At 44.7% G+C, this 144,179-nt stretch overlaps 1 protein-coding gene across 1 annotated transcript; it reads right to left on the bottom strand.

Annotated features, from left to right (window-relative positions):
- Positions 1–17,686: 17,686 nt before the first annotated feature.
- LOC135371193 (uncharacterized) lies at positions 17,687–92,248 on the bottom strand. The gene is made up of 6 exons (XM_064605254.1): positions 92,149–92,248; positions 64,165–64,257; positions 58,568–58,652; positions 50,671–50,717; positions 28,448–28,534; positions 17,687–17,825 (listed from the first exon to the last, which is right to left on the bottom strand). Exons 2-6 carry the CDS (start codon positions 64,210–64,212, stop codon positions 17,769–17,771), a joined length of 324 nt encoding a protein of 107 aa, XP_064461324.1. The 5' UTR covers positions 64,213–64,257; positions 92,149–92,248; the 3' UTR covers positions 17,687–17,768.
- Between the last annotated feature and the right edge of the window lie 51,931 nt (positions 92,249–144,179).

The following is a 144,179-nucleotide window of genomic DNA, read 5'->3' on the forward strand; positions in this document are numbered from 1 at the left end:
ACCGACTTCTTTGGCGATTTTTCACCCTGGGCCGACTTTCGCATTTTTTTTTCAAGTGGTGCGTAAGTTGTTTACATGGAAGTAGGTGGGTGAGGAGGTGTCTGAATGCCTACCAGCGAGCCGGAGAGCTGCGCGTGTCCTTATCGTTCTGTATTTTTTCACCTGGGCCGACTTCTTTGGCGATTTTTCACCCCGGGTCGACTTCGTTCGCAATCTTTTTCAGGCGGCGCGTGAATGGTTTACATGTAAGGACATGCACACTGTCATCCCAGCCAGGCGATGATACCGTCACACCTGGGCCGACTTCATAGGCATTTTTCAATCTGGGCCGACTTGATTCGTAATTTTTTCCCACTACAACAGCCGTGCGGTGTATGGTTTACATGCAAGTATAGTAAAGTCAAAAACTGGCAGGAATTATGTTGTAACTCTGCGTGAAGGCGAAAAATTCATCCAAAAAAGAAAGCAGAAGGAACGCAATACACATAATAAAGAATAAGCCGAATATTCCAACACGACACAATTAATCAATTTCTTATGACGTGCATAGCACACACGCAAGGAAATAACAAGAAATACGATCAACAGCCAATAGAGAACCAGAACCCATCACGTAAACAAGAGGTACACAAAGGGCAAATAACTGAAAAACAATCTATCAAAACGAGAAACATGCACGAATGAATAGCAGAGAAACACTCTAAACGGCGCATCTGCCAACGTGTAAACAACAGACTGGAAAATAATATCGAAACAAACTATCAAACAAGAAACATTTAATAAGTTGAAATGGAAACAATCTATCTTTGTTCAGGTAGTAACCCCATCTCAAAAGAGGACGTCCTAAATACATTCAGGACGTGCGCAAAGGGCCTCAATTTCACATACGAGATCCCCGTGGATGGGACCATTCACTTTCTTGACCTTCGCCTACATGACGCGGGTCTCCATATGTGCTGGGCATATGATCCCAGGTCAAGGAAGGAAGTGCTCCCGTACAAGTCAGCCCACTCCAAGATCATTAAAAGGGGAATTGTCATGAACGCCCTGGACTCAGCCCTTGCCAGGTCATGCGAGCACTGTGTTACGGACAGTTTTCACGCACAGGTAGCAAAGATACGAAAGGGTGGCTACCCAGAGGTGATGATAATAAAAGTGGCCGAGACATTGCTGAAGAAGATCAAAGGGAGCGCGAAGCCAGCGAGACCGCGACCCCCGGGTCGACCCGTGTGTATCCCCTACGTTCACGCCATAGCCCACAATATAAAAAACGTCGCCAGTAGGCATGGCGTTCCCGTCGTCATGTCAGCACCCGTCAAGTTTAGTTCCCTGTGCGCCAAGGTCAACCGACCGAAGAAAAAACAAGGGTGTGCCATCCAACATAGGAACCCACATGTAGAATGCCGACAACGAGTGGTCTACCGGATCCCACTGCAGTGCGGACGCGTTTATATAGGGCAAACCGGAAGATGTCTTAACGTCAGACTTCAAGAACATGGGGCATCCATTAAGAAAACACCAGCCGGGCACCTCGCTTTGCACTGTCGTGACTGTGGGTGCAAACCAGACCTCGCGCGAACAGATGTACTATCAGTACACAATGAGCAGCTAACGGGGGAAATAGTAGAGGCATTTTTCATTACAAAACACGACGATGATCAATGCGTAAGCGCTCCGTCACTGAGCCTCTCCCCCGCGGAGATAAGTTATCTCGGGAACACGTTGCAGTGTAACCCGATGGTGTCATGTGACTAGGAGCAGGCTCCCCCCTTTCTTTTGTGTATATAAACATGTTTTGTTTAGTAAAAACTGCCAGTTGAGAGTTAGCAGTCTTCCTTCTTTGTCCGCGTCTTTGTGCTGCTTAATCACGATGAATGTACACCAACTACACCGCCTCCACACACTCCTTCAGTGGAACATATCACGTGATAAGATTCTTTATGCACTTTCCATTTCAACCGTTAGGTGTAATTTCAACAAATCCGTAATGAATCGCGCGATATAGACTGCTTGTATATGATAATTTGATCTGATTGCTTTCTTGATTAATGCAACGTCCATTGCGATGATTGCAATTACATTTGGTCTAGTGTATTTCGATTCTTCGTTAGCAAACCTCAAAAACTCCACCATCAATCCCAGTGGTCCTTCCGATGTTGACGTGCAAATATTTTTATAACTATTGTAGATTCGGCATACAAGTTCTTGCAACTTGAATTCCATAATTTGCACCATATCCCCGAATACAACCATGTCTAGGAGGTATTGAAATGCTGTGATAATAGAATCATTTCGCAACTCTTCTTTTTCGAAGACGCTTTTTATCACGTCCTCCCATGACCTATGGTAACGAGTACAAAATCCGTCCATCTCTTCAATGTAGAGCAATTGTCTGTTCTGTTTTGTAGTGTGCCTCTACACTTAATTAAATCATATCGGTGCTCATTTTATTTATTAAAAATTTATTATGTTATCGTGTTTAGAATGTTATTAATATCCACCTGTCGTGAGAATTATGAAAGTCAATTTACAAAAAAGATGTGACGAGTAAGAAAAACGCGAGCTTTAAACGCACTAGAACCCTCAATTCCCGGCTTGAGTTGTTAGAGTCAGTTTATGACTTTCACCACGACCATTGTCGGATCCCCCTACTCCCTGCGGGCGTAACCTTGGCGAAAGTGTATGGGCGCTCTGCTTCCCTCTCTAATTTTTTTTTCTTTTTCTAGTGGGCTCTGAATGAAAAAGACGTGTTCCTGTGATGTATCGCCCTGCTTGTTCAGAAAGTGTTTGCCTAAATTAATTACTGCTTTGAGTTTGCTTCAGATGATTGCTCGATTGATATTAATAAAAATATACTACTAGTTTGGGAAGTATTTTTAAGTAGTGTGCGTTGAATTTCGCTGTAGCAAACTTTTACATTAATTTGCATTTCAGATGAGTTGTTTGTTTGTGGCTTCTGCGTGAAGAAATTACTGTTGCAAAGTTATCATAAAATGATGTAATTAAATTTGATTCTCATTTTCGAATGAGTATTGTTTCTATCATTGAATAAATTTGACTTTCTCTCTTTGCTTCAGATATTCACTCAATTGATATTTTGTGAGTTGAGAATAATGTATGCCTAATAGTTGTGTCTCATTTGAGATACATTAAATGCAACGTTTCTCGTTTTGATTGAGTATGGTTTACGCCGACAATATTTCTCGTTTGCTTGATAATGTTTCTCTAAAACCAGTTTGCACAGACATAAAAGTATATTCTTAGAGTTTTGCGTGCTATTGTTTGTTTGTTGATAGAATTCTTATTGTGTTCTTGAGAATCGAATAATTCCAATGTCTATTTACGATAGTTGATCAACAAAAAACTTCGCCTCTGTACAGCCGTCCTAAGAATATTTCCTTTTGGAGGAAACAATGTGAAAAAGAGAGAGGGTTTCCCCACCCCATGGATTTACAAAAGATGTGCGGTTTCTTTGCTTTTGGGGTGTATAAAGGGAGAGAGTGACCCCACCGGGCTCAAGTAGCATAGATTGGCTGTACTGTGTAAAGCTTAGCTGTGCTGGTGTTTGGATACCTCTCTCAAGGTAATGTTTATAGTGCCTGAGTAGAATGAAAATTCTATATTGTTAGGTCGCAAGGATGATTTTATGATAGTTCAAAAGATAGATTACTTCCATTTCAATTTATTAAATTTGTAATGTTTGATCGTTTGTTTCAATATTATTTTCCTGTCTGTTGTTTACACGTTGGCAGATGCGCCGTTTAGAGTGTTTCTCTGCTATTCATCCGTGCATGTTTCTCGTTTTAGATTGTTTTTCAATTATTCAATATCATTGTTTCAATTATTTATCCTTTGTGTACCTCTTGTGTGGATTGTCCATTATTTTGGCTCGCTATTAGCAGTTGATCGTGTTTCTCATTCTTTCCTTGCATGTGTGCTATTCACATCATAATAAATTGCATAATTGTGTCGTGTTGGGATAATCAACTTAGCTTTTCGTTTTCTTTATTACATGTATTACATTCCTTCTGTTTTCTTTTTTTTTGTGAATTGTTCTCTCAACTTAGCTCTCCCAAAGATAGATTGTTTCCATTTCAACTTATTAAATGTTTCTTGTTTGATAGTTTGTTTCGATATTATTTTCCTGTCTGTTGTTTACACGTTGGCAGATGCGCCGTTTAGAGTGTTTCTCTGCTATTCATTCGTACATGTTTCTCGTTTTGATAGATTGTTTTTCAATTATTTGCCCTTTGTGTACCTCTTCTTTACGTGATGGGTTCTGGTTCTCTATTGGCTGTTGATCGTATTTCTCGTTATTTCTCGTTATATTGAATAATTGAAAAACAATCTAAAACGAGAAACATGCACGGATGAATAGCAGAGAAACACTCTAAACGGCGCATCTGCCAACGTGTAAACAACAGACAGGAAAATAATATTGAAACAAACGATCAAACATTACAAATTTAATAAATTGAAATGGAAGTAATCTATCTTTTGAACTATCATAAAATCATCCTTGCGACCTAACAATATAGAATTTTCATTCTACTCAGGCACTATAAACATTACCTTGAGAGAGGTATCCAAACACCAGCACAGCTAAGCTTTACACAGTACAGCCAATCTATGCTACTTGAGCCCGGTGGGGTCACTCTCTCCCTTTATACACCCCAAAAGCAAAGAAACCGCACATCTTTTGTAAATCCATGGGGTGGGGAAACCCTCTCTCTTTTTCACATTGTTTCCTCCAAAAGGAAATATTCTTAGGACGGCTGTACAGAGGGGAAGTTTCTTGTTGATCAACTATCGTAAATAGACATTGGAATTATTCGATTCTCAAGAACACAATAAGAATTCTATCAACAAACAAACAATAGCACGCAAAACTCTAAGAATATACTTTTATGTCAGTGCAAACTGGTTTTAGAGAAACATTATCAAGCAAACGAGAAATATTGTCGGCGTAAACCATACTCAATCAAAACGAGAAACGTTGCATTTAATGTATCTCAAATGAGACACAACTATTAGGCATACATTATTCTCAACTCACAAAATATCAATTGAGTGAATATCTGAAGCAAAGAGAGAAAGTCAAATTTATTCAATGATAGAAACAATACTCATTCGAAAATGAGAATCAAATTTAATTACATCATTTTATGATAACTTTGCAACAGTAATTTCTTCACGCAGAAGCCACAAACAAACAACTCATCTGAAATGCAAATTAATGTAAAAGTTTGCTACAGCGAAATTCAACGCACACTACTTAAAAATACTTCCCAAACTAGTAGTATATTTTTATTAATATCAATCGAGCAATCATCTGAAGCAAACTCAAAGCAGTAATTAATTTAGGCAAACACTTTCTGAACAAGCAGGGCGATACATCACAGGAACACGTCTTTTTCATTCAGAGCCCACTAGAAAAAGAAAAAAAAATTAGAGAGGGAAGCAGAGCGCCCATACACTTTCGCCAAGGTTACGCCCGCAGGGAGTAGGGGGATCCGACAATGGTCGTGGTGAAAGTCATAAACTGACTCTAACAACTCAAGCCGGGAATTGAGGGTTCTAGTGCGTTTAAAGCTCGCGTTTTTCTTACTCGTCACATCTTTTTTGTAAATTGACTTTCATAATTCTCACGACAGGTGGATATTAATAACATTCTAAACACGATAACATAATAAATTTTTAATAAATAAAATGAGCACCGATATGATTTAATTAAGTGTAGAGGCACACTACAAAACAGAACAGACAATTGCTCTACATTGAAGAGATGGACGGATTTTGTACTCGTTACCATAGGTCATGGGAGGACGTGATAAAAAGCGTCTTCGAAAAAGAAGAGTTGCGAAATGATTCTATTATCACAGCATTTCAATACCTCCTAGACATGGTTGTATTCGGGGATATGGTGCAAATTATGGAATTCAAGTTGCAAGAACTTGTATGCCGAATCTACAATAGTTATAAAAATATTTGCACGTCAACGTCGGAAGGACCACTGGGATTGATGGTGGAGTTTTTGAGGTTTGCTAACGAAGAATCGAAATACACTAGACCAAATGTAATTGCAATCATCGCAATGGACGTTGCATTAATCGAGAAAGCAATCAGATCAAATTATCATATACAAGCAGTCTATATCGCGCGATTCATTACGGATTTGTTGAAATTACACCTAACGGTTGAAATGGAAAGTGCATAAAGAATCTTATCACGTGATATGTTCCACTGAAGGAGTGTGTGGAGGCGGTGTAGTTGGTGTACATTCATCGTGATTAAGCAGCACAAAGACGCGGACAAAGAAGGAAGACTGCTAACTCTCAACTGGCAGTTTTTACTAAACAAAACATGTTTATATACACAAAAGAAAGGGGGGAGCCTGCTCCTAGTCACATGACACCATCGGGTTACACTGCAACGTGTTCCCGAGATAACTTATCTCCGCGGGGGAGAGGCTCAGTGACGGAGCGCTTACGCATTGATCATCGTCGTGTTTTGTAATGAAAAATGCCTCTACTATTTCCCCCGTTAGCTGCTCATTGTGTACTGATAGTACATCTGTTCGCGCGAGGTCTGGTTTGCACCCACAGTCACGACAGTGCAAAGCGAGGTGCCCGGCTGGTGTTTTCTTAATGGATGCCCCATGTTCTTGAAGTCTGACGTTAAGACATCTTCCGGTTTGCCCTATATAAACGCGTCCGCACTGCAGTGGGATCCGGTAGACCACTCGTTGTCGGCATTCTACATGTGGGTTCCTATGTTGGATGGCACACCCTTGTTTTTTCTTCGGTCGGTTGACCTTGGCGCACAGGGAACTAAACTTGACGGGTGCTGACATGACGACGGGAACGCCATGCCTACTGGCGACGTTTTTTATATTGTGGGCTATGGCGTGAACGTAGGGGATACACACGGGTCGACCCGGGGGTCGCGGTCTCGCTGGCTTCGCGCTCCCTTTGATCTTCTTCAGCAATGTCTCGGCCACTTTTATTATCATCACCTCTGGGTAGCCACCCTTTCGTATCTTTGCTACCTGCGCGTGAAAACTGTCCGTAACACAGTGCTCGCATGACCTGGCAAGGGCTGAGTCCAGGGCGTTCATGACAATTCCCCTTTTAATGATCTTGGAGTGGGCTGACTTGTACGGGAGCACTTCCTTCCTTGACCTGGGATCATATGCCCAGCACATATGGAGACCCGCGTCATGTAGGCGAAGGTCAAGAAAGTGAATGGTCCCATCCACGGGGATCTCGTATGTGAAATTGAGGCCCCTTGCGCACGTCCTGAATGTATTTAGGACGTCCTCTTTTGAGATGGGGTTACCACCTGTCACTCCCCGAAAAAAGACCAGAAAGTCATCCACGTACCGGAAGATTTGAAAGTCACAGGTCCCTTCGAGAGCCCGGTTGACGTTAACGTCACAGGCGCCGAGATATATATCACACAGCACGGGCGAAAGTCCTGAGCCGATGGGGGTCCCACTCTTTTGTATGAAGAGCTGATCTGCTTGCCTGATGATGGTTGAAGACATATATGCTGTAAGAAGCTCCATGAAAGCCGACGTCGCCATGCCTGTGTTGTTTTGGAATGCGATGATCCCAGACCTGTCGATCACTTCTTGCACCTCGGGGAGAGGGACCTCTTGAGGGATGGAATAAAATAGGTCTTCCACGTCGATAGAGAAAACGTTCATGCCCTTCGAGGAGCCCTTCTGTAGATATTGTAGCACCGGGTCCGAGTTTCTTACGAGGAAGGGATCCTCTATCTCTAGTCTGGACAGATGTTTCTGTAAAAAGCCCGAAACGCACTTCTGCCACGTGCCCTTCTCCGAAACAATGGCCCTGAAGGGGATGCCCTCCTGCCTGTGTCTTGGCCGTGTAGAAAAGTTCCAAGTGCTGTTTGTTGTTGCCGTCCTTGATGCGTTTAGTGATCCTTTCTAGGTTGGATTGCTCGCATATTTGCAGGACTTTTGAACGCGCCATCTTCTCTACTTGAGTAGGGACTGGGCGAAAATTCTTCTGCAGGGCGGCCTCACTTTTCTGTTCATACAGTTGGGCTGGAATGAGACGAAACCCCCTTTCTTGTCTGCCGTTAGTAATTTGGCTTCTGCTGAGTGGCAGAACTCAATAACCTGTTTCATTTCGCGGCCGCGGGACTTCGGAAGCTTCACGTCCTTGACGGCATCCACAGCCTGGTTGACTAACGCTGGCTGTACTTCCCCTGGAGCGGCTCTGGCGACCTTCCTGATCAATCCCAAGACATCAGCCTTCTGCAAGTTTGGCTGTGCACTGAACTTTGGGCCTAACTTCAAGGTGGGGACAGCTTCATCTCCCAGGACGGTGACCTCTTTGGCACCGGGCGGGTTTTCTTTTTTCTTCGTCCTCGTCGTTAGGATCTTCAGCTGGTCCTTCCACATGGCCTCCAGGAGATGTCGACCCATTTGTCGATAATGCGCATACTTAGCCGACGAAGCGTGTAACGGCTCGCCATCTTCGTAGCAATAGGTGTAAAGGCGGTCTTCATAAAATCTTGCGTGGCGCCAGCACTCACCTCTTAGGATCTTGGTCATGCGTCTGGCGTGTTCAGGAGTCGGAGTCATGAAGCCACATACCATCTGTATCTCATCGGGGACGATATGGCGGCCTATCGCGAACGCTAGAGATCGCGCACGGCACTGCAAAGAGTACGGCACTGCATCGAGACATTGCTGAAGAAGATCAAAGGGAGCGCGAAGCCAGCGAGACCGCGACCCCGGGGTCGACCCGTGTGTATCCCCTACGTTCACGCCATAGCCCACAATATAAAAAAACGTCGCCAGTAGGCATGGCGTTCCCGTCGTCATGTCAGCACCCGTCAAGTTTAGTTCCCTGTGCGCCAAGGTCGACCGACCGAAGAAAAAACAAGGGTGTGCCATCCAACATAGGAACCCACATGTAGAATGCCGACAACGAGTGGTCTACCGGATCCCACTGCAGTGCGGACGCGTTTATATAGGGCAAACCGGAAGATGTCTTAACGTCAGACTTCAAGAACATGGGGCATCCATTAAGAAAACACCATCCGGGCACTTCGCTTTGCACTGTCGTGACTGTGGGTGCAAACCAGACCTCGCGCGAACAGATGTACTATCAGTACACAATGAGCAGCTAACGAGGGAAATAGTAGAGGCATTTTTCATTACAAAACACGACGATGATCAATGCGTAAGCGCTCCGTCACTGAGCCTCTCCCCCGCGGAGATAAGTTATCTTGGGAACACGTTGCAGTGTAACCCGATGGTGTCATGTGACTAGGAGCAGGCTCCCCCCTTTCTTTTGTGTATATAAACATGTTTTGTTTAGTAAAAACTGCCAGTTGAGAGTTAGCAGTCTTCCTGTCTTCCTTCTTTGTCCGCGTCTTTGTGCTGCTTAATCACGATGTATGTTCCACTACAGCCTCTACACATTTATTTTCTTCTATGAGTTCTTGCAATGATGTCGAATGAACAGAAGTTCAATATTGTCGTGCAATGTCTGATGTATCATCACTTATTGAAACTCAACAAACATATCAATTGCAGTGAACCACCGGACGATTTTCATCTAATACTCTCTTGTACGTCATTCAAGAATCTTCATACAAAGAAAGGAAACACCAATAAGAGACTGTGCAAGTCCATCGCAACAAAGTGCAAGTTGTTGAAGCAATACAAACACGGCGACAACATATCGCCTCCGTTAATCAACGCTGGATTCAAGCGCCCAATAATCAGAATAAATTACTTGATGTCTTCGGAATTCATCAATCAAGACAACAAACGGAAACTTCAGAGTTTGGAATAGAACTGTAATTTATCGAAATAAACAAGTGTATAACTGAAATAATAAATGTATTCTTTGTCACCAATGTAATGTATTCTACACATCGCAACGAAATCAGCTTATTAGTATGATTGGATTGAAGATTGCTAAGGAGACGTTTATTCCACACTGAGTACAATGATCTTCATATGGAATCAGCGCTGGCAATCAGAGAGATTGTACACGACCACACAGTATACAACGCCGACCCCGAAAGGAAATAATTGTAGAAGAATCGCTTATTGAAATTTAGAGGCATGTTACATCAATCGTTGTGTACAAAGAGGATCACCAATATTTTGCGAAAGCTTATTTTATGAAGTAAATTGCACAGTGTATATATTTTCTCAAACGATTGGACAGTTGACAATGCTATATTGAAAGGAATTTATTATCAAATGACGCGATGCAAGTGATGGACAAGCATGATGTGCAGGCGGAGTCTACAATTCTAATCATCATAACATGCGGCGCACAGTTCCAATAAGGTTTTGGGAGAATCGAATCACACAGCTGTCACCAGAAACGTTTAACCACTATACAATGACGATGAGCACTATGCATAAACACAATGGAAGATATGTAGTTATAATAAGTAAATATTCCTTTTGCAAACTTAACCAAAGCAGCACACATAAACGTAGTTCCAATTCACAGAATGTACCCGAGGGTTTTCATTAGCCATACTGAAAAACTATGAGTCGATTGATTATGTCACGGCATATGTGGCACTACAAATGGAAAGGGCATACCTTAATTTTAGAAGATTTTAGCTCATAATGAAACAAAACTCAAACGCCAATACCAAAGTAAATTCAAAGTCATTCAAATTTAAAGTCAAAACTGTGCACTCTTTCTTACAATTTTTTAAGATATAGATTAAAAAGCTGTCTATATAGTCACACATTGTATACAAGATATTTGTTTGTACATTAATTGCTAAAATTTATCAGATCACATTCCAGAGCAGTTGTGTCTATCACACATCAGTTAGTGTTTAATTAAAATTTGAACTGCTACCGCAATTTACGAATTGAGTTGTAGAAAGTGTAATTTCACAGCTTTAGCTGGCTGACTTTGATACGCGAAGGTATTTAATCGAGTGTATTGATATTTTCTATATACTCTATAACGCAATGTGAATTCTCCATGTCGCGTATAGTAAAAGTTACGAACATTTTTCGAATGAAATTTACTTAAAAGTCGAAGAAATGGTCATCCGCGTCGTCGAGGCCGTTTCGTTATCCGTTTCGAGGCCAAACACCAATATTTCAAGTCATCAATGAGGAAAACACACAATTTTATTAATGTATGTAGATCCCTCAGCATCAGGCACCAGATGAACCAAATGTATCACCTTGCACACCCACATGATGAGGTAGTAACAGTTGGAAGCAAGCTATCCTCTCTCAGTGATGTCCCACAACTTGTGCAACAAAGGCTCGAAGCATTAGGTCTCCACAACTGTGGTGTCAGCACTGTTCAGGCAGTAACAGTAACAAGCAGGGCATTTCGAGTGGGGTGCGTCCTCCCTGTAAAGGTGTACGACGATGACCTGCCAGAATTCGCACAAGTGACAGCTATTGCTCTATGTCAGCAGCATGTGTTTGTATGTGCAAAGTTGGTAAATACTCTTGCTTTTGACGGGCATTACCATGCCTATCTTGTTAGGTGAACAAAGGATGTGACATATGTGACCCAAGTGAATATGTGTACCCCTTTCTTTTATTATAAATTTATGTGCAGGGGAGCAGTATTTGACCTTAGTGTTGGCACATGAGAAAAGACATAGCTTTGCATAAGCCCAGTCAAAATTATCATCTTTGTGTACCAGATGATTAGGAACGTATGGAACTCCAATATACTGAAATAAAATGGTGTTGTCAACAAGATAGCCATTGCACCCCCCCCCCAATCGTTGAAAACGTTAACAAACGTTAAACGTTAAGAACATGTTTAACAATGATGTAACTAGCAAGGTTCTAATTTAAGGAATACAGGATTTAAAGATGCAAGTACATTTTCACAGAATAGATGTAGTGAAATTCTAGTACAAAGGAGCAGGAAACTTTTGGAAGGTTACAATGTTGTTTTCCATAAATAACATTCAACAGCAATGTTCAGTGTGCAATTACTTATTCATCGGCACAAGTTAACACACACGTGGAACACTATCTGCTGTAGGTGATCACTGATCAGATGGGACAGTGTGCCTGCACTACTTGTTAGACTTCTAAGTGCCACCAGTTTGTGGTAAGAAACCAACTGTGATGCCACCTTATGTGACTTGAGATGTGCAAGCTGCTCCTGTACTGGAATGTGTCACAGACACAATGCATAAGCAACGCATGCTAAAACATGACGTGTGTGTTGGTTGAAAGTTGAGGCCGTCCTTTTCTTGTCTAGCTGTCAGTGTGAATTTTTGCTGCCTCTACACAAGTGCTTACCAACTCACCCGTATGTTAACATGTACGTGTACGCGTGTGGCAGGGACCAGCTGCCGTGGCATAGTGGTTAGGATGATCGCTTTCCACGCCGAAACTGGAAGGTGACACGGGTTCGAATCCTGTCACCGGCTGTGCCGTCTGAGGTCTTCCCTGGGTTTTCCGAAGACTTCCCAGACGAACGTTGGCACTGTTCCCCCTGAAGTCGGCCCAGGACGCATACTAACCCCCCCCTGTCCCCCAACAGCCCGTTGACCCACAATTTGCATGAACCTTTAAACACGTCACACCTAACCCTTTAAATACCATGCCAATGATGTGGACGGTGCCCAGAAGAAGAACAGTCTCTGTTCGAAATATCGGCGGCTTCTGTCTTGAGGCAACTCCCTTCCTACATCTCTACCGGTTCGCTGGATTTCTACCCATCTACCTATAAGTAGGGCTTCTCATTTTCAGCTTTTATATTTGCAGGAATTCAGGGTATGTCTATCGGCATGTATTCCGGACCGGGAAAAAGGCCTTTTTTCAGAAGTAATATGTAGACCCAAAATAAATGCTTGAATTTGGATGCTCATACTGCAGGTAAATGATTTGAATGTTGGTCCTTCTTGAGCAGCGACAGAACATAAATAAACAAAGAACATTGCCACTTGCTCACACTGCAGAAAAGTTGCACCAAAACCGGAAAACACTAGTACTAGTACATCAGAGTCTTTAGCGAGCATACGCACATGCCATTATGCTGTCACCTGATATGGTGACGTACTTTTTTGCCTGTACCCTGTACCCTGTAAACCAAACCCTACAAAAGCCATCATTGCCATCACAAGCTCAAAAACGTAATAACGGCAGAGTAACAACGTTCTACATGTGTTCCGTGCCAGTAATCTTTCTCAGTGACATTGTTCATGCCCAATTTGTTGAAAATGCAAGGCACACACTTTCTCTGAAACTGAATATACACTGCGTCCCAGTAAACACATACAATCATTTGTACAAAGAAGCTATGTCAAGTGAACATACGTATTAAACAGTACTTAGCTTTGCTAGTTTATTGTTCCACCTCGTCATACGTGCTTGATCTGTTTTTGCCCTTGTCATCACTATTTCCGTGAAGTGAGCTCTATTTATGTCACGAAGTAAAGTGCACGCCAAATTGGTAAAAAGGCTGATCAGGGCCCGCTTGCACAAACATTGAGGCAATCCCTCAGTGGTGCCCTCGGTGGCTTTGCCAGTGCTCCAAGAAAGAGAAGCGTCGAATGCAGTACCATGCAAAAAGCACTACCGAGCACCGAGGAATAGCCTCAACGCTCGTGCAAGTGGGCCCAGGATTTAGGAGCTATCATGGAAAGAAATTGAAGATATTATTCAGAAAGGTGAAAATTAATGGGCCACACCAGGACATCTATGGAGGTGAACCAAACTGATAGGTTCGAAAATGATGTGTGATCAATGGAAGCCCTAGGGAACAACATTACCGTACAAAACATGGCTTGCCAGTACAAAGCTGGGCAGTCCCTGAGAACTATTTTCATGTCAGTGTGTCAACCTTTGTACCTGTCGTTGACAAATGTGTACAATTCTCTTGGTAGCATCTGCCAATGATCGAGTAAGACGAATTTGAATGGGCGCCTAAGATTCAGACAATTCATTCCTGCAAAATTTATGTGTGATTGTAAAATGTGGCAATACGTTCGCCCAGGTAACTAGGTCGGTTCTATATATTTTGCACGGGAAAAGATAATTTGGTGTCGTTAGATGAAACATCCAATCTGCTTTTATATTCTTTGGAAATGGTATGCTAAAGTAGATGGCATTGATCAGCCGCTGCCTTTATAGCATAATGTAAACATCTGCCACAGGTGGCTAGTTCACCACTGCGAACCAATATTTGAACAAGTTACCAATATTTTTTAATGGATCGGTTCCAATTCAGCTGCAAGCTGGCACAAATGGTTGTGGTTCTGTATCTTTATTTACTGTGTTCTGTAACTGGAGCACTCCCTAAGTAGGACATGCTTCGACTGTACTGCGGGCACAGTCGAATACTGAAGTACAGTCGAGTACAGAATAACTGAAGATGGGGAGGCTCCAGTGTCTATATTTTGCACTGCAATTATTCTCAGAGGTTTCTTACGACACGGGTGGCTAATAATTGAGGCATGAGCGTGCCAATAGAGGTATGAGCTGCAAGTAAACTCTGAAGGTCCATCCACACACAAGGTTCAGATGTGTAAATACCCGCAGCACACGCACCCCACACCCGCAGCAAAACTGTAGAGATTATCTGAACTCGCGACACACTAAGTGCACCCGCACACATGCAGGAATACTGCCCATTCAGCACAAGATGCAAGTGCAGCCGTCCCTGTTCCACGTGTCGCCTGTCTTTCTCCTCTTTACGCATCGATGCGGACCTCAACCGCTAGCTCTACACCGCTCCGCGTGTGAGGGGTGGGGGGGGGGGGTGATGTGGCGGCACGTGGGCGACGATGAAGACGTGCCTCTGCTGGAGAGCGCCACTGCACCTGTCAGCCAGTTCTAGCGGCACCGTCCTAGTGTGAGGCCACGACCATCTGCCCGCTGGAACATTCCATCATCGCCGGTCAGGACTGACGTAAAGGAAAACCATCGCGCTCTACGCTTCTCCACAGCCTTTCCTGATTTCCAATGTAATTTTGCTTCTGAAAATAAGCCCATAGTCAGTTATTGCTCAATGTATACCATAATTGAAATAAATCACACATAATGATGATATTAACGTATATGAATGTCTAGCTGTACATATTTGGGCTAAATAATAGGATGTAATCTTGCTATAATCTTGGATATTTTGGTTAATTTTCGATTACGTCATCGCTCACTTGAAGTCAAAGTTGTGTCTCTTCGTAGAGGTTTGACCTAAAAATGTATCCGCTGTAGACGTACTCATACTACACGCATACCAGCCTTACGTTAGCACAGCTACTGGAGGTCTAGAGGACGGATAATTGACAATTGGGCCCATGCATTAGATATATATTACACGATGTAGTAGACATCCCTTGTCTCTAAATTTAGTCCTCAAAAGACGGATAGTATCCCACCATGTGCTACCTGGGATGGGTATAGCTTTCGTGATGGCTGTGTGTGCGACAACTGATTCTCCGTCTGTGCATGTGTGCGTGCGCGCTTGTTTGGGAAGCTTGAACTCTCTCATGACGCATATACTTTAATATAAACGTTATAATATTGCGTGCAAGTGAAGTATGCCGTAAGGTCCGGGTCTCTCGTCATGGTACAGTGAGGAACAATGCGACAGACTTGATTGAAAACACTGCTGCACGTTAACCCGGTTCCCGAGTGATTGTGCGCTGGACTGACCTTGCATTTTTGTAAAACAAGTTCAATATATTGCAGTTGTAGCGCGATAGCTTCCTTGGTTTTGTCGCAGATTACGTTCACTTCATCTGCCTTCTCTTTTCCCCAAGTGGTGTAACTCCCGCTTGGACTATCGCGGCCTTTGGGGGATCTGATCCACGGTTCAGGAAACACTGATGTATACCATATATAGCTACATGTGACATTGTGTACTGTACTGCAGTCAGATTCACCGTTGGATTGTTTGTTTGCAGTGTCATTTCTTCAACGTTACTTCATTCACTTTTATCTGATTCTGTATCATTAAATACAACACTACAGCAACATTATTTAGTGAAGCTAGGGAATATGTAGTCAACATTGATACTCCTATCAAGAAAACGGTGGGTGTCAACAAAAGTTACCAGCTGTGCTTTGTAAATATCACAATTGCTCACAAACATATTACGCACAGGGTTGTAACAAAACAGCCTCAGCATTTGGTTGGTTGGTTGGTTGGCAAAATAACAAGGGGAGGTTGAATTCGCGCAAGCGAATTCTGCTACCCCCAAAAAAGAAAGACGGTAGACCCCGAAGCAGAAAAGAAAAAAGAAAGGCAACGGTACGATTGCACCACAGAAGGTACGAGCGCACCGAAAAAGCTCACCAGGGTGAGCGTCTCGACCGCGACCACGCAGGACCGAGCGCGCCGTTCACATCAAAGATCATAGTAATGCAGCAGCATTTGCTTATACCTACTTCCCACTCATTTTCTAAGAAAATATGTAATGGTGCTGTGGAGCAGATTTCACTTGATGCAGTTTGATTGGTGATGGCAGCTTAAATGCTTATTTACATAAATATTTACAGTTGTTTAAGTGAGAGACAAAGGATGGTGGCTGACTGTAGACCAAGATGCAGGGATAATAACTTACCTTGTTGTGGTCCTCACCCTAGGATCTGCCTCGAAGGAGGGACCCTTCATATTGGGAGTGTCCTCCCAGAGGCAAGGCATGTGCAGGTAGTCAGCCATTATGACATATGCACCGATGTCTACATAAATTATGTCCGAATTATGTCATTCAGATGTCTACCAAAAGTGCGTCAAAGAAAACCCATAGCTCATGCTCCATCGTCGAAAACACTATGCTCATTTGTACTGCATACGCGGAGCTTTCTCAATGACATCATAAAACAGTGAAAGGAATGAAACATATCTGCTGTTTCCCACGATATACTTCGAAATCTTCAGAGGAACTGCCCGAGAAAGCTTAGAAGATTTTTTTAGAAGAAGTTTAATGATAACGCTTAAGAGAAATCCTCATAAGCAGGCACTAGCACTCCTTGTAGGAACCCCTCACATGAATCGTGTCACAAATCCTGTATGAAATTTTCTGCGTAATTGTTCCATAATCCCACAGAATTTTCTTTTTACTCCTTCTGAGAGAGATATGAGAAATTATGTTTTTTAGTAGCGTGTATGCTGCATCATACGATTTGTTACGTATATGAAATCCACAGATCATCGTTGTAGCGCTGCGCCTAGGGTGCCTCAATACTTGCTCCCTCTACATAGGATGAAGACAATCGCGTCGTCTGCTACGAACTTATGCCATCTTGACTTTCATGCACGGACCGCGATGCGCTTGCAAAAGTGTAGCTACACGCTTAGTGACATTCTACATTTTAAAGTTGAGTGAATACATAGCAAAAGGGGTTTGAGAAAGTTGGTGAAATCGGTACACAACATTCACGCATGGTAAGCGTGGACGTCAACATTGCAGCTTTGCGACATTCGCTTCTACAAAAGATGACTCCAAGCTACACAGAGGGGGCTAGTATTCATGCGTCTGTCTGTCCTCTTCGCCGTTTGTACTGACACACTTTCTTCATCTCTGTCGCTTGGAGCTGATGCCGTTGAAACGGATGCATCTCTGGGATGGTCTTCAGTAAGGAAGCGCGTTTCGTTCGCAAACAGCCGTGGAATTCTATCCGGTTAAGTGCAAAAATTACGATACTATACTGCCGAAGAGGAGTATGTAAAGTGAGCACAAGGATGCAAATAGATTTTATTCCATAGAGCCGTTGACAACCAAACAACCAAAGCTACCTCTGGATATCTTCAGACATCCTATATCCTCTTGCAAGAGTCTCCCTTACAAATGCCAGGAGGTGCCTCTGATGGGACCTGAAATAGCAAAATATATCCATACATTGCCGCATATGTGTAAAAAAATACGTCGTCACCGTTACCGTCACGATTACTGTGCCCTAGCTGCTAGCGAAGTCCAGATCGGGTCGCATCTATGAATTCAGGGGTTCATCTTTCAGGGGCGTTCGAAAATTTCGAGAACAAAATTAGGAGGCAATAAACAATCCTTGCGGGGACGTGTGATTCTTCAAAATAAATTTCTCGAACAAAATTCAATCGGGCCTCCTTCCTTCGTCGTTTGACTGGGGCCATCCCAGCATGCTCTCAAATCAACAGATCGTGTGCACGATGACTAGATTATTCGAAGATAGGGGGACACAAAGTGTGTTTCAGTAACCATGTAATATATATATATATATATATGGAGAAGAATAAAAGTTCAGAGGGCCACGAAGTAAATAGCGTTATGAAGGAATGAAAGGCAAACAACGAAGGTAGGGGAAGTAAAAAAACTGGGCGATTTATTACAATTTAAACTAATAGAAAGATATCTAGGGGTATGGTCAACGTGAACATTCAAGACACCCTTCTAATCTCTTAGTCCTGAAGAAGGCGGAGCTTCCGCCGCAACGTTGACCATACCCCTAGATATCTTTCTATTACCTTAAATTGTAATAAATCACCCCGTTTTTTACTTCCCCTACCTTCGTTGTTTGCCTTTCATTCCTTCATAACTGTGTGTGTATATATATATATATATATATATATTCAATGTACTATACAGCGTATGCATATGGGGTAAAGGGTATTTAGCCCTGTTGTGGTTTTGCCGCACGTTGTGACAGATTGCACACATGTCAGGCGTTAATTTAACGAATTTTCCTAGTTGAACTCTTAGATCAGAAGTAGTCAAGCGAAGGTAGTGTTTTTGTTCATGAATGCGAAAGCCGATAGCCACAATACACAATCACAACAAATATCGGGATGATTTCATCACGTTTCTACAAACATGACGTTGCCCCTTCGCAGAAAGGAATAGGAATTCACGACCTGCCATTCAGCGTCAATTGCAGCTGGCTTTAAATGGCCTCTACAGGTAACCTCACGCAACCTGGGATAAACGATTTAGCCGAAATGTTCGTCGAGCTCACATTTACAGGCAACGCTATGATAAATTTCTCTGGGTGGGTTCAATAAGCTTGAGCTTGTACGCTTCCATTGCTTCCAATACTTGGTCATGGACTTGGATCTGGATTGGCGCGTTACATTAGGCACCTTGAGGCCAAAGTGCAGCGATGACTCCCTGCAATTCTTTACAACATCTTTATGGCTCTGGATGTTGGGAAATGAACAGGCTGACAGCGCCACAGAAGCAGTTCTCTGATCTGGGAGTCGTGCGGGTACGTTACTGCTGAGGGTAGACCGTCGTTGCATTCTTCGACGTCTCTAGTGACACCCTGCTTTCCCGCCAATGGACAAATTACATTTTCCCCCCACTGATATACATAATACAGCTGATTCATTTCTCGCTTGCCGGATGTCACGAAACACCTCGCTTCATTATTAAAAGTGGTAACAGCGGACGCACACAACACATAGCACTGATTTCAGTGCTGCGTGTTGTGTGCTTCCGTTGTTAAGTACCGCACTGTCAATGGTTTCAGCAGTTTTATTTATGGGTCATCGCAAACCCAAATCAAACCGTCATCATAACGTATTATCACCGTATCATCATAACGAACGACCTCTCTTCAAGACGCTGCATTAATTCATCGGATGCGACACAATGTGGTTTTCATAGCTCAGCGGTGTTAGTGCTTCAGATAAGTTGACTCATCCAGATGCCGACACTGCAGTGACCTGGAAGATGCACAGCACATCTCTCTTCATTGTCCACACCCCCAACCTTCGCGAACATTTTCCCAATATTTGTATATTATTGGCCATACTGGTCTTTATGCCCAATACACTGACAATACTACGTACATATTTTGCGTACACGACCAATATTAAGCCAGATTTGACTTTGTCTAGCCAATACGGGGCGAAGGTTATGTGCTGCTTTAGCACCGGTGCATTGTCCGCTCTGTGGTGACACCTCACTGATTATAATGAAAATGAAGTCATTATTGTTCTTTTGCGGGAGAAATGTGGTGTGGTAATTCCACTCAACGCTTTAGCTTAACCATTACCCATTACCTGCGTTATCGCGATTGTATTTTGCATTCATGCATTCGTGTTCTTCTTTTCTTTGTTTTGTAGCACATGATAGACCAAGAAGCTCGTTGCGTGCATATTGCCGTGGACTTTCCCAAACGTGCAATCACGTAGTCTTCCTTCCGAACGTAGCAGCGAAATGAAACGCCAATCAGTCCGAAAGAGGTGTTAAGCATGGCTATGAGGAGAGTACTGTCACCCCTTTTCTTTGGTTCGTTCAAGAAAGTAATCAGAGATGTTCATAACCCTTGGGGAAAGACGCCTTTTCCACAGCTCTGCTCGCTCTGCCATTGGCGCACCGGTGGTGCCACACATCTTCAAAACAAAGTGGTGACTCTCCTAATTGGTCAGGTGCAACCACATACTGTGATATTTGGTCAGAGTAACCCTAATATAATTTATAAGGTCTGTAAACCCCTGACTCCTTTAATTCGATATGCTGCCTCTTTTGAGGATGTGGTAACCTCTATTTCAAAGCTGAGGGTTGATGACAACGTGCCCGGACCGATTTCATTGCTGACCGACAGAGGGCAGCACGAGAGTGCGGTGCATCTGGGAGATCTTGCCCTCATCAATCTGCGTGCAGCGAGGTGTTACCCGACCTACTCTGGTACCAGAGTTATTAGCAACTTCTGGTCACGGGCAGAACCCCGTCCGCGATTTCGTCATGAACATGAAACACGAGCAGAGAACAAATGGCAAGCCAAAAATTAATTTTAGTCGCCTCAGTTCGAACCAACGCACAATGCTGGAGCGGGTGGTAGGTGGACCTGACCTGTTATTAACAGCTTAGTTCTGAAGTAGCCAGTCCCGAGTGACTCGAGACTAACATCTCAATTTTTTTCTTTTAAAAATCAATCAATCAGAACTGACCTGTGGTGGAAACGATCTAGGTAGGCTGTCATTTTTGTTTCGAGGAGTCTGTGAGTGGAACCAATTGTCTCATGATATAATAAGCATCCGTCATTTTTCCTTGTTTAAAAATGCAGTGAAGCATGTGATAATTCGTAATGCAGTTTAATTTGTCCGGTTATTAGTTCTTATCTCTTGAATTCAATTTATCTGTCCTGGTTTTGTTTGTTTGTTTGTCTATTGTCTTCTTGTATTGTATACCTTGTAGCCCTACCTAACTCCTAACTAGTGCTCCACTGACATTTAGATACTTTTTACGAAGGAACCTTTACCCGGAATTTTCCCTCTGGTTCCTTTGAATTCTGTGATAATTGGATACATTGTATGGATGAATGAAATAAAAACATAATTGTTTGATTGATTGATTTTGTGTCAAGCTTGAGAAATCTGCAACGAAGGCATTTGAGATGTTCGGCAGGTCTAAGGCGATGAATCCGTGTGGCGGACAACGTGTTTTGAGTGACACGCACGTTTTAGAAGTGGCCGGACTTGACTGGACGACGATGACAGTAGTAATCATTCAACCCAAGTTTTACACAGAAAATCCACGACATGTATTGCACTTTTCACTTTAAATTATTTGAAAATTACTTTAATTTTTTTTTAATTTAAATTTTTAAAATTTTTAAATTGGGCAAAATCTTACTCAGTGCAATACTTGTGGATTTTCTATGTAAAACTCAGGTTGTAGAAAAAAAACTAGATAGAAAGGAAGCAGAGAGTGGGAAACAATTTGAAAATCAACGACGCCATCTTGAAGAAATTATGCCGGTGCGGGCGACTGGGGGGCACGACGGTTGCAGAGGCAGGTGGTCACCTAGTTCCAAGGCATAACACCAGATGGCGCCAGCATCATAGCTCTATGCGAGAAAGACAGAGAACAACAAAGTACTAGCGGCACGTAAAAATGGCAGCACTGCTCAACAAGTGTAGGCATGCGAGAGAAAAGGCCTAACCACAGCGTCACAACACTACACGGCTAACACAAGGCGGGAACCACTAGCCACACGACGGTAAACGTGCGTCAACAGGCTTGGTATGGGACACCGCTAAACAAGTCTAAACATGCGCGTACAGCGAGAAATGGCTTAACACGAGCACGGTAAAACAATGCACAAACACCGGTAAATCACACACCTTTTTCCCCTGCGACTGCTCATCAGCCAGGCAGAAACTGAGCGGGCGCGGGGACTGCGGAGCAACCGAGTGTACGTCTGCTCTCCGCAACAGCCAGCCAGAAACTGAGCGAGCGCGGGGACTGCGGAGCAAGCGAGCGCACGTCTGCTCTCTGCGACAGCCAGCGAGCAACTGACTGGGACGCCGCTCCGTGGCCGCTACGCATGCGCGCGCGCTCTTAGCGCCCTCTACGGCAACCACCTGCGAGAGGCTAAGAGAGAAGAGCATTCCTGCGCCCCCTGCAGGCCATTCTCATTGGTCGTGACGTCATCCTATTGTCTCAGGGCTACCCTGTTATTTTTTCACTAATGCTCCTTTGGACAAGGTCCACCTGAAACAGTAGTGCCACCGTATGACGTCATCATGCACCTGCGTGGCTCAAGGACGCGTGCGCTCTAGACAGGGGACCTATTATTTATTGAATCACTATCCCAAGATTATTTGCTTTATTCTTCTATAGCAATTGCATAGGAAGCTATTGCAGAAGAGCACCATGTATGAAAGCTGATCGTAGGAATTCCAAAGTCTTACTAAATGAGACTTGCAAAAGAACAAAATATCCTAACACGTAACTCCATCAACGGCTAATAAGAGGACTAGGCAGTCAACAAATCAACACAGAGTATGGGTAACAAGGAGCGCAGAACGATGCGTCTACTCCATCCGACAGCCAGGCACGGAACTGAGTCGTAATGCTTTTTCTCCTCTATAAAGTCATGCATCTGCCCCTCTTACTGTTGATTTCTGAACTAATTTAATCGCCAAATTATTAAGAATAGCATTATTCCCATTCAGGGCAGCACTATTGACATCGTCAAGACAAGAATGTTCCTTGTCAAAAAAGAAAAATACAAAGCGTCAACAAAGGAAAGCATGCATATCGAGGCATGTCAGGACACGTCAGGGCAAATCGCACGACTGTTGGGCAACAGAGGAAAACAAACACTTGAACAGAGTGAAAAGACACTCACTATCATCAGACATGTACACTGCATTCCCTCATTGTAAATCCGCTCGTCGAACACCCTTCACCAGTGACGAACCACACATCCGCACCCCATCAGAGGCAGACAGAACCCCACCTAAGCTACGCTCTTCCACAGACGATCAACGCAATTGCTAGGAGCAGAATTACGGGGTCTGCACCCACCAGTGTCCAAGAGAGAAGTGAATGCTGGCGCCCCCTGCAGGCCATTCTCATTGGTCGTGACGTCATCCTATTGTCTCAGGGCTACACTGTTTTTTCCACTAATGCTCCTCTAGACAAGGTCAACCTGAAACAATAGTGTCGCGGTATGACGTCATCATGCAGGTGGGTGGCTCAAGGACGCCTACACCCTAGACAGCGACCTGTTACTTATTGAATCTCTATCCCAAGATTATTTCCTTTAAGGACAACCTCCATCGAGCGAATGTACAGCGAAAAACCTGCGAACTTCGCTCAGTGTCGGACGCCCTGCGCGAGGCGTCAAAAATGTGAGCGTCCGCCGCCGATCTGCCCATGCCAGATGTTTTCTTTTCGCAGTAGTGAATATGCTTTTCGGTACGTTACTGGGCGCATCTTTTCAGACAGATGTTGGATTTAGTTGCTAAATTTGTGACATTACATGCACTTTTTCGAGCAATTGATTTCACTAAGCTTTCACCTTATACCCTGGCAACAGTGACATCACAGCATGACTTCCCGACGCCGTCCGTTTGTTTTTCGCTCCATGGAGCTGGTGCTGGCGAACAACTGTCGGCGGAACGCGCGTGGCAGTCTGCCGCGCGAACTTCGTTGCAAAAATTCGCTCCATGGAGGTTGCCCTTTATTCTACTATAATGATTGCATAGGAACTATTGCAGAAGAGCACCATACATGAGAGGAGATTTTAGGAATTAAGCATTTCATTCCCAAAGTCTTACTAAATTAGACTTTCAAAAGAACAAAATATCCTAACACCTTCAATGCCTACATACAACGAGCTAATCGAGACATGTCCATCCCTTACGAGAGCCAGGCAGCTAACCGAATAATGTCGCTTTGTTTCTCGACTGGATAAAGCCATGCACCTGTCCCCCTTACGGTTACTCTCTGAACTAAATGAATCGAAAATTATTAAGAGTAGTACTACTCCCATTCAAGGCAGCACTATCGTCAAGGGTGTTCCTTGTCAAAAATAAAAAAAACTACATGTAGAAGGAAAACATGACAGAACAGGCCAGGGCATGGCAGCGCATGTTTGCCCGACAACAAGGGGGAAAAAAGCAAAGAGAAACACTTGAACAAAGCAAAAAACCAACATCAAACTATTTCTAAGCACACGCACTCCTCTTATTCAAAAACAGTGCTCATCATAAATCCGTCCAGGACACTACATACAATTTTTCTATTGCTACACTTTTTTCCAGTAACGGTCAATGCATTGCTACAGACTGCGTGATGTCATCACATCCTGCCTGAAAAAGACAGCGGCAAAGACAAAGACTCCTATTATTTATTGAATCGCAAGATTATTTCCTTTGTCCTACTCTTAATGATATTCATTCTTACATTAAAATTCAACAAAAACGCACACCAGTAAACTACCACTGCTCTTTTAAGATAATAAGTGACTCCACTCAACATCATCACCAGACTTATGTAATACACGACCCTTTCAATGCTCGTATACTCATTGTCTGAGGCTACACATGCGAGCAAAAAGGCGCGAAAGCCGGGGGGCAAAGTTCCATTCTGACTCGACGGAGGACTAGACAGGACGCCTTTATGGGAACATGATGGCATTCCTACCATATTAATGATTATTGCATTGCAGTTTAGAAAAACTACTACAAAACTATAATTTTAGGAGCCTATTAAAATTCTACTTTCTATGGAAACTATAATTGCCCTATTATTTGGATCGCTATTAATTTTACCCTTCGCTAATACCTTGTTGCTGTCATGTGCTTGCCGCGTATAGCGATAAGCGGTGATTCTCCGATTATTCCTGAGCGGTTCGACTTAAGCCTTTTCCCTGCTCACTTAAGGAAATTTGTGTATCCCTGTCCTGTGCTTTCTTTACGCAAGGGCTGTGATGTCACTGTTGCCAGGGTATAAGGTGAAAGCTTAGTGAAATCAATTGCTCAAAAAAGTGCATTTAATGTCACAAATTTTGCAACTAAATCCAACACCTGTCTGAAAAGATGCGCCCAGTAACGTACCGAAAAGCATATTCACTACTGCGAAAAGAAAACATCTGGCATGGGCAGATCGGCGGCGGACGCTCACATTTTTGACGCCTCGCGCAGGGCGTCCGACGCTGAGCGAAGTTCGCAGCTTTTTCGCTGTACATTCGCTCCATGGAGGTTGCCCTTAAAGGAAATAACCTTGGGATAGAGATTCAATAAGTAACAGGTCCCTGTCTAGGGTGTAGGCGTCCTTGAGCCACCCACCTGCATGATGACGTCATACCGCGACAGGTTTCAGGTTGACCTTGTCTAGAGGAGCATTAGTGAAAAAAAACAGTGTAGCCCTGAGACAATAGGATGACGTCACGACCAATGAGAATGGCCTGCAGGGGGCGCCAGCATTCACTTCTCGCTTGGACACTGGCGGGTGCAGACACCGTAATTCTGCTCCTAGCAATTGCGTTGATCGTCTGTGGAAGAGCGTAGCTTAGGTGGGGTTCTGTCTGCCTCTGATGGGGTGCGGATGTGTGGTTCGTCACTGGCGAATGGTGTTGGACGAGCGGATCTACAATGAGGGTATGCAGTGTACGTGTCTGATGATAGTGAGTGTCTTTTCACTCTGTTCAAGTGTTTTTTTTCCTCTGTTGCCCAACAGTCGTGCGATTTGTCCTGACGTGTCCTGACATGCCTCGATATGCATGCTTTCCTTTGTTGACGCTTTGTATTTTTTCTTTTTTGACAAGGAACATTCTTGTCTTGACGATGTCAATAGTGCTGCCCTGAATAGGAATAGTGCTATTCTTAATAATTTCGCGATTAGATTAGTTCAGAAATCAACCGCAAGAGGGGCAGATGCATGACTTTATAGAGGAGAAAAAGCATTACAACTCAGTTCCGTGCCTGGCTGTCGGATGGAGTAGACTCATCGTTCTGCGATCCTTGTTACCCGTACTCTGTGTTGATTTGTTGACTGCCTAGTCCTCTTATTAGCCGTTGATGGAGTTACGTGTTAGGATATTTTGTTCTTTTGCAAGTCTCATTTAGTAGGACTTGGGAATTCCTACGATCAGCTTTCATACATGGTGCTCTTCTGCAATAGCTTCCTATGCAATTGTTATAGAAGAATAAAGGAAATAATCTTGGGATAGTGATTCAATAAATAATAGGTCCCCTGTCTAGAGCGCACGCGTCCTTGAGCCACGCAGGTGCATGATGACGTCATACCGTGGCACTACTGTTTCAGGTGGACCTTGTCCAAAGGAGCATTAGTGAAAAAATAACAGGGTAGCCCTGAGACAATAGGATGACGTCACGACCAATGAGAATGGCCTGCAGGGGGCGCAGGAATGCTCTTCTCTCTTTGCCTCTCGCAGGTGGTCGCCGTAGAGGGCGCTAAGAGCGCGCGCGCATGCGTAGCGGCCACGGAGCGGCGTCCCAGTCAGTTGCTCGCTGGCTGTCGCGGAGAGCAGACGTGCGCTCGGTTGCTCCGCAGTCCCCGCGCTCGCTCAGTTTCTGGCTGGCTATCGCGGAGAGCAGACGTACGCTCGGTTGCTCCGCAGTCCCCGCGCCCGCTCACTTTCTGCCTGGCTGATGAGCAGTCGCAGGGAAAAAAGGTGAGCGATTTACCGTGCTCCTGTTAAGCCTTTTCTCGCTGTACGTGCATGTTTAGACTTGTTTAGCAGTGTCCCATACCAAGCCTGTTGACGCACGTTTACCGTCGTGTGGCTAGTGGTTCCCGCCTTGTGTTAGCCGCGTAGTGTTGTGACGCTGTGGTTAGGCGTTTTCTCTCGCATGCCTAGACTTGTTGAGCAGTGCTGCCATTTTTACGTGCCGCTAGTACTTTGTTGTTCTCTGTCTTTCTCGCATAGAGCTACGATGCTGGCGCTATCTGGTGTGATGCCTTGGAACTAGGTGGCCACCTGCCTCTGCAACCGTCGTGCCCCCCCAGTCGCCCGCACCAGCATGATTTCTTCAAGATGGCGTCGTTGATTTTCAAATAAATTGTTTCCCACTCTCTGCTTCCTTTCTATTTAGTTTTTTTTTTGACAACCTGAGTTTTACATAAAAAATCCACGACAAGTATTGCACTGAGTTAGCTTTTGTCCAATTTAAAAATTTTAAATTTAAAAAAGTGCAATACTTGTCGTGGATTTTCTGTGTAAAACTTGGGTTGAATGATTACTACAGACGACCATTGACCTATCAGGAATACCATCCACAAGCAGCACGACAGAGAACTATTCCATTTTCTTCGTTTCTTTCTATATTCGCGGTATTGTGCACCAAGAATTCCTTCCTGTTGGCCACACTGTGAACTCTGAACTACTGTGCTGCAAAACTTTGAGTCGCCTGAGGGAGGGCGTTAGGCGAAAACGTCCAGAACAGTGGCGTGAACAAAATTTGGTGCTCTAGCATGACAGTGCTTCGTCACACTCGTTTTTGAAAACATGGGAGTTCCTTGCACGTAACAGCATGCTCCACGCTTTCCACCCCCGTGTTCGCCGCACTTGGTCCCCTGCGACTTCTTCGTGTCCCCTAAGCTGAACTCGCTGCTGAATGGCAGTCGATTTGACGACGTCCAGATGATCCAGATGGAATCGCAGTATGGGTTTCAGCGCCTGGGAGAACAAGACTTCCAGGAAACGTTCCGACAATAGCGCCGCTGAGAGCGATGTGTAGGTGCCCAGGGAGACTACTTTGAAGGGGATAGGGCACAAATTTGAAAGTGCAACCAGATCATTTGCAAATGATCTGGTTGCGCTTTTATAGGGCTAGTCCGGGATCTTCTTGATCAACGCTCGTATGTGTGTGAATATACCTCACGTCCAAGTATTTCAGACGGGTGCGATGGATGCTGTCAAACGGATAACATCGATGCCAATCCCATCCGTGCCTCTTTCTCTTTTCTTCGGCACTTCTGTCTTCCATTAATCTACGCGCATTCCATGACTCCGTATGCTGAAACAACAGTCCCTTCTAGAGATTTTCTTGAGTCCCGCCTGTCATCATGGACCCTAGTACCGAGTTGAAGGCGAATTAGCTACATGCTTCACGTCATCCATCCCAAACGCCATAGACGTTTGGGCAAAGTATCACGATATTTCATCAGCAATTTTAAGAGCGAGAACTGACGCACTATGAGGTTGTCAGTTGCTGACTCTGTGGTGCTTCAACAATTACCCTGAAAGATTGTATCTTACCAGACAAAAATGACCATCAGGACGATTGACAATGTGGTAAGGCTTGCTGTCGCAATGGTATTTGCAGCCGAAAACCTTTCCTGCCCACTGCATGGAAGAGAATGAGGCATTTTAATCTAGAAGAGACACATGTGCATGTATTATAAACCATATCCGCGCCCGAGTTGATGATGTGCCAGCGTGATAGCTGCATAGCTGCACCCGAGAGACTTCAAATATTTCTGGTGTGTTGCAAGCCAAAGTCAACGTGATTAATGACAAAGAAATGGCGAATAAATTGATCCACAATCTGAAAAAAAGTGCGTTGCTAAAACATTGAGTGGCGGCAAATTTTGGACACTACGACACTGTGAATTTGGATTTGGACACTGCGAGGAAATTCAACAGTGTCACAATAAATGGTGCAAAATAGAAAGCGTAACCTGTGTGATGATGATGGTGATTCAGGTTTTTATGGCGCACGGACAACTAAGGTCATAGTGCGCCAAAGCTGTGGTGATAAGACAATGGAGATGGTCGGTGACTATGTAAAAGCAGGAAGATTAAACTAAAATCATCGTTTTACAAAGATTTAGACATAAAACATGATACATGAGGAAAGCTGGGTAAAACTATATTACATTTAAATGGCCAATATCTTTAAAATAGTTATAAACTCTCATGAAGGGTAAAAGAGGCTCATCACCCAACAACAAGGCTGGGTGAAGCGCAAACTGATGTCTGTAACTCTTTAAAGTGATAGTGACGATGAGATTCATGTACAAGACACGTGATTAGGATGTGCAGCACAGAGTGGTGCTCCTTACTTTACGTGGATTCCGGTGGTTCCTCCCGGCGCAGTAAAAAAACATGTGTGAGGTGTGTGTGACCAATGCGTAAACGACTAAAACTTATTGAATGAAGACAATTTTTAAAACTGGGTATGCTTCCCAAAATTGTGTTTTTTGACAGCCAAAACTTGTTGTTTTCTCGTGTAGCCCACTCTCGTTGCCATTTTACGTTGATTTTCCTCCTCAGGACTGATCTAAGGTCTTGAGAGGGACTCTCCAAACGGCTCACTTCAAAAGAAAGTGCAACTGCTGCATCTGCGAGTTCATTACCTGGTATCCCAACGTGACTGGGCACCCAGCAAAAAACTAAACAGAGACCTTTTTTTATTACCTTGGTCGGAAGATATTGGGCCCTTAATACAATATGATTTTTCTGTTTGCGTATCGTACAGATAGCCTTAAGAGAACTCAGTGAATCGCTTTATAGATGATCGAAGACTTGATCTGATGGCCTAAGATGAAGCCAAGCGCGAAGCCGCTTTGACTTCGTGCAAGGTTCAGTAACCATTGCACATGAAACGGATGTGTGTGTCTTTGACCCATCGGTATAAAAAGCTCTGTGATCTCCAAAGCTTTCGGTTACATAACTGAATTCTTGTTAGAGAACACATGGCGGAGTGCTATGTTTGTTATATTTAGCTAAAGAGTACACTCAGAGAAAAATCTATACCTTTAGAGGTATAGATCGCCTGCTCAATAACTTAGCCCTTCCTAGGTATTATTTTATACCCCGCTTACAGGTATAAAAAATAGTCCTCAACAAAGGGCTATATGCCATACCTTTAGGGGCACAGCTCTATACCCCTGTGAGAGTCTGCAAGAGTGCCATCATGGTATTAAATCACACCTAGCCATAGGCATTTTTAGAGTAGGAAACTAGAAAAATCACCTTTGGAGAGAAGAAAAGTTTTTGACACACGCAAACGTACTACAAACACACGGAAACGCATATGGTTGTGAAGTATAAAAGCAAAGCTCGTGCACATTACTCCCCATGTAAAAAAAAAGAAAATACATGAAAATTGAAAAGAAAATTTTCAAGGAGCAGGATCGCTCCGCGCAGTCATGAAGTGTGTATCACGGTCTATCGCGAGATAGACATTTACAGAGCAACAAATACTGATACACCGGTGTCGAGGGGGGGGGGGTGATGTAAGGGGAAAGTGCGGTCAGCCTGCTCTAAAGTGGCGGCTCGGTGCACCCAGGGGATGGAGAAGAGGGGAGGGTGAAAGAAGGAGGGGAGAGATGATGGTGGCACAGGAGAGGGAGGGGCGTGCTAACCCTCTTGCTCTGGGATTTGGGTAGTCCAAGAGGACTACCCACCACAGAAAACATGCGAACATCCCTCAGTAGTCTTCATTGGGAAGCTCCCTGTACCACGGTAACTGCCAGAATTATTGGCGAAGTTACCCCATCGACGACCACCGGTGTCGACTTGACAACCTGTGGAGCAGCTTTCGTCTGGTACGCAACCCTAAGGGTGAGGACAACTAGATTCAACATTCCAGCAATACAGATATTATACAGCCATAAACTAACCATGTGGATTCAGATAATACTGTACTGATGTCTGTGTTTCTTAATTAAATATCCGTTTAACTCAGCTGATACCGTCTCAAGAAAAAATAATAATGATGTGATACAGCACGTTGCGGAAGTAAAGGTATAAAGAAACAGAAGGTATAGCAGCCTCATCTATACCGTGAAAGGCATAGCCTGGTGATCTATATTCCTGGTAGCGGATATAAACGCGTGGTGATGAGGTATAAATATGGTACGTTAGCCCTCCTTTATACCTTTTTCATACCCTTGAGAAGGGTTGGAGGTGGAAAATTTGTACCTCTTCTATACCCTCCAAAGATATATATCTGAAGCAGAAGGTATAAAAGAGGTATAAGAGCACATTATTATACCTTATTTATACATTTTTTTCTAACAGTGTAATTGCATTCTGGAAGTACGTCCCACGGCAGAGCTCCCACACACGCTTGCAAAATTGGGGTGTGATACTCAATGAAATCATACGTTTTGATTCCCTGTAGCACACGCATACTAAAAGGCGGTATAACTGTGGGTTTGCTGAGAAAGAACTCTTTAAAACGTGTCTGACCGAGTGTATACCGAGTATGACATAGAACGAGGAATTACACTGGCTACTGAATTGATTTTCACCAGAAACAGAGTTACACTAAGGGTGGATCCCTGTGGCGCTCAATTTTCTTGAACCAAAACACGAGATAGCGTCGTTCCGAACCGTACTCAGAATGTCCTGTTTTGTAGGAGGATCATGACGCACCTGAATATGCGCCCCCTGATCCCAAAGGAGTACAGATCTTGTAGGATACCATATCGCCAAGCGGTATCATATGCCTTCTCAAGATCAAAGAAAACAGAGAGGCAGCGTTGCCTTCGAACGAAAGCTTCACGTATCATTGTTCTACTCGATCGAGGTGGTCCGTTGTCGAACGTCCGGCACGGAAACCACACTGAAGTTCAGAAATACATTTGTTTTCCTCTAGTAAATAGACGAGCCGACCATTGACCATACGCTCAAACGTTTTGCCGATGCAACTCGTGAGAGCGATAGGTCGATAGCTAGTTGGATTTGAAGGATTTTTTCCAGGTTTTAACAGTGGAACAACGGTAGCAGTTTTCCATCAGGATGGTAATGTACAATCAGCCCAGATGCGGTTGAAGAAACGAAGCAAGCATTCTTTCGATGTTTCAGACAAGTGCTGAAGCATGGAATATGTAACTTGATCTGGACCAGGTGAGATAACCTTTGCTGAGGATAAGGACCTCTGAAGCTCTATCATGGTAAACGGCTGATTATATGCATGGTCGTCACCGCCATTCATTCGAATTGTCTGCTTTTCTGCAGTGGCTTTGATCTTAAGGAAGCTTTTTCTATAATGAGAGGAGTCAGAAATGCTTTGGAAATGCTCCCCTAGTGCATTAGCCTGTTCTTCTAGACTTTCACATACCTGACCGTTGACTTCTAAAAGAGGGACGGAATGACTGATGTGTTCTCTTCCGATTTTGCGAAGTCTGCCCCATACCACTTTGAATGGAGTCCACCTGGCCTTTGCTCCCGCCTTTTTAAAAAGTAGAAGATTCTGTGATGTGGGGTACCTCCGAAATGTGCCCCACGCTCGATTTTGAAGTTTGCGAGTTTCCTCGCATTCACTATTCCATCAGGGTTTAGGTCGCTTTGGGAGACGACCAGAAGTCTGGGGAATGAATTGTGTTGCTGCATCAAGGATGATGTTGCTAATAAGATTGCTGGCTTCCTCGGTCGTCACCCTATCAAAGGAATCAGAGAGAGGTCACATTTTTCAGAAAACTGATTCCAGTCGACTAGTTCGAATTTCCATCTGGGAGGGCGTGTCGTCAGAGTGTCGACTAGAGTAAGGTATTTTCACACCACCGGGAAGTGGTCACTCCCAAGTGAGTTTTGTGCTACAGTCCATTCTATCTCTTGAAACAAGGATGGACTGCAAAAGGACAGGTCTAAGGATGAGAGAGACTGACTTGAAGAATGTATGTATGTAGGTGCCCCTATGTTTAAAAGACAGATGGATGTTGATAATAAAAATTTCTCTAACATTTCCCCTCGCGTGTCAGTTCTTATACTGCCCCAAAGTGGATTGTGAGCATTAAAGTCACCTAGAAGTATAAAACGACTTGGAAGTTGGCTGCATAAATCTTCTTCTTCCTGCGTAATAGTGTCTGATGGTGGCAAATAGACTGAGCAGATGGTGACAATTCTGCCTAAACACACTTGCACAGCTACAGCTTCCAAGTTTGTAACTAGGTGAATTGTTTTTTGTTGGTAGAGATCGTCGTGTGATGATCGCTACACCACCAGATGCTCGGATGGCATCACTTCGATCTCTTCGAAATATATTGTGTCCACGCAATGGATTTTGTGTTTGTGTGTTCAAATATGTTTCTTAAAGACAAAAACATGCAGCTTTATACTTCTCGAAGAGATCGTTGACGTAATCTAAGTTAGAAAGTAACCCACGACAATTCCATTGGAGGATCGTGTGCTGCATAATAGTTGCAGTAATAAGAAGAAGAAGTACGTGTGTCAGAAACTTTTGCCGACTATGAAGAACTTTCATTATCTATCTTTTGTTGAGGGTGTGACCCGCGGCCTTCTGGGTTTCTTCCGCGCAGCCGCAAGCTCCTTGTCAGATATGTCAGGGAGTGACCCACTCCCCGACAGACTAGCTCTATTCTTTTTGAGGATTTGGGAGCGCGTGCTCGCAAAGGAGCGCTCAGAGCTCGTCTCGTCCTCGCAATCCATGGATGTCACCTCCGTGGACTGTGAGGACAGAAGTGACGTCGGTGTTAGTGACGCCACTGGAGTTTCGGGGACTGGAAGTGGATGTGCACCTCCTTGGACTTCACTTGTGGTTCTCTCTGTGAGTATTGACTGCTCGGTCTGCGTGTACTGTGTTACTAGTTTTACTTTCTGTTTTACGGCTGTGGCAAACGATTTTTTGAAAAAGATGGGAGCTACTTTTTTCTGGTCACTGGGTAACTGATGTTCTGTGTAACCTTAACGTGCAGGGCTTCTTTTCCGTATTTCCACTTTGTACAGGACCTCGAGTAGGGTGAGAGGCTGGAAGAACAGTTGAGGTAGCAGTCTGGCCCTTTACATTATTTCGTCTGATGGTCAGATTTTCCACACCGTGCACAACAGGCAGAGCCTCGGCACCCGTCTGCGGCATGTCCAAACCTGTTGCCCCGAAACAGCGCAACGGGTTCGGTATGTAGGGACCAACATCTGCTGACAGGTAGCCTACTTTTAGTTTTGCTGGAAGTCTGGGCCTGTCAAAAGTCAGCACTTTGTTTCGAGTAGTGATATACTCCCGATTTTTACGTATTTTTATTTTATGTACATCAACGACATCCTGGTTCCTGAGCTCTATCAAGATTTCTTCAAGTGGCACGTCAACCAGCTCAGAAGCTGAGATGACGCCCCTGCAAGTGTTCAGTGTTTTGTGCATTGAAGCTGCTATCTTTACTCCCATCATTTCGTGAACATTCAATATATGGTTGCAGTCTTTCTCATTCGTGCATTGTATCAGCAAGTCACCATATCTTACGTGCGTTATTTCAGTGATATTTTTAGACAGGGATGCCACCGCCTTTTCAATAAGAAATGGTGACATCTTTCCCATTGGTACGTTTTTCTCTTTTTCAGAGTCTGCGCTAGACAGTGCTATGTACTTCGCAATAAACTTTGTAAGAAAAGGGAAGATGAAGATTCGTCCCTTGACGCTCGTGACATGTGCGCTTCACCCGCAGTTGTTCCAGCCATCATCATCCGCACAGTTGTTCTTAGTCATCCGCCATTAAAGGTTACCTAAAGCTTGGTTCCTGCTCCTTTCCAACAAACTTGTTTAGATGTAGTTTGTAAAGCTTCGGTCCGTGGTCGCTTCGCGGCCACGATCTCAAGAGAAGAAAATTTACCCATACAGGGTTGTTCAAACGAGTATTCCAAAGAGTCGCCCGTACTTCATACTCATACATACGGGAAGGTCCCGGAGTTTTGAGAACCCGTTCGCCGGAGCTTGACCAAGGCCCCGACCGCCACCGTTCAAGGTTTCTATCCCTTCACCTTTCATCCCCTCGGAACGGTAGGTAACACCTTCGGACTGGGGGCTGGGGTCCGTCGTGCGCCACTCACCAAATATCAGCGTACGCCGATGCCCCCTGCGGGAATAACCTATGTGACACTTTTCTCTAGTGGACAACTTGGAGATTACTTGCAAGGCGCGCCTAATACTCCAGTCAGACGGAAGAATTTAGTGTCACTTTCAGCGAATGACACTTGCACTTAGTGTCATTCCTATGCTGTCACACGACATCTTTAAGTGACACTCGGCAGAAAGTACACTAACGATTTAGTGAGTTCCCCAAACTCACTTCACTTGTCTTGGGCAGACAAAGTGTGTAGCCTTGACGGCAGGCTTTGTGGCACAGGTAAAAATATTGAGAAAATGCGAAGCGTCGCGACACCACAATATTTTTAAACAAGTATTTTCAACAGCATGTTTATTACATTTAAGTACAGTGTGAGATGGTACCAAAAAAACATGTCATTACTCTAGTTAACAGCCTGTGACAACTTCGTGGTCTCAGCAATCCAGCGGCGACCATTTTTGTTGCTGCACATGTTTGAGGCCAATTTGTTTAATGTTTGAGGACAATTAACAGGAAGTGTTTCTAAATCAAATAAAAAAAATTGAGGAAGGTATTGTGGCGCACGCCTGGAAATTTCGCCGGCGTTTATTCTTATCTATCGTAATTGCCATCACTGCATAAGTGACACTTACTTAAGCCGCGTGTAGCAAGCACGTAGTGAAAGTGCATTCGCTGGTTGGAGTGCACTACACGAAAATGACACTAAATCATCCCGTGTGACAGGGGTATGTATTATTTAAAAAAAAAGCTCATACAGTCGAACAATAAAAAGTAGGTCTCTAGGATTTCGAGTGGTAACCCTGCACAAAAAGCGACAGACGCGTTCACAGATAGTATCAAACTTGTCATACACTATAGCAAAATTACTTCCGCTGTGCTCATCGACCTATGCAAGGCATTTGAATCTATTAATCATTACATCTTAATACCCCAATTAAGTCACCGGAACCAGCTCCCGTGGCATAGTGGTTAGGATGATCGCTTTCGACGCAAAAGACTGGGAGGAGACAGGGGTTTTAATCCTGTCACCGGCTGTGCTGTCTGAGGTTTTCCCAGGGTTTTCCGAAGACTTTCCAGACGAATGTTGGCACACTTCCCCCTGAAGTCGGCCCAGGACGCATACTAACCCCCCCCCTGTCCCCCATTCCTTCCTGCTGTCCTCTCTCCATCTGTCCGCTCATAGCCACAGTTGCTTCGCGGCGCTAACACGGAATTAAAAGAACAAAAATCACCGGAATGCACCTTTCAGGTACCCCGTCCTGTTTATCTGCATGGCCCCCTTCTATCACCCACAAACAAGATAACTGTTGTGTTTTTAGGCAATAAATGTAGTTGCATAACGGGCTATGCTGACTGCAACGTCTCATCTTTATACCTCATGAAACCACGCTAGCACCGTACCAACGGCCACAACATAAGGGTATTTGGATTACACGCACCGTCGTCATTCCTACCTGGTGAACCTGAAGTGCATGAGAACAATAGCGAGGAATTTCCCTCAACTACTTGGACGCTGTTGTGTCGATGCAAGGACGAAAAGAACAAGGGACACGTACATATAAAGAAGTACCTCGCAAAGGAAAGTAAGTAGCAGACCGGAACATTCGGGGCATTCTGTTTCGGGCATTAGTCCAGGACACTGGTTTCTCATGCTAATAAAGTCAGAAAAGTTTGGCGCGGTCTGCTAAGATCAACCTGTATCCCGCACCTGTATTTCTGCCTTCCTCTGGCAAACCGGCCATTCCCTGGGAGGAGTGTATACAACTCTTCACGACCTACATGGAAGCTGAGGTGGAACGGGATATGCACCTATACGTAAAAAGTTTTATTTTGCTAAACTGTCAGGAAACTGTGGAGGGACAACGGGTATTCTGGACTTCACCTGCTACGACAGTGTCCTCGACCGTCGATGATTCGGATGACGTGTATGCTGCAGCGGTGCAGAGCCTACAGCGTTTCTACTTGCCAGTCTTAAATACGTGGGGGTTCAAGTCAAACCGGGACGTTCTGTCTCCTGAGTGTACAAATGGCTCGCGCTACTTCTTCGTCATTTTCACACGCGACAGGCCAGGTGGTGGCCCAAAGTTTGTGCAAAACAGAAGACACGTGCTGGACAAGATGGCCGACAACGAGGTGAGCGCGCATATCGAACAGCGAATTGGGCGTATCCCATTTGAAACTCTTAAAAATAACCTTTCAAAAATAAACGCTCAAATATCCCAGTGTAACTAAAAATGCTAAGGAATCCCCGGTTAAGAATATGTCGTTAAAAATAAACCGTTTAAGAATGGGTGTATCCCGTTTGAAACCATTAAAAATAGCCTTTCACAACTAAACACGTAAGCAGCCACTGTTAGAAATAAACCTCCCACAATATACGCTTAAAAATCAACGCACAAAAATAATCGCTGAAATATCCCCGTGTAAATAAAAACGCTAAGGAATCCACGGTTAAGAAGAACAGTCCCAGTCCCATGGCCCAGAAGAAGAACAGTCTCTGTTCGAAATATCGGCGGCTTCTGTCCTGAGGCAACTCCCTTCCTACATCTCTACCGGTTCGCTGGATTTCTACCCATCCACGGTTAAGAATGTATCTTTAAAAATAAATCGTTTCAGAACCCCCCCGTCTGCCCTACGGTTAATACCATCACGTGGTATGGCCGGGGGGTTCCCGAAATCCACCATTAAGAATAAACCGCTTAAGAATAAAACATTCAAGAATAAACCTCTTAAAAAATACAGGGCTAAAAATATATCTCCTAAAATAAACCGCTTATTATCCCCACTTAGAGATCACCGTTTAATAATCCACCATTAAAAATAAACTGTTTCAAAATCCCCTTACCATCTAGCACGGAGGCGGATTGATTGCAATTTGCGCCGGGTTAGATAAGGTTATGTTAGGTTAGTTTGGGATAGTTTAGGCGGGTGTATCCCGTTTGAAACTCTTAAAAATAACCTTTCAAAAACAAACGCGTAAGTAGTCACTGCTAATAATAAATCTTCCAGAATATATGCTTAAAGATCAACGCACACAAATAATCGCTCAAATATCCCCGTGTAAATAAAAACGCTAACGAATCCCCGGTTAAGAATATGTCGTTAAAAACAAATCGTTTCAGAATCCCCCAAAAATCAACCATACGGTTGCTACTGTTACGTGGTATTAAAACAGACAATCCGCTTCGGCAAATAATCGCAAAGTCGGCGAATTTAATTGCACTCCTGCCATGAGTATACTTCGTACATCGGACTTCCATCCTTTGTACGCATAGCAAGCGTACTTCATTTGAACGTCAGTGTAGAGCGAACTCAGAGCACACGGACGGAAGAATGAGCGCTCAACACTACCACAGTTTCCTTCGATGCTTTGTCTAGCGAAATAACTCGGGACATGCATATAATGCATAGTGTGAAGAAGACCCCGATCACGCTCAGCCCCATCGCTCCCACCATCGCGCCGAGCCGCGCGCAATTAATTCTCGTTTCGGAACTTCTTTTCCGAAACGGTTTTGCAGAACTGTTTTTCAACGTTTTTTTTTTGTCCTTTCTCCACTAGAAAGAAAAAAATAGCAACAACACACACACACAACAAAAATGGCACCCATGACACACCACTAGGTAGAGGGTGAGTGCTAACAAGAGCAAAATCCACCAATATAAGCTATGTCTTACCGCTATCATCTGTGTAGAGATACAAATCTATCACTCCGCTGTCGTGTTGGACAACAGGACATTTTTTGACAGTTTATTTTTAATGATATATTTTTAAACAGTTTATTTGTGACGATATATTTTGCAACGATATATTTTCATGGTAGATTCTTGAGTGATTGTTTTTCGGGCGGGGATTTTTGCGCAGTTGATTCCTTATCGGGGAATTTTACGCAGTTTATTGTAAATAATATATTTTGGAAGAGTTTTTCCTACCGGATTTATTCTGAAAGATTTCGTTAGTGTAACCCCCCTTTTAGGCTAGTTTGGTCCTGTGAGGTTAGTTTAGTAGCCCCTTGCTTGCAGTTCAACTTGATTTGGGCCATACAACATGACTCTAGCTACTGTAGGGTGGATTTGGGGGATTCTGAAACGATTTATTTTTAACGATATATCCTTAACCGTTGATTCCTTAGCGTTTTTATTTAAACGGGGATATTTCTACGATTATTTTTGTGCGTTGATTTTTAAGAGTATATTCTGGGAGATATAATTTTAACAGGTACTCAGGCGTTTATTTTTGAAAGATTATTTTTAATGGTTTCAAACGGGATACACCCCTGCCCAAAAAACAATCGCTCAAGAATCCACCATGAATAATATATCGTTGGAAAATATATCGTTAAAATAAACTGTTTAAAAATATATCGCTAAAAATAAACTGTTTCAAAATATATCCTGTAGTCCCAAACGACAGCGGAGTGATACATATGTAGTAGTTGGGTAGTTTCATTTTAAATCGAACAACCTGTGAAAGTCGTATTTTTTAATTCGCCCAGAAAAAATATATCTTAGAGGACAGCTCAAACGACCCAAATCGCGCCACGTGCGACGCTCGTGCGTGTAGCAGTTTCCGCGTAGGAGAGGGGGAAAGTCTGAGGCTGCTTGAGCACGCTTTCTTCTGGACCGACTTTGACGGGATCTAGCACCGCTAATTTTATGTCTAGGAACTGGAGGTTTTTTGTGATTATAGGCTGCACCATAGACACTGTCGACAGTCACCCACAGAACTCTGAGAGCCACAGATTTTCTGTTAAAAAATGCCAAACTTGGCGTAAACGTTCAAAAAGGCCAAACTTTGTTACCAATTTGCTTCATGACGGAACCTCTGAGAACATCGAGCTTAGTGCCATTCGATAGGACATTGAAAGAGCTTTCGTGTTGTGTAGAGTTGGATTGGATTGGATTGGAAAAGAAAGAGTTCATTTTTCTCACCCCAGTTATTTCTGTGTTATTAGCTTGAGAATCACACATAGTAGGCGAAAATTGCCGATGTTGCATCTCAGTTTTCTCAAAAATGTCATCTTCGATTTCCTTGATTATTTTTCAAAAGGTGGCGTCATGTCTCTACTTTAGACGTCAAGTGAGACAATATTTTATTTTTGCCTGAGAGACGCGCAGCGATTTTTTTTTTTGGCAGGCAGGGTGCACGAGGCTGCGGCCTTGCGCGCCCCACCCACGAGCACGCGACTTTCAACCTCTTCTTTGCTACAGGTGTCCCGCTGACGGAGAAATCAATGACCACACTGCGTGAGCTTGTTGTAGTGTCCCCAGAGCATCACTTCACGTTTACCCAATGACCTCCCAGTTCCGTGAGGCTCATTCAAACCGTGGGAGAGTACATGACTTGCCTGTGCACCCTTGACGAGAAGCCCCAGTTCGACGAACATACCGACAAAGCAGTGAGAAGAAACGAAGCGCTTCGTAGAGATCTTTATCCACTGGTAACATCTTAGCTTTTGTTTCAGGTTGCCACCAGTCCCCCAGGAAGTGTGAAAGTCACATCCTCTTCATTGGTAAAAGAACGAAGAACGGAGTTTCGAACAACGTAAAATGTGTCCATTGCGAGATCCCTGCAGGTGGTGGCTGCCACCATTGGATTAACATCATCCGATAGCTTTACACATGTCCTTTCACATGATATAAAGTGAATTGGTTCAAGCGCATGGATGCCAGAAGGACTACTGAAGACCACACCAAGGGTATAAGGTACCTACGGCTACCGGAAACGAGGGATTTTAGTTGTGCGTTGTTCTGTCGGAAATTTTGATTCCCACGGTGACACTGACACATCTCGGTGAGGGCGAACGTGTTACACTTGAGAGCAGCAACTGTCATCACAGCGGTCTTACGGGTTTTGTACCACTCGTCGTGGTTCCGAGATAACGCTACGGAGCATATAACTAATTAAAGAGAGCATGCACACCTTCTGAACTATCACTTATTGCGCCCACGTTAAGAGGCGACTACAACCACGCGACCACAAATTTGTATTCTCAGGTGTTGTAACTTTCTGTCCCCTGTGGCCGTAGTTCTGCCTTCTTAATATTAACTCGCACGACAGCCTCATAGCGTGCGTATGTGCATTGCTTCAAGCACATGTGCGGGAGAATAGTGAATATGCGCACGTGCGTATACGCACACGTTGTGCGTGCGACTCAATTGAAAGTGCGTAATAGCAAGTTCAAGTCGCCCACGAAAGTATTGTCCTGCGTCTCGAAAGGAAAAAATAAACATACGTGCCATAAGTGCAAAATAAGTACATAATGCAACATCAGGGCATTAAATTACAAAGCAAAGACTACGAAGCAAAACGCGCTCGTAAACATATGAAGAGCGCCTTTGTGTGGAAAAATCGCTCCGCGGAAAGGTAGCCCTACGTCTCAATCAAAAATAGAAGAGGTACTTTACCAGCAGCGCAAAGTATCGGCATAATTCTGCCCCTGTGGAATAAATCGTGAAAAATATTCCGGCTTTTTAGAAATAATTAAGATCGAACATGCAGAATTTTCGCGTACCACTCGTGCTTTTGCGATACTAGGCGGACAAAGAATCCGCTTGAACCCAGTCACTTTATATCATGTGAAAGGTCATGTCTAAAGCTATCGGTTGATGCTAATCCAGTGGTGGCAGCCACCACCTGCAGGGGTCTCGCAATGGGCACATTTTACGTTTTTCGAAACTTTCGGTTTTCGTTCTTTTACCACTGAAAAGGATGTGCCTTTCACAGTGCCTGAGGGACTGCCGGCAACCTGAAACAAAAGCTAAGATGTTACCAGTGGATAAACATCTCTACGAAGCGCTTCGTTTCTTCTCACTGCTTTGACGGTTCGTCGAACTGGGGCTTCTCGTCAAGGGCGCACAGGCAAATCATGGACTCTCCCACGGTTTGAATGAGCCTGACGGAACTGAGAGACCATTGGGTAAACGTAAAGTGATGCTCCGGGGACACTACAACAAGCTCACGCAGTGTGGTCATTGATTTCTCCGTCAACGGGACACATGTAGCAAAGAAGAGGTTGAAGGTCGCGTGCCCGTGGGTGGGGCGCGCAAGGCCGCAGCCTCGTGCACTCTGCCAGACAAAAAAAATCGTCGCGCGTCTCTCAGGCAAAAATAAAAGATTGTCTCACTTGACGTCTAACGTAGAGACATGACGCCACCTTTTGAAAAATAATCAAGGAAATCGAAGATGGCATTTTTGAGAAAATTGAGATGCAACATTGGCAATTTTCGCCTACCATGTGTGATTCTCAAGTTAATAACACAGAAACAACTGGGTTGAGAAAAATGAATTCTATACAGCACGAAAGCTCTTTCAACGTCCTATCGAATGGCACTAAGCTCGATGTTCTCAGACGTTCCGTCATGAAGAAAATTGGTAACAAAGTTTGGCCTTTTTGAACGTTTACGCCAAGTTTGGCATTTTTTAACAGAAAATATGTGGCTCTCAGAATTCTGTGGGTGGTTGTCGACAGTGTCTATGGTGCAGCCTATAATCCCAAAAATCCTCCAGTTCCTAGACATAAAGTTAGCGGTGCTCGATCCCGTAAAAGTCGGTCCAGAAGAAAGCGCGTCCAAGCAGCCTCCGACTTTCCCCCTCACCTACGCGGAAACTACTCCACGCACGAGCGTCGCACGTGGCGCGATTTGCGTCGTTTGAACTGTCCTCTAACATATATTTTTTTCTGGGCGAATTAAAAAATACGACTTTCACACGTTGTTCGATTTAAAATGAAACTACCCAGTTGGTAGATTGGCTCTGCAGCCAGGAAATGACGTCATCAAGGACGTATGACGGCACTCAAATCCGCAGCCGCTCCGCCCAGTGTCAGTGAGGTCAGCATCAGTGAGGTCAATGGATAAGATAGTTAATCAGTGATACGGTATCAGAGCTTATCAGTGATATTGTATCATAGCTAATCCTAGTGATATGATATCATTGATAAGATTATTAAGTAACAATAATGACGGCATGGTAGGAATCGAACTCATGTCTTTTTGGTTGCCAGCCGAGCATTTTGAACCACTGGGCATGGGCTGAACAAGTTTATGTAGGTCGCTAATCAGAACAGAATTGTGCGGGGAGACGTCCTTTGATATCTTTTACGCCAGATGGCGTCACGGAGTTGTTAGAGTTCTCTTCAAGAGGGGTGTATCCCGTTTGAATCCAATAAAAATAACGTTTCACAAATAAACGCCTAAGCAGCCACTGTTAGAAATAAATCTCCCACAATATACGCTTAAAAATCAACGCACAAAAATAATAGCTGAAATATCCCTGCGTAAATAAAAACGGTTAAGAATATATCGTTAAAAATATATCGTTTGAGAATCCCCCCACGTCTTCCCTATGGTTGCTACAATCATGGAGGGGTTACACCAATAAATCTTTAAGAATAAGTCCTATAAGAAAAACTCTTCCAAAATATATTATTTACAATAAACCGCGTAAAATTCCCCGATAAGGAATCAACCGCGCAAAAATCTCCGCCCAAAAACAATCGCTCAAGAACCCACCATGAAAATATATCGTTGCAAAATATATCGTCGCAAATAAACTGTTTAAAAATATATCATTAAATATAAACTTTTTAAAAATGTGTCGTTAAAAATAAACTGTCAAAAAATGTCCTGTTGTCCAACACGACAGCGGAGTGATAGATGTGTATCTCTACGCTGATGATAGCGGTAAGACATAGCTTATATTGGTGGGTTTTGCTCTTGTTAGCACTCACCCTCTACCTAGTGGTCTGTCATGGTTGCCATATTTTGTTGTGTGTGTGTCTTGTTGTTGCTATGTTTTCCTTTCTAGTGTAGAAAGGAGAAAAAAAACGTTGAAAAACAGTTATGAAAAACCGTTTCGGAAAAGAAGTTCCGAAACGAGAATGAATTACGCGCGGCTCGGCGCGATGGTGGGAGCAATGTGGCTGAGCGTGATCGGTATCTTCTTCACACTATGTGCATATGCATGTCCCGAGTTATTTCGCTTGACAAAGCATCGACGGGAACGGTAGTAGTGCTGAGCGCTCATTATTTCATCCGTATGCTCTGAGTTCGCTTTACACTGACGTTCAAATGAAGTACGCTTGCTATGCGTACGAAGTATGGAAGTCCGATGTACGAAGTATACTCATGGCAGGAGTCCAATTAAATTCGCCGACTTTGGGATTATCTGTCGAAGCGGATTGTCTATTTTACTCGTGGCCATACCACGTGACAGTAGCAACCGTATGGTTGATTTTGGGGGGATTCTGAAACGATTTATTTTAAACGACATATTCTTAACCGGGGATTCCTTAGCATTTTTATTTACACGGGGATATTTGAGCGATTATCTGTGTGCGTTGATCTATAAGCATATATTCTGGGAGATTTCTTATTAAACGTGACTACTTACGCGTTTATTTTTGAAATGTTATTTTTTAGAGTTTCAAACGGGATACACCCCAATCACGTGGTATGGCCGCGAGTGAAACGGACAAGCCGCTTAGAGAAATAGTCCCACTTAGGATTTAGTCTTCAAGATTTATTAGCGTAACCCTCTTACACCTGCACTGACAAAAGCAAGGTGAACTGTTAAACAAGGGACTTAAAGTGCAGCTCCGCTGCTGTTCCGAAAGTATGAATACGTTGTGATATTGAGAACCGTGGTCCCAACTTCATTCATAAAAGCAACATTGCTTTCCAAATTTCCATACTCCTTCGTGAGAAATTTGAGAAAAACTACCGGGCGGCGGTTCCACTTGTGACGTCATACTTGGAACTGCGCGGATTGGATAGCCACACCTAGCCAGCTCTGCCTGGCAACCAGTTTGTGTTTACACTCCGTCATGGCCGCTGTGTCGTGCTGAAATAGCTGTCACAAGCTATCGGGGACCACTGCACCGTTTTATCATGTTTCTTATAAGGAATACTTCGTCTTCGAGCACGTTCTCGTTCTCAATAGCTTTGGTGGTGCTTTCTGCACGCGCAGCAAGTCCGCGCATAGTGCGCTGCCAAAGCTATTGAGAATGCATAAGTGTACGTCACACGTTAGGTGTTAGGTCTTGTTGGTAGCGTGAAGCACAGTGCGGGCACAGAATGTCCGCTCACGACGGCCGTCGTTGCACAACGAGGCCATCCTGTAAGGCTTGTTAAAGAAGACCGGCAAAACTATCTTTGAGGCTATTAACGACAGCAATTATCACGGAACACACCCAAAACATTCACCTTCGCCCATAGATCTCCGCCATCGCATCGACGATTTGGCGTTATACCCCTGTCACACGGGCATTTCGATCCTTCTCGAATCCGATCTGCATCGAACTTCCCGAGCACGCTCGAGTTTTGACGCTACTACACGGCCACTTTCAATGCGCACTGAATGGTTGACTTGTGCAAATGAATAAACGGGACTCATTAATTTCGCGTTTCCTATATAACAGCTATATTAGTGGTAATTTATCGTATACCGATGTAAGCATCATTTGTAGCTCCGCGCGCATGCCCGTCTTAAGTTATGACAGTTCACCGGGGTCGAGGATGCAAATGGCGGCCGTCGAGCTGTCTTGAAATTCTCAATCCTGTTATGGGAACTGTCTTGAGTCAAGCAGGATCAAAGTTCGATCCTGCTTGGAAGCGGCCGTGTAGCACCATCCGATCTGCATTGGGTTCGAGCAGGTTCGGTCGAGCAGGATCGAAAATGCCCGTGTGACAGGGGTATTAGCCAAGCCACGAGCGCGGCTAAGCCAGGACGAAGCCGGGATTGGTCAGGGTTTGCCGACCACAGGACCGCCGTGCCAGGAAAATTTAAAAAAATGTTTTCTTAAAAACTACAAACAAATGGGTGAAAAATTTTCACATGTATGCTCCCTGTGCGGAAACGAACGCACAGCCCAAGCATGGCTCCATTCTGTAGCAGTCGAAAATCGGCGGAGCTGAGCTTTAACTAACCTCACAGGACCAAACTAGCCTAAGCTATCCCAAACTAACCTAACTTAAACAAAACTAACCTAACATAACCTGATCTAACCCGACGCAGAATGCAATCAATCCGCCTCAGTGCTGGATGATAAGGGGATTTTGAAACAATTTATTTTTAATGGTGGATTCTTTAGCGGTGATCTCTAAAAGGGGATATTAACCTGTTTATTTTTGGAGATTTATTTTCAACTGTGTATTTTTTAAGCGGTTTATTCTTGAATGTTTTATTCTTAAGCGGTTTATTCTTAATGGGGGATTTCGGGTACCCCCCTTCAAGAGATGGAACCACTTCTAGCAAATTTTAAATTTACCGCCGCAGCATTGACTGGCTGTAGTTTGCAGTTTAACCGATGGCGCGCTACCTGCGCCCGAAATTTAAATTTCACGCTCGTTTGACTTCGCTCTTGCTTTAAAAAAATTCCTCACGATCACGTTGTTTTCAATTTAGAACAAGAAAAACTATGGCGAGTCAGTTCTACGTCAATTTACTGTCAAACGCCTCGAGTGATGTATTTCCTAGTAACACAATGAGCAACTTCAGAGTTAAGCTAGCTCAGCCAGTGCAATTAGATGGAAAGTGGGAGGTTGCGCTGGCAGAGGTGAATATCCAATTTGCAATTAATAATGTCACAGGTATCGTTAATGCTATATCGGAGACTGGCCTCTTCGGTGGTGTATCCACGACAGAGCAAGTTAAGTTTCTTGCGGGAGAAAACATTGTTGTACCTTTTCGTCAACTGCTAACGAAACACTTCAAAAACCAAGCCCGAATAATACGAGTCAGTGGTCATTACGAAATACAATTTCCACTAAATACTGCTCTGGAATTAACTTCAACTCTCTCTGCTAGGCTTTGCCTTCCTGAAAAGATTATCGGTTCTTCGGAATTGGATGAAGGTCAGCCAGTAAAAGTATTGAAATATGAAGTGGACACTGAACAGAAAGTCACCCTAATCACATATCGTTCACGTACAACCAAATACTAAGTTCCAGAAGGGTATTACGAGTCAGGAAAGAACTTCGCCAATGCGATAAATCATGCATATCGAGTAAACTTACACCTACCACAAGATGCTCATCTCATATTTTACAATCCCTACAATGGAGTTTGTCAACTGGAACGTCGCAATGAGTGTTACGTTACATTTCACCCACATTTAGCTCTGATGCTTGGGTTTGGAAAACGAACAACATTCTCCAGTTTCACAGTTGCACAGCGTGATGTCTGACTCTTCCCAGCACAAAATTACATTTTTGTTTACAGCGATATCATCGAAAGTGAAGCTGTAGGTGATATAACCGCACCCCTTCTTCGTCTTCTCCCATTTAGACTGCAGAGTCGGAATGAGGTTATGTGCTACTCTTTCACAAATCTTTACTATAAATATGTGACTGTCATGGAGCTGACAACCATTGAAATTGAACTGGCAAACGGGATAGGTGATTTCATTCCATTCATTGCCGGTTCTGGTCGTGTGGGAGTAACATTGCATTTTCGAAAATGCATATAACTCAGACACCCTGTTGTATATCACATTTCGGTAGCGGTAAACGAGGTCAACCATTGCCACCATACTCAGCTCCTCTGTATTAAGTTGGATCTGGCTTTTTCTCTGAGTTGGTGCAGCGATTTATACCTATACTGAACAACACATTTGATCGATCAGTAAAACCAACGAAGAAACGAAGAAAGGTTGATTTTTTTCACCTGAGGAAAAAAAAGATGTCTACCATCGCCTTAGTGCATAAAAATTCTTGCGTCTGCACTACGAATCAGTTGGAACTGTTTTCTGTTTCTCCGACAAACTTTTCTCTGGAGAAGTCAGAATATGTGGAGTTTTTCACCATTTCTGCACCTATCTCGAGCGGTGTGATTGAATATAATGTTCCAGGTCTCGGTGGCGGCTTCTTTGATCTCCAGTCGAGTTGTTTACACATTCAATGCAGCGTTGTGCGTAAAAATGGAGATGCAGCATTGACTACAGCAGGCAGTTTTGTGACAACGGACAACGTTATTCCTGTACAAGCATTTGCATCTTCTCTCTTTCATCATGTCCACATTTATCTGAATTCTACCCCTAGTAGCACAATTTGTTGCCGGCACGTTGCGGTAATGTTTTACTGAAACGTTGCAGAAACGTGGCTAATGTCCTCTTGAAAATCTCTTGGAGCACCGTTGCTGGAAAACATTTCTGCAACATTGTGACACCACTATAACAATGTTTCCCCAACACAAATACAATACTGAGGCAACATTTCTGTGTTTTCACAATATTGTGACACCGCTATAGCAATTTTCTTCAACGCACACACAATATTGTGGCAAAATTTTGGTAATGTTTTCGCTGCATTATGACAGTGTTGCAGCCATATTTCTTTAACACTACACAACATTAAGTCAACAGTTATATAACGTTCCTACAACATTGTAATGCGTTACATTCACATTTATTGATGTTTTATCGATGATTTATCGTTATTCGCTATTCCGTGATGTAAGAAAAGGAAAGACGAAGCTTCGTTAGTAACCCTCGTGAGACTTGACTGGCAGTTACTCCAGTCATAGTCATCCACTTAGTTGATCTTAGTCAACCGCCATTAGAGGTTACCTAAAGCTTGTTCCTTTCCAACACGTGTAATATTTCTTCGCTTGCCGTACTTCAACTGAATTTAATTTCTAGGCTCACATACATCCAATGCTTCTAGAATTGAGCGGAGCAAGGCGAAGGAACCAGAAAGAAATGAAGAGAGCCCGTGCGACACTCAACGACAAATTAAAGTTTCTCGATAAGTATTTAGCGCCTGAGGAGCCCGTAAACAGCCGGGACAGGCCTGAGTAACAGTGCCCACTTAGTCGCTAAAAACAATGAAAACAGAAAAAAAATGACAAAGAAATAAATATTGAAAACAGTAATATTACAATGTACGCAACATACGCAGTAGCTTGAGGCGTACAAAAATGAGTAGCAACAACAATCATGAAATAAGTCGGTCCTGAGTAACCTCCGTAATGGTTGTCCGAAACATTCGAGTAGGAACAAAGTTATACTATGTTGACGACTAACGTTTTTGAAATTAAGCAGAATTATAATTAAAGACAGGAGCTCAGGACATCAATTCCCCGAATGGAAACGTTTGTGCAGGAACACAAAAATCACGGCGCAGCCGCCAACAACAGACAGTAACCATTCCTAAGTTTCGAAGCAAATAGTTATAGTAGGTGGTGATACCGATGTATCTGTAGTATAACGCTCTGATAAACCTCCTTTACACACGTTCAATTTGTTTGCTACGCGTAAGAGTAGTGGAGTTCAAGCAAAAGGATGCAAATTCTAAGTGGGGCAAAACAAGGGAGAAATACAAATATGTGCATAAGAAACATGAGGGGTTGGAAAAACCTTGCGTAATACGCGAGGTGATGCCAAGTGTCCTCGTCGCAACAGATGAGATATTAAAGAGCTGGGGGACACAAGGGCGTCATGCAACGTACTGCTCCGTAGACGAAAGCGTGCTGGGCGAACGCAATGCATCCTGGACCTGATCGCATCCCATCCTGATCGCACGCCATAGCAAACGTCAAGGCACACGTGACCTTAAAGATGGCGGCGCAGTGATCGGCGGCCAGGTTGTTTGTAAACAATACGGTTCTTGTTTCTGCGCGACGTTTTGGATGTCTTTCGATCACGGTAATTATTTTTATTCGATAATCTCGCAGTAAAACGCGCAGTTTTGCACATAAGGCCTCGTACTGCTTACGACTTCCGAAAATGTGATGACGATCGACCGCGCGTTAAGACTCACTGAGCCGATGCGATGTACTTAAACTAAGGAGAAATGGGCTACCATGTTGCGGTAGAAGCACCACATAGTTTGGCAAAACATGGCAAAATACGTTCTTATCTTGACGTTATGACGACGGAGATATGTCGGTAAGCCGCAAAACGACACGTAAAGAAAGTCACATGACCTCAAAATTACGTTTTCTATGACGTGCGACCAGGACAAGATGGCAGTTTTGCCAAAAGAACCCGCTTGAAGGCAGTTACAACAATGACGGGCCTTATCACCCCTGTAGTGGGAGGCGAGCGATAAACATTACTCTATAAAACAACCCCAAGGTCACGAACAGAGACAACACCCTTAATTGTTGCAGATAATAGGGAATGCTGGAAGTACTAAAAACGATAGAAAGTCTTTGAACACGAAGTGGTACTATACGCGCGCTAGGTGTTGTTCGTGTCTTGAGATCCACTCTGTGGAAACCTCAGGCCCTGAGTTGACCCCAGAATCCCAAGCTGTTAGGTGATGCTAGAACCTCAAGCAGCTCTGGGGCAACCTCAAGAGCGCAGATGTCCCATAGTACCCTCATAGTACCACCATAAGACCTCAGTCTCTAAGGCTTTTTTCAATAGAGTGAACCTTTTTTGAACTAACATCTGTCACATGCCTTTGCCGCTTGAGGTGTACCACTTCTAATCCCTTGCTCAAGGGTGTAATATCTGTAAAGTATGCTACCTAATTAACCGGAGGTTGCTTCCGTACAACTTTTCTGCGCAATATTTATTTTTTCCGAATTACGAATGACGATGCAAAATTTTTGTGGCTTTCCATAAAGCCTGTAATTCCTTAGGCGCCTGTTGAGTGCGCCCTGTTAGGTTTCCTCTATCACTCGACAGAATGACACTTGTTCTGAGAAAAAGGTGGCAAGCCAATACTTACCAACAGGTAATCGCTTGCTTTCGTGCATTGCCATCCAGGGTTCTGCTCTGTAAAATAGAACATTGGTCAAGTGGAAGATTGGATACCGAATGTTTCTGCCAGGGATCATCGCGTCCCAAATTTACGTGCAGGATATAGTCAAGCTTTTCCGGGACCAAAGAATGTATTAGGGCTATCAGGGTATGCGGGTGGTAATGCAAAGCATACTCGTATGGTATCCAATTAAAAGCGATAAAACACCAGTGCTGTATAAAAAAGAACAGGGGACGAACAAGTAAAAGGCACACGACGACTGCACTGGATTCACTGACCTTTGGTTGGCCGTTTATTGCAGTCGTCGTGTGTCTTTTATTTGTTCGTCCTTTGTCCTTTTTTACACAGCACTAGGGTTTTATCGCCTTTAAATTCAATATGCCACGTCATTGAAAAATGAAATGGGCTCTCTCGCATTCTTGCGACGTCATGCCTGCACCGTCGTCGACTTTGTGCGGGCTTACCTTGCTTGCATTCCTATAGGAGGAGCGTACGTGTGGAAAACCAGACAGTCTGTTCGGAGCCCTCGGTGTATGTTACATTCTGATGGCAATAGATGGATATGGTTTGTGGAGGAAAGCTAGAACATAAGTAGTCCTCGCGTGTGAGAGAACGTTAATATTTGTGGGCTATAAAAACAGTCCTGCTCCTTAACACTATCAGGAATTAAAGGAGTACAGAGGGCTATCCAAAAAAATTTCAGATTAAGACATCTGATGAAAGCGTGTGTGTCATTATACCGAATAGCGCGAAAGGTTTTGATGTGTGCAATTTGTTTCCCAGGAAAAAAAAAACTCGTATAAACATAGCTTCGCGCGTTCACCCTTAACTCGCCACTCCAGCTATAACGAGGATGGGGAGGTATGATGCCACGTCATCGATGACGGTATAAGGAGAACTCGTTCTGGTTCGCCGGTCAGTGGGGGTCAGCGCCTTGTCCCTTTGCCGCCGTAAACCTGTTTTGCCAGTTCTCCCGGAGAATTGGGGATAGAAGGAGTGGCCGACGCATTACCGAGCAAGAGAAAGGCTTTATCAGAACGCCGAACAGCCGAGTAGCAGACGACAGCGGAGTAGCAGACAACATTGCCCTAGGCCAATCAGCGAGCGTTCTCCTTAAAGCGTCAGCGCGAGGTTCCAGGCAGATCACAGGCTGGTACTACTCTTCACCACCGTTGCGCACGGTCGCTTTTTGCGGCGTATTTTAAATTCAATTTCTGCGATAATTATGACTCTGTGGTGTAAATTACTTCGCATGGTGCATCTTACTGGCCTACTTAACAGTTTTATAGGAAGAAAACTGGGTGTTAAAAATGACTTCTGTGCTACTTTAACTGATGTCGAAGTTGGTCGCTCTACCCGGGTTCCACTCCTATTCTGTGACCGTCACTTGGATGGAAAGCGACTTGACCCAATCTGTATACGAGCCGCGACCTAACTCAATCGGATCGCAAACAACTTTACGCTATCAGCTTTACAGTTCCATGCGAACCATATGATGAACCGTCGATGAGAAGCAGCCGTCTGATAAGTGTTTCCCTGATCTGCGGTGTACAGTAGAGCGACTGCAACTTCTAAGAAAAAAATGAGTAATTGTACTGGTTTTGGGGACTAAATGCATTGCCACAAAAAGTAATCCATTTCCGGAGTAAATGCACGTGGGAAAATGAATGTCACAGAGTGAAGACTGCATTTCAGGCTCTGTCCTAAGAGTCCCAGGTACATAATTGGTGTGCCTGCATAAAAATACTTCGAATGTAGCCGTGAACCGTGATATATCGATTGATAAAATCTTGCAGCATACATAGGACATAATCTGCGAACAAAGAGGTGCTAACTGTTTCTTACTCTTTTTCTAAAATTTCGCGCAAAATTTTTAAGTTGGCTGAGTTATACAGCCTTATGCCATCGAATTGACCAAGAGCAGATATCTACGTAGACTCTTGCATTCGGAAGACCATTTGCGAAGTTTAGTGACAAGCTGCAGTCCTGGCGAGCAAATGTCGGCGTTAGTGGACTAAAATTGGGAGTAATTGCAGTATAGGGGATTATAAACTGCAATTACTCTCTGTTCCACTAATCTTTTTTTCTTAGAGTGTAGATTACCGAAAGTTTGTCAGTATTCGACGGCCGCAACAACCTCGTAGAGTTGTCTTCGCTCTCTAGTGCAGCCATAATTTTACTACAAAGCACCTCACTCGTTCCACTCTCCCCTGCAGTGAGCAGAGAGAGAGAGAGAGAGAGCTGCTGCCTTAAACGACTGACGCATGGATGTCCGGGACGTTGCATGGATGCCACACCTGCATGCGCCTGCGTGGATGAGGCATCATCATCATCAAAATCTTCAGGTCATGTGCCTTATTATGCCTCTTATCATTTAGACATTGATTTCAGATGTTGGGACATGAATCAGCCACACCCTCTCGCTAGGCTTGATTAATGAGGTATTTTGGGCGTGCTATGAGAAATGGAACTTTGTAATGAGGGCTTTACGTCGCGAGACAACTCAGATCGGAAATGAAACTACTCATTACTGTGCAGATGGTTCGTGCACTGTAGAGTGCGATGGGCCCCGAGTGAATGATTCGTTATCAGTGAATGAATCAGTGTCCTGAACTGAGTGAATCGATTCACCTCCCCTAATTACACCTCCCCGCTCATTACTTCACCTTCAACGAGCCTGGTCTTCAAAAACCCAAAAGAGAAGACACTTTTTTATTGCAGAACATGTGACAGCTGTTAGAGTCACTAAATAGGAAGCAGAGTAGCGACACTGTGCCCGCCATTTTGAGTCAGGCGCGGCTCTGTTGCCTAGCAATGGGACGCCAACCTCCTTTTTCTCCAGTAGAGAACAACGCGCAGTCGAGCCAGGTCGCAAGTTCGTAAGTACCGAAACCGGTTTTCGACGGAGGTGGCCCAACATGGACGGCGAGTCTTCGAAGGAGAAACCACGTGGCACGATCGGCCCAATCGCTGGCACCGAACGGCGCCTCCGGCGTGGAAAAGGAATGCGATACTCTGGAAATGCGAAAAGGAATGCGATACCCCTATTTGGTGACTCTAACCGCGGTCGGCGAGGAGCTATCCTCGCCTGGTATCGGTGCTGTAAAATACCTGAACATATCCTATTTTCTGTTATCGCGAGATATCTTGAGTCCAATTACCTTTTTTTTATTAACCAACACGGCTTTAGGAGCGTTTTTTCCTGTGAAACTCAGCTTTTTCAATTTATAACGGACCTTTTTACTTCCTTCAACCGTGGTAAGCAGGTAGATGCAGTCTTTGTTGATTTCATTGCGGCTTTCGATCGCGTGCCCCATCATCGCCTGATGAAAAAGATAGAGACGCTCAATTTACACCATACAATTGTGAACTGGCTTATATCGTTCCTGACAAACAGAGCCCAGCGCGTAAAATGTGGTGATTCCCTGTCACAAAAGGTCTTAAGTTTTATCAGGAGTACCTCAAGGATCCGTTATAGGGCCTCTTCTCTTTTTAATATATATATAAATGATCTACCTTCATCGGTTAGATCTTGTGCTAGGTTCAACGCAGATGGTCTCGTCCTGTATCGATCTGTTTCAAATGATCAAGGTTGTTTGGCCTTACAGCTAGACTTAAAGGTACTAGAGAACTGGCGCGGAAATTGGCTGATGGACGTTAACACCAGTCGAAACAAAGTGTATCTCGTTTACAAGAAAAAACAAGTACATTGAGCGCGTCTACACACTAAAAACTACAGCACTCGACAAAGTGACAGATGTTAAATAACTGGGTATAGACTGGGTAACTGCGTAGACTGGGTAAATAACTGGGTAACAGATATTAAATAACTCGGACACTGGAAGGACGTTGTATCTTGCCACACCGAAAGTAAAGCTGATGGCTTACAATTCCTTTGTTCGTTCGAAGGTAGAATATGCGTCTGCAATATGGAATCCATACCAAAAATACCTAATAGTCCAAGTTGAACTAATTCAAAATAAAGCTGTGCGCTTTATTTACAAAAAGACGACTCTAACAGCATGACATACTTTAAGGCAAGAATGGGTATCCCGCTTTTGGAGAGCAGACGCAAATTATGCAGGTTGTCCCTTTACAAGTTATTCCTTTCGGGGTCTCACTATTTACAAAGCACCCACCACTCCTCCAGCCGTGTTGACCACTCTCTCAGTCTCCAAGCTGAATATGGGGCTACCGAGTACTTTTATCACTCGGCATTACAGGCTGCCATCCCCGATTGGAACTCACTTCCCGAGCACGTCGTTGCATCACAATCATATAGTGATTTTGTACAAAATTTTGAAAGGTTTTATTTGTGTTAACCCTGTAGTCGTTATACAGTGTATTCTGTACATTTGTTTTCCCCCTTATGAAATGCCTTCTGTAGGCACTTAAGGTATAAATAAATAAAAATCCGTAGTGACGCATCCATCCTGCATGCACGCACACGGTAGATGGTAGACTGGTAGACAGTGCTGTGTGCAGTTCCACATGTGGAGCATATGCTGAGGGCAGTGCGCAAGCGAGACAGAGTGACTGACTCAATGAATCATGATAATCAGTCTGAAACTTTTTACATCCTTTGAGTCGTATGAATCATGTGAATCAATTTCAAGCGGTTGGATGCTGCTCCTCGAGTGAAAATGGACTCGTTTACTGTGTGTTTTAATTCAGCGTGTCATGCAGCACGCCGCTCGCTTCGGACTGTTCAAGGGAGAATCGAGTCTTTGTGCGGTTGTGCTTGTGGGGCTCACCGGTTCATCGAGTGAACCGTTCGCGATGGAGGTTGATGTAGTTTCGTTCGGATGGTGCGCTGTACTCGTTTGGCTTACTGACTCGTCTCTCTCACCCGTTCGCTTCGCGCCGATGGCGGGGAAATAATTCTGTGTCTGGACGTCTGTCTCGCTTATTCATGGTGTGATTCGTTCTCTTTGGTTTACTCTGGGACCGTTCGTTCGCTCTTCGTGGCGTTATCGACGGGATGGTCTGGCCGCTACTGACCGTGTGAGTGGGAACGGGACTTGAGTTGGCTGGCTCATGTTCCTTCACGGGGGATGAATCCCGTTCGTCAGCTAACGTGTTAGTTATCTCATTGAGCGGTCTCAATTATTGCAGCAACCCGACTGTTCAAAAGGGGGCAATAATTAGAGGAGATAATCACAATAAGAAGCAGATGTGTAACAGATAATAGAAAGCAGATATAACCAGAGCAACGCACGGCTGCCACAAGCTCTTCCCTTGACCGTGACCACCAGAAACATGATCTGATGACCACACCGCATCACGTTGCGTCGTGACGTCACAGAACGAATCAAAGGAATCAATTTACTAAAAAGAAAATTTTGCCTGTCACTACAGTGTCGAGCGCTAGCAGTTAGGAAAGGTGCCTGCCACAGCCAAGACGGATCCTGTCTCCAAGTGAATCCAAAATGCCCCGTATGCTGTGTCGTCATAGCGTCTTCCTGAAAGCGAAGACGAGGCGTGTTATGCTCAGTAATGAGCTGGAAAACGGAAGACCAGAACAGTCTAGAGTCTATATAGGTACCTTCCTAAGTATGAGGTAGAAATCTGCGGTATAGAACACAACTATTCCACCGTCACCGTGGGCTGAACGAGCATTCCGCATAGCGAAAACGTCGCTTCTGTCGAATGAGCAACGCTGGTGGACGGAAACTTTGAACATCATCTTATTTCACACTGCAATCAACCTTACGCGGGATTGCTCATTTAGATTATGGTTACACTTCCAGTGTGGTGGTGTTGTGCACTCCTACAGGTACTTGGTCACTGGATGTGCTGTCTCCATGACTATACAGCGACTACACGCTTGTGAGATAGGTGACCTGTGCCTGCTGTGAGATGGTCTTCTCGTACATGAGCCCTGATCGGCGATGATGGAATGTCCGGACGTTCGGGACGGTGTCAGTTGGCATTCTGGCTAGGGAGCGACCAGAAGGAAACTCGATGGTGGGGGTGCAGGCATGGAACGGCAGCACCTCCACCAAACGTGGCAAGGAAACCGGTAATGGAGAATCTATTTATCGGGATGGATCCTGGAACTCGCAAAAGCGGGAGCGAGCGAGCGAACCTGCGGTATACAATGATGCGATTATCACGATAGCAATCGTCTGTCTCACACTATGAAATGTAACTCAGTTTCAGCGATAGCCTATCGTGCACGCGCAGGATGGGCTTGATGAGGCTCAAGGTAGTATGCCGCATGTAGGCAAGTTATTCTACTATGAACTCATTGGGAAACAGTTGGCGGTGTTGCGCTTGTGTGTGCACCAGATTGGTGCGAAACCACAGCCTATCGGAAACATTCCAAACTCGTTTTTCAAAAACACAAAATCCGCGTCGATCAGTGCAATCTGCGGTGAATCACCCCAGGCCATAGCCATGATCTATTTGTTGTTGTTGTTGTTGCGTGTCTGGTTCGTTGTTCCCGTTTGTGTTCTGCTGCGGCGTGCCGGGCTCTCCACTCCTTATCTCAAGATCCCGTACGCACCCTTCGTTGCTGTCACATAGCGTCGTTGCGGGATCAACCTATAGGAGGCGACACCGTCGCCTTTCTCGTGTGGATAACAAGTTTGGCGATGTTCGGGATTGACGGTTCTTATCCGTAATTCTCGTCTATATTCACAGGAACACCACTTGTGCCGCGATGCTGCGATACTCTTTAGTTCCCCAATGCTCCATCAACTGCAATGAATGCGGAATAAACGTATAAAAGCAGACGACGAGTCATTTCGAATCATAGAATAGAATAGAAAGAGAAAGAAAAAGAACAAAATGGAAACGTAGGTCGCTCTGGTGCGACCAGCTGTTCCAGGACGCTTGACGTGTGGAAGCACTAAATGAATTAAAAGATTATATCAGCACGTATGTCCTTGAGGTAAGTCGTCAGTGCACACAGCGCAGGTTGCTGGTGCTGCCTTGGCCAGCTCCCCAGTACGTTCTCAACACTAAATGGTCGGTTGTCACGTTTCGCGAGGGCGTTCTTCAGTGTTCGCCGACTAGAGTCGAAGCGTCGGCAGGTGACCAGCGCGTGCTCCGTGTCCTCCACTTCCGCAAGTTGAACAGTCCGGCGATCCAACGACACCTATCTTATGAAGGAATGCTGCTGCGAACGGGACGTTGAGTCGCAGGCGATGGATGACGGACTCTAACAGCCTTCGCATCTTCGATGGGAGGCAGTAGGTGTAGTTGGAGTCGATTCGCGCGAGGAACGAGTGATTCATGACGTCGCCTGTCCACATGGTTTTAGAGAGGCGATTACGTAAGGAGGCCAGCAAGTACTTCGCATCGGATTGCGTGAAGTAGATTTTATGAGTAGTTCTTTTATGGTGAGCAATTCGGAGCAGCCTGGTCCGCCTTCTTATTTCCACTGATACAGCAGTGCTCTGGGATCCACTGGGTGATGATGTTCTGAACCTTTGTTTCGGCAGAGTTATATGCTGCGATAACACTGTAGGCGACCGGCGCAAGTGAGGACGTCGTCGAACCTTGCCTTGTTTTGAGGCCAGCTTTTGAATCAGAGAAAATAACCCATGAAGTCGGGGTTTCTTTTGACGGTGTAGGAGAGCTGCCTCAATGGCGTAGAGCTCTGCCGCAGTTGAGGACGTCCTATGAGACAGACGTATCGCACGGTGCTCTCCCGATGACGGAATCACGAACGCGCATGTCGACGACTCTTGCGATGTGGACGCATTTGTAAATATCTGCTGGAGTTCGGAGCCATTTCGAATCAGTTTCATTCTTCGTTAGTGACTGTGTGATCATAAATGTGGACACGTGAATATTTCTGTTTAACACCGAGAGACAATACGTTGTGATGATATCAATTAACATAACATCCACTCACGCTGTCCTTTTGTCAGAGAATCGTACGATAGCAGGTTGTAACATTCCCCTCTGAAGCACTTGCCGAGTGGAGCATCCGTCATGACCTGCACAGTTGGTAATATGAACACAATAAGAACAAAATGATATGGGCAATGCAAATAGGGCGGTGGCACAACAGAGCATGAATGCACTCCCACTGGAGTCCTTGCATCGGAGACCATCGACATGTGGTATCGGTTTGCAATAGACGCCTTAGGTATATGTAGTGAGTCGCACTTAGTGCCTGTGGAGCTACATGCAATGACGGTTCGAAGTGGAGCGCCACTCCCTTGACTGATGCTGCTTCCGCAGTGTCGGGGGTGTTAGTGTCAGGCATAATCAGCGAACAACTTACGAACGACATCTTACGAGAAACGTTTTTGCTCATCAGTTATTGCATTACAACGGTTTTGAATATTTCGCGGACATTGAAGTAATTCTTCAGGAGGAACAAGGCGAAATAGAAGCTCCCTTTTTTGCGGCCGATAACGTGAGACGTCACTTGAGCAAATAAATCGACACGACGCCCCTCTTCGAACTGATAAGAAAACGCCTATTTGACTGATGGCGTGTGGGAGAAGACGCCGGGACGGCACAACTGCCACGCACAGTTGAACTGAGCCACATTTATTATTTTGGTTGAATTTACATAGTTCGAGACCGTCTAGCCGCATGGAGTGATCGAGACGTTGTGCCTTGGCGCCGCCACATGCGTTGGCGAGCCACACGTAGGCTGCAATCGCCGCAGTAAACCCGTGGCTGGCGCACTGCGTACGGCTGAAAATTCTGTCGCACGCCCCTGTCCTCGAAAAGTTGGGCACTCTGTTAGATCTAGCTGCGCGTACCAAGTTTAGTTTAGCTCGTGTTATCCTGTGTCCGGCATTTCAGCTTACGCTTGTGTTATACGTGTAACATCCTTCATTTTGATATCGAAGAGCCACACGACACTAGAAGTTCTTGTCAAGTCCTCATCTTTGACGCGGAAAAATTCCGAGAACGACATCGTTCCGACTGTGCATAATTCTGCAATGCATGGACGTGATCCTCCAACAAGTGTTTCATGAAAGTTTCTGGTAGTGTATACTTGGAAGGTATATTCGTGCTCGACTTTATTATCTGCAGTTAGTATGGTGGGTCGGGAAACCGAGCTTAATGGGATACCAACAGACGGTGCTACTGCAATATCAGGGGCACTGATAACAGTCTCAGGATACAGCACAGATGTACGCGTTGCCCTTACCACTTTTTTTTCTTTAAAATCGACAAAACCCCAGTGCTGGGTAAAAAAGAGACAAAGGAGTACACAAGTAAAGGCACACAGCCCCTACACTGAACAGCCAACGAAAGGTTCATTCCATCCAAATGTATCTGGACTTACCGTGATTTTGGCTGTGAGACAGCGATGGCACGTGTAAGCGCGAAAACGACGCTCTCATAACTCAGCAATCGGAGAGGCGTCTTTGACCGCTTGAATGATTCGTCATATGGACATTCCACACGACTACAGGGCATATTCTCACGTGCAGTGTGGTCCGCTCCATAGCGCTACAAATGAAAGCTTAAAGGGAGACTCGGGGATAATTCCAAGCTAGTGGGTGTGTATATAAGTTCGGTACATTCTTCAGAAATCAGAAATAAAGTTGGTTTCAGCAGCCGCCGGCCCGTTAGTTGCGAAAAAAAGCTCAAAACGGAACAAACTTCTGGAGGTTCCCTCTCCCACCTCCTCTGCCATGCGTGACGTAACTGGTAGTCTCGTGTGGGCCACCCGCTGTTTTTCGGGTACGCCCTTTGTAACTTCCTCGTGCCACATGAATGGCCAGTCAAATGCTGGCTCGATGTCGTTCCAAAATATTCGCCAGCAGCAAGAACACAACGCACTGAAAACCGTGCACGAGGAATACCGGTGAGGTGTAGCCCAGTGCTGCTTGCACAGCCGTAGCGACGGGGTGGGGAGAGGAAGGGAGAGAGGACGCAAGAACGGCAGACCATGGCCATGAGAGAACTGATGTTCTGAGGCTGGAAGGCTGGCTCTTCAGGCCTTTCATCGTTAAGGCCATGGCTGTTTGGTTGGACAGGATAAAACGGGAACGAAGAGATTTCGAATTTACAATCTCGGAAGTGCAAATAGGCGTCATCATTTCTTTCTTTGCAGTATTGCCGACGGCAGTTAGAGAGAGGGAGGACGGTTCCGATTTACCCTGCTCGGGGCGCAAACTTGCCTTGCTACCACTGTCGTTGCTGTACTCCTTTACCGTGGAGGAGCGGCTAATCATTCAAAGGAAAATATTTCGTTCCTAATTATATGCGCCTCATGGGGATGATAAATTTTATTCACTGAAATATCATACGGTAGGAATTCATGTTCCACTGTTGCCTCAACACGTTTTTAGTGCGGAATATCTCCCTTTAAAGCCCATAGCGGTGTTTTCGGCTTTCGCGTTCTCACTTGCGCAGTGCAGCGTATACCATTCCCCCTTTTTGCATCTCCAGTCACGCGACATCCCGTGGCAAAATGATGCACCGGCATTTCCGTCCTGGCCCTTTCCGCTCCGACACTATTTGCGTTTTTCATGACCTGTAGGTGGCGCATCTAAACTCCAACATGGCGGACGAATCCAGGTTGTCGCTTAGTTTCGATTTTTAGATTTCTGAACTGCAATGTCAATTCTCGATGCGTTGAAGGCGAACGAGTATTAAATGCTGCTCATATACTTCTGGCAGGCGTAACCGGGTTGTCCAAAGAGAAAGCTATAGTTGAAAGTATAGCTTGAAAGTAGCTATAGAAAGTATAGTATAGTCGCGTATTATTTGCGAAGTTCCGTCGTGTTTGATCAACGACACTTCGTGAAGGTGAATTTCACGTTTACCGTTTGCGAGGCCGAAATAGCAAGCAGCGAGTGTCCTGCGCTGCAGGAAAGTGAGAGACATCCAAGCACACGACATCTGTGCTGCAGTTCTCTTACAGCTAACATCTTCTAGGTGTGTAGCGCGTGTATGAATGTAGTTTACAAGTTACACGGTAATGTTGCGACATCCGTGTGTCACTGGTGCGCATGTTTTTGGGAAACCTTAACGAAGCATCGCGTTCTTTCTGCATTCTTTCCCAAGTGATATGACAAGCTGATTCAAATGTTCAAAAGTTACAAAACTGACTTGGTATACGTTTGCACGCTATCTCTTACGCTTTCTTACACATAATGGCTACTCAAGTTTGAAACAAACTTGTTCTGTTTTGTCTAGACAAGTTTTTGCTTCCCTTCCTGTTGTCAGTTGCACAGAAGTGTGCTTCAGAAAAGAAAAAAAAAGAAAGAACGTTCATCAGATATGTAGGCAGTACCGCTCCAAGAGCTGTGCCAGACACACAAGAGCATTGCTGATTTTGAGTCGCTCAATTCATTTCTTCCGAGGATGCGTCGAAGTAGGTGGTATTCTATGTGCGGAAAGAAGAAAACGCGGAAAAGCAAACTGGGTATCCCCTCAGCGCGCAGAGTCGCATTGTGACACAGAACAAAACTAGTTTGGTTTAGTTCGCTGATCGTTGTCTGCAATGTTTACTTCATCCATGATTTCAACAGCAAAATACGGGTGCAGCTCAGCGATTCATTCGAAAAGCAGCAACTTCTCCACAAGTGTATACGCGGGGTCGGCCGGTTGTACCTGGTTTGGCTAGTCCCGAGTTTCACCGCTGTGCGGCGTCGATTTGGCGAAAAACGCGATTTCACAGCTTCTGAAATGTCACAGCAAGCGGAACATCTTCATTGGACAACAGAAACCTGGCGCTAGAAATAGCACTGGAAAACTTGGCAGGAGCTCAATATGGGCAACTGCTCTTTTCCATTGCTTCCTCGCAGTGCGAGGAGGAAAAACAGCGGTGTTTTCCGTTACAGAGCAAAGCACTCTATGTGCATGGGAACTAACCTAGCGCAAATGTGGGAAGGTAGGAAAGGTTTCGGCACCACTTTAACATGACGATACATTTGCACAGAAGATATGTGAAGTGATCTCTGTTGGAAGCAGGGGCAGATCCCCTTTGCGTGGTGGAGGGGGGCTCTTTGGCGAAGCGCGTGGCGCGGCCGGGTGGGAACATGAATGAACGTAATGATTAGGACGGGATGTCGATTGCCCACCCCCCTGTCCTGGGTACGCCACTGGTTGGAATAAAGAAGAAAAGACGCAATGAGCAGAGCAGAGCGAGCACGCAGCCAGATGTATACAACGTTGCAAAGCTGCGACGTTCCGCACACAGGACACACAGCTTCTTTGCATTTTGGGTCGCGTTTTACCAGTCGCGCATTCAAAGACGCGGCCCACCCGGGGGCGGACTGCGTTTTCAAAGGCCTTGGAGCTTGTGGCGAATCACGGACGAAGTGTGTTATGTTGAATTCCAATGGCAGATTCGGAGCGCCTCCGGAGCAAGTTTTGTTGCTCCGCAGAGAGCAAGTCTGTTCGAATGGCTGATTGAGAACAGTTCTGGAGTCTTCCAATGGGAGCTTCGGAGCGGCATTCAAGCCAAGGTCGCTCCAGGGAGCAACCCAGACTGCTCCGCCAAAATAGGCAGATTCAACCGGAACTCTATGTGACGTGTCACTTGTCGCTTGTGCTTCCTATTTCCTGTCACTGCTTCGCCAACATGGACCCCTCGCAACGCGTCTTCGCCGTGACTAGTCTTTCGCGTCACACGTTGGCGATTTTGTTTCGTGAAGGAAGCGATAAGTCAGACATTACAATGGCAACGTTAGGAGATTGGAAGGACCTTGATGTTGCAAAACATGGCGTTATAATGGAACATGAGTACCTACTTCTTCTTCTTCCTCCGTCTCTGGCCGTCATCCACCAAGGGAGATTGGCCAGGGCTAAACTCCAAGTTGGGCACAAGTGTTCCAGTCGCAGATTCGGATCACTTGCTCTAGGCCTGATCAAGCTGCTCCATTGCCGAGTCTGCCACTTGCTCCGACTCTGCCATTGGAATTCAACATTACGGTGTAACGAAGCATGCCCCTGTGGACAGACAAGTTCGGCAGCTACTTTAGTCCTCTTAATATTTAAGACGTGGGAATGCCATTTGTTGTATCTTCATCTCATCGAAATACGCAACAGAATACAGAACCCAGCCTCGTAAAAGTTGTCATGTCTTTGCTGGTATCTTCATACACAACGTTACGTGCAACAAACGGCAATCAGTTCTTGTTTTATTTTACGAACTACATTTTATTACTTATGAGCACGTCATTTAGGTACGGGTTTCGACAGCGAGGCTGGGGTTGCACTAATGCGGTAGTCGTCATACGTCCAATAATAACCACGCATGTATGTGTTGCTATAGGTCTTTACTCCAGACAAAAGGTACATTACCCACAATGAGATTTTGTGTTATTACGGGCTCTACATTTGAAAATTAGAGAATGCTGACACTATGCCATTGGTGTGCAGTCTTCTGCCAAATCCAATATATGCGTATGTAATTAAGCAGACGCTGCTATTATGCGATGCACGAAATGCTGGACGTTTACGTGCACTTCAACTGTGAAAAAACGTCCCTGACCACATATTCAGAGAGTAGCAATGAATGAAACATACCAAACAGGGTGCCCCCTCTTCCTCTGTATTCCAGCACCGACAACTCATGTGAGGATCGGGATTGTATCTGCAGGCGAGGAAACTGTCTTTGTACTGTAAAATGAACAAAATAATGTGTAAAATCGTTTTTCTTGCCGTGTAGCACGTAGCGAGAATGTCCGCATGCCGAAAGGCATGGCATGACTGCCCGGTGGCGTGCACTCTAAAAAAAAATAAAACTCCCTTTTTGCTTTAATTGGGGTGTATTTGGGTTGTAGTAGTTTGTATACTCCCCTATTACGCCCTGGTGAAGAAACAACGGTCGTCTGACGGGTGTTACTTAGTGTGTAATGGTTACAGATGTTTCTTTTTTTTTTTTTCATGAAGATTTTCTTCCTTGGTGTAAAAAGGGTGTAAACAGGCTCAAATGTTGTTCAGTCCGCGGAGCGATTTCCGGTGGCATGTATATCTTTTCACCATTTTGCAGCCAGGTATGTACTACTTTTGCTCAGTCTTGGGTAGTAACTAAGTTACTTTTAACTTGTAACTGTAACTAGTTACTTTTGGCGGTAACTAGTTACAGTAACTAGTTACATTTCCAGAGAAGTAGCTTTTAACTGTATCTAGTTACTATTTCTGTGAAAGTAACTGCAAAATGTAACTAGTTACTCGAATAAATGTCATTCCTTTTTTTTTCTTTACTCTACCTTCCCCTACTTCCCCGTACCAGTGTCTTCCTTCCTTTTATCCGTAATCGGTATTTGCCCCGTGCCTTGGGCTCTTGACCAAGCAAGAAATTCCAGCTTTGCGAACAGAAATTAGTTGAAGTTAGTGACCCTCAACCGTCGGAGTGAGTCATATGTGAGTAATAGTATCACTGCCCTAGCATGGGATCCTGCCTCCTGCGGATATGGACAAGGGAATGATTATCCACAAAGAGAAACTTTCCGGTCAGCGACTTGCGTTCCGATCAGTGCAATGGCTAACCATGCTCCGGTTGCTGCTACCACAAGCTTCCGTGGCCGGTCTATGAAGCAACCTTCGAGTTTTTATCATGGAAGGACGAGAATAATTTAACTGTAAAGTGCAAGCTATGGAATAAGACGTACTCTGCAAGCACGACGTCAACTTCAGACCTGAAAAAGCATCTTGAGGCGAGTTCCTTGTTCTTGCGTATGTCTCTCTCTCTCTACACGTTACGAAACATGTGCGTGTCACCGTGCTGTTCTTTTTCACCGCGATGCGCCAGGTCGCATGCACATGTCGTATTTTTCAGTGTGGTATAACCGCGTATTAACTTATACTGCTTCTGGTTAAGTTCAAGACAATTTTTATTGCACTTCAGTAAATGTTAATAAAGGGATGTTTTTAACAATTGTATCACCCTTTCATGGTCATTTTTATAAAAAGTAACTGTAATGTAACTAAATTACTTTCTTCCAGTAACTGTAACTGTAACTAGTTACTCGACCAAGAAAGTAACTACAACTGTAACTTAGTTACTATTTTTGGCACATAAACTGTAACTGAAACTCAGTTACTTTTTATAAGTAACTTACCCAAGACTGCTTTTGCTAGTAGCCAATAACATATACAAGAACAAAGTTTCGACATGAGACCAAATTGCCAGTTTTTACATCAACCCTTTGCCACAGAAAAGTTTCTGGCAACATGACATTCATTAGAGGCGCCTCACAGATATTGATCATGTGGTGCTGTGTGGCAACGACTTCCAGTGTTTCGTGATGCTTGTCGATGAAGACTTCAACCCGCACCTTACGACAGTGCGTCTTTCTAAAAGCAGCACCGTGCAACCTGACGCAACACCAAAAGTGACGCCCCGCAAGTGCATTACATTACGTGCTGGCACATGTTGACACCTTTAATATCCTTTAGGAGCCGATGTCGGAACAACCCTCATCGCCCCCTGGTTTAAAAATATATATATCTCACTTTTTCCGAGATCAAATCAATTGCAATATAGCATATGCTGAAGGGTGCTCCTTAGGAGGGCATTAGCAAACTCCTAAGGCAATGTCTTCATTAACTTTGAATAATTAACATTTTAATTATAAAAGCTACGAGGTTGTCCCAATGAGGACATCTGGTCCCTTCGGTCACTTGATACCGGAGCCGTTTTCAGAACAAAAATCCGTTCGGTAGATCGCCCGCAAAACATTCGTGAAGGAACACCATTTCTTTTCCTTATTTTGTTTCTTGCGCGTCTTCGAAGACGCGTCTTTCCTTCACCCCCAATATGACAGAGTGAAGGAGCACATTGCCGCCTCATGCGTCGAAGATGAGCTTTAATAAAACAAAAGAAATGTATGGGGTGACTCCATCGGAACTGCCCTTATCTTGAGTTGCATTTTCTGTTTTCTTTTAATCTTTTTTCCAGGACGCAAGAGGTGATAGTGTGCTCTTCCCCCTCTCACATCGTGGGCGAAGAAAAGACGCGTCTCTAGAGGGTAGAGATGCGCAATGAACAAAATTAAGAAAAAATGGTGTTCCTTCAAGATTATTTTGCGCACGATCTATCGAACGGATTTTTGTTCTGAAAACGGCTCCGGTATCATGTGACCGAATGGACCAGATGTCCTCATTGGGACAACTTCGTAGCTTTTTTCATTAAAAAGTTAGTTATTGAAAGTTAGTTAAGACATTGCCTTAGGAGCTTCCTAATGCCATCCTAAGGAACGCCCTTCAGCATATGCTATACTGCAATTGATTTGATCTCGGAAAAAGTGACACATACATTTTTATAGAATATGTTCGCCTTTAGCTGGGACACCTTGTATAGTAGCATGTAGTAGTAATAATAGTAGTATGGAGGACCGCGCAGTGGTTTCTCGCAAAGGGCGCATGTCTGAGGTAGCCGTAATCTGAGGAGCAGCTCTGATGCAGCCTCAGGGGAGGATACTATGTTTTGTTTCCCACTCAGTGGCTGCCGCTAATGGGAACCCCCTAACGTCCTCCCTCGAAATAGAGATTATTAATGTGATATACCAGAGATTGTTAATGTAATATACAGTGGTGAAAACAACACTGTTTTTGAGTAGCCAGTTCTGACTGGGTCGGGACTAACCTCTCCATATTTTTCTTCCCTTTTCCAATCCAAGAACACTGTAAGCCTATTTTACAGCACATTTCTGAAATTAACTATGATTTTTGAGTGATTAATACCGGTACCTCTTTTTTATATTACAGCTACGCATCACGCATGTTCTATTACAAGGTCGTACACCAACTTCTCGAGCGTTACCCCCATCTTGCTGACACAAATGGAGATGAGTTTGTAGGTGTCACTTGGTTTGCTTTCTTTTCAGTACAATGTTATTCCAGTCTCGGCAGCAGGAGCACATGACACACGGCACGTCAAATACCAGCTTTAATAGGTTACACGAGTTTCACAAGGCACGGTCTCGCACTTTGAAAAAAAAAAGGCAAATAGAATGATGATACGCAGGAGCAGCACATAAAGTGATAAGGGTCTATACAAAAAGTTCATTTGAAGGTGGAAGACATTTTCACATGCTACACTAACACCGGACACAAATAGTGGAATGCAGAATTATACTATTTATGGATGATTGAGAATTTGAACTTGTGGTTAGGACTTGGCAACTCCGATTACAATACGCAGGCCTCATGTCTGTGTTGTCGCTTTTTTGTCTCCTAGTCTCGGGCTTTTAAGTTATGGACAATTCTGAGCTTTAGAAATTTTAATAAGGTGGCAATGTCCCCAAACAGACTGCTGTGACAATCTAGCGGGCTCAACTCTAAAACAGGAAAATATAGTCTTGATCGGAGTAAAGTTACCATCACATACAAAGATGGTGAGGTTGTTCACTCCAAAAACTGCAGTGTTTTGTAGGAAAGGCAGTGCTTTGAGGCAAGATCCTGTAATCTGATTTTTTTTTTGCCAGAGCTCTTGGATTGTGTCCCTGCGGCACAAGTTCAAAATCGAGCGGGAAAAAAATGTCAAATAACGATCAAGTTCAAGAGAACCGCTAGAAATTTGGAAGCACAAGACAATCAAGTGGCACCGAGCAAGTGGACTGTTCGCAGCAGCCTGAACTAGATAGAACAAAGCGTCAAGTATTGACCTCACGTTCTGCTCATTACTGCTTCCTGCATGGCGAGCAACTCATACTCCTGCCCACATTTTCGTATTAATTCGCAATCTTTGATGAGAAAGAAAATGTTGAAATGTCCTAATGAACTGCATAACAATATGAATGTTGTCTTCATGTTCTAAAGGCTGGTTTTGGTGGTGTTATAACAACCTTGATGGCTACAGCGGGTGAACTCGTACATTACAGTTTAGTTGGTGAGCTTACAGGGGCACTAAAATGCACATACAAGTTCACTTTAGAGTATGCTAATTTTGCACATGTTCTTGTCATTCAAAACTTTGGTTCCGCTAAAAAACTACATTCAAAATTTTACTGGACTCTGTCTAGTATCCGGGCTAATATATGAACTTTTGTCATGCTTTGTGACCTAAGAATCTCGTTTACCTTTTTTTTTTTTTTTCCTGCAGTTGTAGTGCTTCAGTGTTCCGGTTGCGGTTCGGTTTGATGCCCTGGTATTGATTGAGGATATCTACTTTATTTAATATGTACGCCCGCAGTTAATGATAAAGCAATTGTTTTGTGATTTAGGCTTTCATATGACGTGGTCATTCTCTCGCTTCCATTGTCTAACAGGAGCTCATGTTCCGCAATGTATACTGTGCTCTACACATGTATATCGTGCCATCACAAACCTGTATATGTCGGATTCGTGTCCATCCGCAAAACTGAAGGCCGGCATTCATAGTATGTCTTGCTTGCGATAAAGCTGGGTCTTCACGTTCAGCGCAAACTTTTGTACGTCGCTGCTGCGTAGCACATTCGCACGTGATTCACTGCGTCAGAGCAGGCTCGATATTTCACGCAGTAGTCAGTTCACGGGCGCCCATAGCTAACAATCACGGTGCAGCAAGTCACTTCTGGTTCCAGTCCTGCGTCTATATCTTTTTTAGCAATGGCTGCTCTTACGAACAAGCTGCTGAAGGATACCTTCAAGTACAACAACTTTCGCTCGTGAGGGAAGCTCGGTAGCTCAGTCGGTACTGTGCTGGTTTGCTGAGCTCAAGATCGCGGTTCGATCCCGGACGAGGGCAGTAGCAATGTGGAGGAGGTAAACATTACTTCCAGCACCGTGTGTCGGAGATTTCCGGCGCACGTCAAAAGAACCCCAGGTGGTCCAAATTATCCGCCGTCCTACCCTTCGGCACGTGCAACATGTCGCCACACTGGGCAGACAAACCTTACGTGTAACATCATGGTACCATTACCATTATTATTGTTCGTGAGGGTTCATTTTACCAAATGCAAATCAATTACGAAGAAACGCACACAAAAAAACAACCATTTCGCGACGGAACAGGAAGGAGAGGAGAATCTTGCCAACACTTCGTATAAATTCAAATAAATAAATAAATAAATTCGTACAAATTCGCCAAATCCGCTCACTATGCACGCAGCAGCGCGATTTTCGCCCCACGCGGTTTGACAGGCGTTATGCAGATATTACGCAGCGCGATATTCAAAGAAACACGCACCATGCGGGCCGGCCTTTCATGGAGTACAGAGGGCCATCCAAACAATTTTCAGATTAAGACGTCTGATGAAAGTGTGGGCGTCATTTTATCGAATAACGCGAAAGGTTTTCATCTGTACAATTTGTTTCCCAGAAAAAAAAAAAAAAACTCTTATAAACATGAATCCGCGCGTTCACTCTTAACTCGCCACTACGGGTATAACAAGAAGGAGAAGGTATGATGCCACGTCACCGATGACGTTATAAGGAGAACTCGTTCTGGTTCGCCGGTCAGTGGGGGTCAGCGCCTTGTTCCTTTGCTGCAGTAAACCAGTTTTGCCAGTTCTCCCGGAGAACTGGGGACAGAAGGAGCGGCCGAATCACGACCGAGCCAGGAGCAAGGCTTTTTCAGAACCCCGAACAGCCGAGTACCAGACGACAACGGAGTAGCAGAACATTTCTCTAGACCAATCAGCGAGCGTTCCTTTTATAGCGTCAGCGCATGGTTCCAGGTAGATCACGGGCTGGCACTGCTCTTCACCACCGTTGCGCACGGTCGCTTTTTGTGCCGTACTTTAAATTCAGTTTCTGCGATAATTATGACTGTTGGGTGAATTACTTCTCATGGGGTATCTTAGCATGACTACCTTAACAGTTTTATAGAAAGAAAACAAGGTGTCAAAAATGACTTCTGTACTACTTTAACATCTTAGGTTGGAGGTGGAGCAGCTTATTCAGAAACAGAAAGTGTTGAGGAGCTTATCTCTCAGTGAATGGCATTGACCTTCGATTCTTGTCGAAAGTAGACACAATTAAAGATTGCGCACTGTGCGAACTACAAAGAAGTGTGCTTCCCTGTGACACACGGCTGGTTCCTGTCTGTTTTACGATCTCTTAATGTTTTCCTACCTGACCTAAATTGAAAATCCGAGTCACGTAGTGTATTTGAGTACACGAATTGTGCTTTTTTTCCTTCCTCGCGCTTTACTCGCTCAGAAAGTCTGGGGAAAATTTTACTCGCCTTTATGCTCTGGTTCAAGTGTTTAGTCACACCCCCTGAGCATGTAGAAGGGACGCATCCGCTGGCCGGATCCCCTACAAGACAATTGTTTCACTTATTGAGAGACGAAGTAGCAGTTTTCGTCCTTAGGAAGACATAAGAACATGAAGGAAAGAAGGAAAGGAGGCGCCGTAACAGCTCTTCGACAGAACACACCCCGGTCTTCACATGGCGAACGGAGGTTGCAGAACGCCACCACGACGAAGCCCATCAGAACCAGCCGCCCAACACACACCCGGGTCCCTCAAGGCATACTACACGCACTTACGCCGGTGTAACAGACCCATCAGTCATGAGACGACAGTTAGCACCACCAACTACCGAAGCTGTGCCCTCTCTGACGCTCTTCTCTGCTGTACTCAGGGCAGTCAAGGCAATTGTCTCTGCCTTTCCTGGTGCGTCGCAACTGCCCGAGGTTCAAGCACTTTTGGCATTGGACGCATTACCGTTATCTCCGCATCATGGAACTGTATAGAAAAGCCCTCGCGATGCAGTGGAATCCTCGCAGCCTACGTAACAAGCTCCCAGATTTTAAATCTCATCTTTACCAGTACAAGTTTCCTTTCAGAGCTGTATGCGAACATGGCATGGATGCTGCACATCGCCGGTAATGGTTATACAATCTATCTATCTCATCAATCCTCTGAGAGCAGAACAGCGTTATACATCCGTAATGACCTCGTTGCTGCTCCCATAGGGTCAGTTTGTCATCGATCTTATGATTGTCTCCTGTAAGATCCGCCTAAGGCACATGCTGTTAACCGTTGTCAGTATCTATCTACGTCCGGCGGTACAGGTTCCGTGGACTGACCTCCACCGCTTATTCAGTTCACTGGACTCCCCAGCACTTGTACTGGGTGACTTCAATGCTCATCATACGGCCTGGGGAAGCCGTAGAACGGACGGACGGGGGAGGAGATTGTTAGAAGCAATGGAGACTGCTCACAAGTGCCTCCTAAACAACCGTCAGCCAACTTATATGCGATCACCACCGTCACTTGATGTCCTGGATCTTTGATTGATTGATTTTTAAAAGAAAAAAATGGAGATGTTAGTCTCGAGTCACTCGGGACTGGCTACTCCAGGACGCGTCATTAAGAAAGGGAAAGAAAGGGGAAAGAAAGGGAAATTACACAAAACTCGACGCTTTGTAACGGAATGGAAACAGAATAAATGAGAACATCACCACCTAGCTTGGCACCAAAAGCGAAATCTCAATGCACAAAAACAAAGAGCGTCACAATCTGTCAGAGAGGCAGAGAGGTCCGTCGAGACGAGAAATTGCACAAGGGCGCGCATGGCAGGTATGAGCTAGTTTGCTGGCCAGCACTCAAGAACCTTTTCGGTGGAGTATGGACGGCGGGACAGGGACGACACAATGGTACACCGGTGTGCACTGTACCTCAGGCAGTCTTGGAGTATATGATCCACGTCCTCAACTACATCACACAGACCGGAGTTGGGGGACGGGACCATGCCGAGCTTAAACAAAACTCGTCCACTGTATGGCACGTTGAGGCGAAGCCTGCAGATGAGCGACGTCATGGGTCGAGGAAGCGCTGACGGCATATAAAAACGGAGATCTGGGTCCACCTTGCGCAGGAACGACGTAGAAGGGACACTGCTGCGCCAGTGTTCGCTGCACAGACGTCTCATAAGAGTACCAATTGCTTGTTTCGCGTCCGCTTGGGTGAAATACGTAGGGTGCGTATGGTACGCCACGTGCCACATGAGCCCGTCTCGCAAGTAGGTCGGCAGCCTCATTCCCAGGGACGCCACAATGACCTGGGATCCACTGCAAGGTGATGTTATGTGTCTGTGTGACAGCACACGAATACTCCCTGAGGACGTCACACGCCAGTTGAGCGAGGGAGCTCGAGCTCATGGTGCACTGCAGAGCTTGGAGGGCGGTTTTAGAGCCACTGTACATGGTCCAGTGCATGGGTGGCTCACGGGACACAATGAAGGAAAGCGCCCTAAGAATGGAATGCAGCTCGGCCGTAGCAGCCGACGTCGGGTGCGACAGCCTAGCGCTTCGTTCAATCGACAGCTCAGGGATTACGACTGCACAGGTAGAGCCGCTCTGTGTCGATGAGCCATCAGTAAAGATTTTAATTCTGCCTTCATCGCAATGAAGCAGGCTCAGAGTGAGTTGGCGAAGAACAACAATTGTTGTAGCCGATTTTGTGGACGTCAAGCCAGGGACATTGACATGCACAGGCGGTGCCTGAAGGGCCCATGGTGGGACTGCGGGTAGAACCAGTTTTTGGTGCTTTGGGATGAGGCTGCGGTGAGCTAAAACAGCTTGGCAGTATCCGGATGCTGGTCGCCGAAGAATGTCGCGCACTAATGTGTGACGGTAGTGGCGAGTGGAGAGCCTCCGCTCCGCATGAAGATTGCCTCCGAAGCCTCCGCTCCGCATTGTGCCGTACGCATGAAGATCAGCGAAGGCTCCTTGGCGTCAGCCATGACAGGGACAGTTGGCGTTGATTTGTGGACACCAAGGCACTGTTTCATGCTCTTTGCAAGGACGGTTTCCAACACTTGTTCAGACGAAGGACAAAGGTTATGCAACACTGGAAGATGGCACATCAACATTTGTCGTATCCTGGATCTTTCCTGGTGCTCAGCAGACATAATTCGCTACGTGTCGTGCGCTACCGATGTCGACACCCGAGGTAGTGACCACTTTCCCATATATATTTCGCACGAAAGACTGCCTCTGTCACCCACTACTGGACTGATCCCTTTCACGAACTGGGCACTCTTTCGTGCTGGCCTCCAAACATCTGTCCACACCGGCATGTCCTCAGAGGCCCTCTCGCAAGGCATTCGTTCCGCCATGCAGGACGTGGTAGTCCTGTCTAAGCGGGCACAGGTCACGTCGGTCATTCTACGGCAATTAACCACCTCAGAGCATAACGTCGCCGAGCTGAGAGAGCGGCTCGCCGAACTGGGCAACTTCCTGACATTGTGGCGTACCACCGGATGAAAGCTAAAAAAAAGCTAAAGTGCTAAAGCACGAGAACTTAAGACAGAGGATCGGAAGCGTTGGCATAAGTTTTCACGTAAGTCTTCACCTTTCACCATTTGACCCCGCCACAAAGATCTGGAGAACAACTCGAGCTCTCAAGGATGCGCCCCTTCAAAAGAATCATCTCGTCGCATTGACTACCGTTAAGGGTGTAGACGAAACCGCGCTCGCGAGAGATTTCTCCGTCGCCCTAACCACACCAGCGGCTGCCTCAACGTCTGTAGTACACAACAGTTTCGTCCAGAGCCTGCCGACAGAAATCCACCAAGACTGGCCCCATCCACCGGAGGTTATGGACCGCGACTTTACTCTCATTGAGCTGAAGACTGCGTTGAAACTTGTGAATGTGCGATTGTCCCCAGGACCAGATAAAATCACTTACGCCGCACTGCGAAATCTTGACGAGCCGTCACTCCAAGCTCTCCTTCATGTTTATAATACGTCTTGGCGACAGGAATCCGTACCATCTACTTGGAAGGAGGCTTTAGTTGTTCCAATCCTGAAACCAGGCAAACCCCCAAATGCCCTATCCTCCTTTCGCCCCGTGATGGAGAGACCCTGATGGAGAGAATGGTTTTGCATCGCCTCGACTGGTGGCTCGAAAAACAAGGTGCATTCCCTCAGGAAATGGCTGGATTTCACCGCCACCGAAGTTCTATGGATCCCGTTCTCGATATGTTCTCTACAGTCCAACATGCTCGTGCTCATCGTTGTATCGGTCTTCCTGGACATCAAGCGCGCCTATGATACCGTCTCACACATCTGTGTGCTCCACGGGTTGCGGTCTTTTGAAGTCTCTGGTCGACTTTTCAGCTGGCTTCACGATTTCCTTACGGACCGCACTGTCGCTGTCCGCACATCCCACGGTCAAAGCCCCGAGCACCCTGTTCATCAAGGCGTACCCCAAGGCAGCATTCTCGGTCCTACACCTTTTAATGTGGTAAGGTCTGTGAAGGGCGTTTTGCCCTTTGGCTCTTCGCATTCGAAAATTGTTAAACGTGGGATTGCTTCTGCCAAGCTGTGGCAGGCGTTAAGAAAGTCATGCGAACACAAGATGCAGGACAGTTTTTGTGCACAGGTAAAGCAGTTGGTAGAAGGAGGCTACCCTGTGTGTTTGCTGTCCAGCATAGCCGAGAGCCTGCTACGGAAAGCTAAAGTGACCGAAAAGCATAGCAAAGAGCGACCTAATGGAAGACCTCTAAATATCCCGTACCTGCATACCATACCGCATAACCTTAAACATGTAGCAAGCAGGTATGGCGTTCCGGTCGTCCTTTCTGCACCTCTTAAGCTTAGGTCTTTGTGCAAAAAAATCAATAATCCCTCTCATGCTGGTTGTAAAATCAAACATAGACAGAACTTGGTCCCATGTATGCAGCACGTTGTATACAAAATTCCCCTCACATGCGGAAGAACATACGTTGGTCAAAGCGGACGTTGTGTTAATACTCGGCTTCTAGAACACAGATGCAAGGTCGATGCCTCCACCCCTTCGGGGCACATTGCGGTGCACTGTCTCACGTGCAAATGTAAACCGCTGCTCGAAGCTACAACCATTTGTGCTCCCTTCAAAGAAAAGAATGTTCGAGAGATTGTGGAGGCCTCCCTAATCTCCTCTCTGGGTGATAAGTGTGTTAGCCAGACTTCTTTGCCCCTCTTGCCAGTCGAGATCGAGTACCTTACAGGAGACTAGCTTTGTTGGAGCATGCTATCGTTACCTTTATCACTATTTGTGTCATACTTTCTTGCGCCTTTTTAAACTGACGTATTGTTAATAAATCCTTCAGTTGAGAGTCTGCAGTTCCCGCTGTCGTGTTGTTGTGTCTCCGTCCTCTATTTGGCTGGAAGTTTTTACTCATGACCTTGAAACCAAAGTGCATCGATGGCTTCCTGCCGTTCAACATCTTTCTGGCTTCGGCTGTCATCAACGCTCCCTCTTAGCCGTTCACGCGGCCTTGGTGAGGGCGACTGTGCTTTACAGCCTCCCAGTCTTGCATAGGGTTTCTACAACATCGTTAAATGCCCTTCGGACCCTGTTCGCCCGAAGCCTTCGTCGCTGCCTTGGCTTTCCAAGAATGGCTGAAACACGTCAAGTCCTAGCTGAAGCTGGAGAACTCCCGGTGGAGGTCCTCCGTGAGCGGGAAACGGCTCGACATTACCTACGTTTGCGTGCGAACGTTCCCCGTCACCCACTCCTCAGGAAAATTCGATACCGTCCTGAAAGTGATTTCCATCGCGTGGCGCAGAGCAGGTCCCCCAAACTCACCTCGGAAAAGCGTGCAACGAAGAAGGCCGCCACTAGATACCCCATTGTTGCCGCTCCGGATCACTTCAGCGCGCTAAGTTTAGCGGCAAAATGTTTTTGTTGTTTCTGCGAATGAATCTAGTCTTTATATGTCCAAATAAAACGCGTATAACAACTTTCTGTGTCGTGTTTCACTTTTTGGTCCCGTTTTTAAACGTGTTGAGCGATCGGAAGGATCTAGTGCACGGCTGCGTGCATCACATACCGTACCTGTCGTACCAGGCGCCGCAGGCGCAGTCGTCCATTTCTCCTTCGGTGACTTGGCCTGGCTTGGATTGTGCTTCAACTGGATCTTTAGCGCGCTACAATGCAACGCAAGTCAACGTCTGGTAACAATGGGGTATCTAACGGCGGCCTCCGGCATTGCACGCATCGGGATAGGAACAAATACATGGGAAAATGGCGACCTTGGGGGACCTGGCGCAGAGGACACGCCACGCTCTTACCGGCTTCACACCTAGGACTGTCACACCGCGAAACGCCCTTGGTCTATGCCAGTACCACCCACCTTCGCACGTCTTCCTGACCTCCAGGTCCGCCGAGCTCAGGTCCCCCCTCAAGTCCTTCGAGGCCACTTTTATGCTCTCGTAGACGCGCAGTTTTCCACCTCCACCGCCGCTTACACCGATGGCGCATCTCGAAATGGCAAGTCCGCGTCAGCGTTTGTCATCCCCGACGAAGGCGTAGTTCAAGTACGTCGCCTTTGGCATTGTACATCATCCACAGCTGCGGAACTCTACGCCATACTTTTCTTTTTGTAGCACATCGTTCCTCCCCCCCCCCCCGGAATTGGGTGGTCTTTACTGACTCAACATCTGCACTGCAAGCAATTGAAAATTCTGGCATATGAGGCTCCTCCGCACCGTTGGTTATGGATGTGTTAACCGCTTAAGAACTTGTCTACGAAGCAGGACGTAGGCTCGCTATCCAATGGGTTCCCGCCCATTGCGGTGTCGAAGGCAATGAACTGGCAATGAACAGCGCCGCTGAAGCAGCTCTCTCGTCTCGGACACGGACGCGTATTGCACTGCTGAGAGGCGATCGGCGATCCATACTTCGAAGCCTTGTGACCCCTCTGGCTACCCGCCAACGGACCACTAACATACTACCCCCGGCCATGCTGGGCAGAATTGACCCAGCGCTCGCTTTCCGCATGCCAGCACATATCTCTCGTCTAGGCGCCGCATTAGTTCATCGAATGCCTTCACAGCACAGTGGCGCTAACGCTTGAGACAAGTTAACGCTCCGCACTGCAGTCACTGCGGTGCTGTTGAAGATCTCGAGCGCATTCTTCTCCATTGCCCACACTACCACCCTTCCCGCTCCGTACTCTCCGCCTCCCACAACGAGCTAGACTCCCGCCCCCTCCCCCTCACCAATTGCTTGGCCCCTGGCCGCATCCAGCTCACCAACGCTCTGCCCTCAAGGCTCTCTTCGCCTTTTTGGACGCCACAGAAATTCGACCCTCATTGTAGCGCCCCCCCCCCAATTACTTCATTCCCCGCTTCACCTCCAGCAATGGGGTATTGTACCGGGTAGAAACTCCCCACCAGTCATCCTGAAATAAAGTTGTTGTTGTTTGTTCGACAGAACAGAGAAGCGAGGGGAAAGTGAGGTAAGGATAGAAGATAAACCGTAGCTTCTTTGGTGCCACGCGGGGTTCACGTTACCTGACTAGCCCAATGAGGTCGCTTTGCACACGCCCCTTTGGTGACTACTTCGGCGCACTACTATCGCACATCTCCAAGTATTCTGAATCTATGCGTCGGGGTCCCCATAGCGATGTATGTAACCCATACCGGAAAGCGAGCAGTGATATGTCACTGTAGTGCCCCCCCCCGTGGCCCCTTGCGCTCCCCCTCTCTTTCTTTCCGCTATGCATGGGAGCAAAAGCCGCAGCTACGTAAGATGTCAGCTTCACCTTTGCACATCAGGCTATCTAGGGTGACCTGGCGAGAGTTTGTGGGAGCTCAAAGAAAGGGACCATTCTGGGTGACATTGTAAAATCCACAATTTCATCGCAGAATCTGCGATAGCGTGCAAAAATGTCCGCAAAAAACAAGGTGAATCAACATAATTTTACAAAGCTACTTCTACGTTTACGTTTTTTTTTTCTGTGCTGATATAACACTCATGAGATGTTGTGAATTACTGTTAATTCCATGTTGTCTATTACTGACTCTTTCTACTATGTTACCTTAAAGTTCCAGTTGTACTGGCGCAGAAGCGCAGGTATCCTGAAACCTAAATGTGTCCAAATAAAGTGTGTAATAATGAATAATCACGAAGACAATGAGTGGCATATCGTTTTATGCGCACGTTTATTAAAATGTTAAAGCAATTAGTGAAAAATGTGCAAAAAAGACAATCACTGATGTTGGTGATACTACTAATAATAATCCCATGTTTGCTACGCCTCCTGGTGATGGTCATCCCTGTAAGATAACCAATAATACAGTTCATTCCATCTATTTGGGATAGCAGCTCAAACACTGCCATAAATAGCCGTAAAGAAAAGACATTCTGCAAAGTGGGAACAAATGCCTGACAGTAACTTACCGCAGCTTCTCTCGATACTCCGGGAGAAGCTGATGAGATGGTTAGATGCGGAAAGAGCCTAATCACTGACAGACCCAAGCGACGTATTCTGGTTTATGCCTTGCTCTTGATTGTTGTAGACACATCAGGTGCTTTACACGTGCGTCATGCTGTCCTTGGGTGTGTGTGCTTACTGTAAAACAGTCGTGTTCTATTAACCTAGACAGACGTCCCACCCATGTGACAAAAACACACGCAGTTTAAGATTTCTGACGACTATTACTGAAGCGATATTTCACTAAACAATGCGAAACGCGCAACCAGCTCAGTCTACAGCAAGATTAGCGGTCATACAAAAAAAAAGGAAAAACAGTGCAGTTAGATATGGAAAGGTAACTGTTTTCCTTTTATATCAAAGACAACTGCAGCTGGGTCAATCTTATCAACTTGTCGGCTGCTCATAGTTCATAAAATAGGCCACCGCTGCTTTCATCGCCCTTAATGCAGATATCACAAGAACTTCTAAATAGTCCCTGAATCAAAGCGATGTGAAGAAATATACATGTATTTTATGCAGTATGCAACATCTAAAATAACTGCGCTACGTACTATTTCAATGTACGCCAAAGTACATATCACACACGCATCAGACATTGTCCCACAGTTCGCATGAATTCGCCAGTGATACCCACAAAACTCTGCAGGCAAAGAAAACGATAGCTGTTTACTTCGCATATTAATCTGTTATTGCTCCACACTTCTACTACATGTGATTATTGAAAAAAAAAACAATACACAAATCTTAAGTGATGCAAAAGACAGAACGAAAACTTACCTCAACTCCAAAGCAGGAGAAAAAAAAGGATCGCTACCTCTCGCACACCACGACATTCGTTGTTATGTACAACGTAGATGTTCACTGTACTGGCCAGTACTGCCTCGATGCTCTAGAGATTCGAGTACAAAATACGCGTGGTCCTGAAGTTTCAAAGCCCCTTCCGTGTAACAAAATGCCGTATTCTACCGAACCGCCACGATGAGGCTCCTTGCCTATTGGGTACTGCGGTAGGAACGTCGATGGCGATGAGGCAGACGTATTTACCACTTCAGTGCAGCTGTAGCTCCCACAGTTTCGCCACGAAAAGCAGCGCCATTCTCGGCCCCGTCATCATCCGTAGCGAATCGCCAAGGCAGAGCCAGAATCTAGCGCGAAAAAGCGCGCGCTTATCGAACTGCGCATGTGCGCTGCGTGACCTCTCCATTGCCCTCTCTTTTCATTCGCCCTCTCCTCTGTTCCCGGCGCTCCGCCGGGTCATGTGCTAATATTATCAGAAAGCGGGAACTGAAAATCAAGAAAACCAAGGAATGCACACGTACAAATTTATTGACACTGCCCAAGCAGCACAATGTACTGAAAGTCGAGTGCAATAGGGGTGGACGGGTAGGTGGAAGGCCTTGAACAGACTCTTGACGGTAAAGAACGTCGACAAGATACATACCGTCAACCCCTATTGCACTCGTCTTTCAGTACATTGTGCTGCTTGGGTGTAAGCGTATAAACAAGAAGAAACATGAATGAAAGTAAGTCTACACGATGATTACAGGATACTGCAGAATAAATAATTATATAATAACTACTACAGAACAACAGAAAGCGTGACTGTCATATTATACGATTATTAAAGGAACCTATTCGGCTTGGAGAAAGTAGATATTACTATGCCCATAGCACGTAATGAGGCGCAGGAGCCATTCTTTTCATCCTAGCACAACTGGATATAATTTTCGCGTACAGATGTGTCTCAATGAAAAAAAGTTAGAGAACCTGTTAACGATATGTCAAAGGAGAGCATAAGCAACGTTAATTGGATGAACACGCTATGTGAGATATGCTATCAGCCTTAGTCCGTTACGCAACGGCGTGTCTGCTAATGACAAATTTCGGAGAACCAGGCGTAGGCGATACATGCTCTTTTCCTTTTCATGCACAGCAGTGCGCTACACATCAAACATTTTAAAATAGCTGAACAAAACGCAACTAGTAACCCGATAGAGGATAGCACATTGAAATGTACCTGACACATGACCGGCAGAGAGTGATGTAATACGGGACAAGGCGTACTTCAGTTATGCACACTGTTAGGTGACAGTGTTAAACGTCTGATCACTGATATGTATCATACGTTTGTCTGCATACCTTTCATTCCGGCTCGAACATCTTCGAAATACACGAAACGAAACGAGGAAATCAACGTCTGCTCACATGAACGCCAGCAGCACAACGGTCAGATAAGTCGTCGCCTTAGAGGAAGCGAACGCGAGCGAATGTCACCGGTAAATGAGCCTCAGCCAATCATGGTCGAGAAAGATCACGTGGGGGACCGGAGCCAATGAAAAGCACAGAGCGGGAATTTGGCGGGAAATGCCAGCGGCGACACTATTTGCGCAGTGGCGAAGCCCGCTCACTGTGCCTCCCCTGCAGTTACGCTTCGGCTTGTCTTTTTGGGTCCTTCATTTCTTATTATATCACTCAACCTACGTGACCGATAATTATAATTTCCGTGGGAAAGGTAAAATATGTTTTTCTCTTTGTTTATTGACTATCGTGCGATACGTGATGAGTCGTTTACAAACATGGTTAAAAAAGGGCGTGGCTATGAGGGTATAAAATAAAGATTAATGAAGGCATGCATGATATAAATACAACATCAAACAGAGCTTACTGTACATGCGAACGGCACATTAGGTTGTAAAAATAAAATACCGTGCGAACAAATTGTGTGTGCGGTATGTTGACTGAAGACGCAATAACTTTTACATTAGTAATAAACGATGACAATGTGTTGACGCTACAATGTAGAATCAACGCAAATATTTGCTGCGTATATCTACAATTCAGCTCTACTTCACAATCCACCATTGACCAGGTACAGTTGGAAGAGCGTTGATTCAGTGCTTTCCTTCTACATACAACATTGTTTAGCATTAGTCAACATAACACAACGTAGTTTGTACGTTAAACCAGCAGTCGGTGTTGACTCTGCTGGTTCTGGACCTTTGGAAAAACGTCGAGTTCGTGAAAGGAACTCGTGGAGCCGCGGCGACGTATGCCGGTGGCGGCACTTGCTGACCTGGCAGGGCCTGCAAGCTCGCGCACAACGGCAGATGTCCTTGGAAACGCCAAGGCCGATGAAGCGGTTAGTAAGAAGAAGTATAGAAGCACGAATGTCGAGGTGAGTGAAGGGTCAACGAGAGTGTTTCATAGAAGGGCGAGGTTGGCATCTGGAAAAGCGACTTCTCGGAGCATCAAGGCCGTAGAGTTCGACAGATGTATAGCCATTGCGTTTCTCCGTCGAACTTCTCCACAACCGTCACTGTCTCGAGACAGAGGACACAAAAGTGCAGTAGTGCGTCAATACGGCTGAGTGCGTTAGCCGCGACGTTCGCATTTCCTTTGATGTGGCGAAGGTCCGCCATGCCAGCGACATGTCGAATCTCACGCGAAGTGTTGATTTTGAAAGGTGAAAGTGGTCTTGATTGTCAAATGCCTACCCTCGATTAGGTGCCGAAAAGGAGGCACGCCAGCGTGGCCAGCGAGCAGTTTCTTGCCGAGGGTACTGTATCGTGACTGGGCTAGCGGCGTCTTCCGGGAGAAAAATAATCGGCGAGACATTGGTGGATCCGACAGAAATTAGTTTAGTTCGCATTAAAACTCAGGAACCCTTTGGGATCTCCTCTTCACAACGCTACACAACCCTTCACTCGACCTGGAGCAACGCCAGGATTTTTTTCAATCGGGGGGGGGGGGAGCGGAGACAGCGCGGAATCCTTGGGGTGGTGGTGCGCCCACTGCAGCCGCTACTTCGTTGGCTCTACTCACAAGCCCTACGATTGTGGAAGTCAGACCCCTTCCCCGGGCCGTGACGGTGCCCATGCCCTACACAACGCTAGCGCAAGACAGCATCCGCAGCCAAGCGAGCTTCTTGGGCTTTCTCTGATTCAGCTTGGCGGCGCCGTCTTGCAGCCTCGGCCTTCTTTCGCCGCCGCTCCTCCGCACACCTTTCGTAACCCATTGCGCGCCCACGCAGACACATTTGAACCTGTTGGTGACCACAGCTGCACTGCCGAGTGCCAACGCGCCGCCGGCCACCGGAAGCTCCCAATGACTCAATGGTCCAGGGAAAATGGCGGGCTCCCAAACCACGTGATCTCCAGGAGCCACTCACAGCGGTCGAGATCCACAGCACGTGAAAAACGCTTGTGCCAAGTGCGCATGCGCAGAAAAACCGGCTGTCCTAACCTCCTTTCCCTTCTCTCCTCGGGTTTTTCGTTTTTCGTCTCTTCTCGTCTCCCCTCCTCCCAGCTTCGTCTGTTTTTCTTCCGCGTTTGCTGTTGAGTAACGTACGTGTTGTCCCAAAGAAGAGAAACAAAAGGCGATGGCGGTTGATAGAGCAAGTTTATTTGTCCTCACCAACTGTTTCGAAAAAGTTATAGTACATATCTTTTCACGTCTTGTAACACGCTTCACTGGAACTGTAGGTATTTCAACACCGAAGAGCAGTTCAAAAGCCAATTGCAGATCGCACACCCAGTATGTACAGGTGTACAGTTTTCAAAAACAGCTGGGCGAGGTGTGTAGTTGTTACCGATGGCTGCGGGAGCGCTAAAAATAAATAAAACACAATTTATTGATAATGCCTAACTCTGAACGATAATCTCTGTTATGAATAGGCAATCGATGTTGATTTCGTATTTGGACACTAAAGCACACGTGTCACAAATGTTCGTATGTCACAGTGAATGTACGGCTGTGACGTGAGTGGCAACTAGCTTAGCCACACATATAATTTGATTAGCGGCTTATCCGAAACGCACAAGTTACGGAACTCACTGAAACGCCTGTAACGTACAGAGTGACGTGTAAATGTGTACGTAATATACGTCACCACGATAAAGCTGCATTACTTCCTTCAGTAACAAAAAGTACCCAACCTTGTCTTACCGTTTACCTGCTGGACATCGGAACGAGTGCCGACTTCCTCACGAACGATTTCAACGTCCTTTGGAGATACAAGGATTCCCTGTCTCTCTGGTGTTGTGATAATCAGCTGGATTTGACATTCTGTTTTCACATTATCTGTTCTCCACAATCTATAGTCAGTGACAACATAAGTCATACACTTTACCCCGCCACCACACAAGAATCGCTCCGCGCGCGCCAATGTAGTGCCGCGCGGCCAAGTGGGGACTAGGAGGAGATTGAGCATGGAGGAAGGAAACACAAGGAGCGGCTCTTCGCGCCAGACTAGCGTAGCCACCCTCTAGCGGTCGCTCGAGTCAAAATCGCCATTGCTTCCTGTCCACCACATGATCCCATCTAAAGTTTCGGTTTCGCAAGGCTTTGTTTCTCGCGCTGCTCTCTGTATGATTTTGCTGTTTGAAAGTAATTTATTGTGAAAATGTGAGCACCATCGTTGAAACGACGTATGGTAATGTGTTCCTGTCATGGCTGCGGCTCTCGTTGAACTGAAAGCAGCTCTGTCACGGGAACGCGTTTTGTTCGCAAGTACTCGGTAAGCTGTTTTAGTCGCCCGTGTCTGTTCGAGTCATCTTCAATTGTTCATTGGGGACCTCAAACTGTGCCGCAGATTCATTTCATATCTTCTGTTGTTGTACAAATCTGATTAACGGTATTTTGAGAACGGCCTTCTTTACCACTTAATCAAGGAACGTACATACGTTGGAAGTGACCGTTGCCAAACGTGACGTTTCCGGTCCCGCGTAGTCCTTTTGCGTTCTGCACACTGTGACTGGTCTTCTAATAGAACAGTAAACATTTGAGCACGCACAAATAAAGTGCAAGCACGCGTTCAACGTAATACTGCCATCTGAACTGTGACCACGGTGACTGTGACACAACTACAGCTCGCGTCGTCTGCTCTGCTGGCACCATGCTGTCTGGAGGATCATGAGCGGTCACGTCGTAGACAGAAGCATCCCTGAATGCAACGCGAAGCCGGCTACGCCCGTCCCGATAGAAAACTGTCGGAGAGGCCGCTCCTTGTGTTTCCTTCCTCCATGAGATTGAGAGAGAGAGCCAGCACTACATCGCGAGGCGGGGACGTCGTGCAAAGTCTAGTAGCGAATCGCAGGAGCCTTCCACGGATGAGTGGGCGGTTCCAATTGTAGGACTTAAGTTGCCACTGACTATAAATCTGAAGCATTCAAAATCCTCGAAACCACCCGCTGGCGTCTGCGACTAGAACGGTTTGTAGTCCGAGAGAACACGCGTGGCTGGACAGGTCTAGTCTATCGTTTCCCTTTCTCCTCTGCTCGACCGGCGACCGGCCGTTCGGATCCTCGCTCCTGAATGAAATGACTCTTGCCCAATCAGCGCGAAGGAAGACTGACGTCAGTTCTCGAAGGCCACTGAGCATCCAAATATTCATATATCACGCAGCCAACTCAGGACATTTATAGCAACTGCGCCAGTGGCGACAATGTTTTCGAAGCGGTGCGTTTCACTTTAACGCCGAGTAGAGCACTAGAAAAACACGTTTCACAGTACCGCCAGCCGCTTGGCTTAACTCGGCTTCGCCTCACGTAACCAAGGCAATGCCGCCATTTCCCTTTCACGCCAAATGGGCCAACCGTGTTAACGCTCTGCTACAAATGCAGTTCGATGTAAAGTCGCGGGAGATTATCTGTGCAGACGATCCTGGGCAGTACAGCAAGAACTTTGTGTACAGATGAGGTTCGATTCCGGCCGAGGACCCTAGCAACTTGGTGGCAGGCTACAAGTTGCTTAGACACAACAACAGATAGATCATGCCGTCTTCTTCGAGGGACGTTAAATACGGTGTGCCATGTGATGAGCTTTCATCGCACGTTAAGGAACCCTCAGATGGGCAAAAGCAATCCACAGACTGACCGCTGCGGCGTCGCTCATGATCTCAGTTGTCTCGCGGCGTTAACCCCCAATTATATTATTATTATTATTGTGTGTACAGACAAACGGACGTAGACAATTACCTGTAAAAAAAGATAACCAAATGGATAAATAAATGGAAGGTATATGGCGGATCACAGTCACGTGGGTGGATTCGGCCATCTCTGCGCCGAGGGAAAAGGCTGGCGATACTGTGAAACTTGTTTCTCTAGTGCTCTAGTGGCCCCAGGTGACGCCGCGTCGCGCTCTCCACGCGCCGTCTCCTTCTCTCCTTCCAAATTGCGACGGCAACCAAAACAGCGCAGGCTCGGATGAAATTGTGACAAAAGTTCATGCGTCCCAGGAAACGACGAATTTGACGTAATGACGATGGACGAGGGAAGTCTGTGATGACACTTTATCAAGCAGTGGGGGGATACCTTCGGCAGAGAAGTGATGAACCAAAAAGCCCAGAGACAATTTGCCGAACTTGGATTTTTGCGCATTGTACAAGGTATATCTAAACAGGTAGAACAACTCCCATAGGCCCATGTGTCTTCAGAATGGCGCCATGATAGATATGGTCAGCGCCACCCATCCGTTGCGCGGACTACTAAGATTGTAAATAAATGACGTCAGAGATGACGTCAGCAGTATGAATAATAAGTAGTGCATAATTAGCCATGGCATGTTTACATTCGCGCACTTTCCCCAAGAACACACATGGTCCTCATCATGTCCCCACAGTGTCATCGTGTCCTCGTCCTTCGAGGTGTATGCCCATAACGTCCTGAGGATAACACTTGCGGACTGTCCGTGAAGAGTCATTCAGGTACATCCTGTGCCCGTCCCTGCGGGTAGCTAGGGGGACGAGAAATAGTATTTTGTTTAGTTTACGTGCTCAGACTCCCTAAACACATTTGTTTTGTTTTTGGGCCGATCCTGGGACCTGACTGAGATTTTTCTTAAATAAAGGGTGGCCCAGCGTAAAATTCCCTGCCGCCAAAAAGAATGACTGTCTATGATACATGAACGATTTCTTGTGGAAAGAACAGAAACGCGCGATGCTGTCGCACTACTTTTGACTTTCAAAGTTCCTACCTGAATATCTCAAAACAACGTGAGTAAGAAACATAGACTTTGGAATGAGGCAAACCTAATACTTCAATCGATTCCTCGCTTTGAGTATTTCTTCTTTGCGTAATCGAAAGAAGCATTGAGTGCTCACCCTTCGTTTTGCGTAGCAGGCTAGCAGGACTCCCGTATTTACGGAGGCACGCGTTGTAAGCAACAAATGGTATCTGTTTCGGCTTCGGAAGAGAATTCTAGTACCTTTCGGAGTGGGTTTCCGAGTGGGCAAGCTTAAGGCTTGTCCCACCCTTATGAGGATTTCTCAGACTTAGTGTCCTTCACAAGATTCTGTTTCCCACAGGAACAACAAAAACGCTCCCATAACTTTGGTGTCATTGCAATTTGGTGCAACTTGTGTAAGCACTTGGCGGATGTGCGTGCCAGAAAACACAAAATACCTAAAACAAATCAAAGCAGAGAATTGACGGAAAGCATTGTCCTTCATGTGTACTTAAACTGTCCTAAATTGGTCCCTGAGGATGGGCGAGGGACAGCCTCGGGGACGTCATCTCATATGCCAAAGTGGCAGTATTATGACATTCTGAGGATCAGATTTTGACATCCTAGGGATGCCATACCTGTCCCCATCTGACAACCTTAGGATGGTCCTGGGATGACATTGTGTTCTTGGGGTTGTTTGCAGTGTATTCCCTTTTCCTCACCCAGGCAACAACACCAGACGAGAACACAGAAAAATAAATCATATCAGGTTTAATTATGGTGACGTATAGCAGCAGGAGGACGAGGACAGAGTAGAAGTAGACAGGACGACTGCAGTCGCCCTGTCTACTTCTACCCTGTTCTCGTCTTCTTGCTGCTATTCGTCATCATGATCCTATACCAACTACCCCGGATTGTTCCTATTGTGCAGGTTTAATTAAATATATAAATTCGAAATACATACAGTTATCACAGATTTTGACAACTCCAAACAGAAGGGCATCGTGATGCCCACACAAAAATTAGGAAGGTTCACTTAAGGTTCATTTCTCACCTAGAGCTACACGTACACGTAGTGATTAGACGTTTGCATTTATTCAATGAGTGGCCATTATAGGTACATTGCAACAAAACATGACATCGTTGGTGCAGAGCCGATTCCTGCTAACACTCACGCTATCATGGCCGTTCGTCCAGTGACGAAATTTTTTTTTCGCGAGGCGAGCAACAGGGGATGCATTGTATTCATCTGTTCACACGTGTAGATCTTTGTCTACAGCTCCGAGATGTGAACGTCGCTTCCTGTTTAACCCAAAAAAGTCTACGAACTCCGTATTACAACGCACGGACACACGGCACGGCTACAGAGATGCATGGATAAACACGCCCACTGTGACACATGCGCAATGGGAGCAGGACACGGAATGAATTAACGGAACACGGAATTATGAATAACCTATTAGTACACACACAAGCCATGCCCATGTTGTAAAGCTTTTCTGTTTACGGTCGCACCAGGATCGCTCGCGCCTCATGCTGGTTGCTTTGCCGATGGGTCTGATTTGGTATTTTCGCTTGTTTTCGCTACCAGTTTAGATATACCATGCATTGTATGTAGTACCGTGGCTCTGAAGTCGTCGAAATACCAGACACGGGTGTTCGAAATGCTGCACTTCGGTCTGGCTATCAATGAGAAGGTTGTCAAGGTACGCGATGACGAAAGGGAGTCCACGGATTATAAAGTCAGTTGAATGTTGTAGGGCCTGCGCAGCGTTGTCAAAACCGAAAGGCATATGCTGAAACTTGAAGTCCAAATGGCCTAATTGTTGTCGTCTTAAATACACTCTAAATCAGGTAACGCATATGTAACGGTTAAGTACCGCTTGGCCAAGAGGTACATTTTTTAAAAAATGTACCTCTTAAAATTAAGAGGTACATGCGCCCTCACATGCGGTACATGTAACGGATAGCGCGCAGCGATTTAGGCCTACCCGTCGGGGTGGTTCCCCTCCTCCACGATATATTAACAGCCCCAGGAAGCTACGCTGCACGATAAATATAACAAACAAATACCTTTATTCGAAAATTATATCCATTTCAGAATTGATGCTTGTCCATCGCGAGCGTGCATTGTCATGATGCACAAACGCCGAACACACGGGGCACACCGTATATGGATGAACGATGACCACTGCGTCTCTCCTTCACCACTGCAGCTGCTCTGTGGTCACGCTTCTTTATCTCTTCCACACCTTTGGATAGCTGTTCTTCCCCAACTTCCGTTTCTTCCGCAGAACGTAACACCAACCACAGTAGACGATTGACTCACCCATTTACGACATCGCTTGACGTAACCTAGGAACGAAAATACAATGTAAAAAAAATCCAACAACCGAAATAGCTTGCCTGAAAAACATGCCTACTTGCTTGTTTAATCCAGGTGTAAAATGCACTCTCGGCTCCTCTAATTCACGCATCAACGTTCGTGCATGAAGCACAAAGTTCGTTTTCTCCGTCCCTCAGTCGTTGTGTCCAGCATGCCGGTGATCAGGACCACAGGGAATCAGAGCGAAGATGAACGAAAATGCGTCGTGAAGACGAATAATTACTTCAGAGATATAATACGCACCTTAAATGACTTCAATCTTGAAAGCGTCGAACGAATTTCTTCGAAGACCGAGCAGACTCGTCCTCGCTCCCCGACGTTTCAAAACAAACTGATTTGCAGCGGTTGCAAGAAACGAATTCTTCCCAAACATGCGATCCCTCACGGTCATGGGTTCTAGTTATTGTACTTCTTTGACAGAATGATAGTGCTCATTCATTACGGCACTGCTGCACAAGGGAATTTATAGACTGGTATTCGGAATCCCACCAAATATTTTTGCAGCGCATGGATATCGTGAGAAGGCGTTCGTACTCATGCGCCGGAAACACGCGGTACACATGAGGTACAGCTGCTATAGATCGCGTTTAAAAGGTATCTAGCCGGTACGGATGGGTCTCGGAGCCCTTGTACCGTTTGAATTTCGCAGTGGTCGCGGACTGTACCTGCTGGTTGAGGACTGCACCTCATGTGTACCGCCTGGCCCAGGTGCGGGTCCTCTTTCATGCGGTACATATCGGGTGTGGGATTTAGAGTGTACGTCTGGTGCAGCCAGTGGAATCTGACACACGTTGGTGCTGTCGAAAGCGCGGAAGCACCTAGTTGTCTGCCTGCTTTGTACTATCAACAGATCAACGACAGATCAATGACGTATGCATAATTCCCTGCAAATGGTGATACGCTTCCGCTGTCACACAGGGTAGCAGCTCGTCTGCCACATAATGTTCATGAAGTAGAGCAACCGCGTAATTTCATATGCTGCATCGGAATATAATACACGATCGGTGGAATTGCATGTTGTGTTGCTACTAGGAAGGCTACCTGACTTGCGACAATGTCTTCTTCGATAGGCTTCGCAATCGTAATTTTATCTTCGACCGTTCTCAGAGCCAGCGCCAGTGCAGCAGCAAAGCATGACCTATGTGGCCTGACACCAGCAAGGTCTGTCCAGAACCTCGATGTGGTAAATAATTCACTTTACATATTATAGTATGAATGTTAAACATATTTGTATGCTGAAACCTCCTTTACATTTACGATACGTGTCGGTATACCGGGTGTTTTTTTTTTATCTTTGGTCGTTGCAGAATTTTTATTTTAAAAAAACTAGCTGAGCAAAATAGATGTCATTTCACCAGGTGGGTTATACGGCCACGCAGACATCCTGTGGGACAGCGTATGCAACTGCTGGACAACTAATTAGCTAAAATTCATTAATGAACTTATAAATTAGACGTTTTCTGGTAAATGTGGGCTAGCCGGATTGGAGTCAATATTCAAATCCATGGTCCGTAGTAAAAAACCTATGAAGCGAACGTACTTCGAGATAAAATTGCCAAATTTCGCTGCGCAAATGAGCCTAAACCAGAACTATGCCCTACTCGAGCGCAGAAAGAGCGACAGACAAACCGAGAGGGGACGTGCTTTGGAGCGACTTGAAGCGACTTGGAGCGACTTTGGAGCTGATTGAAGTAGGCGCAAGTCGGAGACCGGTCTCCGTCCCAGCTAAGGTGAAGGTCGCGTCGTTTCTGCGGACGAAAAGCACCGGCTCCCGTGGATCAGTGGTTAGCGTGCTGTCCATGTCACGTCGAGACTGAGAGGTTCCCGGGTTCGAATCCAGGTGTCGGCCGTCCTGTCTGGGGTTTTTCCTGCGTTTTCCCCAGACGCTTTCAGACATATGTGGGCGCAGTTCCCTTAGAAGTTCACAGTTCCCCAGGATGCACATTCCCTTGGGCATCAGTCATGACGTTGCCCACCTCTGTGAGGCCAACAACGGCGAGACCTTTCACCAGCACCGCCACCACGACTAGCGGTCGAAAAGCGCTGAATTTTACTTTCGGCCCATTCGAACAGCGAAATAAGTTAAGCGAAAAGTGCGGTCGCTTCACAGTGTGTCAAGTAAGGACGGTGGAATTGAATGATGACTGGCTTGAATACTGCTATATCACAGAAATATTTCCCAGAAAAGATCAATGTAGCAAGTTTATCAATGAATTCTAGCTAATTACTTGTCCAGTAGTTGCACATGCTGTTCTACAGTATGTTCGGCTGCGGCGGTATAATCCACCTGCTACAACGGCATCGATTTTTCTCCGCTATCTTTTTCGATAAATATTTCGTAACGAATAAAACTAAAACACCCTGTATATGGGCTGCTTGCGACCTATTCCCTATCCCTCGTTTTCTGTAAATTCGAAATCAGTATAGCAACACTGAATTTCGCGTAAAAGTTGAAATGTTGGAAATTGAGCTCGCACACAAAATAGATCGTTACGTCAACTCTTGGGGTAATCTGAAGCTGCACAAGGCTCGTCAGTGATGACTCCCTCTCGTCCGTAACAGCATTGCTTACCTTTATTTCAGACAACTCAAGATATCTGTGCGTTTGTTCATTGGTCAATCTTTGCCTTAGTCCTTATCAGGACAGTTTTATTCTCTAGGAGTGTGACCGCGGCGATCAGAGGAGGGAAAGCGCCGCTCACACGCCACGTAACTAGTATATGAGACGCTCACACCGTCCCAGCATTGAAATTTCTGGAGGTCGCGCCCTCCTAGGTTCCTAGTGGCTAACATTTTCTCTTTTTCTTTTTTTTTTCCAGAAAGAGGGACACACTCCACATCCAGCGTGTGCTCTCGCCAAGTGTTCCATCGAAGAATGGCCAAACTACGCCACAATTTTGCGTGGGAGTTGGTGTGTGCCAATGTGCCAAAGTGGCCAATGGCCCACGGGTAATAAAAGTAAACTATAGTTTTCGAAATCGATCGGAACAGGTACGACCGTCCTTTCAAACGATCCGAGACGTCGCACACTATGTTGTAGAGATGCAGGCGCGAGATTAAGAAGGAGCAATGTACAGTAAAGGAAGGTTTTACTCACACAGCTGCGAATACGTAAGAACGACGACGGTGATCGCAAGGGCAATCATGTTCTGAACCCGCGGCTCCAAATAAATGTACGGTGTGCGTGAACCAAGGAGGGTTTATGCGCAAGAATAGTTTCAAGACGAGTCTCTTACGCAAAATAACGAGCGATTCTTACGTAACAGGATATCTTCTTCCTAACAGCTGTATTAGTGAGATGATTTATTGGTGATCCTATCTGACATTAGGAACGTCTATGTAGGGCACCACGCCACGGTTTGCAGATGACGAGGAGAGCTGCTGTCAGCATAGGATTTAATTAACGATGGCGGATTGTGTTCAGAAAGTGCGTAAGTTACGGAACTCACCTTTCATGAACTGGCAAGATGTGGAACGCTTTCCCGGTAGAACTATAATCTTCCAAGCAGGACTTTCCGGGCAGCATTCTTTGAGCAATATACACCAAACATGCCTATGTGATTGAAAGTCATCAGTATGGACTCATTTTTATTTTCGGCATATCTTTGGGGGTTTATTTGTCTGAACGAAATCGGCGTTTTTCGGTGATGTTTCTGGATTGTGCATAGTTTAGCCTGCAGTTATCGGCGAATATAAATCGCAACGTAATTTCTTAACTGTGCGTCCCGAAAATAGCCAGTCTGTTGTCAGAAATGTTGGTCTGTTTCTGGTTCTATAGCTGTTCAAAGAACACAACGAAAACGCTTGCTCACCTAGTTCTGTGCAATGTCTTTGCAGGATCACATGGCGTTGCGATTAAGTGTGCTGCGATATGCGCACCTCACTTCTTTCGCCGTCCACGTTAATGCTCCTGTTAGTAATGTTCCCTAATGACACATCTTCAGTTGCCATTGCCCGATCCCGAAAGTACTCAGAAGCAAAATACTCATTTAAAACAACACACTAACAAATTTCATGAAGTACCGAGGCGAGTTAAATAAGCGCTACAAAAAAAGCCCCACATTTTGGTAGCACACTCATTGTGTAATATTCTTCAAGTGACATACAAAAAATGTGCGAACAAAAGTCGACGCTTGAGGGCTGAGGGGTAACACGTCAGTAGTACTGTGGCAGGCAGAAGCAAAAGCGGGATTAGTTCCCGGCCGTTTCATTGACCCCTGGGCCGACGTTACTCGCGTATCTTTTTCCCGCGCACGGCGACCGGCCCTCGGGCGCTTACCACTCGGCGGCGCGTGGCCGGAGGGTTACCCGTGCGCTTATCGTCGCATAATTTTTCCGCCTGGGTCGACTTCACTCGCGAATTTTGTTTTCTGCGCGCGGCGGGCGGAGCGTCGGCGGAGGGTTCCCCATTCGCTTATCGGTGGGTGGAGGGCTGTGCATGCGCTTATAATCGTGCATTGTTCAGCCAGGGACTGCTTCAATCGCAAACTCTCTTCCGTTACAGCAGGGGTGCGGTGGGCGGTTTACATGCAAGTATAGACATGCAAAGGATAGCCATACACAAAAGTACAAGATGCACTATATTTATTAAAGCCAATAGTGGCAGGAATTATGTTGTGACAATGTCTGAAGGAGAAAAACACAGCCAAAAACACGAAACGGAAGAAACACAATACGATACACGTAGCAAAGAATACACTTACTTATTAGTAATAAGTAAGTGTATTCTGATACCTCTGATACCTCTTCAATGCTATCACTTCATACATTGTAATAAGTTATTACAGGTATGAAGTGATAGCATTGAAGAGGTATCACACAGAAACAATCAAACACAATATTTTTATTAATGGTAATCATGAACACAAGTTTTTAGTGAATCAGAATTAAAATCGAGTAGCACCTTTAATCAATACGATATTCTTACTCAATACGATTACAATCAAAATTGCAAGTTTTATTATAAAAACAAACGTGAGCAAAATCATTGCAATAGTGTAGTTTTGATTACGAGTTCTGATAGATGTACGTAATTTCAAAGCACAATAGGCAAAGCTAAATTGAATATTCCAACACGAGACGAATTTAATTAACTAGATTTTTGTGAAGTGATCAGTGGTAGGACGGCCATGCATTCGTTTACCGTCGTACATTTTTCAACCTGGGCCGTCTTCTTTGGTGATTTTTCTGCCTGGGCTGACTTTGTTCACGATTTTTTGTTTCAGGTGGCGCATGAGCGGTTTTCATGCAAGTAGGGACATGCACACAATCACCACAGCCAGACGCTGATACCGTCACATCTGGGCCGACTTTGGCAATTTTTTGCACCTGGGCCAACTTCATTTATAATTTTTTTTCGCTACAACAGCCGTATGGTAGGTAGTTTACATACAAGTAGGGACATGCACGCTGCCAATACAGCCAAGCAATGCTACCATCACACCTGGGCTAGCTTCATAGCGATTTTTTTTCCTTACAACAGCCGTGCGGTGAGCGGTTTACATGCAAATATAGACATGCAAAGGATTGCCGTACACAAAAATACAATATGAAATATCTTTATTAAAGCCAATAGTGTAAGGAATGTGAAGCAGCACACAATATTGGGCCTATATTGGCTGGTCATTGGCGATACGGGTTCAATATGGGAACCGTTTTGACAAGATTTTCCCCATATTGGCTGAAAATGGGCAATATGGGCCCCATATTGCCCAGTTTGAGCCAATATTGGGGAAATCCTGGCAATATGGGCCACATATTGCCCACTTTGGGCCAATATTGGGAAAATCCTTACGATATGGGCCCCATATTGCACGCGTACACCTCATATTGACTGAAAATACAGAAAGTGGTACATACCCGTGTTGCACAAATGCCCAAGCAGCACGGCAAGATTGAACGTTGAAGCGTGTGAAATACCCAATTCAGGACATTGTTACATCCAACAACTTCCCGCAGATGATACACATTGTTCGAAACACTCAACGTACTTACCAATCCCAATGTAACGTTCGCTAGAATTCGACAACTCAACATTCCACGTTCTGGAAATAGCCGCCATCTTCCTTCGCGATGCCAATGCCAATCGGTCGAGCCGACTGAGAGCGAGCGGGTTGTTTGAGCGAAATCACGCGTCCTAGAGCTAATGCGCATGCGCTACAGCTCGAACGAATATTTCATAGGGCTAAAATGTCGCTGGTTGCTATAATGATAACGGAATTGCGGCAGGCCAAGTAAAAAACACAATGTCTGATAGGAAGGGATGGCTCTTCTGTAAAATTAGGTGCTTTCAAGTTGCTGCAAGCAGTGTGAATTGCTCTGGCGTATGTCCGTCACCGTCACGAAAGTGTTTCGCTCCTTTGTAGTCTCGGGGCGGGTTGGAAATTTTTAGTTCACAGAATATTGCGCAGGATCAGGATGTTGGAGGCTGCTTGTCACGCTATTGGAAGACTCTGAAATTCGCAATGATGTGAAATCATGGCTTGAGGCTTGTTGTGTGTCCCCTCCTTTCACGCCAGGCTGGTGGGAGGAGACGAAGATCGGGGCCGCGAGGCTTTTTCGTCAGTGGCGGGTGAGACGTGCGCGTGAGGGTCGGCAGCTAATGCAGCATCTTCGGCAGGTGCTATCTATACTGCGCCATCCGGGGTCTAGGAGCCCTGGAAATGACGAGGCCATACAGGAAGTCCTGCGAAGGATTTCTGCCTTGCAAATGCAGGCTTGGGATCGCTTTGCCTCGCTCCCACCAGCTCCGGTGGCACAGCGGTAACGCGTCCGCTTGGAGACTGGTAGGTCCGCGGTTCGAATCCGCCGGCCGGCTGTGCCGTCTGGGGTTTTTCCTGGGTTTCCCTCAGATGTGTAATAGGCGTATGCCGGCACAGTTCCCCTGAAGTCGGCCCATGGACGCAGCTATCCTCCCCCCGAGCGGATTCCGCTCGGTCTTCCACTTCACCCTTTCCTCTCCTCCTCTCCACCACCTTTCCCTTCCCGAGAAACATGCCGCCTAATCAGGCAGGCAGACCTCTCGGGTTCCTCCCAACGACACTCCTCCTCCTCCTCCCTGCCTCGCTCCAGTCAGTTGAGCGTTGGTCACGGGAATCGTGCTGTTCCCGCCTCCTCCTTGGCCGTTACTATCGCCGCCCTCAGAGTGTCATTGGGGAGCTGTCGGCGTCTGACGGGTCTGTCTGTGGGCAGCCCGATGGCATTAGGTCGCTCTTTCGAGAACATTTTGCGACCCTATACGACGCTGCGACCCTGCCCACTGAGGAGGCCCGCTCTTTCTTGCCTTGTGCAAAGCACTTTGCTCTCAGCGCCGACCCTTTTACGCGAGCTGAATACTCGGCTGCAGTCAAGGCCCTGCACACTGGGAGGTCTCCCGGCTCTGATGGACTTCCTGCCGAATTCTATAAATGCTTCTAGTCGACTTTGTCCCGTCCTTTGACTATCCTTTTCAATAGCTGCTTGGCGGGCGGTCTCTTGTGTCCTTCCATGCGCGACAGCGTTATTATCTTGCTCTGCAAAGACGAGTCTTGCAGTACGATCGGAACGCTTATAGGCCCGTGTCTCTATTGAATACGGATTATAAGATTATTTCTAACGCGCTATTGCAACGAATTTCTCCCGTTTTGGGCCTTGTTATTCCTCCTTTTGCAGGCCTGCGCTGTCCCCGGACGGTCCCTTCAGCTCCACGCTTCTGCTTTGCGTGATGCCCTTTATTGGGCTCATAGTCGCATCCAACCTGCAGTTTTGGCCTCTTTTGACCAAGAGAAGGCTTTTGACAGGGTGCACCACGGGTACATGTACCAGGTCCTGCACGCTTTTGGTTTCCCTGTTACTGTTATTGACTGGGTCAGAACTCTGTACGCCGGAGCTTCAGCTACGATTGGGCTAGATGGGGCTCTGTCTGACCGTTTTCCAATAAAGTCAGGTGTGCGGCAAGGTTGCCCTTTGTCTCCTGCTCTCTACGCCATGGTCTTTAGTCCACTTTTGGAGCCTCTTGCAACTTTCCTTCCTTCACGTATGCTCAAACTACCTGGCTCTACAGCTCTTCCGCTTTTTGCGTACGCGGATGACCTGTCTCTAATACTTAGAGATGAAGCTTCTGTTGCCGCTGTCCTAGGTGTTCTAGATGCCTGTGGCAACGTATCAAATGCGCGCATTAATCGGTCGAAGAGTGTTTTGCTCTTCCTTAATGCTACTCCTTCGTGCCCTGCGCCCTTTGGCATTCCTGTTAGAGACGATGTTCGCATACTAGGATATAACTTTAATAGTTGCGGACTGTCGCCGTCCTCATGGCTGAGGGTGCACCAGCGCAGTGTCCCCGTTCTTGCTGATCTCAGAGGTTAGGTGCTCCCTATCACGTGTCGAGCCCGTCTTGCCGCCTCATGGTTTTTCAGTAAGTACTGGTACCATGGCAGTGTCATTATTCCCCCTCGTCAGATCTTGGTAGCTGCTACTCACACAGCTTTTCGTTTCATCTGGGGTGGCAGCGTGGAATGGGTGTCACGCGCCCGCATGTGCTTGCAGCGGGAGTTAGGTGGCCTATGGGTTCCACATATGAAGACCAAGTGTTTCGCCCTTGGTCTTAAAGGTATTTTTGATGCGCTCATGGAGCCGTGCCACCCTGCTCATGATCTGTTACAGTTCCTCCTGGGTCCTGATGTCAGGTTTTTTTCGGCTTTTTCGCTGAGTAGGCCTCGGTCTGAGTTTGTCGCATCCCACCTCAGGGAGTATGCCTCCTCCATGCGGCGCCTGCGCGAGTCCTACCCAGGTGAACGCATTTCTACCTGGACTGTAAAGCGACTTTACAAATCCCTCTTGGAGCTTCTTCCCATGCCTCCGGCGGCTGTGGGCCTTGGTGTGCCCCGGCAGGTTGCGGCACGTCGGGCTAGCCTGCAATGGCGCTTGGCACACGGTGTTTTACCGCTTCGGGACCGTCTCGGTACGGAGTCACCACTCCTTTCTGTCCATTCTGTGCTTGTCACGAAACTGCGGAACACGCGTTTCATCAGTGCCTTGTGCCCGATATGCTATGGCACAAAGTTGAAGTCCTGTTCGGTGTGTCACGCATTCGGTGGGCTGTCATTCAAACGCTCTTTCAGCCTCCCGTCCCGCATCGCGATAGGAAACAGTTCCTCCTTCTGGCAGTTGAGATTAACTACTAGGTGTGGATTTCTCGCTGCATTGCAGCACAGGGTGGTCGCATCCGTAGTGTAGCAGAAGTGCTAAATCTTGTTCGAGCAGGGGTTCGTCGCGCTCTTCGGAGAGAGAGAGCTGTGCTGGGAGCTGTGCACTTTGCAAGACGGTGGCAGACATCTTCGGTCCTCTTTGAAGATGATAGAGGTACGTATGTGCTTCACTTTTAGGTGGCCAAGTACAGTGTGCCGTTGTCACGTTCGCAGCTTTCCGCGAATATTCGTTCGTTGCATGGTGACGTCCAGCGCACATATTAATCTAGAGGTCATATTGCTCTAGAGTTGGCATCTACGTAGCCTTAGTTTAGTCCGTGTGAAACGTTAGAGGGAGCCAGTCTGTGTGGCTGGTCTTCCGCTCTGATGCCAATACAGAGAGAGAGAGGGATCTTTAGCATTGGCAGTTCCGTGGTACTGCTTATATCCTTCAGCAAGGCGGGCGTAATTCTTAGTTTTTTTGGGGGGGCGATGCCGTGTTTTTTCTGTTTTTTTGCAATCATGTGCAATGTGGATCAATTAGATTCGCAGAAATAAAAAAGCAAAAATCAGATAAAAGTATTATCAGTGGTGAATATTATACAGGATAGTGCTTTATTATTACACGGGCTCCCCGTTGGTGTTATCACAGAAATATTGGCAATATTGGCACAAAATGGGCTTGCCAATATGGGCAGCCCATATTGGTCCAATATGGAGCCTAGTTGCACTCTCCATATTGGTCCCATATTGGCATCCCACATTGGGCCAATATTGGCAATCTTGGCAACCCATATGGGTCCAATATTGGACCAATATTGGTATGCTGCTTGGGATTATGTTGTGACTATGTGTGAAGGAGAAAAACCCAGCCAAAAACATGAAACGGAAAGAAGGAAGAGACACACGGAAGAAACACAATACAATACACATAATAGAGAATACACGTACTTATGACAGGTATGAAGCAATAGCATTGAAGAGGTATCACACAAAAAGAATCAAACACGATATTTTGTATTAACGGTAATCATACACGCAAGTTTTCAATGCATCAGAATTAAAATGGAGTAGCACATTTAGTCAAAGGTGTTCTTAATCAATATGATTACAATCAAATTACAAGTTCTATTATAAAATGTCTGAGGCGCGAGCACCAGGATTGCAATAGTAGAGTTTCAATTACCAATGCTGTTAGATGTAAGTATTTTCAAACACAATAGGAAAGGTAAGTTGAATATTCCAACACGACACAGTTAATCAGTTTCTCGCGAAGTGAATAGCGCACATGCAATGAAATAATGACACACACGATCAATCGCTAGCACTAATAGAGAGCCAAACCTATGCATCCTCCAACACGTAAACAAGAGATACATACAGGAAAATAGTTGAAAAACAATCTATCAAAACAAGAAACATTACAAATTTAATACTGTGACTAGCACAGAGTTAACGCTGAAGAATGGAGGATCACTCTAAACACTGCATCATCCAACGTGTAAACAACAGATACATGCAGGAAAATAATAGCGACACAATCTGTCAAAACGAGGAACATTACAAATATAATACTGTGACTAGTACCGCTTTGTTGCAACGCCAGGTTACACGTTAGGTTTCCTCCTCTACCCTCCCAAATTAAACAATAAAACCTCCAGAAAAAAAGCGCGGGACTGCGCCCGTCTCGGACTCTGATGGGTCAAGTGGACTGTCTTATCAAGTTGTATAGTTTAGTATACAACCGATATGAAATGTAAAACGGCATCATTTTTATGGGAAGCAGTCAATGAGGCAAGGTTGCTCATTGTGTGAGCATTTCGAGGTCAGCAAAGAATGACCCTTTGCTGTTCGAACTACTTCGGACCGGCCGTAAAGTCTCACCTCATGTGTATTACGATAATACTGAGACTATAGAAGAGGGGATCGGTGTCTGGGTCTCATCTTTGAAATCCCTTCGTGCATCAGGGTTAGCACAAGTTGTGCTGCGACTGGCATGTGGCCCAAAGGACGTACTCAGCCAGATGTAGGAGATCATAATTAAAAAAAGCAATTTATTTGTCGAACAATCATAGCCTAAACATGGGCCCCGTGGAAAAATCGACGAAATCCCCATGGCCGCAATGCATTAGAATTAATTTGGCCAGGGTGCACTAGATTACTACCCTGCAAGTGCCTTTCATGTTTCCTGGGGTTCTTTACATGTTGTTCTTCAGTGTTAGACGCTCACATGTTCAATTTTAATTCTGTTTCTCTGTTAAGTGCCATAAACACAATTTCGCACTGCAAGGCGGTCCTTCCTGCATAGCAGCTGAGCATAGCAGAGGAGCGCGCCGGCTGGACGAGTGACCGCGAATTCTGCGAACGCTTCTGTGAAGGAGTGATCGGACGTGAGTAGTACTGTGGCATGCCGAGGTAAAAGCGGGCCCACTGGTAGGTGCGTTTATTGACCCCTGGGCCGACTTCACTCGCGAATATTTTCCCGCGCGCAGCAGACGGCACTCGGGTGGAGGGCTGCTCAAGCGGTTACCGGTGGGCTTCGCGTGGCCGGAAGGCTACCCATGCGTTTATCGTCGCACATTTTTTCGCCTGGACCTACTTCACTCGCGATTTTTTTTTCTGCGCGTGTCGAGCGGCGCGTGGGCGGAGGGCTGTTAGCGCGCTTATCGGTGGTCGGAGGGCTGCGCATGCACTTATCGTTGCGCATTGTTCAACCTGGGCCGACATCTTTCGTCAGTTTTCTGACTGGGCCGACTTCATTCGCAATTTTTTTTCACGCTACAACAGGTGTGCGGTGGGCGGTTTACATGCAAGTATAGACATGCAAAGCCATACACATGAAAATATATTTATTAAAGTCAATACTGGCGGGAACTATATTGTGACTCTTTGTAAAGGAGAAAAACCCAGCCAAGAACCTAAAGCAGAAGATAACAATACGATACACGTAACAAAGATTATACTTACTTATTACAGGTATGGTGCAGTAGCATTGAAGAAGTAGCACTCATCAAACAATATTCTTTATTAGTGGTAATCATGCACACCAGTTTTCAATGAATCAGAATTAAAATGGAGTAGCACATTTAATGAAAGAAGATATTCTTAATCAATACGATTACAATCAAAATTACAAGTTTTATTATAAAAAGTCTGAGACGTGAGCACGATCGTTGCAATAGTGGAGTTTTAATGTCAAGTTCTGATAGATGTATGTAATTTCAAGCACAATAGGGAAAGCTAGCTTGAATATTCCAACAGGAGACAAATTTAGTTAATCCGATTCTTATGAAGTGATCGGTGGTTGGCACGTTGGGGGAGGGCCGCGCGTTCGTTTACTGTCGCGTATTTTTCAACCTGGCCCGACTTCGTTCGCAAGTTTTTTCAGGTGGTGCGTGAGTGGTTTACATGCAAGTAGGGACATGCACACTGCCATCCCAGCCAGGCGGTGATACCGTCACACCTGGGCCGACCTCTTTGGCAATTTTTCTGCCTGGGCCTACTTTATTCATATTTTTTTGCTACAAGAGCCGCGTGGTAGGCGGTTTACATACAAGCAGGGACAGGCACACCGGCAACCCTGCCAAGCGACGGTGCCATCACACCTGCGTCGACTTCATTCATGTTTTTTTTTCGACTGAGCCGTCTTCATTCATGATTTTATTCCGCTACAGCAGCTGCGCGCTGGGCGGTTTACATGCAAGCATAGACATGCAGGCTGCCAACACAGCCAATCAATGCTACCATCACACCTGGGCCAGCTTCACAGGCATTTTTTTCGATACAACAGCCGCGCAGTAGGCAGTTTACATGCAAGTATAGACATGCAATGAAGAATGACACACAAAAGTACAAGATAAAGTATATTTATTAAAGCGAATATTGGCAGGAATTATGTTGTGACTGTGCGAAGGAGAAAAACCCAGCCAAAAAACATGAAACAGAAGAAACAACACAATACACATAATGAAGAATATACTTACTTATTACAGGTACGAAGCTATAGCATTGAAGAGGTATCACACATCAAACACAATATTTTGTGTTAACGGTAATCATACACGCAAGTTTTCAATGAATCAGAATTAAAATGGAGCAGCTGATTTAATCAAAGAAGATATTCTTAACCAATACTATTACAATCAAATTACATGTTTTATTATAAAATGTCAGAGACGTGAGAACCATGATTGCAATAGTAGAGTTTTAATTACAAGTTCTGTTAGGTGTAAGTAATTTCAAGCACAATAGGGAAGCTAAGTTGAATATTCTAACACGACACAATTAATCAATTTCTTATGATGTGAATAGCACACATGCAAGGAAATAATGAGAAACACGATCAATAGCTAACACTAACAGAGAGCCAAACCATGCATCCTCCAACACGTAAACAAGAGATACATACAGGAAAATAATTGAAAGAGAATGTATCAAACGAGAAACATTACAAATTTAATACTGTGACTAGCACGGACTTAACGCTGAAGAATAGAGAAATACTCTAAACGGTGCATCGTCCAACGCGTAAACAGATACATGCAGGAAAATAATAGCGAAATCATCTATCAAAACAAGATACATTACAAATTTAATAACTTGAAATGGAAATCTATCATTTGAACTATCATGAGATCGTGCTTGCGATCTAATCTAGTCGAAGACTATACAATTTTCATTCTAACAGACACTATAAACATTACCTTGACGGATGTATCCAACACACAGAAAGTAGACATTACAAACAAGCCAGCTATATTTTCCTGCTTGAGCCTGGCGGGGTCACTCTCTCTCTCTATATATATATACGCCCCAAGGCGAAGACACTGCACGTCTTTTGTCAATCTATGGGGTGGGGGACTCTCTCTCTCTCTTTCACATTCTTTCCTCGAAAGGGGAATATTCTTAGGACCGGTCAAGTTTGCACAAAGGAAAAATTTTTTATTCATCAACTATTGCAAATAGATGTAAGCATTATTCAATTCTTAAGAACACACTAGGAATTCTATCAAAACAAACAGTAGCAAACAAAAAGAACTATAAGAGAGAGAGAGAGATACATGATGACGATAATATGGGGATGACATCAATATCAGTACAAAGTGGCTTTAGACAAACATTATCTAAGCAAGCGAGAAATATTATGCTATCATCAGCGGAAACCATACTCAATCAAAACGGGAAATGTTGCAAATTTAATGTATTTCAGATTATTGTTAATCAGTCGTGAAATCGACAGGCACAACTAATAAATCATGCATACATAATTCCCAAGTCACAAAATATCAATCGAGTGAACAGACAGTGAAAGAAAGAGAGAAAATCAAGTTTCTTGAATGATAGAAGCAATAGTCATTCAAAAACGAGAAACAAATTTAATTGCATGATTTTTTGTGATAACTTTGCAACAATAATTTCTACTCGCAGAAGCCACAAACAAACGACATATCTGAAATATAAATTAATGCAAAAGTTTTCTACAGAGGAAGTGAAAAGACACAGTTCAGAAATACCTGCACAACTCATAGAATATTTTTATTAATATCAATCGAGTGATCATCTGAAACAAAGTCAAAACTGTAATTAATTCAGAGAAACATTTTCTGAACAAGCTGCGCGAATGCACCACAGAAACCTGCGTTTTTCCTCCAGGATTCGAACAATGAAGTGAGAAAGGGAAGCCGCTAACCATAAAGTTCCCCAACACTTTCGTGAAGGTTACGCCCGCAGGGAGTAGGGGAATTCCCCCGTGGTCTTGGTACACAATGTAGTTGAAGACCATAGACTCCCCCACACTCACGTCAAGATAGGGAGGGACGGATTCTAGTGCGGCCTTCATACACAACAGAGACAATGGAAGCATGCATTTTTCCTTGCACATCGCATCTTTTTGTAAATTTTTTCCACAATTCTCACAGCGGGATATTACTAACATTTCTAAATCGGATAGCTTAATACATTTTTAATCAATGGAATGAGCACAGACACGATTTAATTAAGTGTAGACGCATACTAGAAAACAACTAACAAGGAAGTATCAGGGAAGAGATGGACGGATTTCGTACTCGCTGCCATAAGTCATGGGATAAGTCATGGGGTCATAAGTCATGATAAAAAACTGCTTCGAAAAAGAAGAGCTGCAAAATGATTCCATTATCACAGCATTTCAATATTGTCGTACAAGGTCTGATGTATCATCACTTACTGAAACTCAACGAACATATCAATTGCAGTGGACCACCGGACGATTTTCATCTAATACTTTCTTGTACGCCATTCAAGAATCTTCATACAAAGAAAGGAAATCTCAATAAGAGATTGTGCAACTTCGTCGCAACAAAGTGCAAGTTGCTGAAGCAAAACAAACACGGCGACAACGTATCGCTTGCATTAATTAACGCTGGATTCGACCGGCCAATAATAAGACTAAACTATATGATGCACTCTCAATTCATCAATCAAGGCAACAAACGAAAACTTCAGAGTTTGGAATAGAAGAATTGTAATTTATCGAAATAAACAAGTGTATAACTGAAATAATAAATGCAATCTTTGTCATCAATGTAATGAATTTTATGTATTGCAACGAAAACAGCTTATTTTAGTATGGTTAGATTCAACACAATGATTGCTAAGGAAACGAGTATTCCACACTATGTACAAGGATTCGCACATGGAATCGACGCTGACAATCAAAGGGGTTTTACACGACTACACTCTGTACAACATCAATACCCGAAGGATAGAATTGTAGGAGAAGAATCGCTAATTGAAATTTAGAGACATGCTACATCAATATTTGTTTACAAAAGAGGATCACTAATCTTCTGCAAAAGCTTATCATATTTTGTGAATTAAATTGCACAGTGTATAAATTTATCAAACAGTTGGACAGCTGACAATATATGCTGTAAGGAATCTATTATCAAATGACGCGATGCAAATGAAAGATTTTGCAAGCATGACGCGCAGGTGGAGTCTACGATTCTAATCATCGTAATACGCGGCACACAAACGCAATCAGATTTTGGGAGAATCGAATCACACTACTGTTATCAGAAATGTTTAACCAAAATACAATGAAGATGAGCAGTATGCATAAACACAATGGAAGATATGTAATCTTAATTATAATAAGCAAACGGTCCTTTTGTAAAAGTAATCATTATAAGCAGCACAGCTCACACGTAAACGTAGATCCAATTCACAAAATATACCAGAGGTTTCCCGTAGCCATAGTGAAAAGCTATCACCCTATCCTTAGTGTCATAGCACACAGGCACTACAAATGGAAAGAGTATACTTTAATTATAATCACGAGCAACAAACCGTGCGGTTCTGTACAAATTCTACTTTGTCGATTAAGAAATGTTGGGATGGGTTCCAGATTGCAGAGGCATATTCCAGTTCTTTTGAACATGGCAGTTGATGTTCTGAGACTGGAACACATAGAAAGGACAAGTACATACAAAGCATCAAGTGCCTAAGAAATGAATGATGAAAGAAGGCAGTCACTCGAAATTTAGCCAGTAGTAGGACTTGAACCCACATCTTCTGTATTACCGATTCAGGGTTCTTACCAATTTAGATAAGCTAACACGCCTCTCCAGTGACTTCCAAGGGTGCGAATGTACCCTAGGAAAACGTTTATGGGCAGGAGAACATTAGTCACTGTTGTTATACAGGCATAGCTCTCTGTCCAGTATGATCACCACAGAGCACACTTGCAGGAACTCACAGGCACAAAACTTGCATAACAAATATGTAATAGCCTCAAACAGCTATTATATATAATAACTAGGACATGCAACTCCAATAGCAGATGGTCTGGCAATACAACACAGGTAATCTTGCCATCACTATATATATTTCCGAAAATGCTGAAAATAAATCGATAGAATTACTCCAATGAGCTGTCTCAATTTTTCACCATCAGATATATTTTGAGTGCTCTGTCTTGGTCCCGTATGGTCTGTCTCTGTCAAATTGGTCCCGTACCAGACGGACAACTGTTATGCCCATTGCATTGCATTGCATCTTCCTCTGCTGTTCCTTCCACTTCCATGAAGTCATCACCCTAACATTGTTAAAAAAAGCCATATAAATTTATGAGTATCTCATTTCATGGAAAATTAAATGAGGCTACCAGGCACGAAAGGCATCAGCTTGATGAAGTGCCTAGCACCAATACAGTGTGTGATAACTGAAATATTACCACTACGAACATACAGCAAATCACAACCACATAAATAAAATACACAATTGCACCGAGCTGTGCACATTTTCACACACACACACACACAAAAATACATAACAGAGTGGCCCGTCTCTAATAAGACTTCAACAAGCCTGTGTAACTCTGTTTTGAAACTGGACAGAGGAAGGACATTTCCAATCAGCTGAAAAAAAAAGGTTCTGAATTTGCAAGACAATTTTGTGTAAATGTCTGATTTCCAAGTGAACACTTTGTCTACTGTATTTTGGATGTCTTGAAGGAGCTGAGGGGCTGGATGAATGGATGGATGGATGGATTGTAGTGGCACCCCTGGTGGGCATCTTTGCAACGAGGGTCCAGCACATTGCACCCGTAGACATGGTTGTCGTACACCAGGCTTTCGTGTGTTTTTTTTTTTTTTTTTGTGTGCACTGCAATTTTATCGTAGTTGCCCTCTGTGGTGTTTCCCCAGATTAGACAACAATAGTACAGCTTGGGGTAAACTAAGGATTTCAACTGCGTTGGTTTAGAATCCAGAACCCTTCTTTACTGTGTGCAGTATGCTGCATATTATAAGGAAAACAAATAGAAGAAAACTTGTACCTGATCCCTGCCTTGTATTTCCAACATTTGATTCCGCCTCTTGTCCAAGGAAGTCATGAACTACTTTGGTGCACACTGCTGTGACAATTAAAATGTTACACCTAGATGCGGAATACACAGCTTCATTTTACGCACTGTGGATGTTGCTTACTGCATTGGCATGGCTGCATTCTGAACAGCACCCGGAATTGTACAGTATATCTTTTGATTTAGTGCGTAAACTTCAGTTTTCTTTAATCCTCATTTTTCTTTGTTGCGTAAATGGTCTCCTAACATCTGCATGCCACAACGTAATTCTCACAAGGAGAGTAATCACTGTATAAATTATACAGAAGACACTAACCTCGTCACGTCCAGATGCAACAGTCTTGGAAGATAGATTCAAGGAAAGCACTGCAGACTGCTGTAGGCGGAGGTTCTTTGTACTCAAACTGAGGGGTCCGTCTCATAGTCTGCATTCTTCAAATACGATTGGCACAGTCCGCTGCCAACCATACCTGCCGCTGCGGTTGAACGCGCAGTATCGTACGGAACTGAATGCCCGCCGAGAAATCTCGCTTTGACGACACAACCGAGGCATGTCAAATGAAGTCCGTGTACCTCGATAAATTGGTGAGGTTGCACTTATCGGGCGAAAAAGCTGGCAAACGAAGAACTTTCTGCATTTGTGCTTCACGAAAGTGGGGAGACCAGTACCGGTCCAGTCTTCGAATATGGGAGAATGAAAGTTAAGGGGCTGATGTACCACAGTGAGCAATTCACGCGACCGACCGACAAGATCTGACGGTACCTTTATAAAGCTCCAGGGTATAGACTATGCTAAGATCCAGCACATAGTGTCTTTTGAAACTATAAATGGACAAAGAAAAGTGTACATAGTTTCCTTGAACTTTCAGTTATCTGTGCCGTACGTTGCCAGGCACAAAAAGAAAGCTCATGGTATGCCTCCAAAAAGGGTACTCCAGGTCACTGGGCATGAGGAACCGTGTGTCTGGCTCCAACAGAGGAACATGTTTTATGTCGCTAGTGTAGTAAACAAATTTGATTCATTGTAGAGATCATGACCACTCTGTCACAGGTGTATAACATGCATTTCTAAATAGTATGTATGCATCTACTCAAGTGCGCCTTTGTGCTGTTCTTGGGAACAAATAAAATATTATAATTCAGCATGATTTTGCTCCAGCAGGTATGCCCAACTTTTAATTAGGTTCAGCTTAGTCCTCTCACAAATGGTTTGCCCTCTGCTGGTTCCAGTTCATTTCTTCCCAAATGGTCCTCCTCCCACCTGGTACCAGCTGCTTCCTGCCTTAAATGGTTTGCTATCAGTTGGTTCCAGCTGGTATCTTTTTAACTGGATTTACTATCATCTGGAACCATTCTAACTGGATTTACTATCGGCTGGAACCATTCTAACTGGATTTGCTATCCCAAAGGGAACCAGTTGGGCGCTAAATGGATCCAGTACAAACTATGCGGAATGGGAGGGGTGTGAAGCTAAAGTTCCCTTGTTACGTTTGGCAGTTGGCTGACGCTTCGGTGTTGCACTTAGATGGTGTGCTTTGCCTTGTTTTCATAGGTTTTCTGAAGTGATGCGCGTCTGCCTGTCAGGGCAGTGGAGAGAACATCCGCCGCACATGCATGTGTTTCCGCACCCTGATTCTCGATTAGTGTGCATCAAGTGAATGGTACAGAGAATGGTACAAACAGATAAACAAAGAAATGAAGACAATAGAACACGACTACTGGAGAAAAAGATCAAACAAAAAACAGAGTATAAGCCTCTACAATAGTAACAAGGAACAACCGGCACCGCGAGACTATTATAGAGGAGGCCACCACAGCGGCCTGCTAGTTCAAGCCCTCCTTACTAGAGAAAGAATAGCACAATTGTTCGACAGCCTTGATCCAGTGTGTATCCTATGCGGTACAGAGCAAGAAAATATGGAACACATAATGCTGAAATGCCCGGCCACCCAAAAGACCCGCCTTGATGTCCTGGTGGCCTGCATCTGTGCCATACTCGCAGTTACGTGTAGCCTTCAATTTTAATTTTCCAGTTTCACATTTCGAAATTGTGGATTATGAATTGTAAATGAGGTGACTAGTCGATATTTCCACATCCCGATATGGGTAGCTTCATTTTAAATCGAACAATGTGTGAAAGTCGTATTTTTTAATTCGCCTAGAAAAAATATATGTTAGATGACAGCTAAAACGACGCAAATCACGCCACGTGCGACGCTCGTGCGTGGAGTAGTTTCCGCGTTGGAGAGGATGAAAGTCTGAGGTTGCTTGAGCGCGCTTTCTTCTGGACCGACTTTGATGGGATCTAGCACCGCTGATTTTTTGCCTAGGAACTGGAGTTTTTTTGTGATTGTAGGCTGCACCATAGACACTGTCAACAGCCACCCACAGTACTCTGAGGGCCACAGATTTTCTGTTAAAAAATGCCGAACTTGGCGTAAACGTTCAAAAAGGCCAAAATTTGTTACCAATTTTCTTCATGAAGGAACGTCTGAGGACATCGAGTGCCATTCGATAGAACGTTGAAAGAACTTTCGTGCCGTATAAAGTTCATTTTTCTCAGTCCAGTGCTTTCCGTGTTATTAGCTTGAGAATCGCACATGGTAGGCGAAAATTGCCAATGTTGCATCTCAATTTTCTCAAAAATTATTTTTGAAAAGGTGGCGTCATGTCTCTACTTTATACCCTAAGTGAGACAATCTTTTATTTTTACCTGAGAGACGCGCAGCGATTTTGTTGGTCAGCCATGGTCCACGAGACTGCAGCCTTGCGCCCCATCCACGAGCACGCGACCTTCAACCTCTTCTTTGCTACAGGTCTCCCGCTGACGGAGTAATCAATGACCGCACTTCGTGAGCTTGTTGTAGTATCCCCAGAGCATTACTTTACGTTTACTCAATGGTCTCCCAGTTCCGTCAAGCCCATTCAAACAGTGGGAGAGTACATGAGTAGCCTGTGCGCCCTTGACGAGAAGCCCCAGTCCGCGAACACACCGACAAAGTAGTGAGAAGAAACGAAGCGCTTCGTAAAGATCTTTATCCAGTGGTAACATAGTAGCTTTTGTTTCAGGTTGTCGCCAGTCTCCCAGGCAGTGTGAAATTCACATCCGTACTAAATCAAAAGATATACTGTACGATTCCGGGTGTTGTTCAGAATGCAGCCATGCCAATGCAGTAAGCAACATCCACAGTGCGTAAAATGAAGCCGTGTATTCCGCATCTAGGTGTAACATTTTAATTGTCACAGCAGTGTGCACCAAAGTAGTTCATGACTTCCTTGGACAAGATGTGGAACCAAACGTTGGAAATACAAGGCAGGGATCAGGTACAAGTTTTCTTCTATTTGTTTTCCTTATAATACGCAGCATACTGTACATAGTAAAGATGGGCTCTGGATTCTAAACCAACGCAGTTGAAATCCTTAGTTTACCCCAAGCTGTACTGTTATTGTCTAATCTGGGGAAACACCACAGAGGGCAACTAGGATAAAATTGCACAAAAAAAAGAAAGAAAGAAAGCCTGGTGTACGACAACCATGTCTACAGGTGCAATGTGCTGGACCCTCGTTGCAAAGAGGCCCACCAGCGGTGCCACTACAATCCATCCATCCAGCCAGCCCCTCAGCTCCTTCAAGACATCCAAAATACAGTAGACAAAGTGTTCACTTGGAAATCAGACACTTACACAAAATTGCCTTGCAAATTCAGGATATTGTAGCGCCATTCTAAACACTTCCCATTACGGTATGAAATCCATCACTGTGCCACCTTACAAGGTTCCACTGCTACAGACCAACTACGGAAATCAGCAGAAACCGTTCCTTTTCCGAAAAATTTTTTTTCAGCTGATTGGAAATGGCCTTCCTGTGTCCAGTTTCAAAACAAAGTTAAACAGACTTGTGGAAGTCTTATTAGAGACAGGCAACTCTGTTATGTATTTTTTTTTGTGTGTGTGTGTGTCAAAATGTGCACAGCTCGGTGCAATTGTATATTTTATTTATGTGGTTGTGATTTGCTGTATGCTCGTAGTGGTAATATATCAGTTATCACACACAGTATTGGTGCTAGGCACCTCATCAGGCTGATGCCTTTCGTGCCTGGTAGCCTCATTTAATTTTCTATGAAATGAGATCCTCATAAATTTATATGGCTTTTTCTAACAATCTTAGGGTGATGACTTCATGGAAGTGGAAGGAACAGGAGAGGAAGACATCTGCAATGGTCATGACAGTTGTCCGTCAGGTACGGGACCAATTTCTTTTATAAATGTGGTATATGGCGTGAAGTTGTTGACTTGACATATCTCAATACAACTTAGACCTGCCTGTTGCACATCAGATGTGTGACTCTACTTACACACACAAGCTTCTGAAGGTTCGATGCATGTATATTTTGAAACATGAAAGACAGAGTGCTAAAAACATATCTGATGGTGAAAAATTGAGCAGCTCATTGCAGTAATTCTATCGATTTATTTTCAGAATTTTGCTCGTGATTATCATCCTTTTTCCAGCGTCTCAGCCATTAAAGCCCATCTCTTTCTTACTCCTTTGATTACCAGATGAAATGTATCAGGCCTGGCATCCTTTCATAAGTTATATTACGGTCACCCTCCTACCCACCCCACTTACTGTCAATCCCCTCACAAGTTACTTCCAAGACTTGATGACCCGCACAAAGTACTTACTCCACCTACACAAACAAAAAAATTCCTCTATGCTCTCCGCACCAGCTGATGGTGTCAAACTGGAATGACCTTGCTGCCCACATAGCATCAGAACAAAATATATCGTCAATTATTTTCAAGTGCTATGATCATTTTCAGATCGAATGAATTTCTTTGTGGTGAGTGAACGAATTTTGTGTATTTTTGTGTGCATCATTTTGGTGTTTGTCTTTTTGGGATACAAACCTCCCCCTTTATGTAAATCCCTTCACAAGGGTCTTTAAAGTAAACAAATGAAATGAAGAACTTCGTGATACTTTCATAGTTGGAGCATTTTTAATGCCTATTTTAAAACAGTGACTGCTAAAAGTGTGTCAGACACCGTTACAAAGGCTGCCGTCTGTATCAGGTGAATCATGATTTTTCCCAGAAGCCCAATAATGTATGACGCTGCATCACATAAGCTATTTTGGAACAATCTCTGCAGACATATTATGAAGACATTATCTGAGTGTCAGAATAAACTGTATGAACCACATTTCATGTCACATCATCTTTGACTACAACATGCCTATTTGAGTATTTGAGCAGCCCAAGATACAAAGCTTGGTTCCTCAAGGTGCTAAGTCCTACGCGAACTGGGTGCGCACTTTGCACACAAAAGGAGGACTGAGAATGAAAAAATGGCTAGGAAGCAAGCAAGCTGGGGTTTTACTCATGCGTGGAAGATTGAGGTTTTCGATAGTCAACTTGTGTAGTCAGCACTTCTGGAGGACTAAGAGCAGGAACCGGAGGTCACACACAGGGTAACCTGCATAACAGTCTGACTTACTTCCACAAAACGATCATTAAAATACTTGAGGTGTTTAAACGATACTATTTGGGTGCTATCAGACAGTAAGAGTTCGAACAACACTTACGACATACTGACTGAATGGGTGGACAAAAGGATGCGTCAGAACAGGATTAGATTTGTGTCCGTGGTGGAATTGAGAGCCCAATGTAATTCTTACCAGGCGGAGCAGGCTGATGAGATGGTGCTTTGTGCCAGGGATGAGCACAGTGGTTTATCCAGAATCTCAAGCATGGAGGGGTGTTGAAAAAAGTTGGGGGAGGGGGTCATTATTATAGTTCCATCATTACCGACATGCGTCTACAGCTGAAATTGCAAGGGCACCCCCTGTAGGGGTACTTCCAAATAGTATCTTGGGTATTGAAAGCATGTGGTTGTTACTATGGGTAAGGCTTTGCGTATCCCGTTCACCGCACAGACTGGTATAACGATTCTCTTGTTTTTTCCAAGTTTGTGCAACACCCATCTCACGAACTGATTCGTGTGTAAGTGTATCTATTTCCTGTATGAGACACGCAAGCTTTGAACAAAGCTAAAGCTAGTAGGACGCCGAGTATTAATTCAGCTGCACTCTTTCTGAAAAAGTGACGAACAATAACGAAAAGTTCAGAATAACTATTTTATATTGTGACTATGATTGATATATAACTATGATTGTGCATGAGACACGCTTCTTACTTGTAAATATGAGCGCTAGGTTCGTGCTGCCCTCGAAGTTCGAAATGTGCTTCTTTAAGAGAAGCGCCTTGCACTCCACTTACTTCTTTCCGCATTATTATACATGAACCACTCCGGCCCCTTTACAGGCGTCGTCAAACACGAAATTTACACAAACTGTTCATGTGCTTCATCATGATGGATGCTGAAAGCTCATCTAACAGTCTGTCGTTGGAACTTCCCCTTCATGCTGAAGTCGATTCGCGGCTAAACATTTCAAAAGCAAGGCCTCCAAACTCTGCTGCACATAGCAGGTGCCTCTCAGCTGTTGAAAGGTAGCTGAAAAGCTGACTTGTTGACTCCGCTGTGCTTCCACGTCCATATTGAAAATGCACCCAGCAATACGGAAGTTGCGGAAACCACCCGAACTTACGGTGTGGACTTTCCACCAGTAAACGCCGCGGGCGTTTGACGTCATACACTTGGGAAAACCACTGCAAATAGCTAGAGTTTTGCGCTCATCGCACGAGTTGAGGGCAGAAATCGAAACCGCCGCTTTTCGGCTCCTTGTTTGGAATTGTTGGCGGCTCTGCAGAGACGAAACGTTTCAGTTGTAACTTGGAGGCACCATGTAGGTTCGTAATCCATACAAACGAAGACATTGACCAGGTTCTGGTCAGAGACCCTTTAAGCCCGTGCACGTGAGCTCTCCGCTCACATTAAATCCCCTGTCTGCCGTAAAGTAATATTCGTATAAGAAGTATTCAAGTGGTGTGTCAAGAATGAATGATTTGTCTGTCCCCTGCTCTTCCGCCCTGACAGTACTAAACGGACCATACATGTATATGGCCATTTGGCGTGATGGCAACGCAAAACTTCAAGGTCCAGTGGGAAGGGAGTTGCCTCAGGACAGAAGCTGCCGATATTTCGAACAGAGACTGTTCTTCTTCTGGGCACCGTCATCATCATTGGCATGGTATTTAAAAGGGTTAGGTGTGACGTGTTTAAAGATTCATGCGAATTGTGGGTCAACAGCCCCGAGGGAAGAAAGGGTCCATACGGGCTTCTACGGCCGGAGTGAATGGCCGCTTTGTTAGAGTGTGAAGGGGATTATGTGAACGTAGTGATCTAGGCTCCAGACCGGTCTGGAGCCTAGGTCTGGAGCCTAGATCACTACGTTCACATAATCCCCTCCACACTCTAACAAAGCGGCCATCTCTGCGTCTGTCTCTTCCTTTTGTGCTGTATCTCACATGAAATTCATGTTTCTCCACAACTACCACCCCACTTTTTATCGCCTGAATTCAGAAAAGCACCTCATCTGAACAAGTCCCACTCTGCCTATTATAATACGTGAAACATCTTGTTGTTGGGCAGGTTGGACTACGATATTAAAAAGGGTAAGAGTGCTAACAGTACAGGACAAACACACACACACCAAACACACTTTGGTGGCTTACTTTGTACACAGGGTGTTTGCTGTAACGTGTCCAGAAATTATACTTAAAACGAGCGATAAAAGAAAAGCAAGTGGTACTTTTCTGCTTCTTGAGTAAGAAACATGTACTGCTTCACTAGTAGTCCTGTTTCTTAGTCAAGTAGCTGAAAAGTAGCGCTCGTTTCTTTTTTAACGCTCGCTTTAAATAAAATTTCTGGACACGTTAGAGCAAACACCCTGTATATGTTGCTTTATGTTTATATCCTGTGTACAGTTTAGCTTGGTTGTTTCATGCACAATGTATATTTTAATGCTTTTACCCTTTTTAATTGACACACCAAATTTAAGGATTGTTTTTTCTCAAGGTGTCTAAGGTTCACCAGCTAGATCTGGGGCTACCTGGATGTGCTGTTGCTCATCCAATCGTCCGATGAGGGTGCTAACATATTCAGGAAGATATCCCAGTAAGCCATATATGTCTCAGAAACGTCCACACGATATCCCACTTGGGATTTGAGGATATCCCAGGGACTAGGCTGAATAGCCTGTTGACGCCTCTGGGACAGACAGAGGATCCGTATTTCTTCCGCATTTGCTGATCCTGGGAAGGTTCCAGGAATGTCTCTCAGAGAGATTTGGACATATAGAGGATATATACAGGACATATTATTATTGTATTTTGTTGCTTTTTTGCAATTTTTACTTATTTTACAGAAATAGTACACTGCAATAGAGAACATTGTATCAACGAACTCTTGTTTATTGAAAACAAGCCAAGTACACCAATGTTACGTGCACTGTAAAAAAACGATGTTTCTAATAGTACAAAATATGATATTTCAACATAAATAGGCTGATAATTAACAATGCATGGTGACACTGATAAGACGCATAATAAGATGATAATAATAATAATAACAACAACGACAACTTTATTTTTGGCTTTGGAGAGTGGGGAGGTTCATCGCCGCAGGCGATACTCTACCCCATTGCTGGTGGGAATGTGGGGAGTAAAATAACGAGCCCCTTCACAATAACGATCGAAGTCCGATGGTGTCCAGAAATATCAGAAGAGCTTTGAGCGCAGAGCGTTGCTGGGCTGGATTAGGCCAGGGACCAAGCAATTTCGATATGGAGAAGAGTAGTATATAGTCAGCTCAACTGGCCCACAACTCACACAGTGGCCTGGACGCCTTTAATGAGCAATTAGAGAAATTTGGGACCCCCCATAGTAATTAGGATAATTCAGGGAGTCATTACACTAATTGGGGAGCATCTAGGACGTGTCTAGACCACTGTGTGAGTTGTAGGCTAGTGGAGCAGATAAAAAATAAAAAAATAGGTAGAAAATAAAACAAATCGCAGCTAAGACCACCAGTTCCGCATATCCTGTGACGTCAGCTGTGACGTCATCATGGCATGTCTGGGCAAGTTAGGACAGCTCTGGACATGCAAGGAGAAAAACACTCGTAATACAGCGGCTGGGAAAGCAAGAGTAAATATGCAAACCATCAATAGCTAACAAGAAAATAGAATTAGTTACACAACAAATGATCCCACCACAACAAGAGCGCAGAACGATGCGACTGCTCTATCCGACAGCCAGGCAGAGAACTGACTCCTAATGTTTTTTTTCTCCTGTATAAAGCCCCACAGCTGCACCCCCTAGCGGTTACTTTCTCAACTAATCTCACAACAAAATTATTAAGAATCACGCCAGCGCTACTCCCGGTCCCAAGGCAGAAGACGATAGAAAATGGCGGGAATGCCCGGACAACAGCAACGAGCACCCGACGTGCACGGGCACGAAAATCGCAAACAAAGCGGGAACAAAGTTGGAGAAAGCATTAGTTACACAACAAATCACCTCACCACAGCAGGAGCGCAGACCGATGCGACTGCTCTCCGTGACAGCCAGAAGGAAACTGAGCGAGCACAGGGAGCGCACGTCTGCTTTCCGCGACAGCCGGAGAGAAACTGACTGGGGCGCCGCTCCGCGGCCGCTACGCATACGCGCTCCTAGCGCCCTCTGGGGCGACCACCTCCGAGAGGCTAAGAGTGAGGAGCATTCCTGTGCCCCCTGCTGGCCATTCTCATTGGTCGTGAGGCTAAGAGAGAAGAGCATTCCTGCGCCCCATGCTGGCCGTTCTCATTGGTCGTGACGTCATCCTATTGTCTCAGGGCTACCCTGTTTTTTCCCACTAATGCTCCTTTGGTCAATCTACAATGAAGCCACAGTATGACGTCATCATGCACCTGCGTGGCTCAAGGACGCGTACGCTCTAGACAGGGGACATATTATTTATTGAATCACTATCCCATGGTTATTTCCTTTATTCTTCTATAACGATTGAATAGGAAACTATTGCAGAAGAGCACTATGCATGAAAGCTGATCGTAGGAATTCCAATCTCTTACTAAATGAGACTTGCAAAAGAACAAAATATCCTAACACGTAACTCCATCAACGGCAAATAAGAGGACTAGGTACTCAACAAATCAACACAGAATACGGGTAAACAGGAGCGCAGAACTCAGGGCAGCACTATCGTCAAGACAACAATGTTCCTTGTCAAAAAAGAAAAAAACACAAAACGTCAACACAGGAAAGTATGCATATCGGGGCATGTCAGAACACGTCAGGACGAATTGTACGACTGCTGGGCAACAGAGGAAAACAAACACTTGAACAGAGTGAAAAAGACACTCACCATCATTTTTCCCGTTCACAGCATTCCCTCATTGTAAATCCGCTCGTCACAAAATCCACCTGCATCGTCGAACACCATTTACCAGTGACGAACCACACATCCGCACCCCATCAGAGGCAGACAGAACCCCACCGAAGCTACGCTCTTCCACTGACGGTCAACGCCAGGAGCAGAATTTGCGTGTCCGGACCCGTCAGTGTCCAAGAGAGAAGTGAATCCTTGCGCCCCCTGCAGGCCGTTCTCATTGGTCGTGACGTCATCCTATTGTTTCAGGGCTACCCTGTTTTTTTCCACTAATGCTCCTCTAGACAAGGTCAACCTGAAACAATGGTCTCGTGGTATGACGTCATCATGCAGGTGCGTGGCTCAAGGACGCGTACGCTCTAGACATGGGACCTGTTATTTATTGAATCACTATCCCAAGATCATTTCCTTTATTCTACTATAATGATTGCATAGGGAACTATTGCAGAAGAGCACCATAGAAAAGAGGCGATTGTAGCATTTCATTCCCAAAGTCTTACTGTACAGGGAAAAAATAAGGGTTCAGCAAGACATGTCCATCCCAGCCGAGAGCCATGCAGCTAAGTGAATAATGACGCTTTGTTCCTCCTGAATAAAGTCACACACCTGTCCCCCTCGCGGTTACTCTCTGAACTAAATGAATTGCAAAATTATTAAGAATAGCTCTACTCCCATTCAAGGCAGCACTATCGTCAAGAATATTTCTTGTACAAAAAGAAAAAAGCTACATGTAGAAGGGAAGCATGTCAGAACAAGCCCAGGCATGTCAGTGCCTGTTTGTCAGACAACAAGGGGGAAAAAGTGAAAAGAAACAAAGAAGGAAACCAGCATCAAACTGTTTCTAAGCACACGCACTCCTCTTATTCAAAAACAGTGCTCATCATAAATCCGTCCAGGGCAATACACACCATTTTTCTATTGCTACACTTTTTTTCCAGTGACGATCAATGCATTGCTACAGATTGCGTGACGTCATCACATCCTGTCTGAAGAAGAAGACAGCGGCAAAGACTCCTATCATTCATTGAATCGCAAGATTATTTCCTTTGTCCTACTCTTAATGACATTGATTCTCTCATTAAAATTCAACAAAAAAGCACCGTGCATATTAACGATTTTCACCCCAAAGGCTCATCATGGTCATTAAAATTACAGTAAACTACCACTGCTCCTTAAAATAATAAGTGAGACCACTCACCATCACCTCCAGGCTTATGTAATACATGACCCTTTCTATGCTCATACATTCGTTGTCTGAGGCTACACCTGCGAGCAAAAAGGCGCGGAAGCCGGGGGGGGGGCAAAGTTCCATTCGCGCATTGCGAGCAAAAAGGCGCGAAAGCCGAGAGCAAAGTTCCATTCGCGCACGCCAAAGCACAAGACAGAACGCCTTTACGGGAACACGATGGCATTCGTATACTATATTAATGATTATTGCATTGCAGTTTAGAAAAACTACTACAAAACTATAATTTTAGGAGCCCATTAAAATTCTACTTTCTGTGGAAACTATAATTGCCCTATTACTTGGATCGCTATTAATGAAGCGCTCCAATTTTTTTCTCTCTTCCCATTTCAGCCTTGTCATGCAGGGAAGCAGACTCACATCCAAAATAATTAATTTACACTGAGGGTACCGTGCTTCAGGAATTCCTATCCTGCGCTCAGATGCAAGCATTTCTTCACGGATACCTTTAACAGCTGACTTCCTCAACATACCGAGCTCCTAACAACATCTAACAAACAATCAGAGAAACCCTCTTCTCAGCTGTACCATGCGACTGTCTTCCTCATAAAATCGGTGATCTGAGGAAGAGAGCAGCGAAAAATTGCGCGCACTTGTGCTTGCCTTCAAAAAACTGAAGCATATGCCAATAAACCAAGAAAAAGACACTCATGTCTGGTATCTGATAGTGCCACATACACAGACGCATTGCCCTTGCGTAAAGAAAGCACAGGACAGGGATACACAAATTTCCTTAGGTGAGCAGGAAAAAGGCTTAAGACCTCAGGTCACCACACATCGCCACGCGGCTAGCACAACATGACACCAACAACATACTAGCAGCGGGTAAAATTGCAACACTGCTAAACAAGTCCAGACATGCCACGATGACGTCACAAATCAGGAAAAAAAGCACACGCATGCACGCACAGAGGACAACGCATTAAACACATGGAGCGCTCAGGAATAATCGTAGCGTTACCGCACATCGCTACGAAGCTAAACGTCTAACTCAAGACGGCAGCAACAAGATATTAGCGAAGGGTAAAAATTGCAACACTACTGAACAAGTCTAGACATGCGACATCGAATGCGAAAACACTGGTGATCGGGGAAAAGGCCAAAGCCTGCGGCGGATCATCATAGAGCATACACAACTTCATTTTTCTATTTTGCGTAAACTAAACGCGGTCTGCTTGGAAAACGACGTACAAATTCTCTTAGGGAGCAGAGATATATAGAAATTTGTACTCCGTGCTCAGATACCAGCATTTCTGCTCAAAAACCTGCAAAATTAAGCTCTGCTTGCTTCGTCAAGATATCGAACACCCAACAAAATCAAACAAACAACCCCGCTTCCAGTGGTAGAACACTATTCAGCTTTTACACAGGAGGCTTTCTTCTACATAAAAAGTAGAGAAAATAGGAAAAGAGCAGCGAAATATTACACGCTATTTTGCTCGCATGGCTATAAGAGAAAAAATAAATAAAATAACGACGCACACGCTAATAAACTGTGACAAAGACACCCATTTCTGCTATCAGATAATTATTGCATAATGCTAAATACTCATTTGCATTGGCCCTGCGTGAAGAAAGCACAGGACAGGGATACACAATCTATCTTAAGCGAGCACGGAAAGTCACTTCTACTCGAACAGCTTAATACCATAAAGTCTGAATTTTTGCAAAGAAAATAAAGCTTGAACAGCGCTACGAAGGTGACAGACACATACTAACAAACAAACAAACAAACACTTCTTCGAGTCTGTATTATCTTTTAAAAAAATAACGAAAGCACACATAAAAAAAATCAATTCGGCTAGGTAGCCTACCAGACGTTGTGCCTTAAAGTTGGCTGCACGCAATGCGCGGAAGCATGCTGTGAAGCCAACTTGCGGTTTTGCAGGATGCACATGAAGTCCGATTCCAATTGGAAATCGCGCTAAGGACGTGCCAAACGTGAAATTTTCGCAAAATTAATCCCAATACCTGGAATTCTGTTCATTTTAGCGGGAATGCTGGCGCTTGTGCTCCATTATTCGAAATTTTCGAATATTCGAATTTCTCGATTATCAAATTTTCGAATACGAATAGGGTTCGAATATCAACAATATTCGAACAATATTCGAAATTTCGAATATTCGCACACCTCTAGTGAATACTGACACTCAACGATATATAACAAAAAACAAACAAATTCCATTCGCATGAACTCTCCTCTGCGGAGCGGCTTTCTCCTGCTCTACCTGGATGCTGACTTTTTCCCCCTAACCTACATTCTGAGTAAAAGCAGTGACAGAAGAAAAAAACCGTGAAAAATTACACGCATTTGTGTCACAGGACAGGGATACACAAATTTCCTTAAGTGAGCAGGGAAAAGGCTTAAGTCGTACCGCTCAGGAATAATCGGAGAATCACCGCTTATCGCTACGCGGCTAGCGCTTGAACAGCGCTACGAACGTGACAGATACATACTAACAAACAAACAAACAACAGGACCGGCGTCGGGCACTCATAAAATACCCTGCCCAAAACAAAGACTTCGCCAGGTTCGCGAGGCAATTCCATTAAAAACGCTCGTCCTATCCTACAGATAGCAATGCAAACGCGACTGCCCTTATTTTTTAAACCACTATTTTACGTAGTACTAAATGTATCACTCGTGCCACACGAAAAGGCAAACACTTACTTCTCAAGTGGGGTCCCAGCGCGTGCGCGCGCGCACACACACAGGCACACACACTCACACACTAACATTTTCACACTCACAAACACAAAGTCTATTTTCACAACCACATAAATCCATATTATTCCTCAGGTCAATAATTATCCTGCCATCGCCAAAAGACGGCACAGACATGTATGCTTACGCAAGACAATCGGTTCTCGTTCCGGATGTAATAGGATATCGCCACTCGGCCGGCGCGAACCAATAAAGAAAGAAAGGAATGCATGTTAGCTACGAAGAAAACGGTGCCGTGCTTCTACGCAGCGATCATTATACAGACGCGTAAATGTGAACATCATTCGCTACACACTGTAGCTCTCATCATTTTTAAACCAAATCGTGTTCATAGGTCTTCACTAAAAAGGTGAGCCGATAATGACTCCAAATAAAATCAAATAAAATAATCATTCCAACATCGCTGGCTGCAAGCTTGGGTACCCAACAGAGCAGCGCGCTCCTATCAACACGCCTTGGGCTGACCTTACACACCCGAAGCCTTTTCTGAATACATTCTGCCGGCGCTGGAATAAAAGATTTATCGCGAGGGTACTACGATGTCAGCTCTGTTGCTGTTTAAGTGATAAAAGTGTTCGCCTTCTGATCCCGAGATCGCGGGTTCGAACCCGGCCGAGGACGCCAGCAACTTGGTTCGAACCCGCGATCTCGGGATCAGAAGGCGAACACTTTTATTCCAGCGCCAGCAGAATGTATTCAGAAAAGGCTTCGGGTGTGTAAGGTCAGCCCAAGGCGTGTTGATAGGAGCGCGCTGCTCTGTTGGGTACCCAAGCTTGCAGCCAGCGATGCTGGAATGATTATTTTATTTGATTTTATTTGGAGTCATTATCGGCTCACCTATTTAGTGAAGACCTATGAACACGGTTTGGTTTAAAAATGATGAGAGCTACAGTGTGTAGCGAATGATGTTCACATTTACGCGTCTGTATAATGATCGCTGCGTAGAAGCACGGCACCGTTTTCTTCGTAGCGAACATGCATTCCTTTCTTTCTTTATTGGTTCGCGCCGGCCGAGTGGCGATATCCTATTACATCCGGAACGAGGACCGATTGTCTTGCGTAAGCATACATGTCTGTGCCGTCTTTTGGCGATGGCAGAATAATTATTGACCTGAGGAATAATATGGATTTATGTGGTTGTGAAAACAGACTTTGTGTTTGTGAGTGTGAAAATGTTAGTGTGTGTGTGTTTGCCTTTTCGTGTGGCACGAGTGATACATTTATGTACGATTTCGTGAAATAGTGGTTTAAAAAATAAGGGCAGTCACGTTTGCATTGCCATCTGTAGGATAGGACGAGCGTTTTTAATGAAATTGCCACGCGAACCTGGCGAAGTCTTTGTTTTGGGCAGGGTATTTTATGAGTGCCCGACGCCGGTCCTGCTGTTGTTTGTTTGTTTGTTAGTATGTATCTGTCACGTTCGTAGCGCTGTTCAAGCGCTAGCCGCGTAGCGATAAGCGGTGATTCTCCGATTATTCCTGAGCGGTACGACTTAAGCCTTTTCCCTGCTCACTTAAGGAAATCTGTGTGTCCCTGTCCTGTGACACAAATGCGTGTAATTTTTCGCGGTTCTTTTCTTCTGTCACTGCTTTTACTCAGAATGTAGGTGAGGGGGGGAAAAAGTCAGCATCCAGGTAGAGCAGGAGAAAGCCGCTCGGCAGAGGAGAGTTCAAGAGAATGTAATTTGTTTGTTTTTTGTTATATATCGTTGAGTGTCAGTATTCACTAGAGGTGTGCGAATATTCGAAATTTTGAATATTGTTCGAATATTGTTGATATTCGAACCCTATTCGTATTCGAAAATTTGATAATCGAGAAATTCGAATATTCGAAAATTTCGAATAATGGAGCACAAGCGCCAGCATTCCCGCTAAAATGAACAGAATTCCAGGTATTGGGATTAATTTTGTGAAAATTCCACGTTTGGCACGTCCTTAGCGCGTTTTCCAATTGGAATCGGACTTCATGTGCATCCAGCAAAACCGCAAGTTGGCTTCACAGCATGCTTCCGCGCATTGCGTGCAGCCAACTTTAAGGCACAACGTCTGGTAGGCTACCTAGCCGAATTGATTTTTTTTATGTGTGCTTTCGTTATTTTTTTAGAAGGTAATACAGACTCGAAGAAGTGTTTGTTTGTTTGTTTGTTAGTATGTGTCTGTCACCTTCGTAGCGCTGTTCAAGCTTTATTTTCTTTGCAAAAATTCAGACTTTATGGTATTAAGCTGTTCGAGTAGAAGTGACTTTCCGTGCTCGCTTAAGATAGATTGTGTATCCCTGTCCTGTGCTTTCTTCACGCAGGGCCAATGCAAATGAGTATTTAGCATTATGCAATAATTATCTGATAGCAGAAATGGGTGTCTTGGTCACAGTTTATTAGCGTGTATTTTATTTATTTTTTTCTCTTATAGCTATGCGAGCAAAAGTGCGTGTAATATTTCGCTGCTCTTTTCTTATTTTCTCTACTTTTTATGTAGAAGAAAGCCTCCTGCGTAAAAGCTGAATAGTGTTCTACCAGTGGAAGTGGGGTTGTTTGTTTGATTTTGTTGGGTGTTCGATATCTTGACGAAGTAAGCAGAGCTTAATTTTGCAGGTTTTTGAGCAGAAATGCTGGTATCTGAGCACGGAGTACAAATTTCTATATTTCTCTGCTCCCTAAGAAAATTTGTACGTCGTTTTCCAAGCAGACCGCGTTTAGTTTACGCAAACTAGAAAAATGAAGTTGTGTATGCTCTATGATGATCCGCCGCAGGCTTAGGCCTTTTCCCCGATCACCAGTGTTTTCGCATTCGATGTCGCATGTCTAGACTTGTTCAGTAGTGTTGCAATTTTTACCCTTCGCTAATATCTTGTTGCTGCCGTCTTGTGTTAGACGTTGAGCGTCGTAGCGATGTGCGGTAACGCTACGATTATTCCTGAGCGCTCCGTGTGTTTAATGCGTTGTCCTCTGTGCGTGCATGCGTGTGCTTTTTTCCTGATTTGTGACGTCATCGTGGCATGTCTGGACTTGTTTAGCAGTGTTGCAATTTTACCCGCTGCTAGTATGTTGTTGGTGTCATGTTGTGCTAGCCGCGTGGCGATGTGTGGTGACCTGAGGTCTTAAGCCTTTTCCCTGCTCACCTAAGGAAATTTGTGTATCCCTGTCCTGTGCTTTCTTTACACAAGGGCAATGCGTCTGTGTATGTGGCACTATCAGATACCAGACATGAGTGCCTTTTCTTGGTTTATTGGCATATGCTTCAGTTTTTTTAAGGCAAGCACAAGTGCGCGCAATTTTTCGCTGCTCTCTTCCTCAGATCACCGATTTTACGAGGAAGACAGTCGCATGGTACAGCTGAGAAGAGGGTTTCTCTGATTGTTTGTTAGATGTTGTTAGGAGCTCGGTATGTTGAGGAAGTCAGCTGTTAAAGGTATCCGTGAAGAAATGCTTGCATCTGAGCGCAGGATAGGAATTCCTGAAGCACGGTACCCTCAGTGTAAATTAATTATTTTGGATGTGAGTCTGCTTCCCTGCATGACAAGGCTGAAAGGGGAAGAGAGAAAAAATTGGAGCGCTTCATTAATAGCGATCCAAGTAATAGGGCAATTATAGTTTCCATAGAAAGTAGAATTTTAATGGGCTCCTAAAATTATAGTTTTGTAGTAGTTTTTCTAAACTGCAATGCAATAATCATTAATATAGTATAGGAATGCCATCGTGTTCCCGTAAAGGCGTTCTGTCTTGTGCTTTGGCGTGCGCGAATGAAACTTTGCTCTCGGCTTTCGCGCCTTTATGCCGGCAATGCGCGAATGGAACTTTGCCCCCCCCCCCGGCTTCCGCGCCTTTTTGCTCGCAGGTGTAGCCTCAGACAACGAATGTATGAGCATAGAAAGGGTCACGTATTACATAAGCCTGGAGGTGATGTTGAGTGGTCTCACTTATTATTTTAAGGAGCAGTGGTAGTTTACTGTAATTTTAATGACCATGATGAGCCTTTGGGGTGAAAATCGTTAATATGCACGGTGCTTTTTTGTTGAATTTTAATGAGAGAATCAATGTCATTAAGAGTAGGACAAAGGAAATAATCTTGCGATTCAATGAATGATAGGAGTCTTTGCCGCTGTCTTCTTCTTCAGACAGGATGTGATGACGTCACGCAATCTGTAGCAATGCATTGACCGTCACTGGAAAAATGGTGTGTATTGCCCTGGACGAATTTATGATGAGCACTGTTTTTGAATAAGAGGAGTGCGTGTGCTTAGAAATAGTTTGATGCTGGTTTCCTTCTTTGTTTCTTTTCGCTTTTTCCCCCTTGTTGTCTGACAAACATGCACTGACATGCCTGGGCTTGTTCTGACATGCTTTCCTCCTACATGTAGCTTTTTTCTTTTTGTACAAGAAATATTCTGGACGATAGTGCTGCCTTGAATGGGAGTAGAGCTATTCTTAATAATTTTGCGATTCATTTAGTCCAGAGAGTAACCGCGAGGGGGACAGGTGTGTGACTTTATTCAGGAGGAACAAAGCGTCATTATTCACATAGCTGCATGGCTCTCGGCTGGGATGGACATGTCTTGCTGAACAATTATTTTTTCCCTGTACAGTAAGACTTTGGGAATGAAATGCTACAATCGCCTCTTTTCTATGGTGCTCTTCTGCAATAGTTCCCTATGCAATCATTATAGTAGAATAAAGGAAATAATCTTGGGATAGTGATTCAATAAATAACAGGTCCCATGTCTAGAGCGTACGCGTCCTTGAGCCACGCACCTGCATGACGACGTCATACCACGAGACCATTGTTTCAGGTTGACCTTGTCTAGAGGAGCATTAGTGGAAAAAAACAGGGTAGCCCTGAAACAATAGGATGACGTCACGACCAATGAGAACGGCCTGCATGGGGCGCAAGGATTCACTTCTCTCTTGGACACTGACGGGTCCGGACACGCAAATTCTGCTCCTGGCATTGACCGTCAGTGGAAGAGCGTAGCTTCGGTGGGGTTCTGTCTGCCTCTGATGGGGTGCGGATGTGTGGTTCGTCACTGGTGAATGGTGTTCGACGATGCAGGTGGATTTTGTGACGAGCGGATTTACAATGAGGGAATGCTGTGAACGGGAAAAATGATGGTGAGTGTCTTTTTCACTCTGTTCAAGTGTTTGTTTGTTTTCCTCTGTTGCCCAGCAGTCGTACAATTTGTCCTGACGTGTTCTGACATGCCCCGATATGCATGCTTTTCTTGTGTTGACGTTTTGTATTTTTTCTTTTTTGACAAGGAACATTGTTGTCTTGACGATAGTGCTGCCCTGAGTTCTGCGCTCCTGTTTACCCGTATTCTGTGTTGATTTGTTGAGTACCTAGTCCTCTTATTTGCCGTTGATGGAGTTACGTGTTAGGATATTTTGTTCTTTTGCAAGTATCATTTAGTAAGACTTTGGAATTCCTACGATCAGCTTTCATGCATAGTGCTCTTCTGCAATAGTTTCCTATTCAATCATTATAGAAGAATAAAGGAAATAACCATGGGATAGTGATTCAATAAATAATATGTCCCCTGTCTAGAGCGTACGCGTCCTTGAGCCACGCAGGTGCATGATGACGTCATACTGTGGCTTCATTGTAGATTGACCAAAGGAGCATTAGTGGAAAAAACAGGGTGGCCCTGAGACAATAGGATGACGTCACGACCAATGAGAACGGCCGGCAGGGGGCGCAGGAATGCTCTTCTCTCTTAGCCTCACGACCAATTAGAATGGCCAGCAGGGGGCGCAGGAATGCTCTTCACTCTTAGCCTCTCGGAGGTGGTCGCCCCAGAGGGCGCTAGGAGCGCGTATGCGTAGCGCCCGCGGAGCGGCGCCCCAGTCAGTTTCTCTACGGCTGTCGCGGAAAGCAGACGTGCGCTCCCCGCGCTCGCTTGTGTAACTAATTTTATTTTCTTGTTAGCTATTGATGGTTTGCATATTTACTCTTGTTTTCCCAGCCGCTGTATTACGAGTGTTTTTCTCCTTGCATGTCCAGAGCTGTCCTAACTTGCCCAGACATGCCATGATGACGTCACAGCTGACGTCACAGGATATGCGGAACTGGTGGTCATAGCTGCGATGCTTTGCAACCTGCCTCCGTGCTCCGTCGCCCAGAGACGGTAGCCGTTCCGAACCGCTTTCTTCAAGTTGGCGTCGTTGATCTTGAACTAAACTCCTTCTCTCCACTCTATCTCTATCTATTTGTTTTATTTTCTACCTATTTTTTATTTTTTATCAGCTCAACTAGCCCACAACTCACACAGTGGTCTGAACACGTCCTAGATGCTTCCCAATTAGTGTAATGACTCCCTGAATTATCCTAATTACTATGGGGGGTCCCAAATTTCTCTAATTGCTCGTTAATGGCGTCCAGGCCACTGTGTGAGTTGTGGGCCAGTTGAGCTGACTATATACTACTGAGAAGGGGAAGAATAATAATAATCCCGTGATTGCTACGCCTCTTCGGAATCGTCATCCCTGAAAGATAACCACTAACACAGTTCATTCAATCTATTGGGATAGCAGCTCAAACAGTGCCACAAATAGGCGTAAAGAACAACAACAAGTGGGAACAAATGCAAGACAATGACTTATCGCAATTTCTTTCAGAGCATAGATGGTTACATGCCTGATCATTAAAATTCCCGTGGAAAAGCGTAAATATGTTTTCATCTCTTTTTTTATTGACTATGGTGCGATACGTGATAAGTCGTTACAAATATGATTAGCAAATGTATTCGTATGAGGGCATAAAATAAATATTATTATTATGAGGAATGCGTGAGATAAATACCACATCAAATAGGCCTTACTCTACATGTGAACTGCACATGAACAAATTGGGTGCGCAGTATATGTTTAGTAAAGACACAACGACTTTCCCATTCGTGATAAAGTTTGACAATATGTTGAGGGTACAATGTATAATCCACGCAAATATTTGCTGTGTAACTAGAGTTGCTCTTGGAAAATCAACGTTGTTCTCTGTGTTAACAATCCACCATTGACCAGGTACAGTTGAAACACCGTTGATTCAGTACTATCTATCTACATACAACACTGTTCAACATTAGTCAACATTAGACAACGTACATTCTACGTTGAATCAACAGTCTGTGTTGACTGGCAGCTTATTCTGTGAGAGCTTTTTATTTGTTCTGTTGGACATGTCTGAAGTGAGAAGTTATTTAGTGAAAGATAGTTTATAACATTTTGATGGAAAAAGAATGAAATTGTCACGCATTCTGAGAATGTTGTAAATGGTTGCTATTGACACAAGAAATATTTACTGTAATGTAAAGAAATATCACAGTTGTGATATTCGTAGTATATCCACATAATATTCACTATGAAATATTTGTGACGCCTCATTGTGGATATACAGCGGACGTTGTGAGGATACACGTGACATCTGTGACGTGTGAGACCAATTTGGGAGGTCTGTGGGATATTGATGGTTTGCTCGGTAACATATTCCATTTAAATGTTATAACTTACCTTAATATATATATATATTTTTACAATGCAGTATATTGTTAACACTGAGTTTTGCTTGTTGTCTGTATTTGGAGCAAACTTGCGAAGTGGGGTAGTTTGTACTGAGCGAGCATCCTCCAACAGTAAGAGACAGGGACACGAACACGCACAAGACAATCTTCTTTACTAGCAACTAAGTAAAAGATTACTGCTCACAGTTTTTCCAGAACAGTGTGCTGATCTTGCGCATGTGTTCTTAAATTGTTCTTCAAGTAAGAGAAATGCCTCTGTTGTGTTCTGTCACGCAGTTGATATAGTGAAGTAGATAGTCTTGTTGTGTATGTTTGTGTCCCTGTCTCTTGCTACTTGAAGACGATTGCCCGTATTCGTGGGACATGGAAATTATGTGAGCATACATATGTTCGCACACTTATTTCATTTTATGCAGGTTTCTTTCATATAAATTGCTGCTCTTTACATCCTTTTGGTCCGCAGCAATCCCGTGTTGTAAACTAACAAGCTGCAAATAAATCTTTCTGATCAGTCCAGTTGTAACTCGTGTCATGCAGCATAACATTGATACCTGTCTCATTCCTGCTGTCCATGCCTTGTTTCAGCCCTGTAATGTGGTATAGGCGTACATTTATCTGCACAATAAAAGAATATGCAAAGCAGGACTGAAATTTTGCTTTATCTTGAGAACTTTACAGTGCAACAATATAGAGCATGTCTGTTTGGACTTAAGATATTGGAGAATGGACAGGGACAAGGGGAACAAACACAGTGAGCGTTCAACTAGCAACAGATTTATTTGGACAAGGGGTGTTTGTCCAAATAGACCAGATGCTAGTTGAACGCTGTGTCTGTTTGTTGTTCTTGTCCCTGTGAGTTCTCCATCATGTGCAACTTCACAGTGATGCATTCAGGTGCAGGGCCCTGTATTTTCATTTGCTTGTGGGATGGGTTAATGTATCAAGGGCTAGCAGCCTAGTCAGTTGGTCCAAGGTGGGCATCAGATGTCCACAGGGAAGGGTCAACATAACGCATCCCCGAAATGCAGCAGCAGCAGAAGTGAGAGGCAAATGAAACATCAACTACCCCGCGCAAAATATGTCTGCAATAACAAGTAGTTTATGAAACAATTTCTCCCTGATGCCACTTTGGGCATATTTGTCCATAAATGTAAACTGGTAGAAAATCCAGCTAACTGATTACGAAATGTGAATGAAAGTGCCTGTGGAGGACAGCTACCAATATTTTGACTGTTGTTCTTCTGTGCACTGTGCTCATCATTGCTACAGTATTTAAGGACATGGAGGGACTCGATAACAAATATGATAGGATAATTAGAATTACAAGCCCTGTGCAGAATATGAAGACATCTCCAGAAAAGACACATAAGACAGCATAAAATTTTCACCTCTCAGTGTGCTTAAGTCTTAATTACATATAGGAAATAGAAACAGTTACGACCATGATACTTATACTGTCCAAAGTTGTACCACATTAATGTACTCATGTCATTCACCACAAGAAATAAGAAATGCTGCTTTGTGCCCTTAGTACTATGATTTCGTCAGGGTAGACACTTTCATGATGTCAATCAGGCGAAGCGCCTTTGCAACATTCATGTCCTAAAAGATAATGGTTGAGCACAGGAGGGTGCTTCCCAATGACCTATTTTCTACCCAGGGCTCGCTTGACCATGTGCTCTGGATGCCGCAACTGCAGGCAGTTGTTGCTTTAAGCCATGTGCCTCTTGTTGTTATTATGACATGAGTATTGCTGTTGGTGAAAGATGGGCCCTTCGACAAGGGTTCTATAGTCTTGTTCGACTTAAGAAGGAAACGTAATCTAGTTCGTCAGCTCCCAAAATATTACTGCACACCAGATAGGATGGTTTGATGCAGAGAGGTTATGCTCAATCACTGCGCCAGATAATGTAATTGTATCTATTTCACTATGGCCAATTGTATCTTATTCCAGAGATATGCATATAGATATGCATATAGATATGCATATAGATATATATGCATATCTATATATGCATATAGATATGCGTATGCATATATTCTTGTGTGGGAAAACTCCAAATTTTACTATTGCACCTCCTTGTCTCCAACGGCACATGTCTCAACTCAACCATGAGATACAAGCATTCTTCTGGGTTTAATCTAAAATGTAGATGAATGTCTGTATAGCTTATCTGCATACTGTGGAATGTATGTCCTAGTTCACATGCACACGAGATTTCGCGAGCCTGTGACTGTAACCGTTTTTTGTACCCCTCACTACATAATGTGTATACAGATATGAGATCTGCCAGCACGTACAGAACTTGAACTTGCTTTTCAGAATCTGAGCTCCCTGTTATTTCGGAAAGGGGAAGCTCAGATCCTGACGGTCAGTCGGGCTGCACCAATTCGGGCTGCGCCAGATTCATTTGCTTTTCTCATGTGATACATGTCACATCGCTGTGGCACGTAGCACAACATGAACAGTACGTAGACTGGCAGAAATCTAGCGAACCAGTATAAGGGAGGATGAAGGGAATTGCCTCAAGACGAGAGCCGCCGATATTTCTCCTAGGCACCGTCCGGATCATTGGCACGGTTTTAAAGTGTTACCGGACCCTTTAAATACCATGCGAATGATGAGGACTGTGCCCAGAAGATCAGCCTCTGTTCAAAATATCAGCGACTCTTGTCCCGATGCAATTCCCTTCGAACATCAGCAGTAGTATTGCCAAATATTTATGCTTCTGCAACATATGCTTCACCATACCACGTTGACGCAGCTGTTATATTATGGTCTCGAGGTGCTGGCGTGGAACAGCTGATATTGCCAAAGCATGCCAATTACACACTTTCAGCTGTGCTTGTCTCTGCACACCCCGAGAACGACTGACACTATGTTAGAGGGAGGATGCTAGAAGGTGGGAGGCTTGCCGTACTTGGCATCAGGAAGTGGGTCTGAGTACCTGCAAGGCAAGGTTTTAAACAGTTGTGGGTTTCTCAAAAGTGTAACTGTATATTAATGTTGCATCAATTCATGATAAAATGACACTGTAATACTACTTGGATTAGTCACATTCTACAGCGGAGTTCTTGCCTTATGCGGTCTACTGTTCTATGCAGCGGTAATCCGATACTGCTCTGAACAAGAAATATTATTTCATGCTAATAAGGTGCTATTTAAGCTGTGTGCCATATATGAAACCCCATTGAATTTGAAGCACTTTTTATTGTGGGAATAAGTTACCGATAATCCGATCAACTGAATTTATTCGATAAATAAGATCAAATGCCACCAGCTGAAATTAATCAACTCATTCTGCACCGATTTGAAACAGTGGGTATGTTCCAAGTGTGCGCATATAACATTTTACATTTCACACAAATCTTAACTGCTAAAGGCATAACGTCACGCAGTACTACTGAGTGCGCAGGTTGGAACAGCTATCTATCTTTCTCGCATGGTGTGTGGCTGAGCCCCTGCTCATTTTATTGTTATACGACTGGCCGTACATCCTAGCTGGCACACACGAATTCCGCGAAAGCCTCGTCGTAGCAGCTTATGTTCAAATCATTAGCCCATTGAGGCTGCGAAACAAGTGCCACTTATCTCGGGCACTGGCATGCTGAGTAGTTGCCTTTGTTCACTGGATATTGTCGGCACGGCGTCAATCCAAACGCTTTCTTTTTACTAGAATCCCGACGCGCACTCGCTTAATGTCACTGGACCTGTAGACGTCGTCCGAAAAATGCGAAGAATAGACGCGTAGTTTTTCTCGTAGTTCGGGGTTTGTACAGGAAACTGTATCTTCCCACTTTCGCTTCGTCTCGCGGTCCCTCGGCTCGTGAAACACCTCCGGGTTAGCTGTGGACGTCTTCATACAAACCGGACCGTAACAATGTGCACCGCCTGACATGATCACTTCGGAGCTTCCAGAAGTGAAAGAAATATCAGCGAATTTCCCTTTATTCACAAGTGTCGAAAGCAGAGTAGAGGAACTTGGAGACAATAACAACACGGTCGACTGCTCGCAGCCAGCGCAGCCTTCTGGTTGGCTTAGATAAATACGCCACGTTTATGTCGGTCACGCTGGAGCCTCCGCGGCTCTGATCTTAAAAATTCGTTTATGTAATATCTAAGCAGTTCCCAGTCATTAAAATTGGTCAAGTAGACCAACGAGCGAGGCTGAACATTATGGCATCAATTTCATACACCCGTTTTGGGATGCGACTGTCACTTTAACGTGTTCCCATGGACCCTATATGCGCTTCGACAGAGACTTTCAGGGAAACACACACAGCGTCTCTGTGGATAAAAATCCTCCAGCAACACTCCCAGAAATGCTGTATATGTCGCAAAGAAGTCAAGACAGGACAAGACGAAATGCAGGCTGCTATGTGTCAAGCTTTAGACTTGTTAAAGCTAGCTACACAAGAAAATGTGCAAATAAATGCATCAACAACTGCTCAGAGGAAGTACCTGCACTGGCTTGAGCAACGTTAAGGCAGAATTACTGGTCGAAGTTCCATCCCGTACTGCTACACGAGTGTTTTGTTAGCATGAAACGTTGTTAAAGCAATTCTGGAAACCCCACATAGGCCGTTTGAAAGGAAGGGTTCCCAGTGTTTTAAATGGGGGATGGAAATGAACATGCAGCAAGAGGGCAACACATTAACTAAATAAAGACACAAACGTTATCTGCGTCAGCAACGGATTAGAGGTTTAACCAGACTTTATATACCTAGCAGTTACTACTACTGGATTAATTTCGCGTGACTGCCATTAAGGCGCGGTAGTGGAATTAGGTAGTCTTTTAAAATAATGGATTCGTATCTAGTCTCCTTAATGCCAGTTGTACAGGTACCATTCCGTCTTATTTGGTGGGTGTAGTGTCCTTGATGCGACTTTTCTTCACCAGTTTCGGTTTATGAAGCTAACGTAACGATGATCCGATTGAGAGACGCGGAGTGACATCGCCAGCATCGTCCAAGATGGCGAAACGCACTGTGGTGCCTGGCATGGGGCGAGTCACATATTCAAGATAGGAAAAGCTCTAGTTCGACCCTGAGAACGAGGCTATGTGCCGATTGCATTGGCATAGAGTGAGTCACTGGCTATTTGTCCCCGTCTTGTTTGAGAAGCATCGCTTGTTGTTGGAGTCAAGTGAGCCCAGTTTTAATATTAAACAGGGTAAGTGTGTCACTTGTTCTTACCTCGTTCATCTCGTCAAGTAAACTTCCTAAGCTTCTGGGGCAGGATTTTTGCCTATTCAGAGTAGTAGTTATTTCGCAGTGACCGATCGAAGTAGCCGTGGGTCGTCGACCAGGGCCGTCTGCTCGTCTGTGCTCCAATCTTTCACATATTTATTTCTTGAATATGGTCAATTAATTGCATTTATTCTCTTCATCAGGCCAAGATGAAAATCTGGGGAGCAATTCGTACCGTTCCCAGCAGTAGTTATTTCCCAGTGATCGATCGAAGTAGCCCTGGGTCGTCGACCAGGACCGTCCGCTCGTCTGTGCTCCAATCTTTCACATATTTATTTCTCGAATATGGTCGATTAATTGCATTTATTCTGTTCATCAGGCCAAGATGAAAATCTGGGGAGGGATTCGTACCATTCCGAGCAGTAGTTATTTCGCAGTGACCGATCGAAGTAGCCATGGGTCGTCGACCAAGGCCGTCCACTCGTCTTTGCTCCAATCTTTCACATATTTATTTCTCGAATAGGGTCGATTAATTGCATTTATTCTGTTCATCAGGCCCCGATGAAAATCTGGGGAGGAATTCGTACCATTCCGAGCAGTAGTTATTTCGCAGTGACCGATCGAAGTAGCCCTGCGTCGTCAACCAGGGCCGTCTGTTCGTCTGCGCTCCAATCCTTCACATATTTATTTCTCGGATAAGGTCGATTAATTGCATTTACTCTGTTCATCAGGCCAAGATGAAAATCTGAGGAGGGATTCGTACCATTCCGAGCAGTAGTTATTTCGCAGTGACCGATCGAAGTAGCCGTGGGTCGTCGACCAGGGCCGTCTGCTCGTCTGTATTCCAATTTTTCACATATTTATTTCTCGAATAAGGTCGATTAATTGCACTTATTCTGTTCATCGGGCCCAAATGAAAATCTGGGGAGGGATTCGTACCATTCCGAGCAGTAGTTATTTCCCAGTGACCGATCGAAGTAGCCCTGCGTCGTCAACCAGGGCCGTCTGTTCGTCTGTGCTCGAATCTTTCACATATTTATTTCACGAATAGGGTCGACTAATTGCATTTATTCTGGTCATCGGGCGCAGATGAAAATCTGGGGAGGGATTCCTACCATTCCGAGCAGTAGTTATTTAGCAGTGACCGATCGAAGTAGCCGTGGGTCGTCGACCAGGGCCGTCTGCTCGTCTGTGCTCCAATCTTACACATATTTATTTCTCGAATAGGGTCGATTAATTGCATTTATTCTGTTCATCAGGCCCAGAAGAAAATCTGGGGAGGGATTCGTACCATTCTGAGCAGTAGTTATTTCGCAATGACCGGTCGAAGTAGCCGTGGGTCGTCGACCAGGGCCGTCCGCTCCTCTGTGCTCCAATCTTTCACATATTTATTTCTCGAATATGGTCAATTAATTGCATTTATTCTGTTCATCGGGCCCCGATGAAAATCTGGGGAGGAATTCGTACCATTCCGAGCAGTAGTTATTTCGCAGTGACCGATCGAAGTAGCCCTGCGTCGTCAACCAGGGCCGTCTGTTCGTCTGTGCTCCAATCTTTCACATATTTATTTCTCGAATATGGTCGATTAATTGCATTTATTCTGTTCATCGGGCCCAGATGAAAATCTGGGGAGGGATTCGTACCATTCCGAGCAGTAGTTATTTCCCAGTGACCGATCGAAGTAGCCCTGCGTCGTCAACCAGGGCCGTCTGCTCGTCTGTGCTCCAGTCTTTCACATATTTATTTGTCGGATAAGGTCGATTAATTGCATTTCTTCTGTTCATCAGGGCAAGATGAAAATCTGGGGAAGGATTCGTACCATTCCGAGCAGTAGTTATTTCGCAGTGATCGATCGAAGTAGCCGTGGGTCGTCGACGAAGGCCGTCCGCTCGTCTGTGCTCCAATCTTTCACATATTTATTTCTCGAATATGGTCAATTAATTGCATTTATTCTGTTCATCGGGCCCAGATGAAAATCTGGGAAGGGATTCATACCATTCTGAGCAGTAGTTATTTCGCAGTGACCGATTGAAGTAGCCGTGGGTCGTCGACCAGGGCCGTCCACTCGTCTGTGCTCCAATCTTTCACATATTTATTTCTCGAATAGGGTCGATTAATTGCATTTATTCTGTTCATCGGGCCCCGATGAAAATCTGGGGAGGAATTCGTACCATTCCGAGCAGTAGTTATTTCGCAGTGACCGATCGAAGTAGCCGTGGGTCGTCTCCCAGGGTCGCCCGCTCCTCTGTGCTCCAATCTTTCACATATTTATTTCTCGAATAGGGTCGACTAATTGCATTTATTCTGTTCATCGGGCCCAGATAAAAATCTGGGGAGGGATTCGTACCATTCCGAGCAGTAGTTATTTCGCAGTGACCGATCGAAGTAGCCGTAGGTTGTCTCCCAGGGTCGCCTGCTCCTCTGTGCTCCAATCTTTCACATATTTATTCCTCGAATAGCGTCGACTAATTGCATTTATTCTGTTCATCGGGGCCAGATGAAAATCTGGGGAGGGATTCGTATTATTCGGAGCAGTAGTTATTTCGCAGTGACCGATCGAAGTAGCCATGGGTCGTCTCCCGGGGTCGCCCGCTCCTCTGTGCTCCAATCTGTCACATATTTATTTCTCAAATAGGGTCGACTAATTGCATTTATTCTGGTCATCGGGCCCAGATGAAAATCTGGGGAGAGATTCGTACCATTCCGAGCAGTAGTTATTTAGCAGTGACAATCGAAGTAGCCGTGGGTCGCCGACCAGGGCCGTCCGCTCGTCTGTGCTCCAATCTTTCACATATTTATTTCTTGAATATGGTCGATTAATTGCATTTATTCTGTTCATCGGGCCCAGATGAAAATCTGGGGAGAGATTCGTACCATTCCGAGCAGTAGTTATTTCGCAGTGACCGATCGAAATAGCCGTGGGTCGTCGACCAGGGCCGTCCGCTCCTCTGTGCTCCAATCTTTCACATATTTATTTCTCGAATATGGTCAATTAATTGAATTTATTCTGTTCATCGGGCCCCGATGAAAATCTGGGAAGGGATTCGTACCATTCCGAGCAGTAGTTATTTCGCAGTGACCGATCGAAGTAGCCGTGGGTCGTCGACCAGGGCCGTCCACTCGTCTGTGCTCCAATCTTTCACATATTTATTTCTCGAATAGGGTCGATTAATTGCATTTATTCTGTTCATCGGGCGCCGATGAAAATCTGAGGCGGAATTCGTACCATTCCGAGCAGTAGTTATTTCGCAGTGACAGATGGAAGTAGCCGTTGGTCGTCTCCCAGGGTCTCCGCTCCTCTGTGCTCCAATCTTTCACATATTTAGTTCTCGAATAGGGTCGATTAATTGTATTTATTCTGTTCATCGGGCCCAGACAAAAATCTGGGGAGGGATTCGTGCCATTCTGAGCACTACTTACTTCGTCAGGGGGCTCACACTATATTTATGTTTGGTATTTACTTGTTCTTTTGAAGGACCTACAGGTTATGCGGGACTTACAAGTGACCTTTCATGGTATCCCATACTGTAAACACAACTGTAATCTGAATGGGGTCAAGAACCCTCATTGAGCTTTTTAACCGGTGCGCGTCTTCCAGCCTTTTGCCGCGCATCTTCCATTCTTTGGCCTTACTTAAGATTTTCCCAGAATAAATGCATGTACATAAGCACATGTACTCTGTTTCAGAATGGCTTGTTCAACACTAAAAACAAGTATGCTTCATTTTACAAGCGATTTATTTGCAGTGGCTCCCTGCCTGTGTTCCAAGCATACTCAAGACACATCTTACATTCAGACGAAATGCTTTCTTCACACAATGTGAGCATGGAAAAACTAAGCTACACCTACTGTGTTTTCTTCTGGTTGATATCACAGAGCTTAAAACCGAAGCCCGCGTAATTTAGCTTCCTCTTTCTATGTGCATTTCACGCCATACATCTTTCAAGGTATCCCTAGTTGTAACCACACTGACATTTGCTAAAATATCCCATCTTGTTATTTCAACTTCATCATCCACAGGTGAAATCGCAACATAAGGCAAGCCCTTACTCCTCTCTGAGACCTTCTGAGACCCCAATAACCTCCTTTTTGATCAAAATAAGTTATGGCACCTGATTTCCCTTTGCCTCCTGATATGTTTAGCACAAATGTGGCACCAATGGTGCTAATACTTACTCCTCTGTCAAAATAAGGCGAGCCCCCTACTTGTCTCTGAGACCAGTTCCGTCCCCCTTTCCAAATCTTTTCTCTTCCTTGACTTGCTTTAGAGCCAAATTACATATGACATCTTATTTGCCTTTTGTCACCTGATATCAAAGGGGGTCAGGCCTCGTCAAGCTGCAGTTCTTGCAGCTTTTTGTCTGTATCCCCTCACCAAGTGTCATTGGTGAAATAAGTTGTTGTTATTATTATATGCTGATCGAAATTTCGCTTCAATCACTCATATTTACCCATCTGACAACACAAGGCTTGCTCACCTATACCCGTTTTGGAGGCCTGTTCTGTCCCCTTCTACAATTTTTTTATCTTAAATAACATGGTTCCTGAAAACTTGCATAATTACTTTGACTAAGACTGATGATTTCAAACAATTCTGTACATGACACACTTGATCGTAGTTACTAATTATAAGGGCATTATGAAAAAATCAGAGCCCATGTCCAAATCTTTCATTCACCATATGTACGCTACCCCAGCACGCATAGCATTGCACTCTTACCAAGGTACAATCCACTCAATTAATGGATGTTGCCCCCCTGATCCACCCTGTACGTGTGCATCATATCTTAGTCATTAATTTATCCTCTCGAAATTCTCTACACTAACGTTTCAGAAAAACTGCGAGTCAGGTAAAGTACATTTTTGGCAATTTTGGTTTTTCGTGTCTCGTAAAGTGAACTGACATGCAGCGGATACCCATGTGCAATGCTTAAAATGCTTTGTATATGAAGTCCCTCTTTTTCTCTCTCTCCGCAGGCTGTCCAGAGAAAAATTTAAAAGTGATTCAGACCATGTTCTGAGTGGTGCTTGAAACATCCTCCAATCTATTTTTTCTCCATTAATAATATCCTTTTCCTCGAATGCTTCTAGCCTCCTTTTTCTGAAGAAAAGACAGGAAAGAACACTTATTGCTGCTTGCAATACTTGCCAAGAAGTTTAACTGAAAGCGATCACTCTCCACAGATGTGTAACTAAGTTGATCCTTTTGGCAGGGTACTCTCCATTCATTTTTACTTATACAGGGTGTCCCAGGAAACGTGTAATTGAATTATAATAAAAAAACTACGCCACCTAGAATCATGCGGTCAACGGCATTTGTTCTTATTAGGTTTTTGCCACCTTGTAAAGTTAATGCCATGTACCCCAAGTTTAATTATGCAAATATTTGCGAACTGAACTCAGAAATTTGCCAAGGGAACGTCACTTTTTTACCCCACCAATATGAAGAGCGTGCCGAATTCACTCCAATTCATGATAATTGACAGTGATATTCACGAGCTATCCCATCGAAAAAAATAACCGAATATCATGCTTTTCGGAGCACCGGACCATAACGCGCGATGTCTTTTTGAGCGCAATCGCTCGCAGTCCGACGAAAGGAGGTTCCGAAGCCAGCCCGCAGAGTGATAATAGAAAAACTAACAGTTCCTAAAATTGGGAGAGGGAAAGCATTATCCCAGCGAAAGTCGGACGTGATAAGCCATGCCTGCGTTATCTCTTTCTGGGATACCGGGGTGGGCTGGGTTTCCAACCTCCTTTCGTCGGACTGACAAAGATTGCGCTGAAAAATTCATCGTGCGCTATTCTGGGCTACCTCCGTAGAGCATGACGTTCGGCTATTTTTTCCGATGCGATAGCTCCTCAATATCCCTGTCAATTATCATTAATTTGAGTAAATTAGACACGCTCTTCACATTCGTGAGGTAAAAAAGTGACATTTACAAGGCAAATTTCCGAGTTCAGTTCGCAAAAATTTACATAATTAAACTTACGTTACACGACATTCACATGAGGAGGTGGCAAAAACCCAGTAAGAACAAATGCCGTTGACCGCATGACTCTAGGTGGTGTAGTTTTTTTATTATAATTCGATGACACGTTTTCTGGGACACCCTGTATATTTATTTAACATATATACGTACCTGTGCCGAGGGGTCAATAGCAAATGCTGGTGGAGACACTTGCGGCAAGGGAAAAAGAAAAAGAAATGATAATAGAACATCGAATTATTAGGGTACAAACAGAGCTACGCAAAGGCCCAAATATATACAAATATGTAGAAGTTCTAATTACAGTCGCCCCGCGTTTATCCGGACGGCATCGTTTCCTGTGAAAATGTCCGGATTCCGGGGGAACCGGATAAGTGAAACATGAAAATTCAGAGTGATCCTAAAAGGACATTCACCATTGACACATCGACCTTTACACAGAAAACTATCCTTTCTCATCTGTTTCATTCTAATACACGCATTCAGTTCTTGCAAACCTTTGCTAATGGCATTACCTTGCGAAATATTGTTTTCTCGCTCGGAAAGTACTACCGCTGTTCTCAGTGCCGCCCGCGGATTTTCTACCGTCACAGCTGGTGCCCCCCCCATCCCCACTTTCATCATCAGATTCTTCTTGAACAAAATCGGAAGCGACGACACCGACGATGTCGTCATCTGTGATTGCAGAGCAGGGGTCCTCGTTGTGGACCTTCTCAGTCTGAAATGACCAGACTGCTTAGTGGATTACTTTTGTGTAACGTGCAAAGTCGGAAAGGGAGAAAATTCTTCATAGCAACACCCTCTTTGTGTCAGTAAAAAGCAGGCCACGACCAGGGTCCTCAACCTCCCTTGACTAGGTGGGTGTGAGCCAAGTGTCCTTCCTGGACAATGATCGGAAACCGAAGCCGATTGTTGGGTAGTAGTCACTTCTGTTCCCTGGAATTCTACTCCGAGTCCGGAAGCTGAAGTCCGGATAAACGAGGGCGAAATACATAGGGACAAATCTGTCCCCTTTTTTGTCCAGATAGCGCAGGATCCGGATAAACGAAGTCCGGATAAACGCGGGTCGACTGTATATATATTCACGTAACTTCTTACACAGGCAATTGGCACCTCTTAATTCTGTAAGCAATATATTCCAAATTTTGAGACAAAGACAGCAGGTAAACACGTACCATACACATTGTTCAGGACTTCAGGTGATGCAGCATAAAGTCATCGCAGATAACACTTCTGTTGTTCCGCTGACATTGCTGAAGCATAGAACAGTTCAAAGGATGATTGCTAGTGACAACTGAACAGATCAACTGTACCTGTTGCTCATGTACAAGATGAGGAAAAGTGTACCGTCATCAAGAATACTGGGGAAGCTTGACATTGGAGATATTTATGACAACAAAAGTTCTGATTGTTTGCTCTTACTCTCAGCACAATACAGCACAGTCCGTGGTATTTAACAATAACTAGACAGTAACCTTTCTTTTTGGCTTCTTACTTTCATATGCAATCACACATGAAATGAATCTGCTCATAATGTGCCACGCTGTTCAACGGCATTTTGTTTTTCGTCAAGTAAGGATTTCAGACTGATGATCTAATTGGAAGTAGTCGGGTCAAGGGCAAAATAGACGATGGTTACAGTGAACACTGCATATGCCCAATAATGACCGACATGCATCGCCATTTTATGTATGTGAAACTCACGTAAAAATATTTCTATTACATGCAGGTCTTCTCTGAAAAGCAGTCCTTCCGATGCTCTAAACCTGTCTTCTTTATTACTGCAAGCCTCCACTGGCCTCGTGGTTGGTCTCTATGATGGGGGCTAAATGTGCTGATCTTTGATTTAATGAAGTCTTCATCTCTGCAGAAGCAATCTGCTACCAAAGTCTTTATCTCACTTAACAGGTAAAAGTTCATACACTGATCGTGCGCACAAAGAATTAAAATTTCTTAGGCTCAGAAAGTCCTTCTAACATTCATTGTACAGACGTATATGATGAAGGTTTTTGCATATTTGTCCTCCTTGAATACTGAATGTGAGTAGCGCACCACCAAAATTTTCATGAAGCCCTACGCAGTCTTTGAAATTACAGTTACGGTTTTCCGTGGACGACAACCGCAGGCAGGGTCCTCGATCATAGTAACGCATTTTCTATGGCATAGCTGCTGACACTATCACACACAGTATACTTTTCTCCACCTGCTGTGCTTTTGTCTGTGATTTGTATGACAGGCAAGGAGTGCATGAGAATCCAATGTGAATTATTCATACTGTGCGGCACAAAAAGCTACAGGCTTTTTTTAGCAGGCTGGCATATGTCACCCATTTAGGTGTGCCATCATATCCTCTCTGTGACACAGTAGAACACGTGTAGCTCATTGCTCCGTGGTCATACATTTCACTGAGCCTAAGCCAAAAACATTCAATCACGGTATCACACAACCAGACCTTACAAAGCAGTTCCAAAATTCGTTTCAGGACTCTTCCTTTTTATTTTTCAGAAATTTTTGTATTTAGGGGTTTCGACTCAAATGTTAGTGTCATTTTTGGAAAATGTAGAATAGCATATCCTTTGGATTTGTTGTGTAGTCCACATGTTGATACTAAAGGCTATGTTGATATGTGTCTTGCCTTCTGTCTCCCATTGCCAATCCTGTATCAGTTAAGTTCCTGCTTTTGTTTGTTCTTTGAGACCTCTGCTATACTCAGGACACTAAGCAGGATTATCGCTGTGTTTCACATTCATGGTAACATGCTTGCTTTTCCTAATGTTAGCAGTTAGGAGACCACCTACCGGCTGTGTCTGCATCAGTATATCAGGGTGTACCCTGTTACCCACTCTTAATAATGAAACTTTTGAAATCCACGCTAAGAAATCCACCCTTCAAATTCCAATGCTTTGAAATCCACGCTGTCAAAATAAATCACAATGGGTCTATGCAGTCCAGTGTTAATCATGGTTTCGCGTGAGAAAATCAGTGTTAAAGAAGGTCATACTCCAGAATAACGAGTCTTTATGCAATTCTGTGTCGTATTCAGCATGTATCTCTCAATTATTCATTAATTTAATTAAGTTACAGGAGTAAGTAACTACGCGTATGAATACTAGGAAAACAACGCTTCAGCGGTTCGGCCGTTCGGCTACCATTGAGGACGAGGCTATTTGAGAAAATGGAGTAACGACGGAACCGTATGGTGTTGCGGATGTGCTGCATAAAAAGGATAATCATTGCAAGCTCTAATAAAGCATATGTTCTGCCAATTTCGTCAGGTATTTTTCAGACGTGTAACGACTTGGTGTACTAACACGCGCGTGCAACTCATGAAGAAATTCATGGGTGAAGTGACATTGATGCAGTAGTAGCTGTTTTGGACAGGAAATCGGGTAGCGAAAAATGTCCAGGATGAGCAACATATAAAACGTACCGCAAAACTGCCGTGTCCACCATTTGTCACGACGGTAATCACGTAAACATCATGTAAACGTCTCTTACGTTCCTCGGCCTCAGCCCACGAAGAACCGCTAATGTTATGTTTCATAAGAGCCGCGAAAAGTGGTTCAGCGAGGTAAAACTGTGCCGGGAACGCCGTCACATGAGGGAGGTGTTTAATTAAATCACAGTGAAAGATAGCAAGGGACTGTTACTGGTCATCTCGTTCACCAACACATCAATGGATTGTATAAATAGTCCTCCTGTCAATGGACAACTGACATTTTCCTCCCGTCTATACTGAGCAATGTTGACCCAGAGCTTGGTTTTTGGATGCCACAAAACACTTCTCCCCAAGATGGTGCACTGTCACTCATGGACTGTGACTCAATGGGGCATTTACAGCTCAGTGTCATTACCACCTGAGGCAAGTTGACTCTCTCAGATGCTGTCATTGCAGTGCTGTAGAAGACCCAGAGTATATTCTGTGTAATTGCCCAAACTGCCATTTTCAGATCTCTCAATAATCTGAACTCTTGCACCTCTCTCTAAAATTGCTTGACCTATGGCTAAATCGAGCCCACGAATGCCTGCTCTCAAAGCTCTTTTGGCAATTTTGGACTCCATGGGACATTATTTCATTCCTCACACCACAAGCAGCTATGGGGTAGAGTATCGCA

Source organism: Ornithodoros turicata, chromosome 1 (assembly GCF_037126465.1).
Source record: "Ornithodoros turicata isolate Travis chromosome 1, ASM3712646v1, whole genome shotgun sequence".
NCBI classification, from domain to species: Eukaryota; Metazoa; Arthropoda; class Arachnida; order Ixodida; family Argasidae; genus Ornithodoros; species Ornithodoros turicata.

Excerpts from the sequence above, each read along its gene's own strand:
- LOC135371193 (XM_064605254.1), bottom strand. The coding sequence starts at position 64,212 with ATGAGTTGTCGGTGCTGGAATACAGAGGAAGAGGGGGCACCCTGTTTG. Across the intron at positions 28,535-50,670 it reads AAGCAAGCGATTACCTGTTG|TGGGCAGGAAAGGTTTTCGG; the intron begins GTAAGTATTGGC and ends TCTTCCATGCAG. Across the intron at positions 17,826-28,447 it reads CTGATGGTCATTTTTGTCTG|GTCCCATCAGAGGCACCTCC; the intron begins GTAAGATACAAT and ends TTGCTATTTCAG.